We start from the raw sequence: 120,080 nt of genomic DNA, 5'->3' as shown, positions 1-120,080 counted from the left end.
TAATACCATACCCCAAACTAAGCTCAGAAGGGATTAAAGACCAAATCATGAGACTTGAAACTATAAAAAATCCTAGAAGAAATCACAGGCAGTAATTTCTTTGACATCAGCCATATCAACATTTTTCTAGGTAGGTCTCCTGAGGCAAGGGAAACAAAAGCAAAAATAAACTATTGGCACTACACAAAAATTAAAAAAAAAAAAAAAGCTTCTGCACTGCAAGGGAAATCATCAATAAAATAAAAAGATACCATACTGAATGGGAGAAGATATTTGCAAATGACATATCCTATAGAGGGTTAATATCCAAAATAAAGAACTTACACAACTGAACATCAAAAAAAACCCCAAACAATCCAGTTAAAAAATGGGCAGAGGGGGCGCCTGGGTGGCTCAGTGGGTTAAGCCTCTGCCTTCGGCTCAGGTCATGATCTCAAGGTCCTGGGATTGAGCCCTGCATCAGGATCTCTGCTCAGCAGGGAGCCTGCTTCCCTCTCTCTCTGCCTACTTGTGATCTCTCTCTCTGTCAAATAAATAAATAAATAAATAAATAAATAAATAAATAAATAAAATCTTAAAAAAAAAATGGGCAGAGGTGTGACGCCTGGATGGCTCAGTGTGTTAAGCCTCTGCCTTTGGCTCAGGTCATGATCTCAGGGTCCTGGGATCAAGCCCCACATCGGGCTCTCTGCTCAGCAGGGAGCCTGCTTCCCTCTTTGCCCACTTGTGATCTCTGTCAAATAAATAAATAAAATCTTTAAAAAAAAATAGGCAGAGGGTATGAGTAGACACTTTCCCAAAGAAGATATTACAGATGGCCAACAGATACATGAAAAGATGGGACTGTCACTCATCATCAGGGAAATGCACATCAAAATCACAACATCACTTCATACCTGTCAGAATGGCAAAAATCAAAAAGATGAGAAAGAACAAGTGCTGGCGAGGATGTGGAGAAAAAGGACGCTTATGCACTGCTAGACAGAGTGCAAACTGGTGTAGCCACTGTGGAAAACAGTACGGAGGTTACTCAAATAATTAAAAATAGAAATACCGTATGATCCAATAATTCCACTACTGGGTATTTACCCAGGGAAAACAAAAACACTGACTTGAAAACATATATGCACCCCTATGTTTACTGCAGTATAATTTATCATAGCCAAGACATGGAAGTTACCTAAGTGTCTAAGTGTCCATTAACAGACAAATGGATACAAAAATGTGGCATCATATATGTATATATACATGTAAATACGGCATTACATATATACATATACATGTAATGTGGCATTATATATGTATATATATGTGTATATATATGTCTGCCCACCACATAGACATAATGGAATATCACACAGCCATAAAAAAGATTAAAGTGTGCCATTTGAAACAACATGGACAGACCTAGAGGACATGATACTAAGTGAATAAGAGTGAGGAAGACAAATGCTCTATGATTTCCTTCACAAATGGAATCTTTAAGAAAATGAATAAACAGGAGCTCCTGGGTGGTTCAGTCTGGCATCTGACTCTTGGTTTTGGCTCAGGTCATGATCTCAGGGTCCTGAAATCGAGCCCTATGTGAGGCTCCTGCTCAGCACAGAGTCTGTTTGTCCCTCTCCCCCTGCTCTTTCCCCCCATAAATAAAAATAAAACCTTAGAAAAAATGAATAAACAAAAAGCAGAATCAGAACTATAAATACAGAGAACACAATGATGACTATCAGAGAGGAACATGGGTGGGGAGTTGGACAAAACGGCTGAAGGGGAGATACAGGCCTCCAGGTCTGGAATGAGTAAGTCTGGGAAATAAAAGGCAGAGGATAAGGAATACAGTCAATGATATTGTAATAGTGATGTGACCAGACAGACGATAGCTACACTTGTGGTAAACACAGCATAATGTACAAATTTGTCAAATCACTAAGCTGTATACTTGAAACTAATGTAACATTGCATGTCAACTATACTCAGATAAAAAAAAAATAACAACAAAATAACTAAAAAGAGAAACCTGAGATACAAAGAGGTTGCAGCAAAAGAAAAAAAAAATTATTCCACAGGTACTACTCAATAATTAAAGACTAATTAAGAAAGCAGATGCTAGAGCCTAGATCTTGGTGCTACTTTAGATTTTGATTTAAAGATGTTGTTTTGGGGGCACCTGGGTGGCTGAGCCAATTAAGCATCTGCCTTTGACTTGGGTCATGATCCCAGAGTCCTGGGATCAAGGCCTGAATTTCCCTGCTCATCTGGGAGTCTGCTTTTCCCTCTCCCTTTGCCACTCCCCCACCACTCATGCTCTCTCTCAGTCTTTCTCAAATAAGTAAATAAAATCTTAAAAAAATATATATTATTTTGGGGGTGACTGGCTGGCTGAGTCAGTAGAGCATGCAACTCTCAATCTCAGGATTGTAAGTTCAAGCTTCATGTTAGGTTTGGAGATTACTTAAAAATAAAATCTTAAAAAACTTAATTAAAATTTTAAAAGATGTTATTTTTGCAAATGAATGACAATAAAACCCTTGAGCAGTAGAGGATCTGGGAAAGCCGAAATAATTATGGGTGCCCCACCTACCACTTATATACTTTATCAGGTTTAGTAGAACCCTCTAGATGTAATGATCTATTTTATATTTCTAACTTACATTAAAAAATCTTTTTGCAGTGACCTCAACCATGTGTTCTTGCTGAGGTAAGGTCAGAGTCCATTTCAAAACTTTTTCTTTCTGTTCTTGGGGTGCCTGGGTGGCTCAGTTGGTTAAGCGTCTGCCTTTAGCTCAGGTCATAATCTCAGGGTCCTGGGATCGAGTCCCAAGTGGGGCTCCCTGCATGGTGGGAAGCCTGCTTCTCCCTCTTCCTCTGCCACTCCCCCAGGTTGTGCTCTCTCTCAGATAAATAAACAAAATCTTTTAAAAAACCCAAACACTTTACTTTCTGTTCTTTTATGAAGGGTCTTTCTAGAATCCATGTGAGAAAGAACAAAAACAAAACTAAACAAAACCAAAAACATTTTGACCTCTACCTTATATCACAGCCAAAAATTAGAGCTGGATCATAGAGTTAAATGTGAAAGTTTAACTGCAATAAACAAGGGAGAATATCTTCATGGGCTGAATACAAATTTCGTAAACAGAAAAAAAGTACTAACTATAACATTAAATAATAATATCTTTTTTCTTAACCAAAATTCTCAGCTTCTATAGGCATTGAAGTATTTGCTCACTGCTTTATCCTATAATATATAGGAAATATTTTTTAATTTACAATACCAATGTTGCAAATAACAATAAGACTACTGAGTGAGGTTTACATTTTTTCCAGTTCTTTTTTCCTTTAAATATATTCTATTAAGATTGGAGAACCTACATAAGGTGTTAAAAAATAATTTGAGGGCGCCTGGGTGGCTCAGTTGTTTAAGTGACTGCTTTTGGCTCAGGTCATGATCCAGGAGTCCTGGGATCAAGTTCCGCATCAGGCTCCCTGCTAAGCAGGAAGTCTGCTTCTACCTTTGACTTTCCTCCCTCCCATGCTTTCTCTCTCTCACTCTCTCTCACATAAATAAAGTCTGAAAAAAATCCTTTGAAATAGGTTTTTTCTCCATATGGCTATTTTCACAATTTGATACAGGTAGGTTCTTTTGTTTCAGTCTGTTTTCAATTTCAGGGTTTGCTTTTTTCTTTTTACTCTGATGACATTTTCCAATATACAGAAGGTTCAAAAGTCAAAACTAACTGAAAAGGTATACTCTGAGAAGTCTTGCTTCCATTCCTATCACCTCTATTTCTCCATTTTATTTCTGCTCACACCGTATAGGTGTTTCTGTTTTAAGTCTCTGGTTTCTCATTCCAGTGAGAATGAGAAAAAAAAATTTTTTTTTTACAAAAATAACAAATATTCATACTTTTCTTTTCAAGGTACCATCTTCCACATGTTTTGCTTCATTGCAGAATACTCTAATGCTTTGCAGAATATTTACTATTTAATTTTTAACTATTTTTAATTTATACTCAGAGAGAACAGTTATATAAACATTAGCCATCATTAGCACACTGTTATCTTCAGTCCAAGCAAGGCCCTCTCCTTTTTCCTTCTTCCCTGATCTTCATTCCCATTTTCCTCCCCACAAAGGTACACACTTCAGTGGTTTTTTTTTTCCATACCAACAACCAATTCTCCAGACACCAACTAAGTGTCTAATAATTCTGTTTAATAAAGACATTATCTACCTGGAACTGGCATTAGATCCCACCAGTTAAAGGAACACAGTCCCCTAAGACTGTCCCCACTTTAGATGCCAATCCCAAATCCAAGGCCACTCTTACCAACTGGCTATAAATTGGAGGTTTCCATGACCCTACCTCAGGTTTAGTAACTTGCGAGAGTGGTTCACAGAACTCAGAAAAATACATATGTTTGCCAGTTTACAAAAATACTCAGGAACACCCAAAGAGATGCATAGGGCCTAACATGGAGAAAGGGGGTATTTTTGGAATGTGTGAGCCCTCTTTTGGCTGTGTTACCCTCCCAACACCTTGATATAATCACCAACCTGGAAGCTCTCCAGCTCTGTTATCTAGGTTTCATCACTTATGCATTACTGATTAAAGTATTGGCCACTGGTGATTGAACTCAACTTCTAGGTCCTCTCCAATGCCTGGAAGTTTAGGAATGGAACTGAAAGTTCCAGTCCTCAACATTCTAACCATGCCTTGATCTTTTGGCAATCTGCCCCATCCTGAAGCTTTTCTAGTGGTCTCCAGCACATTAGTCATCTCATTAGCATACAAAAGACACTCCTACCACTTCAAGGGTTTTAGGAGCTGTGGCCCAGAAACCTGGGACAAAGACCAAATAGTTATTTCCCATTATAGTACACCTCTCTAATGTTGAAACATGACCTTAAATATGCATATATCTTTGTATTATATATTTTGTTCTGTGTTGCTTTTTTAAAAACTTTGTTAAGTAGAGCAAATACAGAAAACCGCAAAGATCACAAGACAGACCCTAGCTCGCCATCCTAGCAACCTCCCATGTGCTCCTTCCAATTACCTCTTTTTTCCTCCCAAGAATAACATTGTACTGATATTTATAATAACTTCCTTTTCAGTGTTATCACCTAAGCACACATTCCTATGCACTATAGTTTTGCCTGTTATCTTTTTTTTTTTAAGACTTTATTTATTTATTTGACAGAGAGAGACACAGCGAGAGAGGGAACACAAGCAGGGAGAGTGGGAGAGGGAGAAGCAGACTTCCCGCTGAGCAGGGAGCCCCATGTGGGGCTCCACCCCAGGACCCGGGAATCAGGACCTGAGTGAAAGCAGACGTTCAACAACTGAGCCACCCAGGTGCCCCTCCTTTCTTTTTTTTTTTGACGTGTCTCTTAGGTATCTTTTTACCCACAGTCCCCTTTCTCTCTTATTTCTCCCTTCTTCCAGAAATGTATTGGTTGAAGTCCTATCATTTCCCATAATCTGAATTTCATTGAATGTATTATGTGGAATATATAATAACATATTTAAAGTTTTATTTGTTTTTGGTGGGGGAGGGGCAGATCATCCCAAGCAAATTTCCCACTGAGCCCAGAGCCTGATGTGGGGCTCAATCTCATGACCCAGAGTCGGATGCCCAACCAGTTCAGCCAACCAACAGGCTGTGGAATAATTTAACATGTTTTCCTATCTTTGAATTTTCTGTAAATTGATGGCTGGGTCACCTGTGGTCAAAAATTAATTTTTTTTATTCAACAAAGGTAGTATAGACAAATGTGACATACTTGCAATATCTAAAGTGAAAGAGATTAAAAATAAAGACTATAAACATTGTACACCAACTACATGTAATAAAAATTAAAAATAAAAAAACCTATGGTATATCTGGAAATCCAGCCAACAAAGCAGGTCCAAGATCTTCAAAATGTTTTCTCTATTAAAATACATAAAATACAGGCACCTGGCTAGTTCAGTCAGTAGAGCATGCGACCCTTGATCTTGGGGTTTTAAGTTTGAGCCCCATGTTGGGTGTAGAGATTGCTTAAAAAAATTATATATATATAATAAAATACAGAAAATATTTGAAACAATAGTTGCACTATGTTCATGGATAAGGTAGATTGGTACTCAGCATCCATTCAAACTTTTCTCTGTACTTTAAATCTTGAAAAGTTAAAAACTACATTTCCCAGGGGTACCTGGGTGGCTCAGTCAGTTGAGCAGCTGACTCTTGATCTTGGCTCAGGTCAGATCTTCTGGTCAGAACTAGGGTTGTGAGATCAGCTGGTCACTTGGTGCTCAGTGCACAGTCTGCTTGCCTCTCTCCCTTCGCTTCTGTCCTCACCCCCTAAAATAAATAAAATCTTTTAAAAATTTTTTTCAAAAACTACATTTCCCAATACTCGAGCAGTTAGCATTCTAGAGGTAGATTTCTGTCAATTAGGTACATTAAAGTAAGATTTGGTACGGAAAGCCAAAGCCTTTCTCCTGCTGTTTTGTTCTTTGGCTGGCAAGCACAGTGGCGAATGTAGTAGTATTTTTTGCAGCAGCTTTCAAGAGCATAGTCATTGGCTTTGTGGGTGTTGAGTAATATAGTATCTTCTTGATTCCTACATTGTAGCTACAGTAGTCTATTCTTTTTTTTTTTTTTTGAAAGATTTATTTATTTGAGACAGAGAGAGAGAACACCAGTGGGAAGAGGGGCAAAGGGAGAGGAAGAGCAAATCATTAAGCAGATTCTCTACTGAGTACACAGCCCAATGTGGAGCTCGATCCCAGAACTCCAAGATCATGACCTGAGCCAAAATCAAGAGTGAGACACTTAACCAACTGAGCCACCCATGCACCCCTACAGTAGCCTATCCTTAACATAGATAATTCTAGTCGTGGAGTCTTGTTTCTCCATGCTGATGGGTAGTAGACACTTCTGTAACAGTCTAGTTTTGCAGTATTACCCTGGGACTCATTTCTGATGGTCTAGGCTAAAGCCCACTCTTCCAGCCCATTAAATAATTTTCTAAGCACCAATTCCCTAAATTAAATCTCTATACCCTTAAAATAGTCAGATCTATTTACTGCAACTGAATGCAGACTCATACAACAATTAGTAAAGTTACAAAATCTTCCCAAATTATCTATACTATTTCAACAAAATTTTAGAATAATTTGACAAAACCTAACATGTATATGAGATAGAAGTCTCAAATATGTCAACTTTAAAAATGAAAAAAAGGGGCGCCTGGGTGGCTCGGCGAGTTAAGGTTCTGCCTTTGGCTCAGGTCATGATCTCAGGGTCCTGGGATCAAGCCACACATCAGGCTCTCTGCTCAGCAGGGAGCCTGCTTAATAAATAAATAAAATCTTAAAAAAAAAAAAAAAAAAGAATACTGAGTCTAGCTCTTCCGGGGACGGCAAACATAGACATTCAGAATGGTCTAGTGTTTGACCTACCATCATAGGCTGTCCTACAGTACAGCCTCTAATAAAACCAAGCTGTCCTGAATCGTTTACCTTTATATCGAGAAGGCTGGGAAAGCACCAAAATCTGCATGTGAAGTGTGCCTAGGCTAACTTCCAGGAGTTCGTGCTGTGAGACCTCAGGTCCTTACGAGGTTGTCTAAAATGATAAAAACAAGTCAGCAGGGCCTATGGTGGTTCCATGTGTGCTAAGTGTGTTCATGACAGGATCAAGCATGCTTTCCTCATCGAGGAGCAGAAAATCATAGTGAAAGCGTTATAGGCAAAAGCACAGAGCCAGAAAGCTTAAAAAAAAAAAAAAGAAGCATTTTTGAGTAATAAAAAAAATCAAAAGGCTTAAAAAAAAAAGAATATTGCATCTAGGGGCACTTAGGTGGTTCAGTCAGTTAAGTATCTATCTTCAGCTTGGGTCGTGATTCCTGGGATCAAGCCCCATGTTGGGCTCTCTGCTCAGCAGGGAGCCTGCTTCTCCCTCTCCCTCTGACTGCCACTCCACCTTCTTGTTCTGTCAAATAAATAAATCTTAAAAAAAAAAAAAAAAAAAGAATATTGAGTCTATCACCCAAATGCAAACAGTTAAATAATTATTTCTGGATTTTTTCACTCTTTTTTATATCTGTGACAAATGATACAGGAATATATAAAATGAAACCCCTTCCAGGTTTGAAATTTGGACAGTTTTGTTAACCAAATGAAGTTACTAATTATATGTTGGTCTTTAAATTATTTTCTACCCTGACAACTTGTTTTGTTTAAAAAACAAAAAATAAAAAGTAATACACGAGCAGTGTAATGTATCTGACAAATGAACACTGGGTATCCTGAGAGTAAATCTAAAGGATGTAGACTTCCAGACAACCCATCAGCCAACAGAATGAAATACCCCAGGGGGGTTGTAATGGGCCTGGTTAGCACTGATTTGAGCTTGGGGAAAAGATAAGGCACTGAAACAAGAAACTGAGTCAGTTACAATTTGGTAGTCACCAAGTTATCCCATAGTTTAAATTTTAAAATGTCTATAGATTTGGTTTCTGCAGTCACATTTTCTTAGAGCAAATTTGAGCTTCAAAAGAATTTTCCCCCAATAAACTGCACAATACCTCTTAAAAGGCATTCAAATGTAACCTAAAATAGAAAAGGCAAAACCACCTTTTTTTTTAAATTTAAAAAAATTCGTGTTGAATTAAGGACATTGTGAGAATCTTACTGGAGGTTGCTGAGCTTATAAGCAGAGAGAGGATATTAGGCTGGACTCTTTGTCTCTATAAACTTGGTACAGTGCTTTATTATAGCAGCTAACTCCTATGGATAATTTTAAAAATCTACTAGAAAAATTTAAGCTCTGCTGGCATTCTCTGCCTGACAAGAAAGGCTGCTTCAAACTGTTTAGTGATTTACTTTTACTTGCTAAATTTGCATTAGCCTGGGACCCCAGGATCACGACCTGAGCCAAAAGCACTTTTAACCAACTGACCCATCCATGTGCCCCAATTTGAAAGATTTTATGAAGATAATAGGATTGGGGAGGATTTCATAGCCAAAAAAGGCCTTAAAAATATTTTAGTGTGGTTAAGGTAAGGCGTGGTAAGGTAAAGTGCTCACTAAATAAGATGATCAGCAAAATTTGGATAATGTAGACTTCCATGCTTTGCTTTCATAACACTCCAGGATCTTTCTACCCATATATCATCCTTGTCTGACTGCAGACAATGTATATTCTAAAGGCAACTTATTTTCAGTGGGTTTTTTCCCACCAATTAAACATTTAAAGCTTTTTTTTTTTTAATTATAAAAAAGTTATTGACTGTCTTGATTCTATTCTGGTCTCGAAAATACAGAGTATAATGGGTGACTGAGATTTTAAAAGATGCTTTGGGGGCACCTGGCTGACTCAGTCAGAGGAGCATGCTACTCTTGATCTCCACATCTCAGGGTCTTGAGTTTGAGCCTCAAGTTGGGTACAGAGATTACAAAGAAAAATAAATAAACTTAAAAAAAAAAAAGATGCTTTCAATAATTCCTGTGACTTCAATTAATCTTTCCCTTTTAATACTTTAGCACAACTTTCTTTCCGCATCTTCATACAAGTGTTTCTCTACCAGGGTTCTCTACAAAACAAAACAAAAAAAAGATACTGTCTGCTCCTCTTCCTCCCTTCCCCAGCACTTGACTTTCTGTATCTTTCTTCCAGTGTGACCTTATATAAGTTTTCTGAAATAAAATTGTTAAGACTGAATGAAAAGAAAGCTGAGCATGCATGTATTAATTTAGTAACTGTTGGTGCTGTGTGGTGGGTCTATGGAGGCTCATTATATTATTTGTGCTTCGGTGCACTTGGAAGCTTTCCACAATAATGTAAGAAGGATATTCAGTCTGATATTCAAAAAATTAGGGTTAGCATTATAAATTTGGGACCTCATCAAAATAAAGATGACAGTTAAAGCCATGGGACTGGATGAAAATATTTAGGAAGAATACAGGTAGAAAAGAATATAGAACTAAAATGTAAGCAACTCTAATATTTAGAAGTCAGAGAATTAAGATAAAGTGAAGTAGACTGAGCTGCCAGTAAGAGGAAACCAGGAAGTGAGATGTTCGTGGAGCCTAGAGAAGAAAATATTTCAAAAATGTGGAAGAGGCCAAGAGTGTCAAATGCCACCTAAAGGCTAAAATAAAAACTAAGAATTTACCTTTTAGATTTGTCAAGATGGAGGTTTAGACAATTCTTCGGACGGATTTTTTGCTATAAAAGGGAACACAAAAATTAAGTAGTGGCTGGAGGAGAACAGAGGTCAAAAAATTTTTCATTTTCTTCTGTTTTGAGATACCTGAGACTGAGGCTTATTAGTACACTAGTAGAATGACTTAGTTGAATGGGGGAGAACAGATACAGGAGGGCTGTAACAGAACAATCAAGGTCCTGAATGAAATACACAAAAGTACAAGTAGAGGGAATAATTCTGTGTGTAACAGAAAGGAAGGCAAAATGTATAGATTCAGGTATATAGAGATGGTAGAGTAATGGAGGGTAGATGAAGTGGTGCCAATCTTCACACCTTAACTCTCTAAGCTCTAGTTAGATGGCCAGTAGTGAGAAGTACTATGGGATGAATCTACCTCATAAGATTTCTGTGAGGATCCAACTGTCAAAGAGCCAACACTCAACATCATCCTGTAGAAATTATTAAGACTTCTAGTTCAGTTCTCTGTTAACTCAATAAAATTATCAATCTATCATTCTGCATTTAATAAAGTACCACAATTAAAAATAACAAAGATGGATGTAACTTAATAAGGTTGAGGGTGTCAGAAAAGGCTTTCCTGAGACATTTAAACCAAAAGCTAGTAAGTTGCAGGCACTAACTTGACAAAGGGGGGGTATTAGAAGTTTAAGGAGGTTTAGAAACAAACAAAAGGTCTATTGTGCCCATCAGTCAATGGCCAGATCACAAAGCAACTAAAACCACGGGAACATTTATCCTCAGTGATTTCCAATACCTTCTGTGGGTGAAAATGGGCTCTTAATAAACATTATGTCAAGTATGTATTTTAGTTTATGCTGAAGCCAACTCAAGTCCAACTGAGAGGTGAAAATAATTCATCGACTTTGATTAGACCATAAACTATAAAGCAAGGAGAGCAAACAGGTTTCCCCTTTCTTGCCTATTCTATTGACAGAGGTCATGTTGAATCCTTGAGTTTGTTCAGGCTAAGCAGTTAAATGTGGGAGCTAGTAATTCTTACTTGCCATAGATATCATAAATTACTGTTTTGTCATCACTGACCTAAGATTGCAACTTAGTAACTTTTTTTGGAGTTAAAAAAATCCCTTCAATTACTTTTTTAGAAGACTGGTATATAAATATTAGCAGAATCTGAATCTCCCCTCCCCCCTTTTTTAAAGATTTTATTTATCTGACAGAGACAGAGAGCACAAGCAGGGGGAGCAGCAGGCAGAGGGAGAAGCAGACTCCCTGCTGAGCATGGAGCCCATCCCAGGACCCTGAGATGATGACCTGAATAGAAGGCAGCCACTTAATGAATGAGCCACCCAGGCGCCCCAGAATCTGAATTTCCTAACCATTCACAAAACAGCAGCAGAAAAACTAAAAATTTCTTTTCTATTAGAGCAACTTTCATGATTTTCAATATAATTAAAGTTTTAAAAATTAGAAAAGAACAAGACAGAAAAGTGGGAACCAAGGGAAAATAAAAAATAACCTGGGATATTTCCAGAAAACAGGTATATATAAGGTAAATCAGGTGACAGGTAGGTGGAAGAATGTTATGTTGATGTAAATGCTCAAAAAACATTGTATGACTAGAGAGTTTCAAATGCTCTTAGTACAACATGGTAGAAGGGGGAAAATGTGTTCTGGAACACATTTCTGGAACAAAGACATACTGTCAAAAAGGGAAGTATTTCTATGCATTCTGTAGTATTTCTATAGTACTGCGTGATGTTGGCACAGTCGTTTTGACTTTTACAGTAACCCACGGAGCATAATAGTTCATCTTTTTCTATACTAAACCTTGACTCATATTTAAGAGGAGCAACATTGTTTTTTAAGAAAATATCAACAGTTACAATTACCCTAAAAAGCAATATGGCTGTTCTCACTATTTTCTTAGAGACCTCACATTTTAACAAATTTACACATGAAAAGTATTAAAAAACAAAATGATTAATCTTAACTGGAGGGAAATCTGCACCTACACAAGTTTCCTTGCCATATAAATTATATTTTCTCAAAGATTTTGGACTCATTTTTGAATCTGCAAAGGCTTTTCATAAATAAGACCACAAAAAGGCTGACCAGCTAGCATTCTGACTTCAAGCTTGTCTTAAAGCTTGCCCTACCAGTTGGAAAATTTAGCCTCTCTTAACAAATGCTCCTTTGACTGCATTACCGAGATAAGGAACAAAGTTTGTTCAATTGTGAATCACTAACTGTAAATCCATGCCAACTTATATCAAGGAGTCAATTTTTGTCTGTTTAAACAAGAGAACTAAGGTAATTAAGTACAGGGGTCTCAGGCGGTACGTGCTACGCTTGCTGAAATTCAGATTACCGGGTTCCATCCCCAGTTCGACTGAACCCCTTTTAAGGATCGGGCCTCGGGGATACATTCTGAACGCGCTCGCCAGAAATTGTGAACCATGGTCCTGCAACCCACCAAACCACCTCACCCTGGAAAGTAAAATTAGTTTACTTCGGCAAAGTTGTGACAAAATGTTTTGGTAAAGGCTAATATGGGCCGGAAAGGAAATTCTAAAACATCCAGAGAATTGCTCCAATCTACACCAAAAAGCGAGCTAGAGCGAGTAAAGAGGTGAACACACGCGGGGCGCCCCAAGCGTTTCCGCAAATGTGAACTGCCCTTTCTCCTTAGGGTAAAGAATTTGGGGGTCAGGGCCGACTTACTCAACCCTAACTGCAAAGAACCGTTCTTTCTGACTCCTCTATGGTCTTTCCCAGGACTACACGCGGCGCCGACAGCACGGAGCCCCTCGTGCGGCCCCAAACCGGCCCGCGCTCCAGGACAAACGTCCCACCGGGCCGGTCACAAACGCCGAGGCCTCAGGCCGCGCGTGCGCAGCGAAGCACTAAGCTCGCGGCAAAGTCCGTTTCCTGACTTTTGGAGGAAGCAGCGTTGCATCACTTCCGGCCTCCCTCTAGCTGCCATCTTGCGTCCCCGCGTGTGTGCACCTAATCTCAGCTGGTCCGCCCGAGACCCCCTGAGCGCCAACCCTAGTCCCCCGCGCCGTCCCATTTCCGCTCCAACAAGGTACAAAAAGGCTCTGGACGCCGGCGTGGGAGGAGGACGGGAACGGGGGCGGGAAGTGCCCGGAAGGAGCGAGACAGGGAGGGACAGGGCTGAGGAGAGGAAGGCGATGCGACGGACAGGCGCACCCACTCAGGCTGACTCTCGGGGGCGAGGTCGAGCCAGGGGCGGCTGCCCTGGGGGCGAGGCGACGCCGTCTCTTCCTCCACCTCGCGGCGGAACCCGAGGACAGGAGCCTCAGGTACCGCGAGGCTTGCGGAGAGTGGCTGGGCCGGGCCGGGCAGGCCTTGGCTAGGCCGAGGCCGGGCCAGGGCCGGGGGTGGGGGGTGCTGACCAGGCGTGGGTTAGAGCCCTTTTCGGCTTGTAAGGGGGCGAGGGAAGTTGAGGGTAGGAAAGTGGGTGCTCTTTACGCTCCCTCAAAACTGAAATTGGGAGCTTTGCGGGGTGGATTGGGAATTCAGGCCTCGGCCTGTTTAGGACTTTTTTTTTTTTTTGGGTTGGTGTCTTGGGGGAAATAACGAGCGTGGAATGCTAGAGTGAACCAGACCTTTTCTCGCTGAGGGTTTCCTGTTTTTCTAGATGAAAGAAACTATCATGAACCAGGAGAAACTCGCCAAACTGCAAGCACAAGTGCGCATTGGTGGGAAAGTAAGTTTTAACAGTTTGGGGAGCTTTTTGAAGTTTAAAGGTTTGGGGTGGTATTTGCTTTTTGTTTTTTTTTTCCCCCCTTGGATTTGCTTTTCTTGTGTTACTGGCTTGTCACTGTCTCTAGAGGGCATTTCATAGAGCTAGCAAAGCGGGTGTGGGGGGAGGAGGAGGCGGGGTTAAATGATGTACAATAGAGTGTGTCAGTGGGACCTGCATGTTGTAGATTAAAAGAGAAAAGTGAGTCTAGATGAAAAGAGAACTTAAACAACAAACATTACTTCTGTATAAGTATGTTTTGTGTTACAGTGTTTTAGTAGAACAAAAGTGTTTCTTAGTTTAATCAGTAAGAAAATGTATTAATTCTGTTAGGTAATCATCGTGGCCACCATACTTCTAACTTGTTTGGCCTAAGTTGTATACATTCGGTGCTTTGCCTTTTCTCTTTCTTTCTTTCTTTCTTTTTTTTAAAGTAACTATGCTAACTCTGAACTTTAGTTCCACCTGTCTTTTGAACTGTAGTTTATATTGTAAGGTTCTTACTTAATAGTTAGAAGTTTGTGTCTGTTGTAAGTTAAGACCTGTAATTCTTTCTTAAATGCAGTTTAGAGTAGTTGTATGTTTTCTAGGATATTTGGAAGATACGTATGTTAGAGGCACATCATAGAGTTTAAGAGCATTGACTGTGGATTTGAAAACACTATCTAAGCAGATATCTTTCAATTTTGGCTTTGTTAATATGCTAAAACTGAGAGAATGAGAATGATTGGTAGGTTTTTCGGTAAGTTTTTGGCTGTTTGGTTTTTCCTGCTGGGTACTGATCTTCAAGAGTATTCTTTTTTGAACTTGGAAGTGTTAGATTGTTTTCTGAGTGATGTACTTAAGTCAGATGTCTGCTCTAGACAGAGGTCTGTCTGCTTAGTTGTATTTTGCATCATGTTAGCACATTCCTAGTATTTAACAAGGTGTGGTAGCCTGTTGGAACAGAGCATGTCTTTACTTGGTAAAACTTGTAAAGCTTCCCTAGGACAAGTTTATTACCTATTAGTTTTTCCCAATTTTAAGCATTTGCCTTCAAGTAGACTCTTCTGTGAAATAGCCAGAAGTTGCATGTAGGCTTAAATAATGAGATGTGCATTTGTTAAATTACTGGACTTTGCCAACAGTGAATATATCACAATCCTTTTTTCTTTCCTCAAGCTAGTAGTCTGAGCACCTGCACCTGCCCATTAACAAATGGTAGGTGTTTCTTGTTCTTAGCAATTGTTAAAAGCTAGGTGTGGCCTTCAGGTCCCAGAAAAACTCATATCCTTTGTGGTCAGTGTTTCAGTGTTCTTACATTAGTGTTTTTAAGTGTCTTTTAGTACAGGTTTTACAGGAAGTATTGTGGATAATGTGCTTGTGTGCTGTCTTTCTTTGGTACTGATCATTAGTCTTTAGCTATGAGAAGCATCATTCTAGGGAAAGGAAAGTGTAGGTTTTTTAGATCCTTAAGGCTGATGTAGGATTGGACTTTGTTTAGGTGACATAGGAAATACTTATGTCCTTGTAATATGGACCTTTTAAAAAACTTCTTTATTATGGAATATGAAATTTGGTGAGTTAGTTTTGCCTTAGAGAAACCTGTGTTAGGTACTTCCAGGTAAGTAGTGTAAAGTGCTTTTTTCAATATCTGGTCAGAGCATTGATACTAAATTATATCAGTAAAAATTGAACTCTCTGGATGTGAACTGTATGGAATCTATAGAAGGTGTGTCAGTTTTGTTTTTAGAATCTTACAGTAGTCAATTAGAATGTCTTAGAGAGAATTCTTTGAAAACCAGATATCTACATGACCACATCAAAGTGATTTTTATTCTTAAAGGTTTTGGGGTGGGTTGGTAGCCAGTATTTTTTTTGTAGCTATGATATGTTACTCAGTTTGGCTATCATTTACTTAAGCCTTTAACTGTGCTCAGTTCTGAGAATATGAAATTTAAGAAATTTATGGTCCCTTAGGGGACTCTAACGCCAGTAGGGGAGGGGTTTTTTTGTTTTGTTTTTTTAATTTGTTTTCATAGTGTAATATACATAGTGCAGTAGAAGCATTCGCTCTCTCTTTTTTTTTTTTTTTTAAAGATTTTATTTATTTATTTGACAGATCACAAGTAGGCGTAGAGGCAGGCAGAGAGAGAGGGGGAAGCAGGCTTCCTGTGGAGCAGAGAGCCCCGTGCAGGGCTCGATCCCGGGACCCTGAGATCATGACCCGAGCTGAAGGCAGAGGCTTAACCCACTGAGCCACCCAGGTGCCCCTAGAAGCATTTTCAAAATCTAGAAATGGGAATGATTTTGCTTGGGGTGGTTTATGGCAGAGTTTAGGGATGGCATGAAAGAGATAATGGTTTGAACAGGGTTTTAAAGGACAAATAGAAATTGGTATGTAGGTTGTGGTATATTGAAATAGGTGGTTGGTAACCTTTCCATAAAGAGCTTTATGTATCATGTAAAGGGCTTAATCTATACATAAGAGTTCTTGAGTTTATTAAGTATTACGGAGAGTTAAGCAGAAAATGAGAGCCACATTTGCCTAGTTGTGAAAGTTTATGGGATATATTTGAGAAGGAGGAGATTGGAAACTTGGTGTATATGAACAAGTGGCCACAAACTTGCTTGAAGCCTGTATTCGTTCGTTCATTCATTCAAGTTACTGAGTGCCTTCAGTGAGCCGGGTGCTGTTCTCAATACTGTTCATGGCAGTAAACAGAGTGGAATCTCTTAAGGAGGTTACATTCTGGTGAGGGGAGACAGACAAAAAAATACATTTATCTCATAGTAATAATTATGAAGGAAAATAAACCTGGATGGATAGATGATAACTGTAGGAGTTGCCTTTTTACATAGGGTGGCTGGGAAAGACCACTGGTGGGGTGATGTAAGAACAGAGATCTGTAGTAAGGGAGGGAACAAATGCAGATGGTAGAGAAGAAAGGAATAGTATGTGCAAAGGCTCTTTTTGGCCTGTTGAAGGAACTGTGAGGAGGTTTATTTGGCTAAAGATGAGAATGTGTGTGTGATAGAAGATGTGGTCAAGAATAGAATAGTAGGGGCAGAGCAGATCATATCATGTAGAGGCTTTGTGGTTTAAGATAAAAACTTAAGATTTTATTCTTAGGTATTATAAAAGTCTATTATAAACTCATTTAAACATGTCAATACACTGTCTTGCCTGTGAATATTAATGGATGTTGATTTTTCATTAATGAAAAACAGAAAAGGTTAATAGTTCTGGACATAGAACTTCTAAATGAGGCTTAATTTAGGTTGATACATGCTACCTCTTTGATCACTTCTAGAGCAGATAATTTAAAAAATAAGACTTTGAAAAGATCATTGTTTTATATATGACAAAACTAGAAGCTTAGAAAGCTGTTAAGGATTTGTAAACAATTCCTTTGTTACCCTCTTTCTGCTTCCATCATTCCCTACTTGCTGCCTAAAAGTTTGTGCTTATGGTAGTTTTCTTAAAGAGATCCAAAGGTCAGAAAGGAATTAGAAGCTTTCCTTTGAAAATGTCTGTTATGGGGTGCCTGGGTGGCTCAGTGGGTTAAGCCTCTGCCTTTGGCTCAGGTCATAATCTCAGGGTCCTGGAATCAAGCTCTCTGCTCAGTGGGGAGCCTGCTTCCCCCCCTCCCCCCGCCTACTTGTGATCTCTCTCTCTCTCTCTCTCTCTCTCTCTCTCTCTCTCTCTCTGTGTTAAATAAATAAATAAAATCTTTTTAAAAAAAAGTCTGTTATGGTATATATGTGTGATGTTTTCTTTTCTCCTCACTCTAGGGAACTGCTCGCCGAAAGAAGAAGGTGGTTCATAGAACAGCTACAGCAGATGATAAAAAACTTCAGTTCTCTTTAAAGAAGTTAGGGGTAAACAATATCTCTGGTATTGAAGAAGTAAGTATCAAATTTTATGTCTTTATAAAACAAGTTTTGGTCGGAAAAAGCTTCAGTGGTCATGCATTAATTTTTTTTTTTCCTACTCCCAACAGAGAATTTCATATCCCTATAAAATAGGTTTGTACTCCACTAGTGAATATTAGGGAGTGCTAAGTCTGAAAGTGATTAGATTGCACTTTCTATTCCAGGCAAAATATCCCTGTGCCTCACAGTAAAATAGTGGATTAGTTAGCCAGACTTGAGCTTTTCCTTAACAGAATGGTTTTTTTTTTTTTTTGGGTGTTGCTAATTAATTTTTTTTTCTTGATAGGTGAATATGTTCACAAACCAAGGAACAGTGATCCACTTTAACAACCCCAAAGTTCAGGCATCGCTGGCAGCGAACACTTTCACCATTACAGGCCATGCTGAGACAAAGCAGCTGACAGAAATGCTACCCAGTATCTTAAACCAACTTGGTGCAGACAGTTTGACTAGTTTAAGAAGACTGGCTGAAGCTCTGCCCAAACAATGTGAGTTTCCTATAGTGATTTTGCCCAGGGTTACTGATTTATCAGGAAATTTCTAAGATCTCAAGTAGATATGAATATCTTTAAATTTGAAAATGACAGTTTTCCTCTAAAAAGTGACAGTTTTTACAATGACTTTTAAGCAGGTGTTCTTAGTGTTTTCAGTGTGTTAACTAGTTTGCTGTGGTCTTTATACTTGATTCAGTGGAATGTTTTTTGCCAACTTGATTTGGATCAGTGGTTTAGAATTTTTACCTTTATCAGCTGGAAATGATGAAAATGTTAATTTGGGGGGGGTTGGATAACTGTTTTGAATTGATTAAAATATACTATAAATTGTTAATTTTTTTCAGTGTATTTACCACTGGTATTACCAGTAACGTTTAAGAATTGGCCTGGCATTATTTGGGTGTTTTTTATTATAGTACAAGGATTTTATTCAGGGCAGAAAAATCTTGTTGAGTAAGTGCATTAAGAGATGTAGCTACTTTATGCTGTGGTTCTCTGATTAAAATTTTGGAGAATGGCAATGTAGAAGCAAGACAGGCTTATTATATGGTCCATTATTTTGTCTTCCATGTTTTTCTAGGCATTTTTCTGCTTTTATGTAGATAGAGTTTGGGGGGTTTTGGGGGGAAGGGGTGTCTGTCACATGGAGAGGCATGAGAAATTCTAGAAAGTCTTGGGCCTTTAGAGCTAAAGTAGGCTTTGGAAATACCCCACTGAAAATCTGATAGGGATAGTACTGGGAGGTCTCAAATCCATGTGTAGTTCACTTTTTTGTGTATTAAAAAGAAAATGGATGCTTACCACCAATCAGAGGCACTTAATTTTTTGATCATTTTATTTTCATTTCAGTAAGGGTTTGTTAAGCATCTCCCATATGCCATGCACAAAACAGTATTTGAGAAAACAGTCTCTTAATTTTTGCCTCCCAAAAGAAATCTTCCCATAATTTGGTATGTGGTTTACCGCTACCCTGGGGGCACTCTGTTGTTTTCATACCACTTCAGGGCCTATGGTGGGTCAGAGGATTGAAAATATGGGTATGAAATTTGTTCTGTTGGCTGTGAACAGCATTCTAGTTCATTTGTAGACATTAGGCTACCGTGTTATTTTTAGTACTTAGGGATGAAATCCCATATGTCATTGTTGTCATAAGTTCTAACAACACTTGGCCTTTCATCTGTTCTTCTGGTTAATGTTTTTTAAAGACTTAATGAATGTGTAACATAACTCATTTCACTTTCACAGCTGTGGATGGAAAAGCACCACTTGCTACCGGAGAGGATGATGATGATGAAGTTCCAGGTAGGAACCTCCATTTATGGTTAAACAGAGAATCTTAGAAGGAAGAATAACAAATCTTTGTACTCTAGGAAAGCCTTACCTTGGGGGAAGGGGTAATACGTAAAGGACGGGAAAGGAAGACATGAACCTTGCCCAAAATGAAAAAAATTATGCGGTATTATTTAACTAGGAGTTATGTTTGTAGACTTGGCTTTTTCTAATTGGAGACTTCAAATATTGAATAAGTATGTATGTTATCACATAAATAGAATACTAGTAGATCACAGAGACCTGTTTCCTACTTAGAGATTAATAAATTCATGATAAGGCATGGAGAAGTTCAGGTATCTTGGGATATGGTATAACCATTCTAAAATCAGAAAAACTCTTGGCCATCAGGAGGGATTTTGCTGTCTTAGCTGTTACTTCATAATGTGTTTTGGGGGCTCCTGGGTTGCTCAGTTATTTAAGTGATTGCCTTCAACTCAGGTCATGATCCTTGAGTCCTGCATTGGGTTTCCTGCTCAGTGGGGAGTCTGCTTCTCCCTCTGACCCTCCCCCTTCTCATGTTCTCTCTCTCTCATTCTCTCTCAAATAAATAAATAAATAAAATCTTTTTTTAAAAAAAAGATAATTTGTTTTGTTATAAAACATGTTTATTGAGCAATAGAATCACTAGACTGAAATATTTCCACTTTGCCTAGATAGGTGTCCTTTAGGAATCCAGGAAAACTTCATATTTTTTGTGATGGTGTTCTTTGGTTCTGACCCCCATGTTGACTAATATATTACTATTATTACTATTGCTCAGTTTTAATTCTTGGGGTGAAATGGAACTGGGGAGGGCATGTACATATTTTTAAGCATAGTATCTGTGTCATTAGATTAATAAATTTCCCTCTTTTCCTTGTTTTAATTACATTCCAGAACCTATACTTGAAAATGTGCCAAATGGGTAGTGGTCTCTTTGGAAATAAAGTTTTTAAGTATATATCTTGATTTTTAACTGTAAGATATATTTTGAGAGCATTTTTTTAACCTCTTTTAAAATCTGATGATTTGTAGATTTGGGATTTTTCAGGTTTTTTTTTTTTTTTTTTTTTTTTTTCCTAGATCTTGTGGAGAATTTTGATGAAGCTTCCAAGAATGAAGCAAACTGAATTGAGTCAACTTCTGAAGAAGATAAAACTTGAAGAAGTTACTGGGAGCTGCTATTTTATATTATGACTGCTTTTTAAAATTTTGTTCATGGATCTGATAAAATCTAGATCTCTAATATTTTTAAGCCCAAGCCCCTTGGACACTGCAGCTCTTTTCAGTTTTTGCTTATACACAATTCATTTTTTGCAGCTAATTAAGCTGAAGAAGCCTGGGAATAAAGTTTGAAACAAGATTAATAAAGTTCTTTGCCTAGGATACGGTTTTATTTTTTATTTCATTAACACTGATTTGTACATGGAAAGCAAAGTTGTTTATAGAAAGCTAATCATGGCATGTAATATGGCTGGTTATCTTTGATGAAATTTGATTAAAGATTTTAAATGGCCGTATAATATAACAAAGGTGGTATAAAGTTCTCATATTTTAAAACTTGTCTCTAGCAGCCCTCAGAGCTACAGTGGTGTAAGTAATGGGTATAATTATAAGGGATGGAATATTGCTTAGTGGGTGAGAAAGAGTTTCTCTTAATATTGTCTATATTGTAAGTATATACTAAGTGCCTTTAACATATTACTGCACTTAATTTTCTCTCATTTAATTCTCAATCTACAAAGTAGGGGTTAGTAGCTCCACTTTCTAGTTGTAACACAAGGTTACCTTAAAAAAGTGGAAGTAATCTCTTAATGAGAAAGTGATTTTTTTTCATTATTTCAACTTACTATTTCAACTTCATTATTTCATTACTTCAGCTCTTCTTGTAGGATATTCTGTAAGACCCCTGAAAAAGCTAGTGTTTATATTAGGAATGTCACCTCATCTTAAATTTAAGTTGTAACACTTCAATAGGGCTACTTTTTTCTCTTTAAAAAAAATCTTTGAATTAACAGTAAAGTTGACATGTATACATTTGAAAGAAATTTAGCATACAATATTTGTGCCTGTGCCCCAATCAGGATACTGAACAGTTCCATCATCCCATCTATAAGGCTACTTAAAAAAAATTTGTATTGGCAATCATAATGTTGAAGAAACTTAAAAATTTACGAATGATAATTAAAATAAATGTGTCATCTGTATCAAGGCAAATGAGAAAGAAAATTGTCTTAGTTTCTACTTGTAGCCATAAGAATTTGTTTTAAGTTTACATAACAATTTTAAGTACCTTCTGAGGGTACTATGCAGCTATATCTAAAAGTCACTGTAAGTAAACTACCAAAAATGAAATACTTGTATAAATAGTATTTGCACATTTTAACATTGTGTTATTTTCAAGGGAAGTGTATCAGTCTTGTTAAAGTACACTGCTACAGTAGTAAAGACTTCAGTGTCAATGATTTACAAAATTGCAAAATAGAAGTACATGTTTCTAGACTATTGTGGGTCTGGTTGGACTCTGCTACATAATCACTGTAGCCCCAGACTGCAACCTTTACCTGGAACACAACTTGGGCTTCTTTGCTGGCTTAGAAAGCTGTTACACACAAATGTCACTTATATAACTGACCAAGTGGAATGGTTAAAGGAGGGCAGAAGATTGGGAAGGCTTGGAGTGGGGCTTGCAGGTTCGCATTTCTGATGAGCTCCCAAGTGATTCTGATACTGCCGGTCCACTGGCTGTACTTTGAGGAAATGAGATTTTAAGTTAGAGATTTTCTCAGCTCATTCCAAGATACTGGGGTGAAAGTTACAGGCTGGCTTGGGCATGTGAAGAATGTCACTCTGAATATCCTTGCAGGTGTTTGTACAAGATCCATACAGGAATGGGACTAAAGAAGTACAATGGATTTCCAAGTCAGGCCTACACAGGGCAACTTACTTTTTTTTAGCAGATATTGACTAGGGTTAATCCTGTTTTGCCTGTACCCAGAGTTTTTCTCCAACAACCTAGAGAAAAGTTTTTTAATCATTTCGTTTTTTAAATGGTCTGTTGTGTGTTAGGGGCCATAGATTAATAAGAAAGGTTTTTCTTGTAATACCTTAAAAGACCATGATAAACAGGGTTATGCTAGAGTTGCAAATGACTTAAAATTTTAGTTGCTACAAAGATTTATTTGACATACTTGATGTTTGTGGTTTGCCTGTGGCTGGGCTCCACTTTACACCAGGAGTGGCATCTAACTGGAACATTGCTGGTCTCAGGATCGGGAAAAGAGGGCAAACAACCAGCTGGCTCTGCAAACCTATGTTGGGAAGTGATGCACATCATTAATCAGATTTCGTCAGCTAGAGAAAGTCATGTACATAGTCAAGTCTGATGGCCATGAAGACTGAGGAAATCTAATTAATACTCCCTCAGAGCAGGGCAGCAAATACTATTGAACAATACTACAACCCACCATATCCTTACATTTTTTTCTTTAATTGCCCACAATCCTTCTGGCTATTAGATGTTAGGCTCTGTACCACTTGTTTTATGTAATCTCATTGGTTATCATAATAATCCCCATCCCCCCACCAAAGAGCCACATTGTACAAATAAGGAAACCATCTTCAAGAGGCGAGTCTCAGGTCAACACAGCTTGTGTGGCAGCATGAGATTCAAACCCAGGTCTGATCTTTTGATCTCAGGCACTGCTAGAAAGAATGTTAAGCCCCTGGTTGATCTTTTGGATGTTGTCACTACATGCTGGCTGTTGTCCACTGTTTTCAAGACTAGCCCTGGGCCAAACAAGCTTTCAGCTAAATAGGGCTATGCTAATGAAGAGATAATACATCTGATTTTGATCTGAGAACTCTTAGGATTAATACCTTTTATTTGTTGAAATAATCAAACTAGGGTAAACTTGTGTCATCCCCCTAATAACCCTGTGGCACACATGACAGAAAGTTGCATTCGAAAATTTGGAAACAAGTTTAGATAAAAGCTAAAGGTCACTAAAGGTTGGGTCTCATTTCTACTAATCAGACTTTTCTCCATTACATAACACTGGATTCATGTTCCAGGAGGCTCCTCTCTCCCCAGTAAGATACATATGTCATTTTTTTTTTTCTTTTGGAGAGAAGTCTTAAGGTAACTAATAACAGTTTTTAGCTTTTCCAAAACATGATTAGAGAAGTCTTCTATTCACATAAGTTTTCATCACTCCAATCAGCACAGTCTTGAATGCCATTTCTGCAGTGAGTTCTGGGAATGCAGGCCCAGTCAGCAAAGAAAACAGTATCACATCCAGCCTGAACACTTTGAGCACTGTAAAACTAGACAATGCTGTTTATTTTTAAAACCTAACTGTTAAAATGTCAAGGTGGACTGGAAAAGATGCTATTGGAAAAGAAATAGCCCTTTGGATCTTAAAAATATTAGTGAAAATTGTCCAAGTAGAAAATGGCAAATGTCTGTTAAAAATTCTACATGTTTGGGTGAGAGAATCTGTACTTTGAAAAGCCAAGAAGGGAACTACCTCTCTCCATCAGTCTGAAAATAAACATAATGACACACTAGATAAATAAGCAAGGGTCCATATGAGTTTGTATGTTCAATAAGCAGGGAAGAGAATCAGTATTTGCTAATTGTCATCAAGAAGACAAAGATCTGTTTATACTTTTAGCCTTTTGTTGTCAACGCATTGTTAGGTACAATGCAACTCCTAGGAAGCTTTTCTCTTTCTACCTTCCATAATGACCACAAAAGGTAGGAAATAGTCTGTTAAGTGTACAGTTTTTTTTTTTAAGATTTTATTTATTTACCTGACAGAGATGGCAAGTAGGCAGAGAGGCAGGCGGGGGGGGGGGGGGGAAGCAGGCTCCTCACTCAGCAGAGAGCCCGATGCGGTGCTCAATCCCAGGACCCTGGGATCATGACCTGAGCCAAAAGGCAGAGGCTTTAACCCACTGAGCCACCCAGGCACCCCAAGTGTACAGTATTTCTGATAAGTCTTTCACATAGTGACTGGGGCCCTGAGGTATTAGAATTGTATCTACCACCATGATTTTAATGCACCCTTGCCTGCTTATAAAGTGATGGGGGTTGCTGCAGTGTTAAACTTCCATAGAGAGCACTGCAGGAGGCAGAGTGGTGGAGAAGGAGGAAAGAACACTAAAGGTTAAGTAAAAAAAAAACCTTTGAGAGAGTGTTCAACGGACTTTTCTTTGATCTTTACAAAAATTCCCAAAGAAATCTGCTATCAGACAAGAGTTGCCCACCAAGATTATTTCCTTTGTTAAACTTTGCGAATCTGACTGTATTTGCTTCTTAGCTAGAGAACTCACCTACTTTAAATATGCAAACTACTGGAAATGATAGAATTGCTTACTCATGAATGTATCCTTAGGAAGGTTTCTAAGTATATAACAATTTATGTAGTTGAAATGTAAGGGTATCTAGTCCAAGAACTCATTAAAATATCAATTATGGGGTGTCTGGGTGGCTCAGTGGGTTAAGCTTCTGCCTTTGGCTCAGGTCATGATCTCAGGGTCCTGGGATCGAGTCCCGCATCAGGCTCTCTGCTCAGCAGAGAGCCTGCGCCCCCCCCCCTCCACCGCCTACTTGTGATTTCTCTCTGTGTGTGTCAAATAAATAAATAAAATCTTAAAAAAAAAATCAATTACGGGCACCTGGGTGGCTCAGTTGGGCATCGGACTCTTGGTTTTGGATCAGGTCATGATCTCGGAGTCTTAGGATTGAGACCCGCATGGTATCCTCACTTGGCAGGGAGTCTGCTTCTTCCTCTCCCTCTGCCCCTCTCCCTGCTCATGGATGTGCTCTCTCTCCTTTTCTCTCTTAAATGAATAAATAAATCTTTAAAACAAAAACCAACAACATCAATTAAGCAGGGCACCTGGGTGGTTCGGTCAGTTTTAAGTGCTGCCTCTTGATTTCACCTCAGGTCATGATCTCAGGGTGGTGAGAACAAGTCCCAGGTCAAGCCCTGCTTCAGGCTCTGCCCTCAGCGGGAAGTCTGATTGAGAGGCTCTCTGCCCCTGCTGCTCCAGCTGTGTGCTCGCTAACTCGCTCTCTCTCTCTCAAAGTAAATAAATAAATATCTTAAAACAAAACAAAACAAAACAAAACTTCAATTAATCCAAAGCATTTTGAGAAAGAAGAACAAAGCTGGAAGCATGAAAATCTGATTTCAAGATATACTACAAAGCATAGTAATCAAAACATAGCATAGTAATCAAAGCATAGTAATCAAAACAGTATGGTACTTGCACAAAAATAGGCACATAGATCAATGGAACATAATAGTCCAGAAATAACCCACACTCATATGGTCAATCTACAAGAAAAGAGGCAAGAATATACAATGGGGAGAAGACAGTCTCTCTATCACATGGTGCCAGGAAAATTGGACAGCTACATGCAAAAGAATGAAACTAGACCACTTTGTTTTTACATTATACACAGAAAAAACTCAAAATGGATTAGAGACCATCAAATGTGAGACCTGACACCATGAGACTCCTAGAAGAAAATGTAGGCAGTAATTTTTTTGACATCAGCCATAGAAACATTCTTCTAGATATGTCTCCTGAGACAAGGAAACAAAACCAAAAAATAAACTATTAGCACTACACCAAAATGAAAAATTTATACACCATCAATAAAACAAAAAGGCAACCTAATGAATGGAAGAAGATATTTGCAAATGACATAGTAAGAAGTTAGTATCCAATTTAAAAAATAGGCAGAGGTCGTGAAAAGGTGTTTTCCCAAAGAAGACATACAGATGGCCAACAGACACATGAAAAGATGTCCAATATCACTAATCATCATGAAAATGCAAATCAAACCCACAATATCACCTTACACTTGTCAGAATGTCTAGCATCAAAAAGATAAGAAATAACAAGTGTTGGAAAGGATGTGGAGAAAAACAGAATTCTCCTGCATTTTTGGTGGAAATGTAAATTAGTGCACACACTGTCGAAAATGGTATGGAGGTTCCTCAAAAAAATTAAAAAAGAAATACCATGCAATCCAGTAATTCCACTACTGGATATTTACCCAAAGAAACAAAAACACTAATTCAAGAAAGATATATAGACCCCTATATTTGTTGCAGCATTATTTACAATAGCCAAGGTATGGAAGCAACCCATGTCCATAGACAGATGAATGGATAAAGAAGATACTGTGTATATACACAATGGAATATCAGCCACAAAAAAGAATGAAATCTTTCCATTGTAACAACATAGATGGACCTAGGGGGTATTATGGTAAATGAAATAAGTCAGAGAGAGAAAAACAAATACCATATGGTTTCACTTACATGTGGAATCTAAAAAACAAAACAAATGAATAAACAAACAAAAAACAGAAACAGATCCATAAATACAGAGAACAAACTGATGGTTGCCAGAGGACAGGGGGAGTAGGGGGATGGGTGAGGGAGAGCAGGAGGTACAGGCTTCTAGTTATGGAATGAATAAGTCACGCAGTTGAAAGGCACAGCATAGGGAGTACAGTCAGTGGTACTGTAATAGCCTTGCATGGTGACAGATGGTAGCAACAACTGTGGTGAGCATGGTGTAACATACAGAGTTGTGGAATCATTATGTTGTACACCAGAAACTAATGTAACATCGTGTGTCAAGTATACTTGAATGAAAAAAAAAAGTTATGGCAAAACAAAAACACCATCAGTTACCATATATGTAGAATGGGAACATCCACAATCATGGAACTATGCAAAGTGAGGCATTTTTTCCCCTAAAATATTGTTTTGGATAAATATAAAACATTATCAGGTATTTTCATCACATCAGTAATATCTGGCAAGTTGGATTTCTTAATCACCATAAAAAACAGAAATAACAAAATGAAATAAAATAACATTTTCAGTTTTACCTGATTCATCTGAACAATCTTTGTCACATACCTTGTCCATGTATTTCCAGGTCTTCTGGTTGGGACCCTTGAATATCAAGTTTTGTGGGAGAGTGCTGGGCATCTGGCCTGTATTAGATAGAGGCATTATTTCTTTTCTTTCTTTTTTTTTTTTTTAAAAGATTTTATTTATTTATTTGACAGAGAGATCACAAGTAGGCAGAGAGGCAAGCAGAGAGTGAGAGGGAAGCAGGCTCCCCGCTGAGCAGAAAGCCCGATGCGGGGCTCGATCCCCGGACCCCAGGATCATGACCTGAGCCGAAGGCAGAGGCTTTAACCTACTGAGCCACCCAGGCGCCCCCAAAAAGGCATTATTTCTAATAGAAAACATTCCTGCATGATACTGTTTTAAGTATAGTTCTGAATTTTAGTTATTAATTGCTGGTGACTATTCTTTAATTTTGATTATCTGACCACCTCACCCCAGCAGGTAGCAGATTCAGTACAGCTTGCTGTTACAAAGCAGGGAGGGTGGCAAGCGAGTGGTGAGATCTTCACATGAGAGGCCAAGTTGCTGTGAAGCTGTTTTACATGGCCCACATGGCAAATCTGGAAGATTTATAAGACAAGTACTGCATGTCAGCAGATGCGTCCCTGACCATGAACATCAGGCTTTAATAATACAATAACCTGCTTCCTCCTTCTTCTGCTTCTTTCCATTGTTCTTTCCCCCATTATTTCTCCTCATCCTTTTCTTTTTCCCTCCTCTCTCATCCTCCCAAACTCTCTAGGCTTTACTTAGTTTGCATTTCTTGCAATACGACTGGCATTTGGGCAAGCAAGTATGGACTCACTCCTGTCTGAGAAGCAATTAAACGTGACTGAGAAGGAGTCAACAAAGCTGGGCTCTGGCTTGAGCTTTGCCTCAGACCGGTTCTATGTGGCCCCCTCCACTATTTTCTTAGCTAGAAATGGGAACCAAGAAAGCTTGCTACAACAACTACAAGGGGATGTTGAATTAAACTGGCATCATTGTTTCAATGCAATTGGGTCTACTTCCTCAAAAATGAGTGGGAGTTTCTCAGAATAATGTGATGGTACTTAAAATTTTTAAATTATAAAATTTCAAAGCTAAGATGTAAATAGCAAATTGATAATACTTAAATCTCAAATATATCTACACCTAAATTACTGTATCTCCAGAAAATTCTGGTTTGGTGTATGGAGTGGTACACAGGCTGGAAATACTTTAGATTTAGGTGTAGAGTTGATGAAGACTTTGTGAAAGTGCGTTTTGCATGTTGAATGTTGGAACTAGGTGGATAAGAAAGAGGCAGATAACAATATAGTTTGTCTTCCCTTAATCCACGAGGTGCTTGGCATTGTGATTGTAGCTTACTGCTCTCAAATCACTAAAGATATTTAACATCACACTCACCCAATTTAATACTAAATTATATGCTCTTTCATATTGTTCACCATTTCCCTAGTGTCCCTCATTATCTCAGAAACTCCTTGAAGGTAGTATTGATGTTCTGTGTAAACTTCAGGGTTGGGCAGCCCTGGATTAGAACCTTGTCTTATCATTTTACCAGCTCCATAATCTTGGGCAAGACTCCCTGTGTCTCTGTTCAGAATGGTGATAACAGCTACCTCTCAAGACTGCTGAAAAGAATGAAATAAAGTTAAGATGTATTTAATGTTCAGAGCAATGATTGGCACATACCACATGCTAATTGCCCGTTATCGGTAGACTCACCCCAAATCACCCATATCAGGAGACTCAGCCAGTTGGGAATTATATGGGGATTATATTCTTTTCTTTTAAAAAAAAATTTTTTTTTTTTAACAAGGGCCAGGCTAAGCAATCTGCTTGCTCAGTTTTGCTCTCGGGAGCTTTTGTTCCCTGAATGCTTTCTGTAGAGTTCTGGAGGATGGGAATGAAAATGGCGGCCTCCCAATCTCTAGCCTGGAGGAGCCGAGAGCTCGGGGCCCCACTCCTCAGTGCGTGGTCAGAGGAAAGCGCTCAATCCCTCCCGTCTCCCTGGTCTCCGGCCACAATCCCAGCTCACCTGGCCTGTGACTGAGCGTTTCCCTCTCTGGTGCATGGCCCTGTTTGGAGTCTCCAAACCCAGCAGATTCCTGCTCTGAGCCGCTTCTCCCCCAGGAGGAAGGTGAGTCTCCCCGGATCTGCCACTTGTGGGGTCCCTGATAAAAGAGCAGTGGCCTGACTGTGCCTTGGATTACGGTTTAAGGTAACCCAGAGTTGAGAGCTCACTCCTCAGCTCCGTCTCTGCTGCCGGCTTCCCTGCTCTGATACCTGCGAGCTCTGCTACACTCAGACACCCCCGATCCTTCTGTGACCCCGCGGGACCTGAGACCACACTGTCCCCGCGAGAACTCCACCCCTGCTTAGCCTCTGGAGCGATGTCCCTCCCTGGAGCCGACCTCTAAAAGCTCTGATTTCGTGCTCCACTGCTCTCTCACTTGCCAGTAGCCGGGTGACAGAGCCCCCCCCCCCCCCACACCATGGTCTACCTTCCTGAATATTGCCTCAGATTCACTTCTCCACACGTCCTACCTTCCAGAAAGTGGTCGCTTTTCTGTTCATAGAATTGCTGCTGTTCTTTTCTTTGATCTCCTGTTGAGTTTGTAGGTGTTCAGAATGGTTTGATAACTATCTAGCTGAATTCCTGGGACCAGACAAAATATAAGTCTCCTTCACCTCCCTACCATCTTGCTCCTCCCCTCCAGGTATAAATATACTCTTGTTTGTTGAGGGAATTATTGGCAGATCTACCACGAAGGGGGGGACACACACACTTACAGGTTTTACAGGTGCCCCAAATCTGATCCCAAGAGCAGTCACAGCAGCCATAACTCTGAGCCCAAGGAATGCCATGCAGAAAAACTGAAGATACTGCCTGGTGGGAGGCCAGCATTGCCTGGTCCCAGCAGATCACAAGCAAAAAGAAGGAGTCTGCCTCTCAGGGCAGAGACTTATGTTGAGGGCATTGTTAACTAGCTAGGTGTTGTCCATTGTTACCTTAGTGTGAAAGGCAATAGCCAAAATGACAGGACCGCAAATCTATGCTCTGAGTTATAGTGGTGCTTTTGGTGTCTACAGCCTCTAATTTGATCTTCTGGGTGACCAGCCTCGTGACAAGTGAGTTTTGCTCTCCCAGTTGTGCAAATGAAGATTTAAAATGAAAAAATTGGTGAGCACCCAGTGAGAAATGGAATTGTTGAATCACTATGTTGTACACCTAATATTACCAAATGAACTGATATAACAAAAAACCTAAATTATAAACTAATATAACAAAAAAGAAAGAAAGAAAGAAAAAATAAATAAATAAAATGAAGAAACAGAGCCAGTGAGGTGAAATAGCTTCTGAGCTATTTTATGAGGTTTATACTGGTATAAGTAGAATGATGTCACCTCAAACCCAGGTCTTCTCTTTCCCTACCGAGGGCTATTTGTACTATGCCAGTGTTTTCCAAACCCTGGTTTTCAAACTAACTATGTGAGAATCACTGAAGGAAGTACAGATTCCTGTCCCCACACCCAGACCTGCAGAATCCAAGTGTCTAGTGAGTGGGGCAGGGGGTCTACATACGTTTGAGCTTCTAGGGTCATTCTTATCCACACCAAAGCCTGAGAACTAGAGCCCTATCCCAAGATGACATGCAGTCTTTGGTCTTGGGTACCAACCAGACATTCCAAAGGCTGTTGTGTGGCGGTTTCTGGAGTTGGCAGTCCTCGAGGAGCAGGAGAGGCAAGCTGTTTTCCTTGAGTGGCTTGGCACCACAGAAACTGGTCTGACAGGTTTTATTGGTGTGCTCTAAAGAGAAAAACAGAATGCTCAGTCTCCTCCTGATCATTTTTGTCCGAGTTCAGCAGCCCTTGCTTCCCAGACATGGAGACCCTTGGTGTTACTGAGGCAGCGACTGGCCCAAAAGTTCCTGAATATCTCTAAACCTTCTTCAGAGGCCCGTGTCTGCAGTCGTGGCATTTCTGGACCCCCACCCTAGGGAAATTAGCATTCAACCCCCCTTGTGGGCAAACAGTAGATTTTAATAGAAGAGAAATGGGATGGCATCTTTCCTTGGGAGCCAGTCCTAGACTCTAAGGCTTTTGTTCCTTTGGAACTATATCAATTACAAATATTCTTTTCTAACACCTAATAGTGTTAACAGAATCAACAGCCCTGTCATGTGGCTCTGACTAGAACTCAATCAGACCTCCATGTCTTTTGGCCACACCACAAAGCTCCAGAAGCTTCCCTCTGCTGGATCACAAAAACCCTGTTAGCCCTTGCTCCTTAAACCAGAGTCTCCAGGTCCTGAGATCAGTGGTAATTTGTCCTTCCCAAATATCTACAGCCTTTAAAATGTCCTTACTCTTTGATTTAGAAATCCCACTTCTAGGACTCTCCCCTATGCATATAATAGGATATACAGAATAAAGTTATATGTAGGAAGGTTTTTTTTTTAACATACTGTAATTTATAATAGAAAATACTACATGTGGGGCACCTGGGTGGCTTAGTTATTAAGTGTCTGCCTTTTCCTCAGGTCATGATTCCAGGGTCCTGGTATAGAGTCCTGCATTGAGCTCCCTGCTCAGCAGGAAGTCTGCTTCTCTCTCCCTCTCTCACTCCCCCTGCTTGTGTTCTCTCTCTCTCGCTGTCTTTCTCTGTCAAATAAATAATTAACATCTTTAAGAAAAATATCAAATGCTGAACAGTGCTGAAACACTTAGTCACTGTAAATATTAAATACCTGTTTACTAAAATTGACTTAAAAAGCCACTCAGTTTTATATATGATGGGTTGTCAAAAGTGTAAAACTATTATATAAATATATTGAGGATGAGAAAAAAGGCTAGAGGAGCTATCCATGGCTGTCTCTGGGATTGTGGTTGATTTGTTTATCACTCAGCAAATATTCTGGAACACCTATGTCAGGCAGTGTGCTAGACTCTGTAAATACAAAAATGAAAAAGATAAATCAGTATAGTTTGCCCTTGGGAGCTTTCAGTCTGGAGAACGATGTGATTTTTAGCAGGAGGGTTTACATCAAAATCATTAGGGGCTACTCTTTAAAAATTCATATATTTCATGCTTCATTCCTGAAGATTGGCTCACTGAGTCCAGGATGGTTTTGGGGCAAAATAAAAATTTGTGACAAGCTCCCTTGGTGACTGTGAAACACAGCTAGGATGAATAGGATGATAAATACTCTTCTAGAATACAGTCTCCAAACTTTTATGACTGTATATCCCTCCAATAACAAAGTAAATAAGTGAAATAAAATTAGCATTCTCCCACAATATGCAAATACTTATTTATAAATCTATACCTGTACTCACCCACTAATACATTATATGTATTGTAAAACGCTGTCCAAAACTGAAATTTAAGAAAGATGAGATTAAATATACTATATATAAAAAGAAAAGTTCTAATACATTTTTTTCTCTGACCCCACTGGATTCTCTTGTGCACCCTATGTGGTTCATTTGGAAATTATTTATCTACTCTAAAGGGTAATGAGGCTTTGAGTGGCAAACAAGAGAGGAAGCTACTTTTAAGAAGTCATTGCTTATTTAGTGTGACAGTCCTGAAAGGTATTCAAAAGCTAATGCAAAAACTAATTATTAAAATAGAATTAACATACACCTGTCATTAAAATGGAATTAGAGCAACAGAGCATGCCTTCATTACCTCAGTGGCTGATATGCAACTGGAAATCACTCCATCACAGGTCAGCAGACATGAGGAAACTTTATGGGGTTTCTGGGCCCTAAAATGCATCTTAACTAAGCCAGAACACCCAAGCGGAAAGGAGAAGGAATTGCGCAGACTGAGAGATGAACAGAGGGGCTTGCACAAGACCTGGAGTCCTGAGGGCCTGCAGCGGCTCAGGACAAGCCTCAAGCAGTGGGATTCGGAGGTGCCTACGGGCTAGAATGCTGAGCGCGGTGGGGGGGGGGGGGCACGACCCTTCACACTGCCAGTTTCCTCATTTGTGGCTGAGACTCTGTCTGATGCAAGACCAACTTCCAAACTGAAGAGGGCAGCAAAGAGCAACGAACAGGCCATAATTCTTTTTAGGATCTTTTCAGCCCACTAAGTGATGGCCACCACCCTAACTTTCTCAGGAGTGGTGCTTACAGGGAGGACCAGAAGGACTCATGCTTGTCCCATGCTACCCAGGCTGACTGGCTGGGACATTTTAAAGCATTTGGAAGTAAACCTGGCACCACATGCCACTGCCACTGTGACCATGTTTCCCATTTGTAAGCCGCATGAGGATGGATGGTTTAAGCACGTTCGTACATACTTCAGAGTAAGTTGAAGTATCAACTTCAGAGTAAGTTGTTGAGGTAAATGGCATTTGCAGGACTACTTCATAGTTGAGGAAACACATGCCCAGAGATGTGAACACCTGTCCAACATGGGAAGCTAGTTAGTGACAGAGCTGGACTTCAACACGTGTGTCTTAAAAGCAAATAGAGTTTAACTTCTTCTTATCTCACCTTTCTCAGAGTTCGTGGACAGTTTCCCAAGAGTCTGCAAAGACATCCTGTTTTTAAAAAAAAATCTAAATTTTTGTTTTCATTGTGATGCTAATCTGTAACAGTCATAACAATCATAGTCTCAGTTATCTGGAGGACCATAACTGAGGACTGGAATTCCTTCACCAGAATCCTAGTTTTTTTATTCTTCAATTTGTGCCTCTCTTTGAGTTTATACCGAGCAAAATTCAGAGGACTTCATGGTATGCTCTATCACTGAGATTTGTTGCAGCAGCCTGAACACAGAAATCTGGTGGGAGTATTGAGTCATCTCAGGACACACAAAATACAGGCATGACAGACTAAAAAGTAACTTGCCCCATAATATCTATGTCCACATTTCCAGTAGCTGTGAACTGAGGTCTCAGTCTTTGATAGTATCATCTTTTAATTATTAAATTTAAAAAATTTAGTAGGAAGTATGACCTGAAGAATGGTTCTGTTCTGGAGTACAGTGATAATTGGGTTAGTTGTCCACTGAATGCAGACTAGTATCTTCAAATGAAGAGAGAACTTTAAGAATTTTCAAGTGACATCTGCATTGCACACTTACGGAGTGTTCAGTAAGGGAAAGTTTTGTTTCTCCTGAACTACAAACAAAGGGACTTATTAACACTCCTATTTTGCATGCAAACAGGCATTCCCAGGAGGTATACTTTCAAACTCACAATATGGAAACGCATAAAAACTGAACTAGCTTTTTTCTACCATTAGCCCCAAATTGACATTTTTATTATTCAAAGTACTACTACCATCCACTTACCTATCACATTAAATTCATTTGCAAATTTGTATTTTATTACCTTGATGGTAGTTGATTTCTATTTTTTCTTCAGTTACGTAGTCATCTATAAACATGGAGTTTATACATTGTTTCATGGTTCTACAGATTGAAATCACATTTTTTTTTAAGATTTTATTTATTTATTTGACACAAGGAGATCACAAGTAGGCGCAGAGGCAGGCAGAGAGAGAGAGAGAGAGAGGAAGGGAAGCAGGCTCCCCACTGAGCAGAGAGCCCGATGCGGGACTCTATCCCAGGATCCTGGGATCATGACCTGAGCCGAAGGCAGAGGCTTAACGCACTGAGCCACCCAGGCGCCCCCTGAAATCACATTTTTATAAAAATTAAAATAAGAGTAACCTAGTGAGTGTTGGGGTCTACAATCATTTTCCTAGAGTGTGAAGGGGTTCCTTCAGTCCCCGGGGGGCCGGAAACTACAGTAGAGGAACTGTCCTATGTCCCACTGCGTCCCCTTCCCACTCTAGGATGGCTCACCTCTGAGAGCTGCTTACAGATTCCTTTCCTTCCTTTCTTCTGCACCATCAGCCCCAACTCTTCCTTTACTGTAACTCCCTTCTTGGCTCCTGGACTCATCAGGGGACTCTATTTCTTGGGAAAAGTTCTGAGATCCTAATCTAGTCCAATAACCTTATTTGACACGTGAAGAAGCTGGAGCCTAGGTGGATAAAGTGGCTCTAGTTCAAGGTCACTGGAGGTGACCGCTGGCATTCCTGGTCTGTATCTCAGGGAACCGGCCCACAGAAAGAGCACAGGGAAGCAGCAGTCATTACTTCCCATGGGCCTGCTCATCTCCTGTTTCTAACATGGAAGGGAGACTCCACTGGCGCATGACGTAAGGCACTGTGAGGGAGGTGATTACTGGTTCCCACTGGCTAACATGGAGCCTGCAGCTCCCAGTGTCCCAGCCTCCTGCTTCCTCCAGCAGAGGCCTGTGACACAGGGGCCACGCAGTCACTGCATTGGGTGGGAAACCTGAACCTAGACTTGGGTCTTCTCAGGTGGCAGTCACTGCCCTGTATGAGCCTTTGCTCTCCTACGGGCCTCTGCGTCCTCTTCTACAAAATTATCAGGACGACAGGAGAATTCCAGTGTCTCCCAATCTTCCCTAAATGAAAGAATCCCTTGGAGTGTTTCTTAAAAACCCAAATTCCTGGGCTCCAGCCTAGATTTGGAATATCTAGGGGAGATGCTGGCAATGTGTGTTTAACAAGGGCCCTGGCTCATTGTTATCAGCAGGAAACACAGAAACAGTGAGCTCTCCAAAACTGTGAGTCAGCAAAAGCCCCCACCATATTACCAGTATCACTGTTAAGAGGAGGACCAGACAGTCACGATCAGCTTTCACCCCTAACCGGATCACTGTCAGAGCTGTGAGTGAGTTAGCCAGCGAGTCTGAGGGACTAAGAAAACAAAATGGGCCAGTTTGTTCCGAGGAATTAATTGACAGAGGGCAAGCGCAAGCTTTGTTTTTTCTTTTCTTTTCTTCTTCTTCTTCTTTTTTTTTAAATTTAAGGACTTTATTTATTTGAGAGAGAAAAAGAGTGTGCACAAGGAGGCAGAGGGGCTGAGCGGAGCAGGACAAACATGCTGAGCTCAGAGTCTGACACTGGGCTGGATCCCGGGACCCTGGGATCATAACCTGAGCCAAAATCAAGACTCAGATGCTCAACTGACTGGGCCACCCAGGTACCCCAAGGGCAGGCTTTCAAGGAGGGACAGAGACTCTTGTGGAGGAGCAGGAGAAAGCTTTCCTGGGTGATAGGGTCTCAACCTTGTGGAGGAGGTCTGGCCTGGAGGGAGCCAGCTACACTTCTTTCAAGGCTCTGAGTGGAGCCAGCCCTGTGGTTCAGTGTCAGAGGATGGTTTGTCCAATGTGGCATGTAGATTAGCAGTGGCTGGGCTTCAAGGGGATCTTGTGTTTCCCAGGTGACACATCCCAACTCTATGGGAGACCAAGTTCCATTTTCTGTCTTTATGGCCAATGATACCATTCAGTCAGAAATAGGTATGTGGACGTAAAGTATATAAAAGAAAAATTATTCTGACACTTGTTAAAATGTCGAGGAAGACTTCACTTGAGACCATTGCAGCAGGGGAGAGTGAACTCAGTTCCAACTATAGCCAAAACAGTGGAAGATTTATAGCCAATGAGCAGAGTGAGGGGGTCTGTGAATGGAAAGTTATTAGGAGGAGTTTCATTAGCCATCAAGGGTAGGGGGACCCTTGCTAAAGCAGGCCAACACGCATCAAGGGCAAGGAATTCTCGACAGACTGGCTTAGTAGATTTGTGCCAAGACTGGACTCAGCAGGCCAAGGCCAAAGGCAATAGGCCAAAGCCAAAGTCTAGGTCAGGTCAAGAAGATGGCTTAGAGGAGCCTGATTAAAGTTTGGTCAAGAAGAAGTCTTTGTCAGTGAGTGAGATCTCCTTTGGTTGAAATGAGGTAATAAAAAGCTAGTAGGAGGGATACCTGGTTGGCTCAGTGGGTTAAAACCTCTGCCTTCAGCTCAGGTCTTGATCCCAGGGTCCTGGGATTGAGCCCCATATAAGGCTCTCTGCTCAGTGGGGAGCCTGCTTCTCCCCAACCTCTGTCTGCCTTTCTGCCTACTTGTGATCTCTGTCAAATAAATAAATAAGCTCTTAAAAAAAAAAAAAAAAAGCTAGTAGGAGTGTGAATTTTTCCCTGTCAGGCTAAAGAAGCTGGCTGAGAGGAAGAACCATCCTTAGGTAAATATGGGGGATTGAACTGGGGGCTTGTGTTACTTGATAGAGATAATATTAATAATAATATAACAGTAATAATTATAGTTCTCATTTATTAAGAAATTATCATGCATCAGTAGTTGTATATGCATTATTTCAGATCCTTAGAAAACCCCTCAAATATAGTATTATTATTTTAACTTCTACAGGTGAGAAAACTGCGGTTCAGGAAAAGCACTGTCAAAGTCAGGCATTGAATTCAGGTTCATCTGATTTGAAAACTCTGGTTACTTTCACTGTGGCGTAACTCTTACAGACAGTCGTTTGTAGAGTGAATGAAATAAAGAGAATGAATAAAGGAACACACGAGCTTTGTTTCAAGACTAAAATAATTTTCCAGATAAAAAGACTCTTTTCATCTCTGACAAGCCATAAAAACTACACAAGCCTCTTATCCACACTAACTTTGCCTCTCCCCCCGCCTTGCTGCAAGGCCCCAGGTTCAGTACTATAGTTCTGTTTTTTGTTTTGTTTTGTTTTGTTTTTTGTTTTGAAGATTGTATTTATTTACTCGACAGAGAGAGAGATAGCAAATGTGAGAGGGAGAAGCAGGCTTCCCGCTGAGCAGGGAGCCGGATCCCAGGACCCTAGGATCATGACCTGAGCTGAAGGCAGACGCCTAACAACTGAGCCACCCAGGCGCCCCCACCTCCCTTTTTTTTAAAATGTGACTGAGATGCCTAACTGAAAGGTTAGTTGGCTCTGAGCCTAGACAACTTAGTGGACAGCTGAGCACCTTGGAAAGCCTGAAAACTGAGGAAGACCGAAGGGAATTACACAGATCCCCTTTGTGTGTTGGTGTCCTAGGCTTACTACTTCCCTTTGCCTATTTCGGACTAAAATCCACTGGTCAAAGCGGTAAAAGGAGAGAGGTCTTGTGACTTTTGTGCGGAGAAGCTTCGTTCGTTCCCTTTTTGCTGTTGTCTGTGGAGAGACAGTTTGTTGCCCAAAATGCACCAGTGATTTGAATACCCCGATGGCTAGAAATATTAAGAACTAATTCAAACCATCAGAGCTGTTGGCTCCAACTCTAGCAAAGAAGGGTAAACAAAATCTTTCTAAACTGGGAAATGGTTCAGGATTATTTTCTTTGCTTTTCCAACTCATCGAAGATAAGCTTTCAACACCAGAGCGTTTTATTAAAAATTTTCTAATTGCCTTCATTGTTTTGTTAATCAAGTGTAGCATCTTTGATCTGTATTGTTAATCGGGTTCTTTCAAACCATGTTGACATTTTGGTTGTTTTTGAGCCCCCCCCCGCCCCCTCCCACCCCGTCTTTTCATGTCTTATTAACCTCTTTGAAGATTGGCTGTCTCTTTAGGGATATTTGAATCATACTGATTTGTATGCTTATAAAATATGCAGTGAGGACAGATGGACGGAAGGCTGGAGTGGAAAGAAGGAAATGATTATCTTCCAGTGCAAAATGTGTATTGTAAGTTTCTATCTATGCCACAAACTAAGAGGTCACACATATAAAATAATGGTATGAGTTATTGTAACATAGTTGTTTTCTGTTAGTCTCAATCGATTGATAGTGATACTATCAGCTAGGAATGCCTGCACCCTTTCTACCCATGACAAATCCTCGCAGACCTTTCCCCAACCAATGCTGTAGCTGGACCTGCCCTGGGGCTCCTTTTATGACTGCAAATTGTACCTCAACAACAAACATCAGGGCACTTCCAAAAAAAAAAAAAAAATCACAAGGTTTATTACTCACAAGTCCTGGAGGGTACCAGGCACACCTGGAGTCATAGACCCAGGTCATGGGTAGAGAGAGAGAGGGAGGGAGGGAAGGAAAGAGGTAGAGAGACTTCTGCCTTTATGCAGTTTAGGGTGGTGTCTTTTGTGTCAAGGCTTCGCTGTCAGTGAATCCTAAAGCTAGAATTAAAATATAACCTAGTTCCTGGTATTATATCTGATCCCCCATTTAAAATCAACTCTTGTTTGTAGTTATATTTTGTTTGAAACAAGGTCTTGTGTATTTCATCAAATTTAAGGTGCTTTTGAGGTTGACAATTTCTGGATCCTATGTGAAGGTGTTAATGGAAGAGCTCCCATTATACTACATCATGACTGCCACCTGGTGGCCAGTTATTGTATGACACATCGACTGCATCGTGCTTTCAGAGAAGCATGGTGATTTGAGAGAGGTTCAAATGAGAACAAGAAAATTAACATGATATGTTAATAAAAAATAAAAAAAATTTAAAATATGAGAAAAAAGTGCACTTTAGAATTGTTGAAACAGGTATATTCACATAAAAGAAAAATTAGACACTAATTCTACATTTTGCATAAATTTTCCATAGTTGGCCCTCAAATAACAACTTTGGTCCTTTAAAATATTATTTGATTTATGAAATCCTAGTTGATACCCCAGTAGTGACGGAGTATTACTATTGCACAAAGTCCGTGACAGCTATGCAGGGCACACTGTGCTTGTGGCCACCATCAACCTATTGAGAAAAAAGAGTCCTTATATCAGCACATAATTTAGTCCTGATAATCAATCAATCTCTCTCTTTCTCCCTCTCCCTCTCTCTTTTCTTTTGGAAAATGTAGATAGAAAATTATTTATGGTGAGCATCTTCTTTCATTCTTTTATTTATTTATTTATTTATTTATTTTGAGAGAGAGAGAGAGAGCACGCGTGCACTGTAGGAGGGGACAGAGAGAGACACACAGAGAGAGAATCTTAAGCAGTTTCCACACTGAGATCATGATCTGAGCCGAAATCAAGAGTCAGGCTCTTAACCAACTGAGCCACCCAGATGCCCCAGGGTTAGGGGGTTCTAAGCTAGGCACAAGTTGTGTCCTAGACTGTCAGTAGGACTTGTCTGAACAGGATGGATGAATTATTAGAATGGTGGCCCCAGGGGTCTGTTTATAAAAGTGTGAATATTGTGTTGGGTGGAGGCTCTTCTCAGGGAAGGTTTATGGAAGAGGTTGAGCAGTGAGGGACAGTGAGAGAGTGTGGTGAATGTCTCTGATAACTGCCCCAAGGCTGGTCTTCTGGAATCTGGAATCCTAGCTGAGCCCAGGAGAGAAACAGGAGGGGAGAGGAAAGGGAAGGGAGGAGAGAAGGGAAGAGAGGAGAAGGTGGGGCGGGGGAAGCAAGGAGGGGTTGGTGAAGGGGAAGAGGAGAAAGGACATGGAAGGGGAAGAGAGAAGAGAGGGGAAGGGAGGACAGAAGAGAGGGATGAGGAGGCATGACCTGAACTAAGGGGCCTGTTTTCATAAAGCACTCGTGGTTCTCAGGTGGTAAGGTGGGACACAGTGTGTGGGAGAGGGCTATTCTCCTTATTTATTGTAACTATCAACATTCTTAGCACCAGAAACCCACTCTGGTTAAACAGAGAAGGAATCAGCTGAAAGCTGCTGGTTCACAGAAATACCAGGAAGTTGTAAGCGGCTGGCTGGAGGAAAGCCAGGGACAGGGAGACCAGGCAACTGCAGGGTCACACTCAAAAGCTTGCCAGTGACAACATGGCTGTCATATTTCACGCAGCAATCGCTGCTCCCAGAACCTGGATATTGTCGGGGTCGGTGTTCTCACTCTTGTGGACACCACTGCTCTTAGTGCTTTGGGTCTGTAGCTACCCAGTCAAAAATCTGGGTTGGGAGCATCTGCTTGGTTAAATCTCCATCCCATACTTGCATTCTACCTGTCAGGGAGGCTAAGAGGAGGAAGGCTGGAAAGCGGAGTCCAGGAAAGAAAGCACCTGAGCGTTTCTGCTTCTCTAAAGGGAGGCAATTTGAGGGGTACCTGGGTGTCTCAGTCAGTTAAGTAGCTGCCTTTGGGTCAGGTCATGATCTTGGAGTCCTGGGATTGAGCCCCACTTGGAGTTGGGCTCCCTGCTCAGTGGGGAGTCTGCTTCTCCTTCTCCTTCTGCCCTTCCCCAGCTCATGTGCTCTCTCTCCCAAATAAGTAAATCAAATCTTTTTTTTAAAAGATTTTATTTATTTATTTGACAGACAGAGATCATAAGTAGGCAGAGAGGCAGACAGAGAGAGAGGGGGAAGCAGGCTTCCCGCTGAGCAGAGAGCCCGATGTGGGGCTCGATCCCAGGACCCTGAGATCATGACCTGAGCCAAAGTCAGCAGCTTAACCCACTGAGCCACCCAGGCACCCCAGTAAATCAAATCTTTAAAAAAAAAAAAGGGAGGCGATTTGAGACATTGTTTTGGGAGCACAAAAGTATTGGTGAACTTAACTACACAAAAATAAAATGTACATGCTCTGAAAAAATTACCATAAAGCCAAAAGCCAGAATCCAAATGACTAATCAACTTTTCAAAGAAATTGGAACACTTTAACATGAATCAACTAGTTATCTATTTACTTACTTGTATGCACAAAAGAGAAAAAGAGGGAGTTCTAAGGCTGTTATTTTTAAGAAAGAAGTATGGGGGCGCTTGGGTGGCTCAGTTATTAAGGTCTGCCTTCAGCTCAGATCATGATCCCGGGGTCCTGGGATCAAGTCCCACATTGGGGTCCCTGTTCCGTGGGGACCCTGCTTCTCCCTCTCCCTCTGCCCCTCCTCATCCTGTCTTGTTCTCTCTCTTTCAAATAAATAAATAAAACCTTAAAAAAGAAAAAAGCATCTAGAACAGCACAGAGAGTGGTTCGTTCTCTGAAGAAGGCAGTAAGGCCAAACTCTGGCTCCAGTGGGCTCTTTACCACATACTGCCAACCTGCTCCTGGGGCGGCTGAGCGACCTCTGAGGCAGGAGCTCACTGGGGTAGGGGCTTATGTAATTGACTTTGTTTTGCTCCTGAACCAAAATCAAGAATCAGACACTTAACCAACTGAGCCACCCAGGCACCTGAGAAACAGACTTGAAATACAAAGATGCAGCTAGGTTGACAGTAAAAGGATGGGAAAAGATATGTTGAATGAACTGTCATGGGTTTATTTTATTTCTGTGAGAGGGTCATACAGTCTTTTGGAAATTAGATTTTAATCAGTTTGGAAGGTCATCCATTGAGGTGTTTGAGGGGAATAACCCAATGCAGACAAAGATACGGATTTGCCTGTGCATCTTTCTTGGGTTCTGAGGTGAGTCCTGGGTAGCAACAGAACTTTAACTTTTCTGACTTTCTAGTTCTTTTTTCCCCTTTCTACTGACACATTATGTGTTTGTTTTTATTTCTGGTTTATACACCCCCGTAAGTCTGTTCCTAGTGGCGGCAGCAGCAGTGATCAGGGATTTGCTTTTATGGTCTATGTGGTGATCTCTGTTAGATGTATAATGAAGGTCTTTTCGTGAGCGATAACAAATAATCCAATTTATTGGTGGGTTTTGTTGTTGTTGTTGTTCTGTTTTGTTTTTTGATCTGTTTGTTTTTTTGATCTGTTCTTTGCAGTGTCAAATTAATTAAGAATTACATGCCCTGGGGCCCCGGGGGGCTGAGTGGGTTAAGCCTCTGCCTTTGGCTCAGGTCATGATCCCAGGGTTCTGGGATCGAGCCCCGCATCAGGCTCTCAGCTCAGCAGGGAGCCTGCTTCCTCCTCACTCTCTGCCTGCCTCTCTGCCTACTTGTGATCTCTGTCAAATAAATAAATACAATCTTAAAAAAAAAAAAAGAATTACATGCTCACTGGAAAGGAAAATACTTCTAAGTTTTTGTTCCATTCTGATCATGTCTAAATGGTAGATCTGAAGCTCTAAGCTCTCCATGCGTTTGTGTGTCTTCACATCAGTAATTGAGAAAGGTCTGTATCCCTCACTGTGTAAGTAGGAGTATTTTCCCAACACTTGAGTGTATTAAAGCACTAGGTTTTAGTATCCTTTAAGTTAAAGGAGCACTGTTCTGATTGGTTTATAGAAAAAAATAATCGCTTACCTGAATCAAATTCCCTCAAATTTCAGAAAATAAAGAAACTAACCTCCAGTATTTTATGTGTACTAGACTTTTAAGGAAAAAGATTGTTCTGGAAATTATTAGCTGGGGAACATTTTAAGAATCCATGTAAACGTAACAAAAGTGAGTCTTTTGTTTGTTTGTTTTTGTTTTTTAGAATTTATTCATTTATTTAACAGAAAGAGGCAGCGAGAGAGGGAATACAAGCAAGAGGAGTGGGAGACGGAGAAGCAGGTTTCCAGAGCCTAATGCAGGGCTTGATCCCAGGACCCTGGGATCATGACCTGTGCTGAAGGCATACGCTTAACGACTGAGCTACCAATGCACCCTGCAAATGAGTCTGAATAAATTAACTTGGTTTAATAATTTTGGTTTTAACACATAATATCTATATTTCTTTACCCTGACTTTATCAATATGGATTATGATATAAGAATAGGTTTAATTTAAAAAGTAAGATTTGGGGATGCCTGGGTGGCTCAGTTGATTAAGCTGCTGCCTTTGGCTCAGGCCATGGTTCCAGGGTCCTGAGATCCAGTCCCGCATCAGGCTCCCTGCTCGGTAGGGAGCCTGCTTCTCCCTCTCCCTCTTCTGTTCCCCCTGCTTGTGCTCTTTCACTCTCTCTCTCTCTCAAATAAATAAATGAAATCTTTAGGAAAAAAAAAAAGGACTGTCAAATCAGAGAAACGATACTCAGGCTTCCCTAGGTTAAGTTTGTATGGGTAAAATGTTACTAATATAAACAATTCAGATATTATACATTTTATGGAAAGGCCCTGGAGATTTAATGCCCTTATTGTGTATAGTATGTCCTTACCCTTAGGGAATATATTGACCAATTTTTTAAATGGAATAATTATATAGAGTACTATAATAGAGAATTTTATTCCTTTATTCTGATACTGTTATTATTATTATTTTTTAAAGATTTCACTTATCTGACAGAGAGAGACACAGCTAGAGAGGGAACACAAGCAGGGGGAGTGGGAGAGGGAGAAGCAGGATCCCCGCCCAGCAGGGAGCCTGATGCAGGGCTCCATCTCAGGACCCTGGGATCATGACCTGAGCTGAAGGCAGACGCCCAACAAATGAGCCACCCAGGCACCCCTGATATTGTTATTATAAGAAACTAATTACAATCATTCAGTCTCATGATCATTTCTGCTTTATCAGATGTTTTCCTGAAGATTCTGTTCCAAGCTCAGAGCCTCTAAGTGTCATACCCTGATAGAAAGCCCTATAGTAAGTTACCAAGAGTACCAGGTACAGATGTCCCCCGTTATCCAGCAGAGAGATGCATTGCAAGACATCCAGGGGACCCCTGAAACCACAGATAACACCTAGCCCTATGTGTACTGTTTTTATCCTATACCTAAATACCTATGTTAATGTTCAATGATAAATTAGACACAGTAAGAAATTTACAACAATAATAAAATAGAACAATTGTAATAATATACTGCGATAAAAGTTATTTTACTATACTGTACTCACCCTTTCTGTGATGATGTGAAAAGATAAAATGCCTACCTGAGGAGAAGATGGAGATGAATGACATGGGCACTGTGATGCAGAGTTAGTCTACCATTGACCTTCTGATGTTTGTCAAGAGAATCACCTGCTTCACGCCCGTGGCTGATGCCAGTATCTCAGACGCTGAAAAACAAAACTGTGGTAAGGGGCTTAGTACTGTTCTCTTCACTACTGATTCCTTGAGTATAAGCTTCTTAGCTGACATCATTTAAAAACCTTTCAGACTACCAGTGAATGAATCAGAATTTTTGGATTTTTTTTAAAGATTTTATTTATTTGAGAGAGAGAGAGAGCAAAAGCAGGGGAAACAGCAGAGAGAGAGGGAGATGCAGGCTCCTCACTGAGCAGGGACCCTGATATGGTGCTCGATCCCGGGACCCCAAGGTCATAACCTGAGCCAAAGGCAGATGCTTAACTGACTGAGCCACCCAGTCCCCCTGAGAATTTCCGGATTCTAACACTCTGAAGATTTCTTCCAATCCAGGCATACTTCATGAAAGCCCATCGCTTGACCCAAGATCCTGGGAAATAGGAATTACATAGAACTGACTAAACTTATGAGGGAAATTTTAAGGTGGTTGCTTGTATGAAATATTGTATGAATTTCTGATATTTTATTTTCTATGGATACAAGTAGAACCCCTTCTTTCTCTTCCTTAATTCATCTCTGTCAATTTAGTAGACTATGCATCAGTAAACTGAAACTATTTATTTATTTATTTATCTATATTTTTTTAGAGAGGGTGTCAGGGGAGAGGCAAAGGGAGAGGGAAAGAGAGAATCTTAAGCAGGCTCATGCCCAGCACAGAGAGGACAGAGGGCTCGATCTCATGCCCCGAAATCAAGAGTCCGAGGCTTAACCACCCGAGCCACCCAAGAACCTCTGAAATGAACCATTTTAAAATGGTGTTTGATTCTCTCTGTTGGCCTCAGTATTCTGAAGCAAATACTTTTCGTGAGTCTTCTTACTTCTGTTGGCATAGATTCAGTAACAATCTGTCCTTTTTACCAAGATACAATCAGATAAATAGATTGTTCAACCAAAGCCATACCCAGAAGTTTATATTTGAGAAGGCTGCTCTCAATCAGGTGTAGGAAGTTCATGCCAGGGAACAAAGGGTTGACTTTATACGTAGAGCTAATGCCTACAAAGCCCTCCCCCAAAATAGTGGTAAGGAAAGTCCCTTCCTGGAAAGGCAGGGACCTTAACAAATTTTGCAGACTTCAAAAAGGGAGGAATTTACCCTGATTTAGTGATACTGTAGGTGAAATCCAGTGGAACGACTTTCTTGGGTCTGGGGCCCCAGACTTGGAGTAGAGTAGCAAATAATCAAGGCTTTTAAAGGTCTGAGATACCTTATGAAAGTTTCTGAATAGAAGGTAATTTTGGGGGGTCTATGTAGTTGCTCAGTAAACTAAGACTCTAGATTTGCAGAGAAAACTTGCCCCTATGGTTAAATTGTTGTATATATATAAATAAGCAGGTCAATCTAGTAAGACCAACTTTTTATGATCAAGAATTTTCTTTGAATATTTGTTATTTATTTATTTTAAAGTTTTACTTAAATTCTAGTAGAGTTAGCATACAGTATAATATCAGCTTAAGATGTACAGCATATACAACACCCAGTGCTCATCACGGTAACTGAACATCACCTATTCCACCCATCCCCCTCCCCGCCTCCCCTCTGGGAACCATCAGTTTATTCTCATAGTTAAGAGTCTGTTTCTTGGTTTGCCTCTCTCTTTTTTCCCCCTGTGCTTGCTTGTCTTGCTTCTTAAATTCCACAGTTGAGTGAAATCATATGGTATTTGTCTTTCTCTGACTTATTTAACTTATAATTCTCTCTAGTTCCATCCATGTGATTTCATTCTTTTTTACAGCTGAGTAATATTCATAATTATCTGAAAGCTTGGAAAATAAAGAAATAAGGGTGGCACAGCTTCCCTTATGCTGGATAGGAGTCTGCCCAGGGATAATCTGGGATAGTGATTCTCAAAAATGAGGTCCCTGGACCAGCAATATCACTTGGAAACTTGTTAGAAATTACAGTTCTTGGGTCCCACCCCAGATTAACTGAATCAGAAACACTGGGGAGGGGACCCATAAGTCTGTGTATTTCAGTCAGTCCTCCACATGATTCTGATATACATGAAAAGTTTGAGAACCCTTAACTACTCAGTTCAACTCACTGTTCCTGTTAGTTTAAGGTGCCAGACTTAATGAAGTTATCTGTTACATAACAGGTTATCTGATAGATTTCTATCTGGAGATGAACATCAATTCTGTCTGGGAGAAAAGATAGTCTCAAAGGTTATGGTCTGTAGGCTTATTGGACATTAACCAGATTTGCATCTGACTCAGCAATCTTATATACTTACATTGCCTAAAATACCTAGTTCTTGGAATTAATTTTAATGTCTTACTTGTTCCCTTATGAGAAATTGAGTTGAAGAAAATCTTTGACAAATGTTCACTTTATATGTACATGTGAATAATGGTTTTTAAACTTTCAAAAATTATTATCAATGTCCTTCACACGGTGGTGGTAATGAGCCCTAACATGAGGCAGTGAGTTCTTTTGATGGCAAGACTGTGTCTTTTTACTCAGTATTTTATCCTCATATCAAGCACAGTGTCTGGTATACAAGGCATGAATAAATATTGTACAGTCAGTAAACACTCCCTAAAAGGTATTTGATTTTTTAAAAAATATTTTATTTGCTTGAGAGACAGTACACACACGGTATGTACAAGCAGGAGAAGGGGCACAGGAAGAGGGAGAGAGAATTTCAAGCCAATCCGTGCTCAGCAGGGGGGCCCTATGCAGGGCTGGATCTCAGGACCCTGATGAGATCATGACCCAAACCAAAACCAACAGTTGGACACTTAACTGACAAAGCCACCCATGCACCCCAAAGGCATTTTATTTTATTTTTTTTAAGATTTTTATTTATTTATTTGACAGACAGAAATCACAAGTAGGCAGAGAGGCAAGCAGAGAGAGAGAGGAAAGCAGGCTACCCGCTGAGCAGAGAGCCCGATGTGGGGCTCGATCCCAGGATCCTGGGATTATGACCTGAGCTGAAGGCAAAGGCTTAACCCACGGAGCAACCCAGGCGCCCCAAGGCATTTGATTTTTAAGAGAGGAATTTACAACTGCTTCTTAAGGATCATTCCTGTTGTTCTAATTAACTTGTATTAGTGTCTACTTCTTAAGGGACTTTTCTGGCGTTTGTTACCAGGGTCCCTGAGGCTAAAAGATGACAGAATTGGAAAGGGGAATTTTCTCTAAGATATTCTCTGAGATCTGTTGATCTAAGAATCAGAGTAGGAGTTAGGTGATTATTTTAGATTCCATCCCAGCCTAAGTCCTTTGAGCAGCTCTTCAGCTGTGGAGAGCACTTGTAAGCATCACACACACTGAGGTGCCCAAATAGATCATTGGGTTTTACCTTATACTAAGAACAGGAACTAACACTTCGTGGGTATGTACCACTAACAAGAAAAGGAACCAAATGGAAGGGTTAATATTTTAGATAAGTCAATCAGAAGTGCTGGAAAATCGATTTAAAATCTATGCCTGACAATGGGTGAAACACTAGTGCTGTTTTCACATATTATTTAGATGGCCTTTGGAATGAACAGCCATCATTTTTCTCTCCTTTCTCTGGGGTTTTCTTTCTGGCAGGCTTTGCCTCTTGTGTTCCAGAAGTCTGGGGGCGATGGTGGATTGTTAACCAGTCATTCCCATTCTCCCCCCAACTCCAGTGTAGCAGTATATTTATATCCCATCCTTGATTTCTCACTCCTAGAAACTTAAATCTTGAGCACAATGATAAACAAGGGGGTTTTAAGCTAAACATTACCAAAACAGCATCCGAAACAATTGACCCTGATTTCCTGATTGAGATCCCTGGCCTAGTTTTCTTCCTTTGTATTGCCTGCTTCTTTTAGCTTTCCTCTCCATTCTGTGTCTTTCCATAATTCCCTTTTGCTTCAACTAGATGAAATTTATATGGTTTACAAACCAAGTATCATAACCAAGGTAAACATCTGTTTTCCAGATGAAATAATTTAATGCTAGTCTCACACTCATTGGGCAAGCAAAATTCCAGCCCATGGCTCTTTTCCAGATTTTGGTGTAACACAAGTTTATAGTGCTCCTTTAGTGGAATTAAAGAACATCTGACTTTTATTGAAGGACTAATGTTTCCTCCTGAAAAACTTATTTACAAGAGAAAAATATTCTAAATATATTTCTAAAAATGACAATTAAGTCTTTGTTGATTGACTTACATTTGATTTCTTTTAATTATACTGTTTGATCTAATGCAGTGTCCTGGCAGGACAGAAGATTAAACTAAAAATCTCAACGTAATCAATTTTAATCAACTAAAATTAAAAAAAAAAACAAAAACCCTTTACCCTAAAGATACATTTGTAGTGATCCGAAGGGGCACTTGCACCTCAATGTTTATAGCAGCAATGTCCATAATCGACAAACTATGGAAAGAACCTAGATGTCCATCAACAGATGAATGGATAAAGAAGATGTGGTATATATATACAATGGAATACTATGCAGCCATCAAAAGAAATGAAATCTTGCCATTTGCGATGGCATGGATGGAACTAGAGGGTATTATGCTGAGCGAAATAAGTCAATCAGAGAAAGACAATTATCGTATGCTCTCCCTGATATGGGGAAGTTGAGAGGCAACGTGGGAGGTTTGGGGGGTAGAAAAGGAATAAATAAAACAAGATGGGATCGGGAGGGAGACAAACCATAACAGACTCTTAATCTCACAAAACAAACTGAGAGTTGCTGGGGGTAGCGGGGTAGGGAGAGGGTAGATAGACTATGGACATTGGGGAAGGTATGTGCTATGGTGAGTGCTGTGAAGTGTGTAAATCTGGTGATTCACAGACCTGTACACCTGGGGCTAATCATACATTATGTTAATTAAAAAATTTAAAAATTAAAAAAAAAACTACCATGCAAACTAACACAAAAAGTACTTTATTTATTTATAACATCATTTTGTAAACAATCACACTGTGCATTTTTAAATTCAACAAAAACAAATTTTTTTCCTTTAGATTTATAGCAAACCTGTGTGAAGTCAATGAGTTAATACAACAGTGAAGATGAACAGGGTAGAATAATTTTTGAAAATGTTAAATTACAGCACTTGATACAAAGCCAGATAACTATCTGTACCATAAAAATTTACATGTCACAAAACATTAATTTATAATTTTAAATATGCAGTAAAACACATTTATAAAAAAGCATCAACATTAATTTTATTATAAACCAGTGAATTATTCAGAGGAATATTAAAACTTACTAAAACCAGTAAATTTTGCAACTGAGGTAAAAATTTATAAGTAAACAAAACTATCATTTATAAGATCTGAAAAGTAAATGGAAGGGCAGACAACACTTCCTGATGACTATGTCTATTCCTTGATATTCTGAAGCAGCTTCAGTAAATGTGACTCAATGACCTGTTGAACTGGAACAGACAGGTTATCAAGACCACAGCATGTTGATCATAAAATTTTACACAGAACTGTCAAATTCAACTTAACATCAACTTCTCCTTAAAATAAAGTTATTTCAGGGCACCTTGGTGGCTCAGTGGGTTAAGCCTCTGCCTTCGGCTCAGGTCATGATCCCAGGATCCTGGGATCAAGCCCCGCATTGGGCTCTCTGCCCAGCAGGGAACCTGCTTCTCCCTCTCTGCCTGCCTCTCTGCCTACTTGTGACAACTCTCTCTCTGTCAAATAAATAAATAAATCTTTAAAAAATACTAAAAAGTAAAATAAAATAAAGTTATTCCTCCTATTCTGAGGATATACTCCTCAGTATACTGAGGAGGATATAGGAAATACCCCTATTCTGAGGATATACCCATTTTCTGAGGATGGTAAGATTGCAATACACTACTTAGTGCACTTAAAACTTAGCCTGTCACTGACTTAGTGATCGTCCAAGTGCCTGGATTCTGTTCTCGTACAAGGTGTGTTCTAAGGAACAGAGAATGGGGAACTATAAAGCATTTTATAAGTAATTTGCTACAAAAATGTTAAAAAACTCTTGTCTGTAAATAGGTGTGTACTCTTGCAATGAATTATTTGGGTTGGTGTCAATTAATAGTAACAAACTCATTTCCAGACTTTGCAAGAATTTGTTGATTTTGCCCACAGTTAAAAGTTACTGTTAGGAGTTAGGATAACATGCCATATTTATTACTACAAATGATGAAAACAGTTTAGTCCACTAGTCTGTACTGTTTACAGAGTTTTACCAATTAAAATAAAACCTGAGGGGTGCCTGGGTGGCTCAGTGGGTTAAAGCCTCTGCCTTCAGCTCAGGTCATGATCCCAGGGTCCTGAGATTGAGCCCCCCATCAGGCTCTCCGCTCAGCGGAGAGCCTGCTTCCCTTGCTCGCTCTCTGCCTGTCTCTCTGCCTACTTGTGATCTCTGTCAAATAAATAAATAAAATCTTTTTTTTGTTTTAAAGATTTTATTTATTTATTTATTTATTTGAGAGAGAGAGAGAATGAGAGAGACAGCATGAGAGGGAGGAGGGTCAGAGGGAGAAGCAGACTCCCTGCCGAGCAGGGAGCCCGATGTGGGACTCAACCCCGGGACTCCAGGATCATGAATCGAGCCGAAGGCAGTCGCTTAACCAACTGAGCCACCCAGGCACCCATAAATAAAATCTTTAAAAAAAAGTAAATAAAATCTTTAAAAAAAAGTAAATAAAACCTGACAGTCCTAAAATACTTACCACTTCTATAGCCCAAGGCTACAGCTAAATCCATAGAATTATACCCAGAGTCAGTTTCAATGGTTGGATCAGCTCCATTTTCTGTACCAAAACAGAAAAATCTGCATAAATAAAATGAAAATGTAGGTATGTTTGTCTGTGACTGGATCAGTGCAAACGGCAGGACAGATCCTCAGCAAAGAGTGCACAGAATTCACTTTGGCGGGTCAGGGGGAGGATGCCTCAAACAAAAAGGGGTCCTCGCTAACAGATGAAACTCATCAACAACCTTAGACAAAACTTATGCCCACAGACACTGTGGACAGGAAAACAACGATGGATTCAGACATGATCCTCAAGAGGAAGCAACAGGGACAAATGTTCCAAGCACAGGTGTACTGCAGGACAGAGCTGCTTTTCCCATGTGTAGCTCTGTGGCCGAGGGTGCTTCAGCAGGGTTAACAATATTTAATAATAGTTAGTCATTCTCTTGAGTGACACCAGGGCAGCCAGCTTGTTAAAAATTAAAGTCCTCGGGGCACCTGGGTGGCTCAGTTGGTTAAGCAACTGCCTTCGGCTGAGGTCATGATCCTGGAGTCCCAGGATCAAGTCCTATATCAGGCCCTCTGCTCATCAGGGAGCCAGCTTCTCCCTCTGCCCCTCGCCCCTTTCATGCTCTCTCTCTCTCTCAAATAAATAAAATCTTAAAAAAAAAAAATTAAAGTCCTCACATGGTATTTTCTAAATATCACTTTCATTGGCTTACCTAAGAGCATTTTTACACATTTAACATGATTTCCATGTACAGCATAAAGCAAAGGTGTCCCTCCATTCTGCAAAGGAAAAGGTGATTTAGTTTTTCAAGATGAGCAAGAGTGGAATAATTTAATGTTGCTGTGAGATGTTTTACTAAAAACGGTATGTAAAAGTCGTTTAAGGCAATTTTTTTTTGCAATTTTCATATTTTGTGAAGAATATTTAAATCAGAATAACTGAGTTCATACCATTCACTTTTTCTTCTACATGTTTAATTAGCTATTTTTCCAAATGTCTAGTAAGATTTTTTATGTCTCTCCAAACTAAATATTTCCTAGGATTTATTACAGTATTTTAAAAATCAGTACTATAGACTCACCCAATCATATTCATTTACATCAACTCCACAATCAAGCAGCATTTTGACAATATCTGTGTAGCCTTTACTACAGGCCAATGAGAGTGCACTTTCTCGACCTTTTCCTAAAAGCTGGGGATCAGCACCCTAGAGTGGCAAGGAGAGATAAAAGACTTTTCAATTCATTTAAATAAGAATACTGTTATTTCTGTCAATAAGAATTACAGTTCAGTACTTAGGACAAGTAATGTTCTTCACTTAATAATGCAAACGTCTACTCACGGATGTCCTTATTATCACGGTTGTCTGGAGGCCTTCCTTCCTCCCTCTATCTTGAGGCTAACTATGCTTCCACTCTGGAGTTAGTTACATCTCCTCCATGAAGCTTCTCCTACAATGCTGATCATTCTTTTGTTCCCACTGCACTCTGAGGGAGCCAGGCATGAGATTCTCTCTTGCTGTTTCATGTATGATTAGTCTTATCTGCCCAACTAGATCCACGTTTCACAAGAATACGAAAAGCGTGCAAAACTTTTTTGGATCCTCTACCATTACATCTAGTTGGCTGGAGATACAAAACCATTACTCAAGACTTAGGTAACTATATGTATACATTTTCCGAGGCAGTTTCCTTACATTTTGAAGTAGAAACTCTACCACAGCTATTTGCCCGTGTGCTGCAGCCCACATCAAAGGAGTAAATCCTTCTTCATCTGTGTGATTGATAACATTTTCTATTTAAAAGAAAAACAATTTTTGTAATCTAATTTAACAACCATCTGTTAATATCATTATGAAAATACTGGCATTCTAAAAGGTGGATTATACTACTCAATGAGGTTCACTTCCTGCTGACTTATTTGCTGTCCCATTATGTGAGTTTGTACCATTAACTTCTTCTTCTTCCATGTGTTTAATTAACTAAGTTAATTAACTAATAAGCAAAGGTGTTCCTCCATTATTTATAATCTTGAAGTAGAAAAGCCTTTTGAAGAAGGATATAAAACTCAGAAGTTACAAGGAAAAAAATAAATTTACTACTACAGAATGTTAAACTTCTGCTGAAAACATGAGAATCAAAGGAAAATGACTGGTTAAAAAATATGCAACATAAGTAACAAAAAGTGAATTTTTAAAATTCAGATGAGGTCATATAAATCAATATATATCAGGCCGTTCACATACAGAAGAGCCTAAATAGACCTTAATTCAAAAAATCTAAACAAAACCAGTGTGAGATACCATTTTTCACCCATGAGATTAGCAAAGATTAAAATCTGATAATACTTTGTGTCACTGAGGTTATGGGGAAATACAAACTCTAACTCTGGAGTGAGGACGGACAAATACCTGGCAATATACGTAAAAGCGAAAAATCCATATACCTTTTGACCCAGCAAATAAACTTGTAGGAACTTATACTATACATAAAAAGAATGCCAACAGGAATGTTACTTAATACCGAGAAACTGAAATCAACCATCACCAAAGAGATTGGTTAAAAAATAAAAATACAGTATGTATGTATGCAGCAATACAGTGCAAAACTATGGACCTATTAAAAAGAATGAAATAGGGGCGCCTGGGTGGCTCAGTGGGTTAGAGCCTCTGCCTTCGGCTCAGGTCATGATCTCAGGGTCCTGGGATCAAGCCCCGCATCGGGCTCTCTGCTCAGTGGGGTGCCTGCTTCCCCCTCTCTCTCTGCCTGCCTCTTTGCCTACTTGTGATCTCTGTCAAATAAATAAATAAAACTTTAAAAAAAAAAAAGAATGAAATGGGGGCAGCTGGGTGACTCAGTTGGTTAAGTATCTGCCTTCAGCTCAAGTCATAATCCCAGGGTCCTGGGATCAAGTCCTGTCTGGTGGGGGGGTGGCCCCCGCTTAGCAGGGAGTCTGCTTCTCCTTCTCCCTCTGACCCTCCCCTCTGCTTATGCTTTCTCTCTTTCAAAATAAATAAAGAAAATCCTTAAAAAAAGAGAGAGAAATAAAAAGAAATAAATCTTTATGTGCTCATATGGAAAGATCTCCAATTAAGTGAAAAAAAGTGCAATGCAGTGTGATAATATTTTCCCTCTTGTGTACATACCAAAATTAAATGCATGTTTTTATACATAACCCTAAAAATAAACAGGAATGTTTTCTTTTCTTTTTTTTTTAAAGATTTTATTTATTTATTTGACAGACAGAGATCACAAGTAGGCAGAGAGGCAGACAGAGAGAGAGGAGGAAGCAGGCTCCCTGCTGAGCAGAGAGCCCAATGTGGGGCTCGATCCCAGGACCCCGAGAGCATGACCTGAGCTGAAGGCAGAGGCTTTAACCCACTGAGCCACCCAGGCGCCCCAACAGGAATGTTTTCTAAAAGAGTTTCCTGATGGGGCACCTGGGTGGCTCAGTGGGTTAAAGCCTCTGCCTTTGGCTCATGTCATGCTCTCGGGGTCCTGGGATCGAAACCCACATCGGGCTCTCTGCTCAGCAGGAAGCCTGCTTCCCGCCTGCCACCCCGCGTGCCTCTCTGCCTACTTGTGATCTCTGTCTGTCAAATAAATAAATAAAATCTTTAAAAAAAAAAAGAGTTTCCTGAAAACATAAGAAATTTATAATTTTTAGTTCTGGGGAAAAGGTGGTAAGGGAGGCTGTAATTTTTGTACTTTGTAGTACTTTATTTTTTTTACTACCTATGGAGTTATGTGCCTGGTGAGATTATACAACTATTGTTTTTTGTCTTTATACTTTCCTATATTAAAATAAAACAACAAAAATCTAATAAATCCAATTAAATATGTTTTAAGCACAGTTAAAAAAACAGGCTATTACCTTGTTCAATCCGAGTAGCTAGGTAGAGCATCTCTCCCTGAGCAGCCAACTGATGAACAGATAAAGCTGAAAAGATACCACAAAAAGCTTCATGTTTTTCTACCTAGAGAGTACGCTTTCGTCATGTCATTCATATTTGTGTAGCAATTCTCTTTTCTAAAAAAAAACCTCTCATTTTATTGTTTAAAAAAATTTAACTTAAAATATATCCTAAAGGGATGCCTGGGTGGCTCAGTGGGTTAAAGCCTCTGCCTTCGGTTCAGGTCATGATCCCAGGGTTCTGGGATTGAGCCCTGCATTGGGCTCTCTGCTCAGTGGGGAGCCTGCTTCCTCCTCTCTCTCTGCCTGCCTACTTGAGATCTCCGTCAAATAAATAAATAAAATCTTTAAAAATATATATATGTGTATATATATATATATACATATATATATATATACACATATCCTAACATTACAAGTAGCTATTCTGTACCTGAGAATTGATATATGTTTAAGGCAATTCTGACATCTACAAAGTATTGTTACCAATGAATACATAAACTGTTATGATCAACTATTAGCAATGCAAACTGCTAATGATCCCATCAATCAAAGAGATGGCTTAAGTATTTAATTTTTAAAATGCTAACTCAATATTCAAACTTGTAAGGATGTTGGGTGTAAAACACACAAAGACATACCTTTTGTCTTTTTATTAAGTCCTCTGAAATCCCAAATATCATTATTTCAAGACTCCATGGGTTTTTCTTAACTTTGGAGTGAGGTAGTAAATGAAAAAATGACTTCAAGAGTAAATTCTTGAATTCAGGGGCACCTGGCTGGCTCAATGGGTTAAAGCCTCTGCCTTCGGCTCAGGTCATGATTCCGGAGTCCTGGGATCGAGCCCTGCATCGGGCTCTTTGCTCAGCAGGGAGCCTGCTTCCCCCTCTCTGCCTGCCTCTTTTCCTACTTGTGATCTCTGTCTGACTTGTGATCTCTGTCTGTGAAATAAATAAAATCTTTAAAAAAAAATTCTCGAATTCAGACCTAGTTGTGGCTAATTAGCTGTGTGACCTTGAATAAATTATTAATTGTGCACTTCCTGCACTCCAAGAACAGAAAAACACTCACAATGTCTCAGTGTGGACAAAGTTCAGAATGACAAATTGTTTGTTACAGTAAGACTATAAAGGTTTTAAGAATGAAAACCTGAGGTCACCTGGGTAGCTCAGTGGGTTAAGCCTCTGCCTTCGGCTCAGGTCCTGATCGCAGGGTCCTGGGATCAAGTCCTGCATCAGGCTCTCTGCTCAGCAGGGAGCCTGCTTCCCCCTCTCTCTCTCTGCCTACTTGTGATCTCTCTGTCAAATAAATAAAATCTTTAAAAAAAAAAAGAATGAAAACCTGTAGGGGCACCTGGGTGGCTCAGTCGTTAAGTGCCCAACTCTTGATTTCTGCTCAGGTCATGATCTCAGGGTCCTGAGATAGAGCCTGGTGACAGCTCTGTGCTGGGCATGGAGCCTGCTTACAAGATTCTCTCTCTCCCTCTCTCCCTGCCTCTCCCCTCCCCAATTCTCTCTCTTTAAAAAAAAAAAAAAAACCTGTATAAAATCTGTATGTGTATAAACAAATATAAACCTGTATTTATATAAACCTATATAAAGTCTGTATTAAAATCTGTATTTGTTCTTGGGGTGCGTGGTTAAGCATCTGTCTTCAGCTCAGGTCATATTCTGGGGTCCTGGATCGAGTCCCACATTGGGCTCCCTATTCAGCAGACAGTCTACTTCTCCCTTTCCTGCTCCCCCTACTTGTGTGTGCTCTCTCTCTCTAATAAATAAATAAAACCTTTTTAAAAAAATCCGTATTTGTTCTTAACAAATTTAAAACATGAAATATTTGATTATGCGGTAATATTGTGAAAAAAATTTTAAATTACTAGAACTATTAAGACATCACTTAAGCTTTCCAAAATAAAACACGCATTTAAAGAAAATGTTTCAAAGCCAAACTCTTGAAAGCATTATGTTAGTAATAAGAATATTTTAATACATTACTGGGATATACTTACAATTTGCTAAAAGAGGTGTGGTTGAGACCTCATTTCCTCTGTGTTTGTTGGTCAAAGTAGTTGACTGTTTAATTGGTGAGAAGTGCTTTGTTGTAGAGGGAGTATAGACATGTCTTACTTGAATTCCCGGAGAAGGAGATGTATGGATATTGCATTCAGCTAAGTAAAATAAATTTAAACATATTAAAATAATATTTTAATGACAAAGCATTGCAAAATTCTATGTCAATGTTTACATTAAAAAAGAAATACATGAGGTAGATCTTCAACTGTTTCTCAACTGGTATTATTCTTTGCTGTAAAAATTCTGCATTATCACAGTGGAAATTCCAGAAAAAATTTGTATTAATTTTGAGTGATTTTATTCTGAGATTAGTTTTTTTATTCAATAGATTGTTGTAAAAGTAAGTCTACAATATGAAGAAAACATCAATGCATTAAACTATGGGAGGCGATGCCAATCAAATACTTGTGGAATAGGGAATAGTAAGGTAATTCATTTCTTAAAAGGCACGAATAATTTTTTTCTCCTGTCATTTTAAAGAGTACAATAAGAAACTTGAATTTGTAAATAAACAAAGGTCAAGCAAGAAAAATTTAAAAAAATCAACATATACTTATAGAGATCAAATAACATGAAATTATTTAGTTTTGGTTTTGGTGAGATTCTAGAAAATCGTATTAAAGTATGACTTCCAAATCATATTAAAGTATGACTTCCAAACTCACAATCTCATGATCAAGAAAGGAAAAAAAAAACAACAACCAAAAAACAAAATAAACAAAAACAAATGCAGATATTTATACCATAACTTTCAACCTTTAAATAGGACAGATGCCACTTCCAGGTCAGAGTTAACCTGATCTTGAATATTTTTACTATCTTCTTCATTTAAGGACTTCACAAATCGAGAACACACGTTCATATCAAATCGGTTAGGTAATATGAATTTCATTCCCATGGCAACACCCTGAGCAGATCCTTCTTCTGCATTCGAGTCCAGCTGATGTTCTATTTTAATGTCTGGCATGCCAGTTAGACTGTAACTATTGGGGCACTCTTCCACTATCAGCTGGGCTCCAATATCCAGATTTGCTGATGTAGCCATGATTTCAACTGTAGTGTCAATAATTAAAACATTTCTTCATGATTTCCTCTTTGTTTTATAGGAGTGGTATCCACTGTGTTCTTGGAATTCAGCTATTGAAAAATCTGAAAGAAAAAAATTTAAAATATTGTATCAACTTAGCTAAAGTACACAAAATAAGCAAAGAGTGCTCTAATAAGCACCTACACATAGTAGTAGTAGTATGCTAATAGTAAGCATACAATGTTCAGAGGCAGACACCTGGGTATGAATTTAAGTTTCGTCACTTCCTAGCTCTGTGCACCTGTGCATGACTCAACCTCTCTAAGCCTCAATCTCACCTGTAAAATGGAGGTGTCATCATTAACCTCATGGGATCTTGGTAAAGACTAAATGAAATACAGTAACATTCTCACTTTCATCACTAGGTCTCAACAATTTTACTCTTTCTCCCCTTTCCTATTCTTGAACATTGCCAAATGAACAGAAGATCAAGGTAACAATGAAAAGAAACATTCATGCTCTTACACGCCAAGTTAGAACAGACCAAGCAGATGGCAGCTGTGAACCAGGAAGAGTGCCCTCACCAGCACACAACCATGCTGCCACCTTGATCTTAGACTTCCCAGCCTCCAGAACTACCCCAAATTCCTGCTACTGCAGAAGCCCACAGAGGACTTGAAGGCACTTCATCAAGATGGAAAGAAGCTAGTTCCTATTGGGACAAAACATTGTAAAAAATTTCTAATAGTATTTTTTTCTCAAAAATTTGACATTTCTTGTTTTCATAGATCAAGTCAGTGATCCTTTCACTGATTGCTAGATTCTTTAAACCACCTTCTAATGTTAAAGTGCCAAGAGTTCATTACATAAATTAAAATGGCTAAAACATTTTCATGTGAAAAACTTTCATGTAAAACACTTTGATGTGAAAACTTTAAACTCTTACCTATAGTTCACCTTTTAACATGCTATACTTATAAATGGCTCTGAGTTTGAATTTAAGATAGAACTCATGTTGTACCCATGTCTATTAGTATCTAGAACACCTGTGATTCTTGGATAAATTGAAGATATACTTATTTAACAGTTTTTGTGCAGTTCAAATGTTAGTAACTTAAAACAGGTTTTTATGAAAACTGTTACTATAGAAATCATAGATTATAGATTGGCTTCATGTACTTTATTATCTCTAGGACATTAGGACCAAACTGTAATTTTTAGATCTCAATTTTTATAATAAGTATTAAGAAATAAGAATTAAGTATAAGTTAAGAAATGATTTTTTTCAAATACAGATAATTAAGACATGAATTCAATAAATGCAAACTCTCAAAGCATAGACTGTAAGCACACTGTTATAGAATCATCTACTATTGTTTTATAATGAGCTTTTAGTAATCACTGGCACTTCCCTATGAACGTTAACATAATTTCAAGAGAATTTCATTATTGTACCTAAAATTGATTCTAAAAAAATGAAGAATTTCAAGATTATAAATACCCAATGCATATAATCCCTGAGACAGGGAGAAGAAAATTAAAACATCTAGTTAATCTTTTCATGTTAGGGTTTACTGCCCCTTAGAAATTTCGAGAGGATGCAGGGTTTTTTAAAATTGGAATTTAAAAAGAAAAATGCATTAGGATTACAGTGGAGCAGAGGTTGACAAACCATACATTTATAGGTAACTACTATTTTCAGTTTTAAAACATTTTCCAAGATTGATCCTTATAACAATCCTTTGAGTAGTGAGGGTAGTTAACTGTTATTTCCTATACAGAGAAAAGAAAAAGGGAGCTTATACATTATGAAGGACCTATGCAGCTCTTTGGATAGAGCACCTTGACCACTAAAATAAGAAGCAGCACTAAACTAATCCAAAATTCCAAGGGACAAGAGGTGAAGAAATAACAAATAGTAGTAGTAGTAGTAGTAATAATAATAGTAAGAAAGTAACAGGTAACAAAGTCAATATCCTTTAGCAAAAGGAAAGAAGGAAACCAGGCTGTGATTCAAAGAGGGATGGAAGTGCAATGAAGAGGGCTTTAAAAATGTATTGCAAGATGTGAACTATGCTTCCTGAGGGAAGAAGCACCTCCCACAGACTCCTACCCAGAGCTGGCCTAGATGCAATCCCCTGAGCTCTCTTAGCACGCTGCATTTATTTCTATTTTTAGTATTTATCATTCTCTTGAAAGTTTCCACTTACTTCAAAGAAACTGAAAACTTCTCTAGGATGGAGAACACTCTTACTAATCTGCACACAAGCAGAGCCTGATCCTACCAGGTGTTCCAGAAGTGTTTTCCGATTTGAATACGAACATCGTTTTATATTCTTTTCTATCCTAAAATGACCCTGCAAGATGCTCAACAAAGGCTTGCTAATTAGATTCGGCTTTGCATGTTCAACGTCACTAATAACTAGCTGTGCAACCCTGGAAAGAAAAATCACATACGTTTTCCGAAACTCATGTTATTAATCGATACAATGTAGGTGGTTGAAACAGACATATCTAATACTCTTTCTAGGTCTAAACATCTTCCATACCATAAGTCAGGGTTTATAGACGGAATGGAACTACCGGCCTTTGAGCGGAGAACCTGGGAAAGGAGGAAGTGAAAAGAGAACGCTGTCTTGCCACGGCTCTATAGGAGAAGAGCCAAATTGACTGGTTAAGCTAAGATTTTGAAGAGTAGGAGAAGGAGAGGGGAAACATGATCAAGAGTAGGAGGCGGAGAGAAAAAGAGGTATGGCCTAGGATCGCCTCGATCCGTCAGAGCCCAGGGATGAAGGGAGAGACAAGCTGGGCGACTGTGCTAGTCCGCAGTGGATCCTAGTAACAGGAGCCCCCCGGTTCTTCCTAATCCTGAAGTTGTCCTACAAGGAAAGGAAGGTGCTATGAAAATGAATGATGCCTCACAGGCGACAGGTGTCCCAGCGTCCCAGGACAGAAGCTCGCTGGAGGGGACACTTGTAGGAAGGGAAGTCCGCTCGGTCGCCACCCGCCAACTCTGCCCGAAAAATCCCAGCACAGCTCAAGGACCGCGGGAGGAAACTCTGGTTCACCCACGACGGGGAGTCAGGGGGACAAGGGAGGGAGGCCGACTGGGCGGGAGCGCAGGGCCTCGCGACTACCTTCGACAGCCGACAGCGAGTGGGGCCTTTCCATCTGCAGCCACAGATTCACAGCAGGCCCCCAAACCCCGGCTTGTTTTGACCGCGACGTCACTTCCGATTTCTTCTTTCGGTTTCTGGCCAAAAAAACATTTCGCGTCACTGCAGCCGAAAGGCCTTCCAGTTTTTGTTTTTCAAAAAAAAAACGCTGCTGCTCGGTCTTTACTGCCCGAATACTACAGAGACTGGGTCATTTTAGTAGACCCTTCTGGGTCACTAGGGTAACACCCATCTGGCCCTCGGATCACGTCTCCTCCTCTCCCATCGCCCCGCCCTCCTGATCCGCCCCTGCGACACTCGGGCCGCGCGAGTCGCGTGTGCGTACGTCACCACGTCACTTTTGTGCGACGGGCCTGCCTGTTCAGGGCTTGCGTCTTGGCGGCCCCCTGGAAGGTCCGCGTGATCTTACGCAAGTGAGCCCCGAGAGTCCGGGGAGGGGGCTGGCGGAATCCAAGAAATTTTCTCTGGATGCAGAGTGTCCCGCGGGGCAGGTGAGGCGGTAGGTAGGTGAAGGAGGCTCTCAGTGGGGGTAGTTCAAGCTCTGATCGGGCCTTCCTTGGAATCTGGCGTGCTCCCTGGGGCTTCCCAGTCTTCACCGAACGGCTAAAATTCCATAACCAACCTCTCAGGATCCCGGCGATTTAGCTTCGACGTACATTGGCCTCTTCTGCGATCACATCCTCTCCTCCTGTGCACCGTTATTAGCGCACATCCCTCCAAGGCACTGGGCAAATTTCCACCTGTCTTTGCTTATGATGTTCTCTCGATTAACAGTGTTGCCCTTATCCCCCGCGCTTGTGCCCATCTTAAAAAGTCTGTTTTAGTATTAGACGTCAAGACCGGGTTGAAATGCAAGCTTTGAGTCTTCCTGGGAGCCGCCCTGTTAGAATTAAAAATCTGTTTCGAGGGCGCCTGGGTGGCTCAGTGGGTTAAGCCTCTGCCTTCAGCTCAGGTCATGATCCCAGGGTCCTGGGATCGAGCCCCGCATCGGGCTCTCTGTTCAGCATGGAGTCTGCTTCCTTCTCTCTCTGCCTGCCTCTCTGCCTACTTGTGATCTCTCTCTGTCAAATAAATAGATAAAATCTTTTTAAAAAATCTGTTTGAGCTCTTAGTACTCTGTACGTTATTTGTAGCATATATTTGATATTCTGCTTTGTATTGTAGTATCTGTTATCAGTCTACTCTCAGTTTCTCCGTCTCTCACCTCTCCCTGATCACTTTCTTCCTATTCATTTTCACATCATTTCTTGCCTCCACGCTTTTGTGTCATGTTCCCTCTCCCTCATCTCCAGTGCTGACTCTCTCTTTAATCTGGCAAACCACTACTACTACTCCTCACTTGTTTTGTTTTGTTTTTTTTTTTTAAGATTTTATTTATTTGTGAGAGAGTGAGCGAGGTCACAAGCAGGGGGAGTGGCAGGCTGCGGGAGAATGCTTCTCCCCTCTGGGCAAGGTGTTCCATGGTGTCTTTTTTTTTTTTTTTTTTTTTTAAGATTTTATTTATTTATTTGCCAGACGGAGATCACAAGTAGGCAGAGAAGCAGGCGGAGAGAGGAGAAGCAGGCTCCCTGCTGAGCAGAAAGCCGGACGTGCTCGATCCCAGGACCCTGGGACCACGACCTGAGCCGAAGGCAGAGACTTTAACCTACTGAGCCACCCAAGCGCCCCTCCATGGTGTCTTGATTCCAGGACCCTTGGGATCATGACCTGAGCCACCCAGGCACCCGTACCCCTCACTTGTAAACTTTAAGAGCTTTAAAGTGTTTCTCTCAAGGAAGAGTTATGTATTCCTTTGCTGATATTCTAGTAAGGGGTGGTTTTGCGTGTATTACAGTAAGGGATGGAGGCCCACACACTAGATTTGGCATGGTGACCATTTTCCTTGGGCAGCCAGTGAGCCTAGAATGGTTTTTACAAGTGAATGTTTGCATTCTGATGATAGGAAGCACTGATCTTGAACCTAAAGTAAGTGAAATGTTTTTCCCTTCATTCAAAAATCTCTTTTTTTTCATTCGTAACTTCAAAATTGTTCTCATAATTATTTGGGGGGTTTTGTTAGTGAAAAATTGAGATTTTTTTTTCTTGCTTGCTTGCTTGTAACTACATGATATTCTCCATTTTGCCTGTTGGTCTGCAAAACCTAAGATATTTATCATCTGGCCCCTTACAGAAAAAGTTTGTTGACTCTTGATGCATAGCAGTGTTCATATTATAGACACCACTTGTGCTTTTAATTTTATTTTTTCTGTAGAACTCAGCACAGTGCCTACTTTCTTTCCCCAAGTTTTCTTTAAGCACTTAAAAAAAATCTTCGTGATACGAAATGTTCAGTTTTGTGGGAAAAAGAGATTATTACAAATTCAGTGTTACTATGCACAGAGACAGAAATATGCAGAATGAAGTAGGATTAGGAGTTCAGAGAAGTGTGGAGGATGTGATCCTTGAGTTGAGCTTTAAAATATAAAAAGGAAGTGGGTATATAGACATCATTCCTGGCAAAGTGGACAAATGAGCAAAGACAGTGAGAGAAGTAAGAGAATAGTGTGTTAAAGGGAATAGCAAAGAGTGAAGCTGGAAAGGTCGGTAAGGGCCCGATCAGAAGCCTTGTTAAGGAGCTTGGACCTTTCTTTTCAGGCAGTGTTGTGCTTTGTGCTGGATATACTGGGTAGTTAGGTCTTGCTGATGTCTATTTAAAAGATGGATGAGGGGGTGCCTGGGTGGTCAGCCGGTTAAGCGGCTGCCTTGGGCTCGGGTGGTGATCCCAGGATCCTGGGATCGAGTCCCGTATGAGGCTCCCTGCTCAGCAGAGAGCCCACTTCTCTCTCTGCCTGCCATTCTATTTGTGCTCTCTCTCTCTCTCTGTCAAATAAATGGATAAAATCTTAAAAAAAAAAAAAAAGATGGATGAGAGAGTCAAGGGCCCTTATACTGCACTATTTGTGTAGATGAGAAGATCTAAGGGCAGTGGAACTTGGTGGAGTGGGCGTGATGAAGTTTAAGGAGGTAAAATAGCAGATCTTGTTAACTATTTGGATGTTAAAAGTGAAGAGGAAGGACAAGTCAAGGCTGAGTCTTCTGCTGATCACCAGCTAAAATGGAGAATATTGGAAGGCGTGAGGGTACTGTTTTACTCAACATTGTATTTCCAGAGCCTAGAGCAGTGTCCTGTGCATTGTAGGTACTTGAATGAACAGAAAACTTTCCTTCCTTTTAATTTTTGATTGTTACATTTCATCAAAAGAACCTTTAGAGTATGTCATACCTATATATTTTGGTAATAACTTCAAGCTTTTTGGAATAGGTGATGAGTTGGACCACTGATAAAATGAATCTCTTTCACAGTTGAATAGTCCTGGGGAGACATTTTGGCTTAATTCCATGTCAGTTAAAAGTTTTAATTTATTTTTATCCTGTTCTGTCATTTAAATTGGGAATTTAATTTCAGAATTGCTTTATTCTTATTTTTCTTACTGTTTGAACTTTTAAAAGTTAATTTTTATTTTAAGCTTTTACATTTAAACTTCTGCATCAGAATATTAGCTTTTAATTTTATTTTAAGCTTTTAATTTTAAGCTTCTCTGTTAGAATATTCGCCTTATTTTCCTTCTTGGTATTTCTCAGGCTTTCAGGGAGTCAAGACCCTACACTATGTTCATATAGATTAAATGTCATCCTAAATTTAGTTTCAGGAAACTTGTATTTGCACTTGTATCTTAATGTTTTCTGTTGTTCATTAATAAACAGTCTAAGCCAGTGGACTTCTGCTTTGGCTGCTGGATGGCTGAGCCAGATTTATTTCCATGTATTGTAAATTAGTTAGTTAGATGTGAGAACATTTGTGTACAGCCCGTTTATAGCTGAGTAGATGGTGCAGTCTGGTAGCCCTGTATGTATTCTTCCTATTTCCTTTAGATTGTCTCTTCTGTGTTAGAATTAGATGATTTATTGGTCACTAATCTGTAAGCTGCCACACAGTCTTTTGAAAAGACACAGCGTGAAAATGGAACTATACAGGTTGAAGAATAATATGTGTATATAAAATATTTTCTTTTTCAGACATAAAGCAGAGTCACTATAATTATTTGTAACGTCAATTTAACAGTCTAATTATATGAAATTATGGCTGGTTATAAGCCTGCAGCTATTCAGACATATCCTGTACTTGGTGAAAAAATCACCCAAGACACATTGTACTGGAACAATTATAAGGTAAGTGTAGATGGTAATGAGGGGTTTACATTTATGCTTATTTCCCCAGCATATGTTATACGTTGGATACTCTAGTAGAGAACTAATAACTAAAAAGAATCTATCAACAGTTTAGAGTTTGGGTGGAAAATTTGATATCTGATATTTTTTCTTGAAAGTTTCAAATTAAAAGTCCATGCTTCTGGGGCACCTGGGTGGCTCAGTCGTTAAGTGTCTGCTTTCGGCTCAGGTTGTGATCCTGGGGTCCTGGGATTGAGCCCCGCATGGAGCTCCCTGCTCTGCAGGAAGCTTCTCCCTCTGACACTCGCCCTGCTTGTGTTCCCTCTCTCACTGTGTCTCTGTCAAATGAATAAAATCTTTAAAAAAAAAGTCCATGCTGCTTAATGATTTTAATCATACAAGTGCCTACCAAAAAATAGATGATTAATGAATGCCAAATGAGATAGGTTTTTCCAATTTTCAGTTATGCAAGATTTTTTTTTGCCTTTCTAAAACTAAGAAAGCCATGATGCAGAATTAGTTCTTCTAGACTACAAAGGCTTAAAAGTGATTTTTTTTTTTAATGAACAATTAGAAAATGGAAAATGAGGGGCGCCTGGGTGGCTCAGTCAGTTGGGCATCTGCCCATATATTTGTTGTCATATATTTACTTACTGTCATATATTTATTTACTTTAGTGGCAACCAGGGTAATTTGGGTGATGGTAATTGAACCTTTTGCTTTCTTTATACTTCTGTATTAAATACATCCTAGTAAATGTTATTAAGAACAAAGAGAAATGACCAATAAGAAATTATGTAATGCTTCAAAGGTCTTACTCAATTGTAACTGTTAATCCTTTGTATTATTTTTTATTTTTATCAAGACCCCTGTTCAAATCAAGGAGTTTGGTGCAGTGTCAAAAGTAGATTTTTCTCCACAGCCTCCATATAATTATGCCGTCACAGCTTCCTCAAGGGTAAATATAATGTTAAATTTCTTTTTCCTTTGTGTAGTTATATTTACTACTGATCTTGAGCCATTTGGTTAAATACTATGTTTTTTTATCTTTTTATAGATTCACATTTATGGCCGGTACTCTCAAGAACCTATAAAAACCTTTTCTCGATTTAAAGACACGGCATACTGTGCTACTTTTCGTCAGGATGGTAGACTGCTTGTGGCTGGCAGTGAAGATGGTGGAGTTCAGCTTTTTGATATAAGTGGGAGAGCTCCCCTCAGGCAGTTTGAAGGTCATACTAAGTAAGAGCCAGAGTTTAAGATTTTTTTATTTATTTATTTTTTTTTACGGAAGTATAAGTAACAAAACATTGTTAGTTTCAAGCGTATGTAGATATTTGTGTCTATTGCAAAATGATTATAGTAAGTCTCGTTAGCAACTGTCACCATACAGTTATAGACAATTGGTTATTTTGTTGTTTCTTTTGTCATCGTAAACTTTTTTTTTGTTTTTTGGGCTTTGACTAAAAGCATAGAGCAGTTCTGTAAAGATTATGTAGCAATGTATACTTTATTTCCTGGTTGTTCTAAGACATAATCAAAAGTCCTGTGGCCAGTTTAATGGGACTCGTGAATTCCCTAGAATTATATGTGACATTTTAAGAAATGTACGTTTGTTTAGGGAGATTTCCTATCTAATCAGTGAGTTCTATGACCAATCAAGGTTATAAACCACTGATCCCAAGGCACCCTCACAATTATAAATGAGAACTCTATAGGCTACACTACTTTTAAGGTTCTTATTTTGAAGTCAAGTTGGAAGGTTGATTTTTTTTTTTCTTCTTGAAGTTAATATTTTGCTGCTTGATAAATTAAATGACCAGGGTAGTTTTATATTATAATTTTATATCAAGATTACCTAGTTCATTGTTGAAGCTTCTGCTTATTTAAAATCTCAAGTGTTTTTTATAGTGTATTATCAGGATGGTCTTTCCCCATCAGTGAAACATTTAAAATCTAACAAATTCGCTTAACATGATCCTACTATTAATGGCAGGTCTTAGAATTTTGTAAGGAACTAGCCATTTTGAAGTTTATTTAATTAAATGTATCTTTGCTCCAACATTTAGAACATTTACTTTTATTGAGCAGTTTTGTAGAATTGTTAACATATTATTAGAAAATGTAATTTTAAGGCTACTAATTGTCTTAACTTTATAAAGTAGGGGTATTTAAAATTTTAAATTGGCTTAGGGACAAATACCTGTTTTAAAGATTTTATCTCATAATTTCCTCCTACCATTACTCAGTGAAACTGAGCTGCCTTTTTTTTTTTGTAACTTGGGGAAAAGGAGTGTTTTATGCTAAAAGATCCCAGACATGCAATTTTTTTCTTGCTTGTTAATACATTGATTCTTGATCTTTCAGAGCAGTTCATACAGTCGATTTTACAGCTGACAAATATCATGTGGTCTCTGGGGCTGATGATTATACAGTTAAATTATGGGATATTCCAAACTCCAAAGAAATTCTGACATTCAAAGAACATTCTGATTATGTGAGGTGTGGCTGTGCTAGCAAACTGAACCCAGATCTGTTTGTAACAGGTTGGTGAACTGTTTTTCCCTCCTTAACTTGATAATTTAATTGTGATATAATTTGGTATTGCTTTGGGACTCTTGGGATAGAGCAGTTTTTTAAAAAATTTTATAAAGAAATATGTTTGTTTATCCAGTTGTTTTATTTCTTTTTCTTCTTTTGGTGATTGTTCTTGCTGTCCTTCAAATGTTTTTGGAAGCATCAGGCTTCCCTGAAAACATGAGTGTCAGAACTGTAATGGTTTTAGTATTCTGGTTTGCACGGAGCTCTAGTGGCCAAGAAACAAAGATAATGCAGTGGGGTGTTTGTGGGTGCTTATGCAGAGGTTCCCAGGTGATTCAGTAGCGACAGTAGCTTGGAAATCTGAATAGTTTAAGATCCTGTATAATATAGTGTACTATATTATAATGCTTTTTCAGAAAACAGTCAGTTGTACCAGAGAGTTTAGAGATACTGTGTCTTCATGAACATATAGACGTGTTTTTAAAATTTCATCCTTTTCTCCTTTTAAAATTTATATTTGGATACAAACACACATATACTGAGTTTGAGTAATGAAACTCACATAATACACAAATTGACATTTTAGGGTCATATGATCATACTGTGAAGATGTTTGATGCACGAACAAACAAAAGTGTGATCTCTGTTGAGCATGGGCAGCCAGTGGAAAGTGTCCTGCTTTTTCCCTCTGGAGGTCTTCTGGCATCAGCAGGTATTTTAAAAATTGCTTTACAGGTGTACCTGGATGGCTTGGTCGTTAAGCGTCTGCCTTCAGCTCAGATCATGATCCCAGGGTCCTGGGATTGAGCCCCGCATCCGATTCCTTGCTCGGCAGGAAGTCTGCTTCTCTCTCTCTCACTCCCCCTGCTTCTTTTCTGTGTCTCTGTCAAGTAAATAAGTAAAACCTTTTTTAAAAAATTGCTTTACTAGTATTTTTGGTCTTGAATCAGTTACTACTTTATCAGTTACTTTTTATAATTTAACACTCTGCCCTTGAATTGCATAACTAGGTTTTGTTCAACTGATAAGTAGAGCAGGCCAGCAGTTACTATTTACTGAGTACCTAATGTGAGCCAGATATTTTGCTATTATACACATATTATCGAGCCTAGAAGGTAGTTCATTTTCTCCCTATTTTGCAACTGAGGAAATAAATAAGTTATTTATTTTAACAAATTTTTCTAAGATAGAGTGACAGATCCGAAATCCTAGAACTTGAGAGCGTGCATTGTATATTTAACCAGAGATCTAGGTTGTATTCCTGGCTTCCTACTTAAGAGATCCATGACAGCTTTTGAAAACACAGTTCTTTCCGTTCTAGAATCAGGCTTGTCTTTTTTTATGTCTCTTGATTGGGATGACATTACCCAACAAATAGCAGTTCTGGAGGAGGATATAATGTGGAATCAGAGGGGGTCTTGATACATTTTTTCACCGAGTTGGAACTGAGGTATTTTTTTTTTTTATTATGTTGATCATAGAACATTTTCAAAATTAGAAGGGAAGAAGTAAATTGGTTTTTTTCATTCATCAGGTCAAAATTAATGCATTGACAGTAGAATACATAGGTAGTATATATAATTTATAGCACATATATGGCTATGTGTGTAGCCTTTTTTTCCTTAATTTTAAAATCCAAATAGAGGGGCGCCTGGGTGGCTCAGTCATTAAGCATCTGCCTTCGGCTCAGGTCATGATTCCAGGGTCCTAGAATCGAGCCCCACATTGGGCTCCCTGCTCAGCAGGAAGCCTGCTTTCCTTCTCCCACACCCCCTGCTTGTGTACCTGCTCTCACTGTCTCTGTCAAATAAATAAAATCTTAAAAAAAAAAAACCCAATATAAATTACCCTGTTTTATACTTCTTCCCCAGTACCTATTTAATTTCAAAATAAATTGATAACATTGCCAAATGTATCCATTTTTCTTCCTGTTATTTTGAGAAATGGAAATAAGTTCAAGTTGAACAGGGAGGATGGACACCTGTATGCTAATCTCCACTGTGTCACTAGCTAATTATATGACCTTGGGCAGTCCCTTCAGTCAACTCTTACAGACTTTTGAAATGAGAGTTGGGACAGGATCAGTTGTTTTATTTTATTTATTTATTTATTTTTAGAAAGGTTTTATTTATTTATTTGACAGAGATCACAGGTAGGCAGAGAGGCAGGCAGAAAGAGGAGGAAGCAGGCTCCCCGCTGAGCAGAGCCCAATGCGGGACTCAATCCCAGGGCCCCGGGACCATGACCCGAGCCGGAGGCAGAGGCTTTAGCCCACTGAGCCACCCAGGCGCCCTGGATCAGCTGTTTTAAACTATGCTCGCTCATGAGCTGCCACATGAGGTGAGACAGGGCTATGAATTGGCTTACAGGCCCACTTTCCTAGTCAGGATAGATAAGACCTTTGCTCCTCCCTCTCCAACTCATTCTTCTATTTTACCTTTAGACATTTGCTTAATATTTCATTGAAATAATAAGGTGGGCACCTGGGTGGCTCAGTTGGTTAAGCAACTGCCTTCGGCTCAGGTCACGATCCTGGAGTCCTGGAATCAAGTCCCACATCAGGCTCCCTGCTCAGCGGGGAGTCTGCTTCTCCCTTCGACCTTCTCCCCTCATGTTCTGTCTCTCTCATGTTCTCTCTCTCTCAAATAAATAAATAAAATCTTAAAAAAAAAAAGGAATAAAATATGCCATATTAAAAGAATTCTTTTTAAACTCTTGGATTAAATTGCCTTTAAGGATCCTTCTAACTCTTAGAGTAAAAGTTACAGTAAGGAAGTTTTTCAGTTTTGTTTGGATTCACAAAATGTTTAGGAAATAGTTTATATTATTCATTTCCATAGTGACACAAAATTTCTTTTACACGGTGATTTTATTACAATTTTCTTAAACATTTTTGGTTATACTTTTTATTTTGCTAGGCAGTTCTGTGAACTTTACAAGTATGCAATTATCTAATCACCAAAACAGTTCTTTGAGGTCGAAACTGTTATTATTATTCTCAGTTACAAACTCAGTGACAGAGCCAGCATTGAAACCAGGCAGTTACTCTGGGACCCCTCACTTTATCTCCGTGCTGTGCAGCATCCAGTGAAAAATGCTTTTCAAATCTTTAAAATATTGAATGTTGAGGCAGAATTTCAAACTAATGATTATTTCTTTTTGTAGGAGGCCGTTATGTTAAAATCTGGGACATGCTGAAAGGAGGACAGTTGCTAGTGTCTCTGAAAAATCATCATAAAACTGTGACATGTTTATATCTGAGCAGCTCTGGACAGAGGTTACTTTCTGGGTCGCTGGATAGGTTAGCATTTTAATTTTCTTCCTTTATTATTACTAGTGTACATGTATTTACTGCTCGAGGAAATGAGTTATTTCTAAAGTATTTGTGTTAAAGTAAATGTTTTGTTAAATGATTTCTGTGAAAAAAAAATATTTTCAGTTGAAAATAGTTTTGACCTTTTTTTCACATATACCAAACTTTTTTTCTCACCTAACGTAACTTAGTGTGTACTTATATACTTAAGGAATTTTATTGAGCCATTTTAACATTAATCTTTTAAAATAGTCTGTGTCATTCCTTGTTTTCTTTAAAAATCTTTATTGTATATTTATATATTTAGAAATACTTATAATGAATGTATGTATATATTCTAGCTTTTTTTCCAAATTTAAAACTTCATGTGAAAATTTCTATACGTACATGTGATTCAAATATTACTACTTTAAGTAGGTATTAGTATTCTGTTAATGTTCTAGAACAGTGCTGTCCAACAGAAATGGGATGTGAGCTACATATGTAATTATAAATGTTTTAGTAGCCACATTAAAAAGGCAAAAAGAACTAGGCCATATTCATAATATATTTATTTAGTTCAGTGTATCTAAAATATCATTTCAGGGACGCCTGGGTGGCTCAGTTGGTTAAGCTGCTGCCTTCGGCTCAGGTCGTGATCCCAGGGTCCTGGGATCGAGTCCGGCATTGGGCTCCTTGCTCGGCAGGGAGCCTGCTTCTCTCACTGCCTCTGCCTGCTTCTCTGCCTGCTTGTGTGTACTCTCTCTCTCTATCTCTCTGGCAAATAAATAAAATCTTAAAAAAAAAAAAATAAAATAAAATAAAATAAAATAAAATATCATTTCAATACACAATGGATATAAAAATTATTACCAAGAAACGAGAGACAAGCATTCCAAAACATCTCATGTGATACAGTAATAATATTTTATAGTGATTAAAGTGAAATATAGTTGGTTTAACAGAAAAGTATTTTTACACTACCTCAGTTTTTAAATTAAAATTTAGATTTTACGGGCACCTGGGTGGCTCAGTGGGTTAAAGCCTCTGCCTTCTGCTCAGGTCATGATCCCAGGGTCCTGGGATCAAGCCCCACACTGGGCTCTCAGCTTGGCGGGGAGCCTGCTTCCCCCTCCCTCTCTCTGCCTGCCTCTCTGCCTACTTGTGATCGTTCTCTGTTGAATAAATAAAATCTTAAAAAAAAAAAATCTTTAAAAAAAATTTAGGTTATTTAAAATCAAGTAAAATTTAAAATGCGGTTCTTCATTTTCAGTGGCCACATTCCAAGTGCTTAGTAGCATGTGGCTAGAACTATGGCACAGTTCTAATATTTATTCATATTTATTTGTTTTTGGTAATTTTATTTCCATATTTCCTATTTTCATTGTTAGAGAAAGCCTTGGTTTTTCATTATGTTTATTAAAAAGTATACATATTTTATGGGGTTCCAGTCCGTTAAGCATCTTCCTTCGGCTCAGGTCAATCCCCGGGTCCTGGGATTGAGTCCCGCATGGGGCTCCTTGCTCATGGCTGGGGTGGGGGGGTGGCGGGGGGGCGGGGTGGAGGGGTCTGCTTCTCCCTCTGCCTCTGCCTGCCACTTTGCCTGCTTGTGCTCTCTCTCGCTGACAAATAAATAAATAAAATCCTTAAAAAAAAGTATACATATTTTAAAAGGTAGAATGTATTTTTAACATGAAGGAATTTATCATGTAAATCTGTAGCAGACTCTCTGAAGTGCTGTTACTAGGCAGTTTAGGGCTCTGTTTTTAGATGCGTGTCTCAAAAATCAAGTGTGAGTTGGCTCTCTTCACAGTAGTTGTCAACTCAGAGTGGATTTTGTCTCCCAGAGGACATGTGGCAATATCTGGAGACATTTTTGGTTGTTGTCACAAGTTGGGAGTGGAGTGCTGCTGGCGTACAGTACGTAGCAGTCAGGGATGCTGCTAAACTGCCTACCGCACACAGAAAAGCCTCTGCAACAAAGAAGTATCTGACCTGTAGTGTTAATCACTTGATGTTGAGAAACCCTGTGCTTTTGAATCCCAATGTGCTTTGAAACCTTACTCCCAGGTTTCACTGTCAGGTGACAGTGGTTCATGGTCTATGGTCTGTGGCTAGTTGAGTCTTTATATAAACATAGCTACTGCTAATAGTTCATTTTTAAAAGGGATTCAGTGATGAATTAGTTTGTAATTAATATTATTAATCATTATTTTTCTTCATTGCAGTGTAAATTTTAATATTTATACATTGAATTTCTAAAAAAAATAGGAAATTTACATTTTACACTCATTTCCTAGGTAATTTGTAACAGAGCTTTCTTTTCCTTAGGAAGGTGAAAGTGTATAGCACGACTTCTTATAAAGTAGTCCACAGTTTTGATTATGCAGCTTCAATTTTGAGTCTTGCACTTGCAGTAAGTACTTCTAATTCTTTTTAAAGCTTTCAGTAACCTTGTCTGTTAAACTGAAATGGAATTTTAGGGTTTATCTTTGTGTTTGAATAAATCTTACTTTATTCTTGCCATATTAGCTAGTGGAGTTAAGACAATTTCTATTATATGACTTGTGCCAGTAATTTAGTATGAATTGAGATTTAGGTCTTGCTCACTGTAGGCATTGTTAACACTAAGGGCAGGATCTGGGGATGTCCACTGTCAAGTTTCACGAGCCATTGAAGAAGCAGATATTTGAATGCATCATACAATAATTTGAATTAGAAGAGGAAAAACTTATTACAAATTATTTTCTTGGCAAGATTGTGGAAAGTCATGCTATCACACAGTCCTTTTTCTAATTAGAGGATGCAGGAAAAAAATTAATTTAGAAGTTTCCCAAAGCATCATTAACTATATTATTATACAAACTGCCAGTGATAACTTATACCAGGTATAACATGTTCCATCAGTATAATAGTATTCTGGTGGAAAAAGTGATTTATCTAACTTTCTGCATGGATTGTTGTTAGGCAGAGTATCTGTATCTGATTGGAACTCTTAGTGAAGGTGTGGATAAGCAGAAAACATGTTATAAATGGTGTTTTGAGGAAAAACTAGGGTAAATGATGGGTTAGGAATAGACTAACTTATTTTTCTAACTGCGTCTTAGCATGAAGATGAGACAATAGTTGTAGGAATGACCAATGGAATACTGAGTGTTAAACATCGGAAATCTGAAGCAAAGAAGGATTCTCTTCCTAGGAGAAGAAGGCCTGCATATCGAACTTTTATTAAAGGAAAAAATTACATGAAACAAAGGGTATTTGCCTATTTCTCATTTTTTTTAAGAAAATGTGGTTTGTTAGAGTAGCCAGCTCCAACCCTGCATGTTACTGGAAAGTGTAGTTCACATGGGATTTAACTTTATTTTGCTTTTCTGTACCTTAATTCTCCCTGCAGATTGCTAGATTGGGGAATGTTATTAATAAGTAATGGGGAATAAGGACTACTTTAATACCCTGAGTCATAACAATGTTACACTATTTTACCGTATTCAAAACAGTGTCCTTGATACACTATCTGATTTGATCTCCTAAACAGCCCTGAACAATAGTAGAGCCAGTTATGTCCCTGTATGGCATCTGAGAAGATGGAGATGCAAATAAATTCTGGTCGATCCAGCATCTCATTACTGGCAGCCAGAGTCGTTGGGACTAGATCTCAGTTTCTCCCGTCTTTGTTTTCTTTCTACTAAGTCATACTGCTTGCCATGTGAAGAGAATTGAAATGAGTAATGTTTGCCCAGCGTGAGGTACGGTGTGTCTGTTCTAAGTTAAATCATAGGAGAATAAGAACACATTGATGTAGCAGATAATTTCATTTTCAGTCTGCATTCTGGACATATGCCCATTATTTATTATACAGTTCAGGGTCACCCAGGTATAAAAGAAATCCACAATGAAAAAATTCATTTTGAATGAAACTCTATACAGATACTGACTTTTCTTTATAAATCAACTTTGTCATACAGGATGACATTTTGATCAACAGGCCTTCAAAGAAACACCTAGAATTATATGACCGGGATCTGAAAAATTTCCGGGTCTCTAAGGCACTTGACAGAGTCCTTGAGGTAAGTAGGGAGCATGTATACATATATACAGTATGCTCTCTCTCTGAGTGAGTGAGTGAGTGAGTGTGTTTTAATTAAGACTAATTTTTTAGAGCAGTTTTAGCTTTACAAAAATTGAGGGTAAGGTACAGAGATTTCCCATAGACTCTCTGCCCCCACACATGCATAGCTTCCCCTATTATCAATACTCCACCACAGTGGTACATTTGTTAGAGTTGATGAACCTACAAGGGGCATATTTTTACAAGAATCATTTTATTACTTACCGTGTGCCTTACTGTGATTCAAAACTGTAAAGATATAAACCTATTTAAATTTGGTAAATGTCATTTCCAAGACTATGATTTTTTCCTGTGCTGTCTTATCTGTTCATATTGACTCTGAAAATTTTTCTAGCCCAGTTGTACAATAAAGACACCCGAGATTACAGTTTCCATCATAAAGGAGCTAAATCGAAGAGGAGTCCTTGCAAATGCCCTTGCAGGTCGGGATGAAAAGGAAATCAGTCGTGTTCTTAATTTTTTGATACGGTATGTTTTATGTCTATGAAACACATATATTTTGCATCTGAACTCCTTCTTTATCTCAAATGAGAGGCATTTACTTTTAGATTGATCTTTGTAGAGAACTGATTGAAAAATTCAGTAGATCTATTTTAAGGATTTTTTTAAAGTTGGCAAGTTTCAGTAAACAAATTTTGTTTTGTAGGAATCTGTCTCAGCCAAGATTTGCCCCTGTTTTGATCAATGCTGCTGAAATAATTATTGGTAAGTAGTTGTCAAAACTTGAAAAATCCGGGGTACATGGGTGGCTTAGTCGATTAAGCCTCTGTAAGCTCAGGTCATGATCCTGGAGTCCTGGGGCTCTGGGGTCCTGGGGTCCTGGGGTCCTCGGATCAAGCCCTGTGTAAGCCTCTGCTCAGCGGGAAGTCTGGTTTTCCCTCTCTCTCTGCCATTCCTCCCCCTCTGATGCTCTCTTGCTTGCTTGCTCGCTCTCTCAGATAAATAAATGAAACCTTTGGGGGAAAAAAAAAACTGGGATGCCTGGTGACTAAGTTGGTTAAGTGACTGCCCTTTGGCTTGGGTCATGATCCCAGAGTCCCATAACTGAGACCCTCATCGGGCTCTCTGCATTGCAGGAGCCTGGTTGTCCCTCTCTCTACCACTCCCCCTGCTTGTACTCTCTCTCTATCAAATAAATAAATAAAGTCCTTAAAAAAAAAAACCCAAAAAACAAAAAACCTTGAAGAATCCAAGTCTGATACAACGGAGATGTCAAATAATGAAACCAAATAGATCACAGTACTTTGTTTTTATCAGTTCTCTGGTAGCAGTTGTAAAGAAAAAAAGCAACCACATAAATCATAGCATTTTAAGGGAAGTAAAACGTTTACAGTAGCTCAACTCTGAATTGCTGAGATTAGAGTTATTGTAATTAAACAACTTTTGCTTAGGCATCTACAATGACCATGCCTTTTTTTTTTTAATAGACCATGACTATTTTTTAAGGGGAAAATTAAAGTAGGTCAGGAACTCCACACTGTACTTTCTGTAATTATTTCTTTTTGAAATACATTTATCCAGATGGATTTTTTTTTGTAAATCATAAATTGTAAAATAATTACAGATTTTTCAGTGTATTTATAGTGAATATTTTTATACTTTTGTAACTACTGCTGTTCCTTTATTGTTTAGAAAGATACTTCTAGTTAATGTGTTTTCTCTCTCTTTCTAGATATCTATCTTCCTGTGATTGGTCAGTCACCTGTAGTCGATAAAAAGTTTTTGTTACTTCAAGGACTTGTAGAAAAAGAGATTGATTACCAAAGAGAACTACTAGAAACCTTGGGGATGATGGATATGCTTTTTGCTACTATGACAAGGAAAGAAAGCACTTCGGTGCTGCAGCATACATCTGATGGATTTCTAGAAAACAAGAAGATGGAATCATAGTGTCTGCTTAATGAGACCTATAAGAACAACTAACTTGAAACAGATTTGATTCTATTAACTATTGGAAAGAGAATCTCTCTCTGATACATTAAAAACAAAAAACTATTCACAGAAGCAGTTTTATGGAAGAGACGAATATCTAGAATTGGAGAATAAGGACTTGTTTTAAGACATGGTTTTCCATGTAATACTTTGAATTATTTCATGGTATCTTCAGCTAGAAGATCTCAGTTGTCTTGGTCATAGTATATTGTCCACCTTGGACAAAGTGATATTAATTTTAATACAGCAAAGTTCTGTATCAACATTTAGGTAGCCATTCAGATCTCTGGAATGGGTTTCAACTGGGAATGCTGCCAAAGGGACAGGGCTTTATTTTTTAATTTTTTCTCCTGGAAAAACAACAATAACATCAACAAAAGAAATGGCAACAGCAAATAAATTTTCTCTTCACTCTGATCACTGTGGGATTTCCATACCCTTGCTGATCTTGCCTCCCTCTCCTTGATGTTATCATTTATCCAAGGTCACGTGTTCTGCTTCCACTTGTAATGGGAATGTATCGGCCCCAAATGTGACAAGTCAGTGGCCAGCTTTAAACAGTTTAAACTAGTTAGACATGTATTCAAAGAGTGTGCTGAGGCAGATTTGATACCTGAAAATTGTGCTCTCCCTTCCAGTTCTTTTCTTCATTCCTTTAATCTTGACTGTCCTCATCAGAACAAGGTCTACATACAGGTAGACCTTATTGGACCATGTTTCTTTTCCTTTTCTTCAAGATGCAGCTTTTCTACCCAGTTTTCAACTTGCTTCAGGTCAGAGGAGTGATAAAATTTGCCATTTTTCTCATAACAAATAGCCTTTCAACCTAGTATACATATGGTTGGAGCTTATCTTATAGCTCCCTACCCTTCTGTAAACCATTTTCTGTAATCTGTATTTAGGTTTTGTTTCTCTAATCTCCATAATCATCTTGTGTTTTAGAACTGGAAGCTAGAGTAGCTTGTTTTGAAAAACAGTTGTTTTTTTAAAGGACAATATAAGTCATATTTTTATAAAGATATTCTTACTTTCTTCTTATCTTTCTGAGATGTATGAATTCCTGATGGATAGTCACTGGCTACTGACTGTTAGGTCACTGATTTCACACTTGCTACCTCTCCCAACTTCTCCCAATTCCTATTCCACCTCAAGGAGTTAATTATCTGTAAGGAAACATTGCTCGTGGTAGAAGAACCCTTAGTGAAAGGGAGATTCTGTAATGAGAATCTCCTCTTAAAATTTAGTTCTGTGAATTTAGATTTCTTTTTAAGGCAGAAAAAAATATTTCTGTGGTCTGAAAAGGGCATGTGCTCAAAAATAGGGTCTAGTTTCCCTTTTCTGAATTGATTTATGCAAACCTACAGCACAGTGGCTTATAAGAAACCAGGAGTTTGCTTCCCTGAGTAATTACGAGATTAGAGACAGTAAGAAACTTGGTCTTCGTGTTGAAAATGTTAATTTATTTAAATAAATTCTGTATTTAAAAGCTTTTGAAAATATTTAACTTTGTAAGTATGATGGTAATTTGTATACTAGTAAAAATTAGAAGTTGAAATTCTGTCTAAAACTGGCTGCCATCAAGTGTGTAACATGTGACAAGGGTTTTTCCATACATTATTTTATTCGATTCTCATCACAGCTCTACAGTGTTGGTGTTCTCATTTAATGCTGAATTAACTACAGTGATAAGCCCACACTTGAATTCCCCAAGCTTAAATTCCTCCTCATCCTGGCACTGGGAGTGGCCTGCCCTCTGGGGCCAAACCTAGTACTTCTCTTTAACAGGACTTCATTGAAGCGAGGTTCCGTAGCTCAGGGGTTAGAGCACTGGTCTTGTAACAGGACTTCATTGAGTGCTGTAGTTCTTGGATGAAATCTAGAATGAAGACGAATTTTCAAAAAGGTTATGCAACTCTCAACTCTTCATGGTAATTTCAAGAATAGTTTTTATATTCATTGGGACAAATTGGTATTTGTTATTTAAAGAATGTAAGCACAATTGGGATATTAGGCATATGATGGTATGTAGCATTGGTTTTGGGATTCTAATTTAAAATGGCTAAGAGATTTTAAGACTTCTGAATTTTAGTTGAAAGTATTTCTAAAATGTTACTAAGCCTGTAAAAATATTGATCTGTTCCAGAGAATTTAGGAACTCATTGTACATTTAATTTATTACATGTATAAGAGTTAAGTACTTGGGAAGGTTTTACTTGTTGGATCAAGCATTTGAAGTGCTATTTAGAAGAAAAATATTTTAAGCGTATAAATGCTGTTAAGTTGCTTAAAGGAGTTTGGGTTATAAGTGGGTTTGTTTAAAGAAGTTTAAAATTTAGTGTATTCAACTGAAATTTATTCTATCAAACATGAATTAAAGGCCCCCTTGAAAGTGATTATAAAGTGTACTAGTTTTATGGTTGGACTATCTATAAGTTAAACCTAAAGCCTTAAGGAAAGTTTTCAAAAGCTAAACATAACAAGTAACTATAAATTGTCTTTCCTATGAACAAAATGTTCACCTCAGACACGAAGACGCTTATTGGTGACTAGGTTCCATGCCTTGTTCCCCTGACCGCAGTGAACTAGACTAGGGGCGGTATATCTGGCTCAAGCCCTGTCTAAGCTGGGAGATGTAACTGGGAATTGGATTATCAGCAGAGAAAGCTGCAGGGAGAAAGGAGAAGGAAACCTTAGTCAAGAGAAAATAAGCAAGGCAAGGCCATCCTTCCTCAGCAGGTGAGGCTAGAGAAGAGAGAAACCTAACAGTTTGCAGCAGCTCTGGTTCCCTTCTGGTTATACCTTAGGAGTTCCCTCTGGGGTCCATGAGACTCTTTGGAATCCTCTAATAAATTCTTTTTGCTTAGATAAGTGTGAGTGGTTTCCTTTATTCACAGCCAAATAGCTCCAAAGACACATTCAGTAATCCTGATACTGAGACACACACGAGAGGTTAGGGAATTGGTGATATTGCAATGAACAGTATAGACAAGATCCCTGTTCTCTTGGAACTAATATCTTGGGAGAAGTAGAGTTCAGTTAACAAAAGATACTGCAGGTCAGATGGTGATAAATGACAGAAAAATCAGGCAGAGGAGAGAGATGGGGTGTTGGGGGTGAGTAGGTGGCTGGCAGTTTTAAGTGGAGAAGTGAGGGAGGGCCTCACTGGGGCTACAATTGGGCAAAGACCACAAGAAAAGGAAGAGAGATGCTTACGGATATTTAGAAGATGGGGTGGAAAGACCCTGAGGCAGAAGTGTGCCTGATGAGTTGAGAATGGCAAGGTGGATGGATTACCTGATGTGAAGCAAGGGAAAGAGGAGTGTAAGAAAGAAGGAATGGGATGAAAATGAGATGGTGTGTTTAGGCAGCTATTTGAGGGGAACTTTATCATAAAGGGAAGCAAAAATAAAACTGGGCAATGGCTGATGGGATATGGGGTCAAGACAGTATTCTAAAACAATAACTCTAATGAGGTATAATTGGTATGCTATAAATTGCACATTTTAGAAGTTCAGTTTTATGTTTTGACATGTACACCCATGAGACCATCACTGCAAGCAAGAGGATAAGTATATGTCCCATGTAAAAATTTCCTCCGGCCATTCTGTAAACCCTCCCTAGCTAGGCCTTACCCACTTAGGCAACCATTGACCTACCCTCTATGCCACTATAGATTTACAGATTGGTTTGCATATGCTACGATTTTATCCAAATGGAATCATACAGAATTTAGGATTGGGTAGCTGGCTTTCACTTAGCATGAAAGTTTTGAGATTCGTGATTCATTTGAGATCTAAACTGGAAAAAATTACAGAACAGATGCTGATGGGGATAATCCTGCAGACCGAAAAAGAGAGAGGGAGGCCACTTGCGGGGCAATGTTTTGGGGAGGAGATTTGGGGTCCACTGCCCAAATGGAGGGTTGACTTAGGAGAATGAATAATTTGGGTGTGGTTGAAGAGGGAAGGCAAAATATATGGGCACAGATACAATAAGGTGTATAGATGTGTCGGTTAGGGATTGTGGAAGTTCTTTACTGGTTACTTTTATTGGAAACATGGTAAAGCTAAATCAGGTTGGAGGAGGAGGTTAGAGGTGTTGGAAGTGAGAGAACAGAAGACACGATACACTCCTAGAAAGATCAAGAGCTCAGACCTTGGAGCCATCTGCCTGGGTTTGAGTCTTAGCCACTCACTAGCTATCTGTCTTTGGACAAGTTATTTTACCATTTTGCATTTACTTCATCTGTTCATCAGGAAAAATCATGTGTAGTTGTGAGAATTAAGTAAAAATACATAGAATATTTCTGTTAGCTATTACTATTTTGGGGAGAATGGATGAACTAGAGAATGAAGTAGAACTACTAGTAGCACTAAGGGCCCACCTGAGATTAATATCATGGATTTGAAGAGAGGCCTATCAGCATGATTGCATGTTTTTTTTCTATTCATATTTGGCTAAGGGTGTAGATGTGGGATACCTTGAGAAACAGACAAACAGCATTGGAGTTTTCACTGGTGAATGCAAAATAATCGAGAAAGGGACAAGGTAGTTGTTGAGATTTATGTGATATGGCTATAATGGACTGTGAATCCAAGCTGGGTGAGTAAGGAAATAAGATAACGAGGGAGTGAGGACAGTGAAAACACATAGGCTGTTGGTTCATGTGAGGAGTTTGTGTGCTAGGGGTAGTGAGACACATGGAAGGTGCTGGTGAGAGAGCCCAAAATTATAACAGGAGGCATGTTGGAGAACATGACAGCAAGCCAGGAGCTAGAATGTCCAAGAAATGATGGGGAGTGGCCAGTGATCAGTGGTGACCAACAAGGTGGAGTATTAGGTATGCAGTTGGAGGGCATGAAAATAAAAACTGAAGTTCTGCTGGTGAGGGCGGAGGGAGAGTGATCCATAATCAGCATCAAGGATCACCCACCATACCTGTTAGGGCAGCTGCATGAGGGGTGTGGGAACATTGGTAGCACCTAGGCAGACTGGAGAGGAAACTTGCTAACATACAAGAAGGTGGACTTCCCCTCACTCCTCCTTCCAAATCACGTGTGAATATATCTGATTGGTGGAACTCAAATTCACATCCAGAGCACTATCTGCAACAGAATCTGGGAAATATGGGTTTTTAACCTTGCAGCTCTGTCGTTCTGAAGGCAACCCAGAAGGATGGAGCAGAAGGTAAGGAAAGCAATCCATGCAGCATTCTTCCCCAAGTATTGTACACCTGTTTATACATACATGTGCGCGTGCCCTCACTTCTAAACAAATAGGAGCACACTATACTTGCTCTTCCGTGTTTATTAGAGATTGCCGCATTTTAGTGCATAGAGCTCGGCTGCATTCCTTTTTATGCGTGGCTCCTGTATCACTGTGCAGAGAGAGGTGCCAATCAGTTTAATCAATGGGTACAAGAGACAATGGTTATATTATTTTTCTGATATCTACAACTCAGAATATTTCTGGAAGTTGTCTTTATTGCCCATTGAGAATTTTAATCAGGTGTAATTGAAACTGCATTAGGACAACTTAATAGGCTAGGTTGTGCTGATTCAGTTTCTCAACTTAATAGGTTAAGTTGTCCTAATGCAGTTTCAATCTCACCACTAGCTCACCATTAATCCACAAGGTGGCAGTATTATTTCAAATAACAAGAGAAACCCACTTTTCCATAGCACTTTCTCTGATTCAAGCTGGTTTTCCTAGGTAGAAAGTTGAGTTCTCTCACAAAACAACCAAGATACTTGGCTAGCACTATGTTGACAAAGTGAGTTCAAAAACCATCTGTAGTTATTATTAGATGCTAACCAGAAATACGGAAACAAAATCTAACAAAGTCCTTTGAATTAAAGATTAGCCTTTCAACAATGTAGAATAATGAAAAGAACATAAACTGTATGATCCTGGGCAAGTCCCAGCTACTCTGGGACTCAGCTTCCATATCTGCCAAGTGGGACCGGTATCCCCTCACAGGACTGTTGCAAGAATAAATGAGATGATATATGAAAAGTGTCTTACCCACTTTACTGTTTTTCATGTGTTTGTGATCATGCGAAGTCTATAAATCCTGCACTGGTTGGGAGCTTTTTCTTAGTTCCCCTGATTATTAACATCATTTGGACTACTCAAATAAGGGTTGAGTTAATCCCATAAACTATAAAACAAGGGTATAGGGCACCTGGGTGACTCAGTCGGTTCAGCATCCGCCTTCAGTTCAGGTCATGATCCCAGGATTTTGGGATCGAGTCCTGTGTCAGGCTCCCAGGCCTCTCCCCTTGCTTGTGCAAGTTCTTTCTCTTTCTGTCAAATAAATAAAAGAATCTTTAAAAAAAAAAAAATTAAGGGCACCTGGGTGGCTCAGTGGGTTGAGCCTCTGCCTTTGGCTCAGGTCATGATCTCGGGGTCCTGGGATTGAGCCCTGCATCGGGCTCTCTGCTTGGCGGGGAGCCTGCTTCCCCCCACCTCCTCGGCCTGACTCTCTGCCTACTTGTGATCTCTGTCGAATAAAGAAAGAAAAATCTTTATAAAAAAAATTTAAAAAGATAAAAGAAGGGGTATAGTTACTTGAGGACTTGAGACAGACTGCTTACAAGTGTTTTGAAAGTAAATGGTATGATTTGCAATGTATGCAAATTAGACATTAACCACTTTATTCACAAAAGTTAGATGTTAGTTCCCATTGGATCACTAGTGTTATAGCAGAAATTCTAAATGGAGTTGTTTATGTCTTTAAACATACTTATAGGTGCACCTGGGTGGCTCAGGGGGTTAAAGCCTCTGCCTTCAGCTCAGGTCATGGTCCCAGGGTCCTGGGATGGAGCCCCACATCGGGCTCTCTGCTCCGCAGGGAGCCTGCTTCCCTCTCTCTCTCTGCCTGCCTCTCTGCCTACTTGTAATCTCTGTCTGTCAAATAAATAAGTAAACTCTTAAAAAAAAATAAACATACTTATAAATGCAAGGTTTCCTATATTCAAATTAACTATATAAGCTGGGACTGTGTGATGACTTTATTGACCAAAAGGCTAGAAATTCAAACTGTTAATTTAATGAGGGTTGGCAATTTTCTGTAATCATAAATGCAATGGACTCATACGAGATACATTCTTTCAAGTTTTTTAAAAATTGAGATATACTTGACATATAACATTGTATTACTTTCAGGTGTACTAAGAGCTATATGCTTGACAAAGCGCTTCCAATTAAAAAAAAAAAAAAATACCTGAGTCAAAAACAGTTTCCTCATAGGAAGCAAGACAGATTTCTTTCTTTTACTGTTGTCCACTTAGGATAAAAAGACTTTGAGGCTCACTTACCCAACTCATTCTTATTTTCTAGTGGGAAAGATCTAGGTGATAACAAAGAACTGAGAAAGAATAAAATAGACAATTGCAGTTTAATTTAGTGACTGTAGCATATATGAATTTCCTTATTCTATGATTTCTTTTTTTTAAAGATTTTATTTATTTAAAAGAAAGATTTTATTTATTTGACAGAGAGAGCACGTGCACAAGCAGGCAGAGTGACAGGCTCTCTATTTCTCTCTCTAAAATAAATAAATAAATCTTAAAAAAAAAAAAAAGAAGAAGAAGAGTTAAGGGGCACCTGGGTAGCTGCCTTCGGCTCAGGTCATGATCCCGGGGTTCTGGGATTGAGTCCTGCATTGGGTCTTTGCTCAGTGGAATCTGCTTCTCCCTCTGCCTCTGTCCCTATTCCCCACCCCATACTCTCTCTCTCTCTTTCTCTCTCAAGTACATAAAAAAAGTTTAGGATTCAAAGGCTTCATGGTATCAAGACATGCTCAAGTGGGAAAGTAATTCTTAGAGCTGAGATATGGCTGAAGAATATATACTTTTTTTTAGATTTTATTTATTATTTATTTGTCAGAGAGAGCGCACAAGCAGAGATAGTGGCAGGGAGAGGGAGAAGCAGGCTCCCCAGTGAGCAAGGAGCCCCATGAGGGACCAGATCCCAGGACCCTGGGATCGTGACCTGAAGTGAAGGGTGATGCTTAACTGACTGAGCCCCCCAGGCACCCCTGGATGAAGAATATATTTAATGAAAGTTCCCAGGGTTCATTGCCTTATAAAATTTCATGGTAAAATGCTTCCCATGAGGGCATAGGAAGTGGATATTACTCTTATTTTGCAAGCAGAGTATTTGACATCTTTAACCGGGAAACTCTGACATGGGTTCAGATCACCAAGCTCCTCATACAGTTTGACTTGTTGATGTTTTCTTGTTTTGTTACAAATACATCAATGGTTGCCTAAGTCAGTGAGTTTCTACTAAAAGTACTCTGATATTTGTTACAGGTTTTTTTTCTTTTTCCTTTAAGTAATAATGGATGTGGTGATTTCTAAGTCACTAAAAGATGAATGCACCAGGCTTTTGCAAAGCATCCCCACTAAGCAGTTATCCCTGTGAATATCACATTGTCTCTGCTATTGCTGTAAGTAGCCCTTGTGCTCAGTGATCAGTTTTCTTAGAAAGCAGGACATGGAGGTCATCTGATAGTCAGAGGAACACTAATTTAATGTTTAGCTCAACCAATATAAACTGTTATGTCAACAGTCCGAACAGTGACATAAACTAGTTTATCTCTGGATTTCTTTCTACCGTGTAGGACAAAAGGGTAGGCATCTCCTGGATCCATCCTAGAAAGACAGGAATGAGAACAATATTTAAAAATTTGAGTGGTGACTCACTTAAGTAGTGACTGACATAAGTTGAATTTGTAACAGAAGCTTTGAGAGGGCAGGGGCCACAGGGGCCTTCCATACAGGGGCTGGCATACAGGAAGTGCCAACTGTTTGCAGTCTGAAGGCTGAACTCTGAGGAGGCAAACATCAGACTTGAGATGGGCATGAGCAGGGCTGCCAGAGAGGGAGGCGACTTGCTCTCTCAGGAGTAAACAGGGAAGTGAGTCTTTGGTCTCTGGGGAATGCGACAAAAATGGCAGCTTCATGGACAGAAGGCTTTAAAACCCTAGGGTTTATTTTATTTTTATTTTGAAATCATTTTAGACGTATCGAAAAGTTCCAAGAATAGTGCAGCTTTCCCCAGCTTCCCCTCCTGCTGACAAGTTGGGTTGTTAACCACAGTACGAGCAGCAAAACAAGGAAATTAACACGGGTGCAGGGCTACTAACTAAAATATACCGGTTTCTCCAGTTTTCTTCCTGGTGTCCTTTCTCTGTTCTCGGCTCCAGTCCAGGATCCTACATCACGTACAGCTGTTGTGTCTCTTTAATATCCTCCGGTCTGTGATGATTCCTTTGTCTTTCCTTGTCTTTCACCACCTTGAAACTTTTGATGAATGCTGGTCAGTTATCTCGTAGCATCTGACTTGATGTGGGGCTGTCTGGTGTTTTCTCGTGATGAGATGAGACTACATGTTTGGGGCTAGAATGTCACAGGAGGACACCACGTTTCTCTCAGAGCATCACGTCAAGCCTACATGACGTCCGCGTGCCCTCTCACTGTTGATGTTACTTTGAGCCCCTACTTAAGGCACTGTGGGCCGGGTTTCTCCACCTTTGTTATTTTTCTCTTTGTATTTGAGAAATATTTGAGATTATACAAATATCCTGTTTCAGCTTAAACATTCCCTAATTTCACCCACTTCTTGTGGTTTTGGTTTGCATTTCCCTGACGATTAGTGAGGTTGAGCACCTCTTCTTGTACCTGTTGGCCCTGCGCATGCCTTCTTTGGAAAAGTGTCTATTCAGGTTGTCTGCCTCTTTTTAAATATGAGTATTTGTCTTTTTGCTGTTGAGTTGTGTGAGTTTCCTTCTTACATATTTTAGATAGTAACTGCTTATCAAATAGATGGTTTGCACAACTTTATGGACAAGCTCTTTGTAAGGGGTCAGTTAAAGAAGGATCTGCAAAGCTGCTTTCTAAAAGGCTTTTTATTACCAACTTCTACTTCAAAATGTTACCATTTTTAATCTCCGGTAATATGATGCTAATTAAATAAAAAAGACAATATTCCATTAATAATGAGAATTAAGTGACTGTTCCACCTGTGGACCATTCACAGGCTTGGGGGTGGACAAGAACTCCCGGAAAGTAAGTGTAAAAATTGGTGAATATGAGTGAATGTGTATTATTTGGGGGAGAAGATCTGAGCATTTTTTCAGATTTTCAAATGTGTTGGTGAGCACATTCCCTTTCCCCTGAAGCCTTATGCTTTTATTAATCTACTGAACAAACATAGATCATTCTTTCTTCCTTACTCAAACTTGAACCGCTGGGTTTGGCAATGTTGATAGAGGAGGACAGAATAAACTTTAATTCAAGTTGATCATTTTGGTTGGAGGAAAACATGTCCCTACAATGGACAAAAGATGATAAGTTTCCCTTTTATGTTGCCAACTACATAGATTCGAATCAGCATTGTACCATGAGGTACGTTTAACTCACAGAGAAACAATTACATTTTGATGCCAACAGAAAAGCAAATAAGTGTTTGGTATGATTAATGATACTTTGCACTTGGGGCTTTAATCTTGCAGTGTGATGTTTACTTATTATGGTTTATACAATTTGTCATGCAGTCACCATATCAAAGGTGAAAGTCAAACGCAGTAGTTTGAAGTTTTAAGGAATACCCTTTCCATTCTCCTCTGGAACACTCTTATTTTAACCCAGTTCTTAGTACATTTTATATTGTGTGGAAGAGGAATGCAATGTTTTATACTGAGGAGTATTTTAAGGACTTTACTTTGTGTTTGCCACCAAAGTCATTTCAGTGGCACATTTTAACAGTGCCAAAATGAGACAAACAGACACTGAGCTCTGCTGAGCTCTGCTGGTGTAACTTGGGTGGGGGAGCCATTGTGAAAATGACAGCAGATGAGGTTTATTGATTGTATATTTTATAATCTTGGAAAAGATAGTAAGTGTTCTAGGGGATGAACAGGCATTATAGGAAAATATCTTTTTTTTTTTTTAAAGATTTTTATTTATTTATTTGACAGACAGAGATCACAAGTAGGCAGAGAGGCAGGCAGAGGGAGAGGAGGAAGCAGGCTCCCTGCCGAGCAGAGAGCCTGATGCGGAACTCGATCCCAGGACCCTGGGATCATGACCTGAGCTGAAAGCAGAGGCTTTAACCCACTGAGCCACCCAGGTTCCCGGAAAATATCTTTTTTTAAAAAAAGATTTTATTTATTTATTTAGAGGGGACAGAGAATGCAAGTGTGTGTGTGAGCAAGCAGGGGGAGGGGCCAATAGAGAGAGAGAGGGAGAGAGAGATCAATAAGCAGACTCTGCGCGCAGTGCAGAGCCCAATGTAGGGCTTAAACTCACAACCCTGAGATGATGACCTGAGCCAAAATCCAGAGCCACTCAGGTGTCCCTTGTCCCTATAGGACAATATCTTTATCTATAAAACCAAATGAAGTCTTAAGGAGAAACTGAAAGGCAAGTGCCATTCTGTGTTTCTCCTCATTTGGCTTATTTCTGTCCTCGAGCACTGTGTGATTCCCCTCGGCAGTTTTTTTCCTCACCTCCTCTTCTGTGTCCCCTTGCACGTCCCAAGGCACAACTAATTCCGAAGGCCTCAACATTTGAAAAATAGAGGCGAGAGTGCTTCTATCTATAATCTTGATGTGGACAACTACAAAGTGTTTCAGCATGTCACAAGTTTATTTTTTTCTGGAGCCTCTATTTCGAGCCTCCAGGACCCCATTTTGCACGCTGTCATAGGTCCCCTATGATTAAGTCCAGGTAGGGTGGAAAAGGGAGAATTTAGGATAAAGAGTACTCTCTTGCTGGGAAAGCTGGGATGTGAATGGGAGCATATCTATTGCAGATTAAGTAAGATGGTTAGGACCCTGGCTTCTCATCTGCAGAACAAGCGAAAACAAAGCATAATTATATTGGGGCAGGGTTTGCAAGAGAAAGTAGGAAAAAGTAATGAGTCTAAATAGGGGCCCACGAGATGCTCCTTCTTGCCTCAGACTCCAGAGCTGAGTTAGTAAGTCCTTGCTGGAAGGTTGAGGGAGGTGTCATGGAAGCCAATGTTGTTTATTCAACAAACAGTTATATGTGTCTTCTGCCACATCTTATATGAGGCATCAGAGAACCAAAGATGAGTAAAACAGGGGCGCTGGTGTGGGTCAGTTGGTTCAGGGTTTGCCTTCGGTTCAGGTCATGATCCGGGGTCCTGGGATTAAGCCCCGAGCCGGGCTCCCTGCTAAATGGGGACTCTGCTTCTCCCTCTCCCTGCCGCTCCCCCTGCTCATTCTCTCTCCCTCCCTTCCTCCCTCCCTCTCTCCCTCCCTCTCTCTCTCTGTCTCAAATGAATAAATAAAATCTTTTTTTCTTTAAAAGATGATTAAAACGTACTTCTGACCTCAGTGAACTCTCTGCTGAGGGAGACAGAAGCACATATGGACCATCCAAATACCATCCATTAAGTTCAGTGACCAAGAGCTGCACAGAGTCGGGAAGGGCAGATGAAGGCATCTGACCCAACGCGGAGTGGAGGGGGCTGCTGAGTTTTCTGGAGGGAGAGATTGAATGAAGGTATGGGGGATCAGGAGAAAAACACAGATCCGTAGTCTGGCTTCCAGAATGTGTATGGCTGAGCAGACCAAGAAGATGAGAGGGCTAAGGTTGGGGGTGGACCCAGATGGAACAAGGCAGAAGTGGTCAGCATGACGACTGGGGTTGGTTTGACCATAAATAAATATGTGACTCGTGAGGTCTCCTGAAGCTCATCGTGTGAGGCTCTATAGGGCAGGGGTTGTAAGTTTGGGCTAGGTTTAAATCTGGGCTTTGCCACTTACTGGTTTCTTTCTTTGTAAAAAGTGAGATAGCCCGGTAGCCAACAGCATCTCTAGTGTTGTGAGGCTTAAATGAGCTAATAGAAGTGAAGATCCTAGAACAGTGCCTGGTTTATGTTAAGCAGAGTGTTAGCTGCCATCACCCTGAGTCTGAAGCAGTGATCCAGAGTGCAGATCCTTGTCATGCCAGTGGGTGAGACCAGTGACCAATGAGAAATTGGCCTTCTAGAAACTGTTGCCAAGAGTAGCTCAAAGAAGGGAGTGCAGGTTATACTGGTGTTTCCTAAAGGCAGAGTTGGGGAGGAACCTAATAGAAATACCCAGGTAGCATTTTGAAAATATGTGTGTTCAGGGACACCCAGGTGGCTCGGTCATTAAGGGTCTGCCCTTGGCTTGGGTCATGATCCCAGGGTCCTGGGATCCACATTGGGGTCCCTGCTGAGCAGAGAGCCTGTTTCTCCCTCTGCTTGGTCTGCCTGCTGCTCCCCCTGCTTACACACACACTCTCTCCCTGGCAAATTAATAAATAATAAAACCTTTTTAAAAAAGCAAAACAAAACAAAACAAAATACAAAATACATATGTGCAGGATGCACCCGGGAGCTGCTGAACCATCATGTCCAGGAGCGAGGCCTAGGCATGAGTAATGGGAAAGGGCTTCCAGGTGAGAGGTCCCCTCAGGGGCAGGGCATCCAGTATTGTGAAGAATATTGGGAGTTCACAGAAAGACAAGGAAGATATTTAGAGACCTTAAAGACCTTAGAGCCCAGCAGGAAGGACACAAATAATATTGCAGGCTACCATTTACCACGTTCTGGCTGAGTATTAGGTTCCAGTCCTCACCAAATCTTAAAAATGCCCATAAGATTCATGTAATGACCTTCCGTTTAAGGGTGATGAAAGTGTGTCTTCAGGAGAGAAAGTAACTCATTGGAGGGACACAGTTAGCAAGTTGTGATGACAAAGTCCATGCTCCTTCAGCTCAACTGCATCTTAACCAGCAAAATACAACCAACTAAACAGCACATGTGTATATCACAATAAGATCCCCACCCTAGGGTGAGCTACTACTATCACAACACATAATTATAATTTCTTTTTTGTTTTGAGAACATTTAAGATCTAGGTTTTCAGCAATTTGAAGTATTTAATACAGTATTATTATTATTTTTTAAAAATATTTTATTTATTTATTTGACAGATCACAAGCAGGCAGAGAGGCAGGCGGAGAGAGAGGGGGAGGAAGCAGGCTCCCTGCTGAGCAGAAAGCCTGATGTGGGGCTCCATCCCAGGACCCTGAGATCATGACCCGAGCCAAAGGCAGAGGCTTTAACCCACTGAGCCACCAAGACGCCCCTTAATACAGTATTATTGACTGTAATAGCTACACTGTGCGTTAGATCCTCAGAACGTATTCATTTCCTAACTGCAACTTTGTACCCTTTGGCCGACTTCTCCCAGTTTCTTCCACTCCCAGTCCCCAGTAACCACCATTCTACATTCTGTTTCTATACAAGTTCCATTCTTTTTATTTATTGAATTAATTTATTTATAGATTTATTTATTTATTTGACACAGAGAGAGAGATCACAAGCAAGCAGAGAGGCAGGCAGAGGAAGGGGGGAAACAGACTCCCCGCTGAGCAGAGAGCCTGACACTGGGCTCGATCCCACGACCCTGAGACCATGACCTGAGCCAAAAGCAGAGGCCTAACCCACTGAGCCACCCAGGTGCCCCTCGGTTCTTTTTAGATTCAACATACAAATGATACCAGTATTTGTGTTCCTCCAACTTATCTCACTTAGCATAATGCCCTCAAGTTCTGTTCATGTTGTTTTAAGGGGCAGGATTTCCTTCTTGCTCATGGCTGAGTAATATTCTCCTATGTACATGTGTGCTCACATGCACATATGTGTGTATGTATCTATATATTTCTCATCTTCTTTATCCATTCATCCATTGATGGACACTTAGATCATTTCCATATCTTGGCTATTGTGAATAATACTGCAATGAACATGGGAGAGTAGGTATCTTTTCAGCAATATTGTTTTCATTTCCTTTAGATAAATACCCAAGAATGGGATTGCTAAATCATATTAAAGTTCTATTTTTAATTTTTCTGAGGGAACTCCATAGTGGCTGAGGCAATGTACACTCCCACCAACTGTACAAAGTTTCCCCAATGTCCACATCCTCACCAACACTTATCTGTTGTCTCTTTATCTTGTCTTTTATCTCTGTGTTGACTGATGATGTTGAGTGTGTTTTCAAGTACCTTCAGCTATCTGGATGACTTCCTTGGGAAAATGTCTATTCAATTCAGCCCATTTTAAAATCAGATATTTTTGCTACTGAGTTAAATGAAGGAATTGTATCTTTGATAATTTCTTTCTCTTCCCTTTCTTTTCCTGGAACTCTTTTTAGTGGGATGTTGAATATGAGATTTATCCTAAAACACTTTTGTTTTTTATTTTATATTTTCTGTGCATTTTTTTAAACTTCTGGGATATGTCATCAATTTTATCTTCAACATCCTCTGTTGAGTTTTTAAACTGAATTTTGAATTTTTAAACTTTACTATGTTGTATTTTTAGATTTTATTATGTTGTATTTTTAATTTTTTTTAAGATTGTACTTATTTATTTGAGAGAGAGAGAGCGAGAGAGAGAGCACACAAGTAGGCAGAGCACCAGGCAGAGGGAGAAGAAGCAGGCCTCCCACCCAGTGGAGAGCCCAACTTGGGGCTTGATCCCAGGACCCTAGGACCATGACCTGAGTTGAAGGCAGATACCTAACCAACTGAGCCACCCAGGTGTCTCTCAATTTTCATGTATAGTTTCTTGTCTTCCCTCTGATTATTCCATTTTTCATAGCATCTTGTTCTTTTTTTTTTATTTTATTAATTTATTTGACAGAAAGTGAGAGAGCACAAGCAGGGAGAGTGGCAGGCACAGGGAGAGGGAGAAGCAGGCTCCCCACAGAGCAGGGAGAGCCGGATGTGGGACTCCACCCCAGGACCCCGGGATCATGATCTGAGCCTAAGGCAGTCGCCCAACCAACTGAGCCACCCAGGTGCCCTCAGAGCATCTTGTTCTTGTTTGATACTTTTCAAAATATAAATATCTCTGGAATATACATGAGAATTTATGAAAAGTTCCCTGCATTGTTTTATTTTCTGTAGCTTGATTCTTAAATTCTATAGTTTAGTGCTAAAGCTTAATTTGGACAGTTTTTGTCATGTTGTGGCTTTCCACATGATTAGCTGTCCATATTTGAGGTCGTACCTGGGCATTACTGGTTTTAAAAGCTCCCCACATTATTCCACTAGTCTAGAACAGTGGGCAGGCAAACTATAGCTTGTACGGAACATCCTGCCCACAATCTATTTTTGTAAATGAAATTTTTGGAACACAGACAATGCTCATTTGTCTGCATATTGTCTATTACTGCTTTTATACTCCAGCAGCAGAGTTGAAGGGTTGTGACAGAGACCATACACTGAGACTAAGGAATTTACTATCTGGTCCTTCACAGAAAGTCTGCTGCCTCCTGTTCTAGAGGGAGAAGGCAGAGGCTGTCATCTAAGCTCTCTGAGCTCGTCCTCTGCTCTGTTGTGATTGTTTCCCGTGCTCAACTACCATGGTTGGCTGAAATGATTTTTTTTCAAAATGAAAAACAACAAATTATTTGCATTATGAAATAATATCAGAGTGTGATAATTTAAAGAAGAGAATTAACTGCCTTTTATGGTAGGTTCTGGGTAGGAAAATTTAGGTTTTAAAAAGAAGAATTAAAGATGTTATTTTTAGACTCTTTATTTTTCCCCAGTCTTTTAGTTTCCTTCTGTACATCATGGTTTATTCCTTTTTTTTTTTTTTTTAAGATTTTATTTATTTATTTCAGAGAATGAGAGCGAGTGAGTGAGCATGAGTGGTGGGTGGGTGAGTGGAGGTGGCAGAGGGCGAGGGAGAAACAGACTCCCAGCTGAGTTGGGAGCCCGATGCAGGGCTTGATCCCAAGACCGTGGGATTATGACCTGAGCCCAAAGCAGCTCCCCAACTGACTGAGCCACCCAGGTGCCCCATGGATGATTCTTGAATCTCTTGTCGGAGGATCAGGACCTCTGTAAGCTTACCTGCCCTCTCTACCTCCTCAGAGTGCAGAAGAAAGAGCTCTGCCAAAGTATTCAACTTCAGGGGAGTGTGGGATTGAGATCTTTTCAGAACTGAAAATAGACAACAGCACAGTTCCTGTGCACTGCACTGTGCCTCAACTATCTTGCTCTTTGGAGTTGGATTAAGAAATTGTAGGATAGTTTACTCAGCCATTGAAGAAGAAATTCTTGGATCCTTTAGTGACAAGATTCCAAACTTTGCTCTTGGGTTCCCAAAGCCATCAAATGGATTTGCATGAACTTTAAGAAGCTGAGGTAAAATATTTTTATATAGGTTTTGTTGTTGTTGTTGGCGGAGGTTAACCAAGTCATACCAGTTTTATTTATAGATTTTTCCTGTCTTCTCCCTTCCCCTGCCTGCCCTTTGTAAATGGAAAAACAGGATCTTGATCCTCTTTAATGAGTAATAGCTGCCCAAAGCTATCCGTGCGTTTTGAGCCTTCCAAGTGATGTCAGGGGCAGAACACTATGACTCTCCATTCTCTTCACCTGGCATGTCACCAGAAGTCTTCAACGTAATTACAGCCCCTGTGACAGCTGCACACACATTAGTTTCCATGTGTATTATTGGTGCTGAGTTGTACCTCCCTAATTAAAAAGGTGTTATTATCTCAATGATCAACTCTGTTTTTTAAGAGCGTTTATCTTACAACTGTGAAAACTTGCTCCAGGCTGGGATTTAATATGGTCATGTGGGTGTTAGCAGGTGTCAGGGCACTGGAGAAAAGCTAGCTGTTGAGTTACTTGACTCCACAACCCATACCTGAGCATCCCAGTAAGGTTCTTGGAAACAAATTTGCTAACTGACAGAAGTTCTACAGACACATGCATTTGGGGTGTTGTCTAGCTGGACTGCTTTGGACAATTATGCCCTGGAGATCAAAAGGGGGCCTTTGAGTAGGTTTACAATTTAAGAAGTCAGGTACAATTTGGGAAGAGCTGGAGCCATTTTGGCAAGGAAAAAAACCTAAACAAATCAGTGATGCAAATAATCACTTTCTGACGTGAAGACTACTCTAGATCCTGGGGAAAGCCTCTGCACTTCCTCAGGTGGATCAAGGGAACAATTTACCAGCCCTTCACAAGTCCAAAAGGCCTGGCTTCCCTGAAGGGCAGGGTAGTATCAACCAATAGTTGGTTTCCTATCAAGTTTGGTTTGGGAGGTTTGGAAAAGAACAAAGTAACTGAATAACTGGGAAGCTGTAGAAAACAAAAGAAAACAAAAAATGTCTGTGCTAGAGTCTGCATACTTCCCAAACTGGCCTTGCGTTTCACAGTGTCCTGGAAGAGTGGACTCCTCTTTCCCCAAAACCGACCCCAAATGGCACTGTCCAAAAGAACGGTCTGTGATGATGGGAATGTTCTAATATCTGTGTTGTCGTAGCAACTTTGTATGCTTTCCTTAAAATACCCGAGACTAAAACACACAGCCACATTGTGAGTTTTGTGGGCCCTTACAGACGCTTGCCTTCATGAGTCCCTTCTTCCATAAAAAATACAATAGAATAAATTATTTCATTGTTATAAAGATAAACATATTATGTCTTAATTTTTTTTTTTTTTACTTGAACTAAAAGTTCATCTTTTTTCTTCTGATTTTAAAAGAAATGACAACATTTTCTTTGGCCCCTGTAAGTACTGTGGGCTCTGGGCAGTGAGGCTCCTGTACCTAGTGGAGCAGTTAGGCCTGTCTGAGAGGTTGTGCTTTCTCTTTATGGAAGGCCTCACATTTAAAACTGGCTGGCAACAGCCTCTTCTTTCTAAAAAGACTGCAAATTATATTGTGTGGATAGTTGGTGCATAATAAATACTAATTGATTAAAAATATTGAGAGATGTCAGGACTTCTCTTGAAACAAGGTGACTACGTCTCTACTTTTGTTTCTAAGGTCTGGTATGGATCTGTTATTTTGCTTCTCGGACTAGCACCACGGGCATCCCTTGGAGCTTGTCCCAAATGCACAGTATTCCTCCATCTGTTATCGAGTCAGGATTTGCATTTTGAAAACCTCCACAGGTGATTCACAAGCACCTTACACTGGAGTACTAGCGGCCAGGGATTTACACAGGATAGCTCACTGTTGGCAGAAAGGGAAGAGCTGATTCCCTAAACTCATATAATTGTGGGCTGGCTCTCACCCTTCTCCAGGGGCAAAAATTCAGTTATGTTAGTCCAGATGTTCCCAGTCATTGGGAACACCTGGGAGCCTTAAAAAAATACCAAGGCATCCCCTCCCACCCTAGAGAGTCTGAAATAATTGGTCTGGGGTGGGATTATGGGAACCTAAGTTGTGTTTTGTTTTTAGCACTTCCCGGGTGATGTTAATGTGTAGCCAAAATTAAAACTGTGAGAACTTTCCCACAAGATTGTTCCCTGGTTTTGATCAAGCTGACTTCTTCTCTGTTCCCTACCCTTCCCAACCTAAACATCCAGGTGGTTACTCCATAACTAGATTCTTACCTCAGAGTCTGACATGCTCTATTAATTATCCCAAAGCTCTGAAGTGTACTAATGTATCCATATTCCGAAATATTGGTTGCCACCATTTTCTGCATCCTTATGGTGTGTCCCATAGTCACCTTCAGTCATTTAATCTTCACAGTGTGCGTAAATAGTATTTTTATGCCCACTTACAGATGAGGACATGGAGGCTAGAAGGGTTGGATCTTCTGAGGCCATCGTATTTCTCATGCTAAAATCTGTATCCCCTCCTCCACTGTTACATCTATGGTCTTCTAGTATCATGCTTTTATTTAGAAAACATCGTTTGGGGCGTCTGGGTGGCTCACTGGGTTAAGCCTCTGCCTTCGGCTCAGGTCATGATCTAAGGGTCCTCAGATCAAGCCCCATATCAGGCTCTCTGCGCAGCAGGGAACCTGCTTCTCCCTCTCTCTCTGCCTGCCTCTCTGCCTACTTGTAATCTCTCTCTCTCTCTGTCAAATAAATAAATAAAACCTAAAAAAAAAAAAAAGAAAGAAAAGAAAACATCAGTTAAATTCCTAACACATGTGGCCAAACATCAAATTTATAATTGTTCAGTTTTTGAGAATTATTGGCCAATAGAATGAAAAGCAGGAAAGAATTAAGTAGATAATAGAATTTAGAGCAGTTCTAAATCATTTAAGAGAAGTTTGAAAATGGCAATATAAATTTTCCTTCCTACATAACGGATGAGATTGTTCACTTAAAAAACAGATATTAACTACCTCTGAGCTTGGGTGCCTGGGTGGCTCAGTTGGTTGGGCGTCTGCCTTCAGCTCGGGTCATGATTGCAGAGTCCTGGGATTTGACTTGGGTCATGATGGCAGGGTCCTGGGATCCAACCCCATATCAAGTTCTCTGCTCCGAGGGGAGCCTGCTTCTCCCTCTCTCTGTGCTGTCCCCCAGCTTGTGTGCTTGCGCTCTTTCTGTCAGATAAATATATAAAATTTTTATTATTTATATATATATATATATATTTTTTTAAAAGATTTTATTTATTTGACAGAGAGAGACAGAAAGAACACACAAGCAGGGGGAGCAGCAGAGGGAGAGGGAGAAGCAGTTTCCTTACCTAGCAGGAAGCCTCATGTGGGGCTTGATCTCAGGACCCTGGGATCATGACCCAAGCCAAATGCAGACACTTAATGGACTGAGCCACCCGGGTGCCCCATAAATAAAATCTTAAAAAAAAATACTCTAGAGCTAGAGTCTCCATACAAATATTAAATACTCCATATGGGCCCTGTGTTAAGACTAGAGATGACTAGAATAAAAAACAGTCTTTGTTCTTGAGATGACAAGAGAGGATAAGAACCTCTAACAGTCCAACATATGACAGTGACTATAATCACATGCTCAACTGTGGTAAGGTCATTAAACTTTGTCCGAGTTCAGAGGCTGGAAGAAACCAGGACAATAAAGAAAGGGTTTATGGAGGAGGTCTGTCTGAGGTGTCTAAGGATGAATGGAGACTGAATATAGGAAAGATAGAACTGAACTGGGAAGGACGGTGGCATCAGACTTACCAGGAAGTGAGAATTTTCCTAGCTGAATTACCAACCTGGTTTCTTGTTGGTTGAACGTCCCCTCTCTGGGTACTGACAATCTATTGTCTTTGAATTCTAACCAAACGCGGTCCTGGCCAAGTTAAGTGCTGAGTGTCCAGAGTAACCTGTATCTGGAGTAGCAGAATCAGTGAGATGCAAAGGGTTATTTACACACCCGATACCTACCTGCCTCATATATTCACAGGCTTCTTTTAAGGTTGCTAGAGTACACTTTGCTTAATATTTGAACCTAGAGAGGTTGAAAGCCAAGTACTTATTTAAATATTGATCAAGCTCGGTGCTCTAGAGAAGGCAAGAAAACTACAGATAGCATGATTATACGTCCTTAGTTAGAAACGATTCCACAATTACTAGTTTTGCTTGTTTCTTTTTAGTGTGGAAGAGAGTTTTAGGTAATTTCTTATAATTCTTGTTCCTCCTCCCACATTGTCTCACTTTTTTCTTGCTATATATCTGACCTAATTAATGAAAAAAAAGGGAGGAAGGAGAAAGAAAAAAAAAATACAATGTACTAAAAACAAGGGCCATTAAATGGTTGATATTTTTGCTTACCAGAAATTGGGACCCATTTTTGTCTGGTGGGTTGATTTGATTAGTCTCCAGTAGACATTTTATGGTTGGAATTTTTTTTTTTTGAAAAGAATATTATTGTTTTAATCTTGAGTATCTTGAAGTCTTGCCATGGGCAGGAACTTTATTTTTATTTTTTAGAATTTTTTTATTAAAGGCAGTGCCAGAGGCCAAGCCTAGGGTTCATCCCCTTGTGAAATAGAAGCGACAAGGACTGCAGCTTGGGTTAGGAGTGCGGTCCAGTTTGGGGCGCCCAATTATGAAGGCAGAATGCCAGACCTTTGCCTTGGAACAGAGCTAAGCACTTCGGAGGCGGGCCAAACTTCAGGAGCTCTATCAGCGAAGTGGGTGAGACAAGGTGAGGCTGAGAAGAGAGGCACAAATAGCCAAGACGCAGGAGAGGTGTTGCAGGAGGCTGGGTAGGCGTGCTCCTTTCTGGCTGGTGGTCTCAGTGGACACCTTCCTGGGGACACACCCCGGTGCGGGTCCTGTGGGTGGCAGGTCTTCACAGGAAAAACAAAGAGACTCAGGGTACTCTCGAGAAAAGTCATTGTTGGTAATTTCGCCTTTCAAGGTGGTCTGCAGTCTGTGTTTTGGCTGACAGCGAAGCTTCTCTGCTTGAGGTTACCATCAGTGGAACCGGAAAAGCGCACTGGACGGTAAGGGAGTCCCTCCCACGCTGTTTTTCCTTGTAAAAACAGGTTAGGGTTTTCCTGAAAATTTCTTCAGTTATGAGAACTTATAGGGGGAGCTACTTGCATGCATGAACCCGAAGAGAATGAAGGTCGCACGGCTCTGGGACAGAGGGCCGGGAACCTGGAGCATCAAGAGGGCGTCTTATTTGTCAGTCACCCTTGGGCCACGTTCTGTCACCGGTGTGGTGGCTTTTAGCTGCGAACAGGCCCAGCCTCCCTCGGGCATGGCCAACTGGGCGAGGCCCATGGGGGCATGGGGAGCGCGGGCGCCGCAACCGGGACACGACCTCGCCCTCCTCTGGCCCCGCAGGGCCGCGCCGGCCTCCGCCCGTCTCTGCGCCCCCTGACGGGGAGCGGGGGCAGCCGAGGCGCGCCGGGAGGGGGCTGGCGGAGGCAGCGCGGTCGGGCCGCTTCAGGTTTCGTCCTGGAGCCGGTGGCGGGCGCGGCGGCGGGCGGGCCTGGCCATGTGATGCCGCGGCCGGGAGGTGAGCAGGCGGGGATCCAGTGGCAGCCGGCAGGCGCGGCGGGAGCGGGGGCGGCCCGAGCTGCGGGTGCAGCGGGCAGGCTCCGGGAGCGCGCCCGCGGCTCCGCCCCCTCCGCGTTGGCCCCAGCCTTGCGGCCGCCGGGCGTTGGCAGCTTCGGCGAGAGCCTTCCCGGCCCTGGGCGGCGGCGGCGGCGGCGGCGGACCTGGGCGCGTTCCAGACGCCCTCGGGCACGGCGCGGGGCGCAGCGCCTCGCTGGGGTTCCGGAGGCTGTGGGGGCCCTAGCTCCAGGTAGGTGCTCTTCAGGGTTCCATTCCCAGCGTCTCCCTGTAGCTCAGGGCAGAAAAGTTTGTTCCCTTTGCCTGAGTTCTCTGTCCCAGAAATACTCTCTCCAGGGTACTGGGGGACGCGAGGGACAGCTGAGGTGGACAGGTGGGTGCTGCTGTGGCTTCAGTGGCGCGAGGGATGGCCGCCGCCTCCGGGTCCCTCCGGGACAGCAACAAGTGCAAAGGGTTGCACAGTCCAGCGCGGCGGCGGCGGCAGCTGCGGAGCGTGGGGTCGCTCGCGTCGCGCGGCCGGGAGCGCACAGAGAAGGCGGCGGTCCCTCTCCTTGCAGCCCCCGCCGACTCCGCTATACAGGGTCCCAGGATGGGCGGGTGCAGGGAATATTCCCCCAAGGAAATGCACCCTTGCAGTGGAGAAGGGGGTGTCTCGAAAGCTGGTTCCCCATTGGTGTCTCGCTTCTGGCGTGAGGGTTCTTGGTGGGGCTGGGGCCCCCCAGAGAGCACACCAAGCTCGTGGTACCAGCGCTATCAGTTCTTTTCTGTGGAGACATTTGCTCGTGTTTTCAAAGGAATCTGTAGTTACTTGATTAGGAGGAGGCAGTCGGCATTCCGTCGGATATTACTCTTAGGGATTCATTTGCCCCTTGAATACCTGGGATGTGGGTGAAAGGTACCCTAACATTCTCGTGCTAAAAGTTTCCTTAGGGGTCATGATGATGGGCTTGTGCTCCCCCAAGGAGCATCCTTTTCTGTCGAGGCTGTGTGGAAGCTGGGTGCTGAGGCCGCCTTGGAAACCTAGCTCTGGTTTCCCAGACGCCAATTAGATTTCCAGGAGAGAATCCATCTGCCTCCCTAGGAACCACAGCGTCCCCCTATTGGTTACAGCGGAGTGGGTCGAGGAAAGGCAGCAACATCTGTGTTTGCGCAGCTTCCTCTCTTTGACCCCTGCCTGGGTCTGGACAAATCCCTGCAGACCCAGAATTACGGAGGTTTACCACCAGACCGGCGGCAACTGGGTAAGGAAGGAAAAAACAAAAAAACAAATCTTAAACAAAACAAGGACAACAACCAAAACCCCTCATCATTTATGGTCCCAGGGGGTGTCTCGTTTTCTGAAGCGTTGTCATCCTGTGTTCTTAGGCCCTGAAGCTGTCAGGGAAAGCGAAGTCCTGTTTCCACAGCAAAAACAGAGACCTGTCCTTACTAGGTTTTGTAGGTTGTCCATTGCACATGACAGTCCAAGTACCGTGATATCCTGCAAGGTTTCTAGATATATTTTGGGGTTTACATATATTCTTAGAACATCTTTGTATTTGCCTCCTCTTCATTCGCGGTGGAGCTAACTCCTTTGGAGTATTTGGAGGATAAGAAATGAGTACTGCAAAAACCCTTGGAATTTCTTTCCACAATGTAGTATTTCAATACTATGAACACTGCAGTGAACTTTTTGTGGGATTATTATGCTCATTTAACTTTGATTAAATAGGAATTTGGATCACCTCAGACCTCAAGTTTAGTGGTTAGGGAAACTGAGGCACACAGGTAGCTACTGGGTATGTGACTGGAATGTCCTGGCTCATATTAGAATGGAGAACAGAGAATTAGTGTTTGTTCTGCTTTGGACTGCTTTCTTCCTTGTAACAACCATATAACCTGGCCAACCAAGAACAGGTTATGTAACAGGTGTCATTAGGCTTTCCTTTGAAGCACCTGTCCTGCCTTTAAGTTTAGAAACACTTAAAAGAGGAAAATGGTAAATAAGGCTCGATGAAATTTCATCAGGGGCCTCATTTGGGGTTCACACCTTTTTTTTTTTTTTTTAAATCATGTGAGTACTGCAGAAGAGTTTAGAATATTTTCTCATTGTACTTTTCTGAGAAAGTTCTGTGGTGGCTCAGACAAATTAGGCAGAAATTGCAGGTGAGTTCTGATACATGGCCTTTACTATATGCTATATGGGAAAGGGAAAAGTACTCTAAATGGGTATTAAAACTGGAATACGGGCGCCTGGGTCGTTCAGTCAGTTGAGTGTCTGCCTTTGGCTCAGGTCATGATCCTGGGGTCCTGTGATTGAGCTCTCTGCTCGTGGGGAGCTTGCTTCTCCCTCTCTCAGCTCAGTGCTCTCTCTCACTCTCTGTCAAATGAATAAATAAAATCTAAAAGATAGGCAGAGCGGCAGGCAGAGGGAGAGGGAGAAACAGGTCCCCAGGTCCCCAGGATCAAACAGGGCTTGATCCTTGGACTCCGGGATCATGACCTGAGCTGAAGGCAGATGCTTAACCAACTGAACCACCCAGGTGTACCAATAAATAAAATCTTAAAAGAACCCAAAACCCTGGAATACAATACTTATATTAGTCATCGTGTTAAAAAGTAAATACTCTGTTGGAACTTAAGCTCTAACGTAAAGTCTGGTCAGAGACTGTTGGTACTTAAGCTCTAACGTAAAGTCTGGTCAGAGTTTATGACATTTTTCTGCAAAAAAATGGATGCTATAAATATTGGACAACCTTTTATGATTGGGGCTTGGCTACCATGGTACTGCCAAATAACTCTGGTAGAGGATGGTAGAGCCCAAATTACTCTCCAGCTCCTAGGCTGACTAATTTTATTATGATTTAATTTACTGATAAGCTAGGATCTAATTGCTGTAGGTTTTGTCTAATAACATTTGTACTTAGATTGCTTTAGCCGAACAGAGAAGCTATAGGATAATTCTTTCATGTGACTTTGGTACAAAGAGATGGGTCAGGTTGGGTAATTGCTATTTTGGGTTCTAAATTTCTGTTGATTTCAGATTTAAGGCATTACTTTTCTGATTTTAGAGTTTTTAGGATCTGTTGCATTTTCTTTTTTTAAAGATTTATTTATTTGAAAGAGAGTAATGCATATGAGCTCACTGTTGTTGGGGGTGGGGGGTAGTGTAGAAGGAGACGGGGACACAGAATCCCAAGCAGATTCCCTACTGAGTGCAGAACCCTTGCAGGGCTTGATCCCAGGACCCTGAGATCATGACCTGAGCCGAAATCAAGAGTTGGAGGCTTAACCGACTGAGCCACCAGGCACCCCAGGATCTGTTGCATTTTGACTGGGCTTTTGCACACTTGACACTAAGACATGTGACTGGTAAAATGCCAGTACCTTTATATGATAGAGCATCTTAATCAACTGTAATTTTTTCCTTAATTTGATCTTGGCACAGTAGTAATTTGCTTACTTCTACCATTAGTGTTCCTGGACTACTTCTCCTGGATAACCAAGGTAATGAGATTTGACATGATTTTTTAAATGAGGGAAAGCAAAAACGTCATGTAATTGAATATTGGGCATTCGTTCCAGTGATCTTCATTTTGAACCCTTTTATCAAATGGATTTTTATTCTTCAGAGGTGATTTTTCCTTAAATTTTACCTCAATCTGAAGTTTCACTTGTGTAAGAAATTACTGTGAAAATAGTTTCTTTTTTTTTTTTTTTTTTTTAAAAAGTCACAGTTTCTTTCTTTTTTTTTTTTTTTTAAAGATTTTATTTATTTATTTGACAGAGAGACAGTGAGAGAGAGCATGAGAGAGGAGAAGGTCAGAGGGAGAAGCAGACTCCCCATGGAGCAGGGAGCCCGATGTGGGACTCGATCCCAGGACTCTGGGATCATGACCTGAGCTGCAGGCAGCCGCCCAACCAGCCGAGCCACCCAGGCGCCCTGAAAATAGTTTCTTGAAAAAGAAACCGTGTATGTGTGAGTGAAGCCCAGCAGAGGTGGAGATGGGCAATGACATGTTTGCTTTTCTTGGTATCATGTCCAGAAGAGACCCTCTAAACCAGCCTATTTCATGTGGCAGACTTTGAGAGGTGTACACATGACCATTTTACTTCAAACACACTTAAAATGTTAACTAAGTGTTGAAATATACAGACCTTCTCTTACTATGTTAATCAAGAGATAAATCGCTTGTTAATGAAGTCCTGATTTAGCTCCCAGTTTCACTGGCAAACACAAGTTACCATGCCATTTGTGGCTTAAAGCCTGTTCCTTTTCTTCCATTGCTTTATAACTTAAAGAAATTCTTTAAAACTGTAACAAAGTGAATCACAGTGGGGACCCTGGAGCCAGACTGTCAGATAGCCCCAGCTCTATCCTGGCTGTGTGACCTCTCTCTGCCTGTGGTTTTCCTTTGGTGCAATGGGGATAATCATTAGAACCTGCCTGATTGGGTTTTTTTGAGGATTCAGTGAGTTAGTTTACAGAGAGCCTCTAGAAGTGCTGGGCAGAGAGTAAGTTGTAGAAAACGTTGGTGGTTATATTTATAACAAACGGAAAATAGGCAATTAGAGTTTTAGCTTTAGCAGGTTTTTCTGGTTTTAGAAGGCAATGGGAGGTCAGTAGGAAAGTACACTAGACTGGGAGTCAAGGATGGATTTAGCCTGTGATCTCCCAGTTGTGTGACCCTGGGCAAGTGTGACCCCTCTTGGGGTCTCCATTTCCTCCTCTGGTAAAGCAGATTAGACTGGATAGTCTCTAAGGCCCGCCAATCCTTATATTGTAAACTAATGAAATTTGGAAGGTGGGCATTTGTCAACTCAGCCTTTTTATCTTGGGCAACACTGCCAGGAAGGTACCGTCCACAGAGTTGGTATAGTACTTGCAGTGGTCACTGAGCATTTTGATGGGATTATGGTCTATTAAGACCATTAACCTACCTCAACTTGCTTACCACCTAGTCATCAGGTTGAAATGACTGAGTTATCTTTCTGGACTTAGTCCAGAAAGATTTCACACATGAAAGTCTAGATCTCATGCATGCAGGTCATAGGTTACCCTGCTCCCTGTGATTCTGAGGCGCTTCCCATGTTTAAAAGGGGTAGTGTAGGGGCGCCTGGGTGGCTCAGTGGGTTAATCCTCTGCCTTCGGCTCAGGTCATGATCCCAGGGTCCTGGGATCGAGCCCCGCATCGGGCTCTCTGCTCGGCGGGGAGCCTGCTTCCTCCTCTCTCTCTGCCTGCTTCTCTGTGATCTCTGTCTGTCAAATAAATAAATAAAATCTTAAAAAAAAAAAAAAAAATAAAAGGGGTAGTGTAGTCCTAGGAAGCCAAGAGGCAAGCTGGCTGGTGTTTTCTGAATTTCACAATAAAAATTCTGTGCCTGATTCCATACCTCACCATTAGCCTTAACAGAGATACTGTGACTAGACGGACTTGTAGCAAAGGAGGTTGTAAGAACTTAAAAGTATTGGTGAAGGTCAAGAGGTTTCCATTGGGGCAAATTTCTGTCTTATGTGGCCTCTTCCTACTGTTTGTTTGCATTATCTTCTGGTTTTTGTCTGTTTCCCTTCTTCACTTCGTCCAGCCTCCTGGTGCTGGGTGACCAGGTGTTGGTTTGAAATGGTAAGAGGTGCTCAGTGATTGAAGTTATGGGCTCCTCACTTTGAGTTCCAACCCAGGATTTCAAGCGTGATGGTTTGGTGGTATCATCTGGATTTAGTATCTCTGGTGGGCCTGGCCTTTTTGAAAAAGGTGATACGACTGGGCTTGCTAACTACTTCTGGAAGCTTGAGATGTTTCTGGCATTCTACATTTGAAAGTATTGTGGAAAGAGTAACACTTGGTTTTTCTCATGGACTACTTTGTCCCTACAGGCATGTCACCCGTCTCTTGTGAACCCTCTGCTTAACTCCAAATAATAACTACCTATGGACTAGGCTGTATACTTGCTAACATTTGTGACCTCATGTTTGGTCTCTCTTCCCTTCTACCTAAAATCTATTGCAGTCTTCAAAGCAAGATCAAGCTTGCTTCTGAAACCTTTGACCAACTTTCCCTTCTGAACTCATTAATATATTGCTGGTCCCTCTGATTCATCATTGATCACCTGCCCCTGCTTTCATTATGGGTTCCTATGTGTTAGTCTTGACTTTCCAGCTTAACCGTAAGCTCACTGAAAGCAGAAACCCTGACTCAGGCTACTGCGTAGGGTGCTCAGATCAGAATATGCACATGTTCATTGATAATTTTGTGGTCACGTCAACAAATCCTTTTAATTCACAGCAAAGGCTAATGGCAGTGTTTCCTGTGTAGTGGGTGTGGGTTTCATTGGAAGATATTGGTTTGCAGGAGAAGAAAGGTAAAGGTTGCCCAGGAGGTTAGATGGCTAGTCCTTCTCAGATGTGAATGGGCAGTTCCACAGGCACTGTTAGAAATTGTATGCTCAGTCTGGGAAAACGAATGCAGTTCTTGACTAGAGTCAGAGCTTTAGGATTGAGAGAAAGCTGAAAGTTTTCTTTTAGTTTCTAGCAGATGCACAATCCCCCTGTGTAGCATACTTATGAATATTTGACCCCTTGAATACTACTCTTGAATACTTGGAGTGATAGGGAGCTAATACCATAAAGATACCCCGACTTATCTTTTTCCCCTCTCAACTTGATTGATAAATATAAATGTATATATTTAGAGTGTCCACTGTGATGATTTGATACATATGTTGGGGAATGAGTATCAAGATCAAGATAGTAAATCATTACATCATCCAGTGAAGTTCTTTGGGTATGTGGTGTGAATGTTGAAGATCGACTCTCAGTAACTTGAAAGTATGCAATACTGTATTAACTACAGTACTCTATTAACTATAGTTACATGTGGGATATTAGATCCTCAGAATTTACTGTTACAGGTCAAAAGGTATAAAATTTGAGTTCCGTCTTTAAGTTTCCTCATTTCCCCCAGCTCCTGACCACCACCACCATTCCACTCTGTTACTAGGAAATTAGGTTTGTGTGTTTTTAAAAAAAATATTTATTTATTTGACAGAGAGACACACAGTAACAGAGAGACAGAGAGAGAGAGAGAGAGCGCGCAAGTGCACAAGCAGGAGGAGTGGGAGAGGGAGAAGCAGGCTTCCCGGCAAGCATGGAGCCCACCCAGTGTGGGGCTCAATCCCAGGACTCTGGGATCATGACCTGAGCCGAAGGTAGACGCTTAACAACTGAGCCACCCAAGCACCCTGTGTTTTTTTTTTTTTTTTTTAAAGATTTTATTTGTTAGAGAAAGAGGGCCTGCGAGCAGGGGGAGGGGCAGAAGAGAGAGAAAAGCAGACTCTCCCGCTAACAGGGAGCCTGATGTGAGTCTCGATCAGAGGGCCCTGAGATCATGATCTAAGTTGAGGGCAGATGATTAACGACTGAGCCACCTAGGTGACCTTCGTTGTAGTTTTGACTTGCCTTTCCCTGATAAGTGATGTTGAGCACCATTTCATGTACTTATTGGCTATTCATATATCTTTAGAAAATGTCTATTCAGATCTTTTGAACATTAAAAAAAAAAGATTTTTATTGATATGGGGGACACCTGGGTGGCTCAGTTGGTTTAGCGTCTGCCTTCAGCTCATGTCCTGATTCTGAGGTCCTGGGACTGAGCCCCACATTGGACTCCCTGTTCAGCAGGAAGCCTGCCTCTCCCTCTGCCTCTCCCTCCAGTTGTGCGAGCTATCTCTCAAATAAATAAAATCTCTCTCTCTCTCTCTCTCTCTCTTTTTTTTTTTTTAAGATTTTATGTATTTATTTGTCAGAGAGAGAGAGAGAGAGAGGAGGCAGGCAGAGGGAGAAGCAGGGTCTCTGCTGAGCAGGGAGCCCAATGTGGGGCTCAGTTGCAGGACCCTGGGATCAGGACATAAGCTAAAGGCAGACGCTTAACTGACTGAGCCACCCAGGTGTCCTGGGATGTTCTGTCATTCTGTAGGGTTTTTTTCCTGTGCAAAAACTTTTGGGTTTGACAGATTTCCATTTCTTTGCTTTTGTGGCTCTTGCTTTTGGTGTCTTATCCAAAAATCCTCACCAAGGCTGATGTAGATATGGGAAACAAAGGCATAAGGAAACACAGATAAAATTAAATGTCCATATAACCTGCAGCCCATTGACAAATACTTAAGGCAGGTGGAGTATAATGTTTCTCCAGGAAGCTCCTAACTGTCTTAATGTTAAACTGTCTTAATGTTAACGCCTTCCTAGACAGAAAAGCAATCTTAGTTTGACAATAGCAAGGCCTCCAACATCCTGGGAGTCCTCTTTAGCATATGAAAATCCTTTGGAACTTCCCTTATCTTTCCCTCAATCCCAAAGTGTATAATCAGTTGCTCCACTTAATCCTAGGGCAGTGGGCAGCCGCTCTTTCTTTCTTAAACTCTTATTTGTTTGAAAGACAGAGAAGAGAGCAGAAGGGGGTGGGATGTTGGGGAGAGGGAGAAGCAGGCTCCCGATGCGGCAGAGCTCGATCCCACGACCTGGCTTCATGACCAGAGCTAAAGGCAGACACTTAACCCTCTGAGCCACCCAGGTGCCCTGGCAGTACCTCCTCCTGCCCACGGGTCCTGTCCCCGTGCTTTAATAAAAGTACCATTTTGTACCAATGGCATCTCAAGAATTCCTTCTTGGTCATCAGTACTGGATCCCACCAAATCTCACCAAAAAACATTCTAAAATGACACCAGAGAGTTAAGGAGCTGTTTCCCCTATATTTTCTTGTAGGAGCTTTATGGCTTCAGATGATGTTCAAATCTTGCAATTCATTTTGAGTTAGTTTTTGTGTGTGGTTTGAGATCGTGGTCCAGATTTTCTTTGTAGTTTGTCGGTTTCCCCAGCACCGTTTATCGAAGAGACTGTCCTTTCCCCATTGTATGTTTTGGAGTTCTTTGTTGTAAACAAACTGACCTTATAAGCTTGGGTTTTTTTCTGGGATCCCTGTGCTATTGATCTATATGTCTTCTTGTACCAATACTATACTATTTGAGTGACTCTAGCTTTTTTTATTTAAAGATTTTATTTTAAAATAATCTCTGGCTCAATTGTACAAACCCCAGATCAAGAGTTGCACACTCTACCCACTGAGACAGCCCCTGAATGACTACAGTTCTGTAATGTAGTGAGTGTTCAAGAGTATGACCCCTCCAGCATTCTGGTTCTAAGATTGCTTTGGCTGTCAGGGTCTTTGTGGTTTCATACAAACTTCAGGATAGTTTTTTCTTTGCTTTGCCTTTTTTTTTTTTTTGAGAAATGCTGTTGGGATTTTGAGGGGGATTACGTTGACTCCATAGATGGCTCTGGGTAGTGTGGACATTACCAGTATATTGACAACATTAATTCTTCAGCTCTGTGAACATGGACATCATATTTGTTTTAATTTTTTTGTCAAAGTCTTACAATTTTTGGCATATAGATATTTCACTTTCTCATTGAGAGTATTCCTATATGTCTTTTTTGGTGCTGTTGTATATGGGATTTTTTTTTCTTCCGGTAGTTAGTTTTTAGTGTATAGACATGCAGCAGGCTGTATTTTGTACTCTGCAAATTTACTGAACTTTAACAGCTTTTGTATTTTGTTTTTTGTTTATTGTTTTCTGTGGGTTTTTGGTATAGTCCTTTAGGATTTTCTATAACAAGATTGTGACATTTACTATTTTACTTCATCCTTTCTATTTGAGTGCCTTTATTTCCTCTTGCCTAACTACTGTAGATAGGATTTCCAGTACTTACGTTAGACAGGAGTGAAAAACATGGGCATCCTTGGTTTGTTCTTGATTTTGAAGGGGGAAGTTTTCGACATTTTACTGTTGAGTATGGTGTTAGCTGTGGGTTTGTTATATATATTGCTTTTATTATGTTGAGGTGTATGTTCCTTCTGTATCCAGGTTGTTGAGAGTTTTTATGAAAGTTTGCTGAATTTTATCAAATGCTTTTTTTGAATCTTTTGAGACAGGTTTTCTTCTATTAATGTATCATAGTTATTGGTGTTTTTAATGTGTCTATCACTATTTATAGAAATAGTGCCTTTTTTTTCTAAAGATTTTATTTATTTATTTAACAGAGATTGATCACAAGAAGGCAGAGAGACAGGCAGAGAGAGAGAGAGGAGGAAGCAGGCTCCCTGCTGAGCAGAGAGCCTGATGTAGGACTTGATCCTAGGACCCTGGGAACATCAACTGAGCTGAAGGCAGAGGCTTTAACCCACTGAGCCACCCAGGTGCTCCGAAATAGTGCTTTTCTTAGAAATTCTTAGAAGTGGTTTGCTGGGGCACCTGGGTGGCTCAGTCCATTAAGCATCTGCTTTCAGCTCAGGTCATGGTCCTGGGGTCCTGGGATAGAGCCCCACATCAGGCTCCCTGCTCAGTGGGGAGTCTGTTTCTCCCTCTCTGTCTGGTCCACCCCCCTCCCATGCTTTCTTAAATAAACAAATAAAAAAATCTAAAAAAAAAATGGTTTTGCTGCATCCCACAGGTTTTAATATGGTCTATTAATAATGTTCCTCAAAATATTTTATTTCCCTTTTCATTTCTTTGACCTACTGGTTGTTCAGAAGTGTGTTATAATTTATATTTATTGTGATTTTTCTCTTCCCACCTTCAACTTTCTTCCTTTTAACTGATACCTAACTTTGTACCTGTGTTTGGAAATGATACTTGATATTTCATTTTCTTATATTTGTTAGGACAAGTTTTCTTTTTTAAATGTTCTATTCTGCTGTTGAATGGAATGTTTGTATATGTAGGTCCATTGGCCTGCAGTGTACTTCAAGTCTGCTATTTCCTTATTGATTTTTCTGTCTGGATGATCTATTCATTGTTGGAAATGGGTTATTGAAGTACCTGGTGTTACCGCTTTGCTGTCTATTTCTGCCTTCAGATCTGTTAATTTAATATTTAGGTTTTTAATATTTAGGTTTGTGCCTGGGTGGCTCAGTTGGTTAAGTGACTGCCTTCAGCTCAGGTCGTGGTCTTGGAGTCCCAGGATCGAATCCCGCATCAGGGTCCCTGCTCAGCAGGGAGTCTGCTTCTCCCTCTGACCTTCTCCCGTCTTATGCTCTCTCTCTGTCTCTCTGTCAAATAAATAAATAAAATATTTTAAAAATTAAAAATAAAAAATTTAGGTTTTCTAAAGTAGGTACACGTATAATAGTTAAATCGTCTTGATGAATTGACCTCTCTCATTGTATAATGACATTATTTGCCTCTCATTATAACTTTTGGCTTAAATTTTGTGTCATAAGTATAGTGATCCATGTTCTCTTCTAATTTCCATTTGTGTGGAATATTTTTCTATCCTTGGCCTCTTAGCCTATGAGTGTTCTTAAAGGTTAGTGAATCTTACAGGCAGCTACAGTTGGGTTTTGTTTTTTTGGGGGGGGAGGGTCCATCAGCTGCTCTTTGTCTATTAGTTAAAACCATTTTCATTTAGCATGATGTAATGTCCTTATTTCTAGATACAGACTTATTATTGACTTTCACTTAATTGCTTTGTGATTATTTCGTAGATCCTTTTTTTCCCTTCCTCTCATGTTGTCCCTCTTGGTGAATTAATGAAACTTTCTGGGGTTCTCCTACTGACCTTTACCCTGCGTGGTGAAATCCCTTTGGGGGATTGTTTTTGGTACCAAGCTACTGTGAACTGGCAGAGTGGAATGACTCAGGTAGGGTGTTTCCTGTGTTCCTGCTTTTTTTTAGCTTCATAGTGTGTATGTATATATGTGTGTATTTTTAATGATTTTTATTTGAGAGCAAGAGAGAGAGAGCACAAGCTGGGGGGAGGAACAGAGGGAGAGGAAGAAGCAGACTCCCCACCAGCAGGGAGCCCTATGCAGGGCTTGATCCCAGGACCCTGAGATCATGACCTGAGCCCAAGGCAGAGGCTTAACTGACTGAACTACAAAGGCCCCCCATCTCCATAATATTTCTGTTGCTTTACATTGTAGTGCAGAACTTTGCTAGAGCTATTTTTATTGGTTTGTAGTTGTTTGTTGTTTCATTGTTGGGGGGATGAATGTTGGGACCAACCTCTTAGTTCTCTATTCTGCTGATATCATGCCTCACTGCCCCCCCCCAACAGGTGTATCTTTGGAAAGGTTAAGCTGTTACACTTAATAAGGAGGAGAATTGTTTTTATCAGTTTGCTGATGAGAGGCCATTCTGAATAATTTACTTTCATGAGAGCCCCTTAGATTGATTGATTGCTTTTTAAAGAGTATTTATTTATTTGTCACAGAGAGAGCGCACAAGCAGGGAGAGGGACAGGCAGAGGGAAAAGCAGGCTCCCTGCTGAACAAGGAGCCTGATGTGGGACTTGATCCCAGAACCCTGGGATAATGACCTGAGCCTAAGGCAGATGCTTAACTAACTGAGCCACTCAGGCGCCCATTTAGCCCCTTATATTTAAAAAACCTTACATATCCTGCCTTTAAGTCTTCTTCTTCTTCTTCTTTAAGATTTTATTTATTTATTTGACAGAGATCACAAGTAGGCAGAGATACAGGCAGAGAGAGAGAGGGGGGAAGCAGGCTCCCTGCTGAGCAGAGAGCCTGATTCAGGGCTCAATCCCAGGACCCTGGGATCCTGACCTGAGCCAAAGGCAGAGGCTCAACCCACTGAGCCACCCAGGTGCCCCTAAGTCTTTTAATTTGGAAAAGAAAACCTTTTCATCTTTTGTTAAGTGACGGGATTTTGAATCCTCTCACCACCCCTGGATACCGAACATATTCCAATTTGCTGTATTCTTAAAGTGTAGTCCTTTCAGATGGTGTGGGACAGTACAGAGCGTGGCAGAACCATTTGCACTCTTGCTTAATACCCACCCCCCAACCTTCTACCTTCTAGGAAAGCAGTAGAGCCTCAGGGTTAGCGTGATAGTTGCAAATGAACTTGAGGAGTCTCAGGGTTCTGCTACTTCCTACCTTGTCCTGGATAAGTCACCTAACCTTTAGCTGACCTTTTTAGCTCTTTTTCTCATAGCATTGTTAGAAGGATTCCATAAGATAGTCTGTGGGAAGTGCGTAGCACAGAACCGGGAATAGAATAATTACTCAAGTGAAGGCATTTGAATTATGGTACTTCTAAGTAGTGTTAGTGACTCTTGATGGTCAGTCATCTCAAAAATTACCAAGTTTGATTTTTAAAATTTTTTTTAAACACGTGCTGCACTGAGCCCTATCTCTTCTTTTACAGACCTTTACAGTGGGTTTCTTAGTCCTAGGACTGGAACTGAGTTTCTCAGATTTATCTTCCTGCCTTTAGCCTTTTGCTGTAACTTTTCCAAGTATTTTAGATTGTTAAACTTATTCACTTCTCCTTTTAGTTCCAAGTTTTGCACAGGTCTGATAGGCGTTTCTTTAATGCTTTAATGAAAAAAAAATAACACTCTTATGTAGGCTAAGGTCCTAGTTCTGAAGACAAGGTAATTTAGTGCATCTGTACACATTTCTGATTGATGTTTGCCAATTTCAGGTAGAGTTCAACAAATTACTCTTGTACTAGTATCAGATTTTTAATCTTCTGTCTTTTCATAAGGATCTATATAATACCCAACAAACCTGTATCTCTAGTATATGAAGTTAGCAGTTTAGTAATTACATTATGGAATGAGGTTATATTCTCAAGTGACTTCCTCTTGAGAGAGTTGCCTCTGTCTCTTCCTTGGGGCCCTCAGCCTTCTAGTAGTCTGCTCTAGGACCTTGTTTAGGATCAAAACGAAATTCCTTGAATCCATAGCTTGTAGAATCTGCCCTTTTGAAAATTGGAATGACTTGTGCCTATCTCCTGTGTGAAACCTGTCCTTTTCGACAGTTCATGATGGATTATGGTTAGGAGACTGCATAGGTTTCTTCTTCACACGTCCAGAAGCCTGGAACTTAGAGCAGCTTGATCTTTCTTATGATGGGCTTTCCACCTAGAGATATTCTTTCCCCTCTTTCCAACTGGAAATCATTTCCTTCAAGGAGGAGATGAATTTTAAACAGAGAATAGTTCTTTTTGGCATTCATTTCACACCAGTCCTTAGCAGACCTATGTATCCTTTCCTCCACTGTCTGGTTTAAACATACATTGACACTGCTATACCATCTTGACCAACTTGAAGATAGCAGTGTCTGTCTTGAAGATATAGCGTCAGTATAGTTATGTGTAGAAGCCTGTGGAAAGAGGTGCATGCTTAACTTTTTGAAACTACACTGTGTATAAACCTTCTTTCAACTAACATCTTTCATTAAGATAGAAGTGTTTCCAGGGCACCTGGGTGGCTGAGCAGGTTAAGCCTCTGCCTTTGGCTCAGGTTGTGCTCTTGGAGTCCTGGGAGGAGTCCTGGGATGGAGCCCCGCATCGGGCTCTCTGCTCAGCAGGGAGCCTGCTTCCCCCACCTCTCTCTGCCTGTCTCTCGCCTGATTGTGATGTCTCTCTGTCAAATAAATAAATAAAATCTTGAAAAAAAAAAAAAAAAGAAGTGTTTCCAAAAAAGAAAAAAGAAAAATCCTAATTTTTAAAAAATCCTTGACTTTCGCTCCCATCCCCCAACTTAGGTTATTTGGGGATTTGGTTTGTCTGACATAACTCTTGACAGCATGACACTCTAATTATTTGAGGAAAAGAGGCAGGGGAGAGGGTTAAAAAAAGCCATTCTTGGGGCGCCTGGGTGGCTCAGTGGGTTAAGCCTCTGCCTTCGGCTCAGGTCATGATCCCAGGGTCCTGGGATCAAGCCCCGAATAGGGCTCTCTGCTCAGCAGGGAGCCTGCTTCCCCCTCTCTCTTTGCCTGCCTCTCTGCCTACTTATGATCTCTGTCTGTCAAATAAATAAATAAAATCTTAAAAAAAAAAAGCCATTCTTAGCTTTGTATGTGTGGAAAACCATAGAAGTCTGCCAAACAGGAGGCCTGCCTTTCGTCTTGAACCCCTAGAATGTGAAGATCTGTACGTACATCCATAGAGCGCATATCTTTTCCAAATGGGATGGAACCAATCTTTTCCAGTTGATGATGTCTATGAACTGTGATTCCTTTAGGCAGTGATTTTATTGACTGTTAATAAAGGTGGGTGGAGGTAGAGTTTGGAATGGGATGAAATGGTGAGGGAAGTTAGGCCCAGATGAATCATTGTATAGAAAGTTTAATCTATCTCCCTTTAATTCAGAAAAAAACCACTTTTATAAGAATCAGCTCATCTAACTTTTCAATGTAGGCTTTCATGTACTTGCCAGGTTTGCAGTTGGTCGGAAGTTCTCAGGGATGGATTTCTCAACGTGCTTTTTATACTGGTTCCCACAGCCCCTGGCAACTTAGCAAGTTTCCTGCTGACCGCTCCTCATTTTTGGAGGCAGGAGACAACGCACACAACCTGTTCCCAATGTTTTAATAGGCTTTTAACTGATGGATTATTAAGGGGAAATAGAAGTAATTGTATGTTTTTCTTGTCACACCGAGTTGTTCAGTAAAACTTGTATTGTTTCTTTCATTCGATTGCCAGAACTATTGATAGTGTCCTCCTTGAATATCAAAGTATTAAAAATCTTTAAAGTCTTAGCCATAGGAATTTTAATTATTCCTTCAGCAACTTGGACTGAAATAGTTTATTATGAGATGAAGTTCTCATGTCTTCTTTTTTAGCTTTACAAAATTTTAAAATTTTACATAAGAAGATGCAAATAATCTATTTCACATATAAATTAGGTTGTTTTTCAATAAAAATGAATAATCTATGCTTTCTTATCTACAGAAAATCTCAAAATAGCTTTTTACTTGGCTTATCTTACAAAAACAGGAATTTTTAGTAGGGAAAACCCAACTTTATCATGAACAGTTGAAGAAAATTCACATCTTGAAGAATGCCAGGCATAATTAAATATTGCAGAATATACCATTTTGAAAAAGAGAATGACCTGTGCCTGTCTCGTGTTTGAATCCCTCTATCATTCTCTAGTCCTGATGGATTATGGTTGGGAAATCAGGGTGTGTCCCTTTTGTATTAAAATAACAAGCATTTTGCCGATAGAAGGAAAATTTATCTTCATGGGCTGTTTTTTTCTTTATTGATAGCAGCAAAAATTAGAAGTAGACAAAATGTCGAGATTTAAATGAATTGAACATGTTTTTTAGTGGGAGTCCAATATGACTGCTGGTGGTTTGTGCCATTCATTTTAACTCTGGTAGTAGACTCTGGGAAAGAAGAAAGTTCTTACAAGGACTTAATCTGAGTGTAACAAAAGCCAGACCAGAAGCGGAATTTGGGTTGAAACCTTATCCCTGCCACTGACATACCAGGTAGGTCGTGTGGCCTTTTTGGGTTGCTGGCGACCTCATTCGAAACCCAAGAGTTTGAGTCAAGCCCTTCTCCATGGTGTGTCCCATTCCTAGACTTTATTTCTGTGGCGTTAAAGATGGTGTCTTAAGCATCCCTTCAGTCACTAGCATCATGCTTGGGTCCCAGAGCACTTCATAGCACTTAGTTGGCAACATCTACGTGGTTCAGGAAGTTGGGTTTGGTGATGCTGCTCGCGTGTTCTGTCTATTACAGGGAGAAATACTTGCTCATACCCTGAGATTTCCCATATTGTTGTTCGTACCTCACTGCTCAGAAGTATTTAATCAGCCAGTAATAATCCAGCAATTATTTTTAGTTGAATTCTAAGATGACTGAAAATGGATATTAATTTGACCTTACATGGAACTTAATGTCTCTCTATATCAGTTTATCTAGACTGGGTGTAGAATATGTCCTGCGTGGCTTTTTTGATAATGCCAGTTTTTAGCAAAAATTAAGCTTATAAGGGTTCTTTCTCTTTCCTTCCCTCTCCTTTTTCTCCTCTCTTCCCCACTCTTCCTTCCTTCCACCTTCCCTACTTGTTCTCCTAAAATTTCTTTTGATTTCACTGTTTTCCTCAAAAGGTTTGGCAAACTTTTAAAATCTCTACTATTGTATGTACTTCCTGACTAGTAATACCAGAGAAAACAAACGTATCCTCTTAAGAATGGGGATGTTTTTAAGGCATGACATTCCTTCTCCTTTTCAGTGAACCTCATGGTAAAGATAACTTGTTGGTGTTTTGGAAATTGGACATGATTCTGTTGGGGATCTTCCTTGGTGAATATAGGGGCTCTAAATCTTCCGGAGTTCTTTTCAAAGCATTGGCACTCAGAGTGTTGGAGAGTTACGCTTGAGTTTTGAGCCTCCACTGAGCTGAGTTCAGTACTGAGTAACTATTCATTACTACAAGGCAGACACATACTGGGTGCTGGAAGCTTAGGGTAAGAGGCTTGGAAAGAGCATTTGGGGAACTCGTGGTGCAGCCCATTCAGCAGGCATTAATGCAAATAAATATGCTGCGGTATGAGATGGTGTGGGCAGGGCGTTCTCAGCAGTCTAAGTGAAGCCATTTTTCTGGGACCCATACCTAGTATGATGGGGACCAAAGTAATGTCCAGTGTTTCCTGCTGTTCCATTGTTCTAGATCTATATTGTGAATATGTATTTGCTTTGGTGATACTGAAAATTAGCAAATTGAAGAAATAAGCATTTTAATGAAAATCTGTACGTAGGAACTCCCAATTTTATTTGTAAACTGTCAGCAGAATTTAGTCGCAAACTCTTGAACTGTAAAATTTATGCATTAAACAAATATCATTGTGCTACTTTAAAAAACACGCTTTCTAATTTGGACTTATATTGTAAATACTTATCCCTTCATGGTTAAATAAGTTAGAAACTTGAAGTTAGTCAGAAAACACTTCCATGTTCTGTGTTTTGGCAATATGCTTGTAATAAGTTTACATGTTGAATTTACATAGTAAAACCTAGCTTTGTATACATTCCAGTTACAGATACTTGAAAATTGAAGTGATTTTAAAGAATTCTGGAAATTTCAATGTGTTGTATTCATGTATCAAGAGCAAACTGATTCTAAAGTTTCTATCAGGAAACAGCTTTCCAGTCTAGGGCTAAGCACTGCACAATTCTGAAATCTGTCAATGCCACAGCCTTAGCCAAAATTAATCTAGGTGAGGTAAATGATACTACTTTACCTTGCCTTAGTGACACTGAAGAGTCACTCTTCCACTGAAGAGTACTCTTGTGCATATGGTGAGCACATGCTGGTTTTTACTTTTGGGCACAGGAACATTTGAACATCTTAGTAATCAAAACTGAAAATCCTTCTGTGCCGCAACTAAGTGTCATTAAAACTATGGAGCATTTAAAGTTGCACAGCATTTAGAAGATACTGATGGAATGAATCACCACCTCATGTGTTGTTTTGACAGGAAGTGTATCATGTCTCAATAATTTCCTTAAAAATTTTTCCTGCCAGGTGCCTGTTTTTCTTCTTGTAAACCTGTTTCCACAGAATGCCAAATATGTGGTTGATTTTTCCCACTGATGCCTTTTGACCATTCCTTGTCCTTGTTGGGATATCAAGTGTGCTTTTGTTGGTAATGAATTTAAGGCTTCCTATAGGGAAGTGAGGAGGAGTAGCTGTTTTGGAAATGTCCGGCCAGGATGGTTTTAGCTGGTGAGGAGATCGTTTTAAAAGAGTTAAAAGGTAAGTATTGGCAGACCCAGTCTAATATCAGATATACATGAAGTATTACCTATCTATGGAGAGGTTAAAGTAGATTTTTATTTTTTATTTTTTGTTTTTTATTTCAATTTCAGTATCGTTAATATACAGTGTTGTATTAGTATCAGGTGTATAATATAGTGATTCAACAATTCTATGCATTGCTCCGTGCTCATCATGGTAAGTGTACTCTTAATCTCCATCACCTACCTCCCTTCTAGTAACCATCCATTTATTCTCAATAGTTAAGAGTCTGTTTCTTGGTTTGTTTCTCTCTTGTTTTTGTTTGTTTGTTTGTTTTTTTACTTTGTTCATTTGTTTTGTTTCTTCACTTCCACATGAGTGAAATCATAGAGTATTTATTTCTCTGACTGGCTTATTTTCTTAGTATTATACCCTTTAGGTCATCCATGTTGCTGCAAATA

General features: G+C 40.1%; 3 protein-coding genes and 1 pseudogene across 7 annotated transcripts; 3 read left to right on the top strand and 1 right to left on the bottom strand.

The window, feature by feature from the left end:
* Positions 1-6,101: 6,101 nt before the first annotated feature.
* Positions 6,102-7,767, top strand: LOC308343309 (large ribosomal subunit protein eL34-like; annotated as a pseudogene). The gene is made up of 2 exons: positions 6,102-6,116; positions 7,440-7,767. The product of its transcript is annotated as a large ribosomal subunit protein eL34-like (transcript).
* Positions 7,768-13,113: 5,346 nt separating this feature from the next.
* On the top strand, positions 13,114-21,889 carry BTF3 (basic transcription factor 3). Of its 2 annotated transcripts, none has more exons than XM_080803997.1 (6): positions 13,114-13,268; positions 13,845-13,913; positions 17,724-17,837; positions 18,151-18,352; positions 19,604-19,660; positions 20,753-21,889. In XM_080803997.1, the coding sequence occupies exons 2-6, from the start codon at positions 13,845-13,847 to the stop codon at positions 20,797-20,799; spliced, it is 489 nt and encodes a 162-aa protein (XP_080660123.1). In that variant the 5' UTR covers positions 13,114-13,268; the 3' UTR covers positions 20,800-21,889. The 2 variants fall into 2 exon arrangements, with proteins under 2 accessions (XP_080660123.1, XP_080660122.1); XM_080803996.1 differs by having other exon boundaries at positions 13,142-13,506.
* Positions 21,890-50,125: 28,236 nt separating this feature from the next.
* On the bottom strand, positions 50,126-62,434 carry ANKRA2 (ankyrin repeat family A member 2). Of its 2 annotated transcripts, none has more exons than XM_080804782.1 (9): positions 62,109-62,434; positions 58,688-59,093; positions 57,881-58,039; positions 55,834-55,899; positions 53,657-53,754; positions 53,042-53,167; positions 52,673-52,739; positions 51,928-52,008; positions 50,126-50,646 (listed from the first exon to the last, which is right to left on the bottom strand). In XM_080804782.1, exons 2-9 carry the CDS (start codon positions 58,770-58,772, stop codon positions 50,591-50,593), a joined length of 738 nt encoding a protein of 245 aa, XP_080660908.1. In that variant the 5' UTR covers positions 58,773-59,093; positions 62,109-62,434; the 3' UTR covers positions 50,126-50,590. The 2 variants fall into 2 exon arrangements, with proteins under 2 accessions (XP_080660908.1, XP_080660907.1); XM_080804781.1 differs by having other exon boundaries at positions 58,701-59,093.
* A 49-nt stretch (positions 62,435-62,483) lies between these two features.
* Positions 62,484-78,670, top strand: UTP15 (UTP15 small subunit processome component). Of its 2 annotated transcripts, none has more exons than XM_080805116.1 (13): positions 62,484-62,638; positions 66,204-66,356; positions 67,222-67,314; positions 67,414-67,598; positions 68,724-68,902; positions 69,484-69,609; positions 72,063-72,198; positions 74,521-74,605; positions 75,297-75,446; positions 76,158-76,259; positions 76,656-76,789; positions 76,968-77,026; positions 77,994-78,670. In XM_080805116.1, exons 2-13 carry the CDS (start codon positions 66,267-66,269, stop codon positions 78,209-78,211), a joined length of 1,557 nt encoding a protein of 518 aa, XP_080661242.1. In that variant the 5' UTR covers positions 62,484-62,638; positions 66,204-66,266; the 3' UTR covers positions 78,212-78,670. The 2 variants fall into 2 exon arrangements, with proteins under 2 accessions (XP_080661242.1, XP_080661243.1); XM_080805117.1 differs by having other exon boundaries at positions 62,507-62,646.
* The last annotated feature ends 41,410 nt before the right edge of the window (positions 78,671-120,080 follow it).

This window comes from Martes martes (assembly GCF_963455335.1).
Source record: "Martes martes genome assembly, chromosome: 5".
Lineage (NCBI taxonomy): Eukaryota > Metazoa > Chordata > Mammalia > Carnivora > Mustelidae > Martes > Martes martes.
The sequence above is the reverse complement of the archived record's forward strand: the minus strand, read 5'-3'. Positions and strand labels throughout refer to the sequence as shown.

Excerpts from the sequence above, each read along its gene's own strand:
- BTF3 (XM_080803996.1), top strand. The coding sequence starts at position 13,375 with ATGCGACGGACAGGCGCACCCACTCAGGCTGACTCTCGGGGGCGAGGT. Across the intron at positions 17,838-18,150 it reads ATATCTCTGGTATTGAAGAA|GTGAATATGTTCACAAACCA; the intron begins GTAAGTATCAAA and ends TTTTCTTGATAG. Across the intron at positions 18,353-19,603 it reads TGAAGCTCTGCCCAAACAAT|CTGTGGATGGAAAAGCACCA; the intron begins GTGAGTTTCCTA and ends TCACTTTCACAG.
- ANKRA2 (XM_080804781.1), bottom strand. The coding sequence starts at position 58,989 with ATGGCTACATCAGCAAATCTGGATATTGGAGCCCAGCTGATAGTGGAA. Across the intron at positions 58,040-58,700 it reads GGCATCTGTCCTATTTAAAG|CTGAATGCAATATCCATACA; the intron begins GTTGAAAGTTAT and ends TATTTTACTTAG. Across the intron at positions 53,755-55,833 it reads AGCTACTCGGATTGAACAAG|AAAATGTTATCAATCACACA; the intron begins GTAATAGCCTGT and ends TCTTTTAAATAG.
- UTP15 (XM_080805116.1), top strand. The coding sequence starts at position 66,267 with ATGGCTGGTTATAAGCCTGCAGCTATTCAGACATATCCTGTACTTGGT. Across the intron at positions 69,610-72,062 it reads AGGTCTTCTGGCATCAGCAG|GAGGCCGTTATGTTAAAATC; the intron begins GTATTTTAAAAA and ends TTCTTTTTGTAG. Across the intron at positions 76,790-76,967 it reads GTTCTTAATTTTTTGATACG|GAATCTGTCTCAGCCAAGAT; the intron begins GTATGTTTTATG and ends TTTGTTTTGTAG.